Consider the following 144,179-nt stretch of genomic DNA (forward strand, 5'->3'; position numbering starts at 1 on the left):
AAAAATAATCCATGTCAGCATTTAATATACAGATTCTCAGGTACCACCTACCAGAGATTGTAATTCACTAAAATGTGCAAATTTGACATTTATGTAGATTTTATTATAATGCAACAGTGACTGGAGCAATTATTTAGAACTTAGACCCACAGAGCTTGGGTGGAGGGTGGAATGGGGAGCTAGCAGGGAACAGTAACATTAACAGATATTTAGAACTGCCGGTGCAAGGTGGTAGCAAAAACCAAACTGATTAAAATCAACTGTTTTCTGCAGAAAAGGGACCCCCTTATTGATTGGAGGTTGTGAGGGGAGTGTGAGCACTACCCTCCTTGAAATGCCACTGGAAACCAAAAAGGCCCAAGGAGACAGAATGAAGGTAAAGAACAAGTACAGCATGGCAGAGTAGAGCAAATGCAAACACAAAAGTCCTTGGGAGAGACTAAATGAGAAGGCACCCTCAAACTCAAGACTCAACACATTTAAAATGCAAACATCTTGGAATGTATAATCAAGGCACAGGTGCTCAGAGGTCAGCATTCTGTACCCAGACTACATCTTTTCCAATGAAAAAATTGCAGGCGTTTGGAGAGTTCATAATTGACCAACCAGAGAGCACACTGGACCATGGGGGGAAGTATTTTTATTATGTCTATTATCTTGGAAAGACTTAGGATGACAAGCTATGTAAATGACCTTCAAACAGGTGTCTTCCATAGATTGTACAAGTATAAAAAACAAGGCCTTAGTTTCAACTCTAAAGACAAATCTGAAAATACAGAAGGGGTGAAAATTTTTTGGAATAATTAAATACAGCATAAATTCTCCTAGACTCCATTTCATGTTGACAAGTTGAATTCCCCCCTCCCCAAGACTTCTCAGAGACATCATGGGAAGGTAAGAGAAAACAGTTCCACATGACAGATCGATGAACTGCTGGACCTGCAGCAGGTAGTCTAGCCCGTCTCTTTAGTTTCCTCACTTGTAAGGTAGACAAGGTTGTTGGAAGAATTAAAGATAACAGAAGGCTCCACGCATACTGCCAACAAAAGGGAAAGCCAAGTGGCAAATGATTATCATCTTCATTATCAATATCAAACTCCTGAACCCCAAACCAAATGACCGAGACCTTTCTATAGCTGATGAAAATTTCACCCTGTGCTCCCTGCCATAGGGTCCTCAAACGCTACAAGGACTGCTTGGATGGTGAGATAAACCTTGTAAGCCTCATTTTTACAACTATTTAAAGACTTATTTACACCATGGTTCTATCTATCATGGCCTATAGCAAACACACACCACATTAGGAGGAGTCCCTATCTCCTACAGTAGAACACTTTGCACACCCCACCAGACAGTCCTGAAGTAACAATTTTTGTAATGTGTTAAATAGCCAGATCCTTCCCAGGATAATCAATGTGTACTTATCCCCAAGACATTTTATATAGGAGGTTCTCAAATAACATTTTGTTCAAATTCATTTTGTTGTAACATTAATGAAAAGCAAAAAATCAATCACTGACCAGGGACACAGTGTGCGGTGTTTGTGTGTTCTCTGCATGTCTATGGGGGTTTCCCTCAGGTTCTCTGCAGCTCCCCTTCCACACAAGTGCAGATTAGGCTCATTGGCATGTCTGAGCTATCCAGTCTGAGTGAATGCAGGTGTGTGCGACACCCCTGCCTGGGAAGGGCATCCCTCTTGCACCCTTAGCTGCAGGGATTAGGCTCTGGCCATCCGTGACCCTGAACTGGAGTAAGCAGGTTGGAAAATGAATGAACACAAATTATTGAATAATTAGAAGTGTCTGGGGTCTTTATAAAACTAGAGATGTTTGTGTTATCAGCAATATGCAGGAACTCCTGTTCATATCAGTTGTTTTTGTTATATGTCATTTCCCTTAAAGTCCCAGTTTCTAGGAATCTACCCATGATGATAAACAAGAACTTACTATATGGAGAATCAACTAATAAGACAAATGCACTTTCATTACAATTGAGCATGACTCCAAATCCAGATGAGATGAGCAAAAATGATATGAGCCTTCTCATGAACACCAGTCCAAGAGAGAAAGGTCTTTTTGTCACTGACATCAAAGAATCAGAAAAGACTAATACTTGGGGCCACTGAAAAATTTCTTTATTAAAGAGTGAGACAAGCATTTACAAACCATTGAAATGTATATATCCTCCCCCTATAGGAGAGAAGTACTCACAAAAATCTTTTGATGACAATTTATTTTTCCTGAAAGAGGGACTGGTAAGCTAATAAAATGCTTCACTAATGTCTAGTCTCTGTGGCTTATACTCTAGTTGAACAAACAGAAGAAAAGGAAAACAGGTTTTATTTTTTGTTTCGATTTTATTTTTCACAATCTCATGTACAGAACAACTAGAGTTTCTTGCCAGTACATGGACACCTATCAGCCCCTTTTCTTACACAACAGGCCTGAAACTTTCCTCCCCTAGTAGTTTGGTTTAATTTTTCTTCCACGTTACTAAATGCAGGAGTGCTAAATTTTTTAAAAGTTAGGAACTGGCATGATACCAACTGATCACATTCACTGCTTTTCCACATATTCATTTATAGCTAATGTGTTCCATAAATAAATTTCTTAAAACAGATACTATTCTATAGGTTTTGTTAAAATTTATATATCATTTAAACTTTGCAACATATTCCATTTATAACTTCATTTAGGTGACAAACTACCCAGTTTTATCTGGAAAGCTGGTATCACCCCCATTTCATAGGTGGGAAACTGGAAATGTAAAACACTCTAAATGTAAAACACTCTAATCTAAAGTTAAATTCAGTTTGCACCCCTAATCTCAGGTTTAATTTTGAGATTCTAAGTGAGAATAAATGTACCTTAAAAGCTATCTGTTAATAAATTCTTAATTGGTTGAGTTAAAGAATAATTTCTTTTGTTAAACTTTCATTATATGTTGTATTATATATTTTAGTAATACATAATAAAGCTCTGCTTACACAGAGGATATAATCGTTTGACCTCTACTGACCAAAATTTTCATTGGCACTACAAGTATCAAAGCTCTGACAGGCTAATTGAGTTAAATGGCCGAAACAGGGCACATGAACCATACTAATAAGACTGTTCAACTTTTGTAGAGGCTTTTCATACAAATATCATATATACAATATATATATTACTCATAGAATCACAGAAGGTGGGTGAGAGGAAACAGAGAACCTAGATAGGAGTATTGCTTATGGGCTTGTGGCAGGCCCCAGTCTGATCCCTACAGGAGGAATGCTGTGAAGAATCCAAGGAAGTGAGCTGGGAAGAGGGTCGATGCCTGGGTCAGGAGTGCCCACCCAGCTCTTCCCTCCTCCCCTCCCCGCCACTGTTGCTTTGCATACTATAGTATACTAGACTTGCCATTTTCAAGAGTGCTAGCTGTTTCCTATATGTGCGTCTCACACATTCAGACCTACCAATATGACACAAAGCGAGACACTGGTTTGCCAATAAATGATATTCTTTTTCTATAAAATGTTATCCTCAGAAAATGAAAAAGTGCAAGTGTGAAATGTGTAACAGAAATAGTTTTCTACAGTTAAAGGCTTAAATTGATGTGTATAGCAGGACTGCCTATAATTACATAAATGCCTACCCTATAAGCATGCCTTCTTAAAACTCTGTAGTTCCCAGTGTTACATGGGATACACTATAAAGTCATAAGCCTTAAAGGTTTTGTGATGTAAGGCTCACTGCACTATATAATCCTACATTCCAGTTATAGGAAGACTTCTGGAAGAGGAAACCACTCATTTTTATTTAAAAGAAGTTACCCATTGTATCCTTGAACTTGAAATATAGACACTCTATCCTCTATAAAGAAAAATAGGGGTTATAAACCATAAATTTATCCTACCAAGGCAAGAACATAATTAGTAGGTAACTAGATTTAAATCACACCCAAAAAGACAAACTATAAAAGGCTGTGACTGATAGCTTACAAAAGTCTCCTTAATACAGTAACAAACTCTCTATAAATTTAATTACAAATATACACACAAAAATGTAATTTTTCCTAGTCAAAAATACTGACCCAAATATCCAAAAGCAAATACATGAATGTTCCTGCTACACAAATTAAAATTTCTTTGCAAGCATCTGTGTAATTTCTTAATTTAGTAAAAGAAGAAGGCTGTACCTTCTTCCATCAAAAGATGCTGCAGGCCAAAAAAGACAGCTTCATGGGGTGGCTCTTTCTTTCTGCCAAAATCCAGTGCCAGCATGCTCAGCTCTGAGCAGCTCTTACACTGAACCCACAACTGCCCTAGCTGAGGGGGCCCATGCTGGCTGTGAGGGGTTACCTATTAACACATGTCCAACCTCTCAGTGAGGGGTGCAACAAACTTTTCATATTCCTCATACTGTTTTGCACAGCACCACTTAAGACAGATAGCTCCTAAACATTTCTATTTTGTTGTATTTCCAGGCACTTCGTGTCTGTCATAAATATATATATATATGTGAGTATGTTATTATATACAGTAGAAAATGAAACTCCTTCTAATCTCTTCCTAACAGAACAATACTTCATGTATGTCCAGCCTTAGACCAGTCTGTCAAGAGGCACATCTTAACACCTACTATGTAAAATCCTATATGCTGGAGTCAAGAAAATCTGTCCAGCAGACAGGCATCTTGGCTGGATTCTTGTCTCCAAAATAGCTACTCATTCGACATTCCCTGTAATAAGCCTTTAATTCAAAATAAAATAAAAAGAACATTAACTACTCTAAAGAAGAAAAAAAGAAAAGGAACTGTCAACATTGATCAGTGGGGAAATCAACCACATATTTGGAATTCTATGAGAATAAGTTAACAAACAGGCACCTGGCAGGAAAAAATTTTAAGGAAATTATTGAGACATGATACACTTCCTGTCAAAACAACACATGAGGTGGTGATTCATTACGTTAGTATCTTCTAAACACTATGCAACTTTCAGTGCTCTGTAAGTTTTATGATATTCAAGTGTGGAACAGAAGAATTATTTAATTTTAAGTACTAAGTTGTTAAATGGTCCTGTGTTCAAAACAAAAATTGTCATGACACCAGTTACATGGATAGGAAAACAGCCACAGCAAAAAAAAAAAAAAAAAAAAGAAAGAAAGAAAACTATTATCAACTCACTGTATTCACAACTGTACTCTTTGATGTCATTAAGCAAGGTACTATCATTTCACTCCCCTAGTTTAGCTTTGGCTCAAGCTCTGGACACTGGTGTAAGTGAGAGTTGAGATCTTAGCTCTGGACTTGAGAGCTGTCTCCCAGCACTACAGACATTATAATCAGTTTGCTCTTGACAAGTCAAGAACACCAAGACCCTGATTGAACATTTCCAGAATTCTGGAAATTTGCTTCATTCTCACATGACTAATTAGAAATACATACATTTTTGAATATATACATAAGCAAAGCTATTTTCTATAGAAATTTAAGATGTACAAGTATTTGCCAAAACAAATATGGAACACAAAATAGTCTCTTCTGCTCAATAACATTCAAGTTTTACTCTTCCTACCAAATAGTTACTGCAAACGTTTAAATTTTTAAGCCCAAATTTGAAAGGATTTTTAAACTAACATTATGTAAGTTCAATGACTAAAATTTTTTTAGCAAGTGCAGGAGTTTTGGTTGAATTCTGATATCTGAAAGGTAATCACTCCAAATATATTTATGAACTAAGATGAGGTATACAGATTTTTATTAAGATGTCTAGTTATTAAATTTACTGGTTTTTAAAAATCACTGAAACAGACACATTTATGATATAGATTGCATGAGTATATTTATTATATTTAGATTTTTGTAAGAGCAAAAAAAATTAGACAATACTTTGATCCCTATTTACCAGGTATGGGCCCCAGAAAAATGCCTTCCCTCGGGCTGCTGAAAATACCCTGCCCCATACCATCTCCACATCACAATGTATTCCCTTGCTTTCCTGGCTGCTGATTTGGTGGCTCAGAGACAGCTCCTTAAAAACTACTTCCAAGACTCTTATCTCTAAGCCTCCAGCACCCAGAATATGCCTGCCTCATAGTGATGACTAGCCAAACAACTCAGCGACAGCTCAAAGCAGAACTCTCAAATGCTCTGAGGTGGAAACGCTTTAGAACAAACTGAATGATAGGGATTTGAGTCCCTACACCCAGCAAGTAAAATCCCAAAAGCAAAATGCCCAATATCCAAATCACTAATAGAGCATTATCTTTATTCTGAAGTTCTATAAGAGGCAGAGAGATGTCATGCCTTAAGATGTCATCATTTTTATGAAGACACGCTTGTTTTAATATTACTAGTCAGTAGCAATATTAAATTTTGAATATTGAAATACTAGAAATGTACATGAAATGGTGGAGGTTTTAGAAAATATTATGAAATTAAACAAAGAGAACCCACCAAGTTTCTTAAGAAAAGGCAGGGAGGGAAGCAAGGAGAATGTAAATGGGAGGAAAGAGACAGCGAGGGAGAGAAAGCAATTGTTATTTTATCTAAAAACTGACATTTATCAAAAATGCTATAAACTTCAGGGCATATTCTCCACCCAGCCTAAATGAAGTACATTAAGTTCCATCTGCTAAAATGATATTAATATCCATTTTCAGTCATCTTAGAATTCAATTTAAAATAATTACTGGATTATTACTGGCTGATTCCACCTCACTGCTCATGAAGAATTCAGACAACAACAGGAGCTGCCATGACAGGGAAATCTCAGAGTACAAGTAATCATTTCTCCTTATAAAGATTAAACACTAAAGTAGCATCTTCAAATCCAACTTGTTGAGCAATTCAGACGTTACCAGTCAAGTGTCTGAAAGCACTCTGGGAACCAAGGATCATGTGAATAACCCCAAGGGAGGCTTAAACACCATCCTTACCTCCACAGAAACACAGAATTCCAGAGACAGAACACGCCATAGGGAGGGCTTGACCCAACCCCTTAGGTTTCAGATGAGGTCACCAGGGCCCAGAGAGGCAACATGACCCACCCAAGTACGTCAATGACAGCACTCAGCACTAAGATTTCAGCCCACATTCTTCTTCTGGTTCAAGCGTTGTTATACCCAGATGAGAAGTCTTCTAAAGAACTTCCTATTGCATACAATCTCCTACAAGACTCAAAATGAATTGTGGTCATGCCCAACTCCCACAAAAAAAAAAAAAATGCTCTTAAATTCATTTATATCCAGACATCCTATCTATTTCTATTTCTTTTTCTGGCTGCTTATTCAGAAAAATGCCATCATTGTCAGTGAACTTAAAACATGAATGTGATAAGAAAAAAAGATGTGTTTTCTTATTTTTAATACCAAAAAAAGTTTGTAATAAACCAATATCTGAATTACACTTGGTATCCCTGTTAAGACAGTATTTTCCTAAAACTGTTCATGGTAAATTTGAATTTTCCATAGCTCAGTCCAGGTTTTTTTAAGATAAGCAAGCCAAGTGCAAGGATAATTAGGGTCTTTCTGAAGTTACAAAGATGACCTAAAAGCTCATTTTTATCACAAACAACCTGTGTATGTGTTTATAAAATCAATTTCACCTTCTCATATAGGATTTTAAAATGTTTTTATAAGCAGGCTAACAATCAAAGGACAAGAAAGCTTTGTATAAATTTCTATTTAAATTCAAATCTTCGGACCTCCCCGGTGGCACAGTGGGTTGAGTGCAGCACTGTGAAGCTGTCTGCAGCCTCTGCAGTGCCAGTTGATTCCCAGAGAGCTAGGGAGATACCCACATGGTGCAGCAGACCTCTCCTATCTCCCCCGCTGCTCCCCTCAGCAGTGTTTTTGGTCCTTCTACCTGTTCTGTCCACTGCTCTGTCTCTGGTGAATCCTCTCAACCTCCTGCACCTCTGGCCTATACCCCAGTTCTTGTATAAATAATATTTTAAAAAATTCAAACCTTCATAACTAAACATCAAGGAATAGTTATAAGTCACATAGCTAAAATTTTTAAAGATTTTTGACACTGTTCTATACTCAATGAGCAAGTCATCAAAATTTCTAGTGATTAAATAGGAGAACAACAGGAGTTCTATATAGTAATTCAGTGAGGCAATAAATATACAATTCAAGATTGTATATTTCCCTCTAGATATTAATCACTACAAACTCTCAGAGCATTGGTAATAGGTTTTGAGCATTATATTTTACCTCAAAGAATGGGGGTGGCAGGCGACTTGCTAAGTCTCTCAGAGTATTACTTTTATAAAAGCGACTTCCAGAAATCCAGCCCTTGACAAACTGCAAAGTTGGCAACTTCATGAAAGGCGATGATAAAAAGTTTAGATAAGCCACTTCTTATACATAAAAGGTACTTTTTTTTTTTAAGTTTTTTTTTTTTTAAGATTTATTTATTTATGTATTTATACAAGCACTGGGTACAGTCAGAAGCGCGGGAGGGTGAGAGAATTCACCAGAGCCAGAGCGGGGAGCAGAACAGGCAGAAGGACCGAAGTACACTGCTGAGGGGAGCAGCGGGCGGCAGGAGAGGTCTGCGCGCCATGTGGGACCCTCCTCCGGTGACCGGGGAGCAGCCGGGGATCGAACCGGCACTGCAGAGGCTGCGGGCAGCTTCGCAACCCAGCGCTCAACCGCTGCGCCACTGAGGAGGCCCCATAAAAGGTACTTTTAATAAGAGAGAGATTACACTTTCCTTAGAATGATAAACCTGGGTCCTAATTCCCCCATCAATCCATCCCACCCATTCCCTTCAATTCAAATTCTACCCCCCAAATATTTATTAACAGTAAATTAATCCACTATCTAAAGATAACAATTCATAAAAATAATCAACTATGTCCCATTTGGAAAGAAAGAGTCTAATATTCTCTGAATATATGTAGAGATCATCATGTTCAAGACTAAATATAAGCTCCAGACCAAAACCAGACCTCCTGATACCTAGTTCTCTGTTTTCCGCTCAACTGATGAAAAGAATGGTTTTGCTTTTACCCTTCTCCCTGACTCTCTCCCAGAACAAATAAATAATGAGAGTGTCATGTCCTAAAGAGTTGTAAAAGAGACAAAAACTTCAAATAATCTGAGGTTGCCAAAAAAGCTAAGGATAATATTTTTGTTTCAAGTTTATCTTTAAGTCACATCTTCAAGGAAGGGACAGATAGGTCTGCTTGGGATTGATGATATAGTATAAATGCACAATAAAGAAATAAGGAGAATTCTTCTACATCTGTTTGTTTCTATTTGGATTTTTTTCTCCTCTTGGAGAAGAATGATTTTCTAATTGAAGAGGACAGAAAAAGCATTTTTAAGAGGGAAGTCACAGAAGTTCCAGGTTGCTGAACATGCCAGGATATGAAAAATTTGATGAGAATTCCCATCCATAATCCATTAGGAACTATGAAGAATGACAGAGGGATTCCAATACAGGAGAAAAATCACATACCATTTAAATTTTCAAGAAGGGAGATTCTGCAAACTATAGACAGAAAAAACTTTGTGTTGAACCTGAACAAGACTCTAGAGTAATTATTAAAGCGTTGATCTCTGAGTACCTCAAAGAGAAAGCAGTGCTACTTAGTACCAGTGTGGGTTCCCCATGAATAAGTCACTTGAGAATAACCCCATTCAAATATGTGATTAATAAACTAGTAACTCCACATACTAGAGATATAGATTTGGCAGACATATATCCTTATGACAAGATAGAGGGATTAAGAATCAGATGCTAGTACAAATAGTGATTAGTTGAATAACTCTACTTGAAATTGGTAAACACCAAAATGAAGTGAAGTTTAGATAGACTTAAAATTGCTGTCTTAGACTTCAAGCAAGTTATAATTTTATTATGTCCTTAAGGCATTAAAGAAATGTGCCTCAAACCTGTGGAAAAATTGGAACTAAAAAGGGATAATTAATATGATAGATTAATAAACAATCTAAAGGACTTTGAAAAGCTAAAACAAGTGGTCAAATATAGGAAAAGTTAATTTGAGAAGTTACTATGAAATCTACCCGTGGAACTAAGAAACCAATTGCATGATTCCATAAATAAGATGTGACTCAGAAGCCACATATAAAAACAAACATGGCAATTTTGACTGGACATTGAGAGTCAGTAGTCAATATTTAAAAGTACCATACTTATAAAGCCACTGTTTACTGAAAAAATTATTCTATCTCAGGTCTGTACTAAGCATTTAACATAGACTATCTTATTAAGTCCATATAACAACCTTAGAAGAGAAATAGGTAAAAATGTAGGTGACCTACCCAAGACAAAGTGGACTACCAGTGCCATGAGTGCTCTGAAGTCTGTTTTGCAGCTGGTAATCTTAACCATGAAATTGTATGCTCCTCTGCACAGCAAGAGTGGCAATGGTTCTACTGTTCTCTGTCAGAAGACATGTGGAAGTACTACATTTTGAAAATAATATAGCAAATAGTAACATGCTCAGTATTCACAGAGTGGTGAGAGGATTCAATATCATGTCACTGAACAAGGATTGAAGAAAGAATTTTTTTTCCATTTTAGAGGCTTGAAGATAGGATATATAATTTTCAAAAACAAAGGACTGTGATGTAAAAGAATGACTCCCAAACAGCAGGACTTAATGATAAACTTAATACAAGAGAAAATAGTAATAATCTGAGCTTTCCAAGGTTTGTGGGGGAAGGCTGTTTGTGTGGGGATGAAACATATTACTGACAAACAAAAACAACTACAAACCAACAAAAATAGCTGTGGGCAAACTCTTCACAACAACAAAGCAGCAGCAAAACCCTGAACAGCAGAAAGCTGAGAATGACTGCATGGAGTGCAGGGAACATGTTACCTGCCTTATTCCATCCCATAATCCAGAGAAGGTTGGTGCCAAAAAGGATTTCCTTGGAGGGACTTACCCCACAGGGACAAGGACAAAAGACCCCCAAAAAAGTCTCTCCATAAGTCACAAAGACAACAAGATAGGATAAGGGGAACAAAGGAATGATAAAATAATTAGAAAGCAATTGAAAAAATATCAATAGTATGTCCTTATCTATCAATAACTATTCTTAATTACTCTAAGTGAAAATAGTTTAAATTAAAAGGCAATGTGTCTTAACATAAAAAATACAAGACCCAACTATTTATTGCCTACAGGAGAGTCAATTAACCTCTAAGGACATTTGAGGGGAAAAAAGGAAAGGATAGAAAAAGATATTTCATGCAAATAAAAATAAAAAGTAGGTTTAACTATACTTAGATAAATAAGCTTTAAGGCCAAGCAATACCAAGAATCAAATGAGGTCACTACATAAGAAGTAAATTCATTAAGAGGGTATAACAATTGTAATTATATGCACACCCAATATAGAGCACCTAAATTTTTATTTCTAAAGACAGAAATACACAGCAATGTCATAGTAAGGGACTTCAATAACCCACTTTCAACAATGGATAGCTCATCCAGACAGAAAATCAGTGAGGAAATAATGGACTTGAACTACACTTTAGAGTAAACAGATGTTAGAAAAATTCCAATCCATTCCAACAGAATATACGTACTCTTCAAGCACACACTGAATAATCTCCAGGATAGGTTATCTGTTATATCACAAAATTAGTAAGTTAAGGGAGGCTGAAAATCATATAGAGTGCTTTTTCCAATCACCATGGTATGAAACTAGAAATCACTAACAGGGAGAAAATTGAAAAAATCAAACATGTGGAAATTAAATACCTTTGAACAACCACTATGTCAAAGAAGAAATCAAAAGGGAAATTAAAAAATATCTGGAAACAAAAACAGAAACATGGTATATCAAAACATGCAATGCAGCAAAAGCAGTTCTAACATGGAGGCTTACTGAGATAAATACCTACATTAGGATACACTATTAAATGTGATACAGGGACTCCCTGGTGGCACATGGGGTTAAGTCTTAGCACCATGAAGCTATAGCGCTGGCAGTACAAGTTTGATCCACAACCAGGGAGCTAACCCACATGGCGCAGCAGACCTTTCCTGTGTCACCTGCTGCTCCCCTCAGCAGTTTATTTCAGTGGACCCACCTGTTCTGCTCCCCACTCTGTCTCTGGTGAATCCTCTCACCCCACCCCCTACCTCTGGCCTACACCCCAGTTCTTGTATGCATAAATAAATAAATCTTTTTTAAAAATGTGATACAATACGCTGACAGACAATAAAAATTATTATCATCCCAATAGATGCAGAAAAAGCATTTCACAAAATTTAACATTCTTTTGTGATCAAAGCTCCTAAGTTGGGTATAGAATTAACATATCTCAACATAAGGAAGGCCACATATGACAAACTCATAGCTATCACCATACTCAATGATGAAAGGTTGATAAGTCTCCCTCTAAAATCATAAGACATGGATCCATATTCACACATTTTATTTAACATAGAACTGAAGCTCTAGCCATTAGGCAAGAAATAAAAAGTAACCAAATAGGAAAGGAAGAAGTAAAGTCAACTATATTTGCAGATGACATAATCTTATATATAGAAAATCTAAGGACTTTCCACCAAAAAGCAGGTAGACTTAATAAATGAATTCAGTAAGGTGGCAGGATACAAAAAATATACAAAATTGATTGTATTTATATACTAATGACCTAAAGAAAGCAATCCCATTTACAATAGCATCAAAAATAAAATCATAGGGCCTCCCTCGTGGCACAAGGGGTTAAGACGCAACCTATGAAGATCTCCGCAGTCACTGCAGCATGAGTTCGATCCCCGGGCAGGGAGCAACCCACATGGTGCAGCAGAACTCTCTTGGCTTGCCTGCTGCTCCCCTCAGCAGTGTATTTCAGTCGATCTGCCTGTTCTGTTCCCCACTCTGTCTCTGGTGAATTCTCTCACCCCTCAAACCTCTGGCCTGTACCCAAGCTCTTGTATACATAAATCTTTTTAAAAAAATAAATAAAATCATAGGTTTAACCAAATTGAAAGATCTATAAACCAAAAGCTACAAGATATTGATGGAAAAAATTGAAGACACAAATGGAAAAATACCCTTGTTTCTGGATCAGAAGAATTAATATTGTTAAAATGTCCATTCAACCCAAAGCCATCTACAGATTCAGAACAAACCCTATCAAAATCCCAATGGCATTTTTCACAGAAATACAAAAAAATGATTCCCAAAAAGAGATGACTGGATCAAGAAGATGTAGTACATATACACAATGGAATATTACTCAGCATTCAAAAAGATAAACACATGCAATTTGCAGCAACATGGATGGAGCTGGAAGGGACCATGCTCAGCGAAATAAGCCAGAAAGAAAAAGAAAAATACCGGATGGTCTCACTCATAGCAGGAATCTAGAAAACTTAAATAAGGGAACAGGAAAAAGAATAACTATAAGAAAGAAAATATCAAAATCAACAAACAACTATGAACAGAGATACTCTAGGGTGGGTAGGGGGCAGGGAAAGGAGAGATTGGGGTCAAAATAAGGGGGTTGTAATTGCATGGGGAATATAAAAATAAAATTTAAATTAATAAAAAAAAGAAATACAAAAAAATGTACTAAAATTCATATGGAATTCATAAAAGGCCCTGAATAGCCAAAGCAATCTGGAGATAGAACAGGACTGGAAGCATTACACTTGCAGATTTCAAACTATTACAAAGTTACAGTAACCAAAACAGTATGGCACTGGCATAAAAACAAACACAAACCACTGGAACACTCACAAAATGGAATCCTTTTCAGACATAAAAGAAGATCTTGCCTTTTGTCACAACATTGATGAAACTGAACCTGGAGGAAACTGTGCTAAGTGAAATAAGTGAAACATAAAAAGACAAATATTGTATGTTATATAATAGTGGTAATATGTGGATTTTTAATTTTTTTTTAAATCAGCTTTCGAAAATCTGATTTCATATAAAAAAACAGAATGGTAGCTCTCAGGAGCTGGAGGAATGAGAAAATAAGGTCAAAAGTCAGACGTCTTCAGTTATAAGAATAAATTCTGAGACTCTAACGTACAGCATGGTGATTATAATTAATACAGTATTACATACTTGAAAGTTAATGAGAGTAGATCTTAGGTGTTCTCAACACACACACACTTGTGTGTGTGCAAAGTTAACTATGTAAAGTAATGTCTGTGTTAACTCTCTTAGTAATCATTCCACAAAATACATGTATATCAAATCATCACACTATATACATTAAATATACAACTATATTTGTCAATTATTCCTCACTAAAGTTGGGGGGGAGGGCTGAGATATCTTTATGGTGATTAGTTCCTTTCACTGAAAGTATTCAAAGGGCAATAGTGAAATGGTCAACCATTTGGTTGTGCATTTGCTAGAAATTAGAGAAAACTAAGCCTGACATAATCAAGACAAATTCCTATGAGAAACTGTTGAGTCTCCCATTTATTTCTAGGAAAGAATGGCCATCAAACTTTCTGAGAAACCTTTATCTTCCTCATATCCCGAAGTCTTCCAATGCAATCCACACCTGATACACAGTAAAACAGCTTTTAGGGGTGCTATATATTAATCGGCAATCACTAGTCCTGCACATGGACTAGTAAATGGAAATGGAGGGCTCACAAGAGGAAGCAGAGGGGATGGGTGAAAGTCAATAGCATAAAAGAAAGACTCTAAAGAAAGGCAGGCATTACTCCATCCTGGATACTCAGATACAGAATGCCAGAAACCCTAAATGTTAGAGAAGAAGCTAACAAATCCAACCATATCACCTCTTTAAAGTTATGCCAGGTTCACATATGATTCTAAAACCAGGTGATGCCAATGAAATTCTAGGTTAGGGTTTCAAAGTAAATAATCCATAATCTCAGTCATCACCATGTATCCCCTACTATGTGAAACACTTCACACCTCATCATATAGCAAACCAGGAGCTGGTAGTGCCAGGAAAACTACTGACAAAGAAGCAGGCATCAACACACAAGACAAGGGTCACTAGGCAGAAGGTCCCCTCAGGCAGAAATTTACCCAACAGGTCCTTTCTCTGAATCATCCAGCCCCATAAAAACCTCTTGACCATCACTGATACTTAGAAGCCCTTGATGACACCTCCTTTGCTCCATGAAAATTACTTTTATCAAGAAACAATCAACCCAAGTGGCCTTACATTCTTAGAGCTACCCACATCCCTCTCCACTTGGGAACTACTCAGAAGGGAGCAAGGGAGCCTATGACCTACTTGCACCCCACCGGATCAAATTCAGGCTTTCATGTCTGAAATCTCTGGGCTACATTGGACTATGTCCAGAAAGATAACCAGTCACCAGGTTACCAAGGTGAGTTAAGTTAACAGCAGTCATAGTTCATTATGCCCTCAAATGTCTACTGCGAGCATAGCCTGCCTGCTGCGAGCATAGCATCCACCCTATGGACAGCGTTCCTGGCAATGTGGCCCAAGCCAAGAAAGGCTGACTTGATAAATGTTATCCTTACTTTCAAATTTTATGCTGGTATAGAATGTAAGAACTGCCAGGTTGCTAGAGACCATCAAGTCTACTCCTTTGTTTTATCAGCTAAGGAAACTGAGACCCAGAAAGGGGTCACAGTTACTGAGGTCACAGGAGTCCCCCATCCCTGTTTGGATTCCCAGCCTAGGACTCTTTCTTCTGTGGTCATAATGACGTCTCACTGCCCTCTGAAACCTGGAAAACCTACTACAACTACCACTTTTTAAAATGTCTATTTTCCAAAAGAATAACTATAATAAAGAAAAAATCAAAATCATCTAGCAACTATAAACCAGAGACACACTATGGGGTGGGGGTGGGGAGAGGAAGGAACGGGGTCAAAATAAAGGGGGTGCAATTGTATGGGGAATAAAAAAATATCAAGTGAATAAACTGCTTCAGTTTTGGAAAAAACAGTAAAAAAAATGTCTATTTTCCATTTGTTATAAATATAATCAACATTTTCTGGCACCTACTTTCTGCCAGGCACAACTCCAAGGGCTCTCTGTAAATTAACTCACTGAATCCTCCCAACAAGCCAAAGGGGCAGGTTACTACGATCATCTCCATTTTACAAAAGGAAAAACTAGAGGTAGAGGTCCTCCAAACAGGTTAGAGCTGGCTAGCTAACGAAACAGTCAGGTTCCAAAGTCCCCACTCTTAGGCACTGTTAGAGTTTATGAAAGATAATTTCTTTAACTAATAAAATGATAGAGGAGCAAGCCTGAAACAGTGTGATCATTAGTGTTCTGCAATGAATTTAAGGGGAAAAACCACAAATTTCACTAGCATATGTAATATATCCCTTGATCATCTATTAGGGAATGTCTGTGTATATTTCAATGAAATACATAAAGCACATTAACAATTTAAGCATTTCTTAAAAGGTAAAATCACATGCATCCCAGTCTACAAGTCTGCCACTTGAAATAGGCAGAGTTATTTGAGGGCTGGCTTTAGAAGATCTATTTCTGGGTATATGACTTGAAAAGCAAAGGTATCGTTGCTGGTGTCCACCTGTGCAGACCCTCCTGCATGGATTCAAGATGATTTCTCCTGTTTTTACATTAACCTTCTACAGAAAAAAAAAAATCAACCCCCAAATCATCAATAATAGAGCGGAAGAAAATCAAACTAAAATGACAACACACCTCTGAGGATTAATAAAAAATACATATGATAAACAGTATTCCAAATCACTGGAACAAATACCCAATATTCTATTGTATTACATTTTCACTTTCCCTCATATTAAAACTGATGTCAAATCTCATTATCTTGGTTATCCAGGAGAAGTAGTCCAGAAGCAATAATGGTAGAAATAAACAAATTACAGTTGTGCCTAAGATCGAATTTCAAGGGAAAAATTGCTGTCAATTTAGAAAATGCACTATCATGTAAACTTACAGGACTTATTTTACCAGCCAAATGTCCTAGTGCGGAGTGTGTAAAGAGCCCACTATGAAAATATAAGAGATCCTAAAAACTCTAAAAACAGAAAAGCATTGCCTTAAACATGAAACCCACAGTCCAGAGAATTAAAGCAAAGAAAAATGTCAGGTACATAGCAGTAACTCATTAAATACTTGTTGAATACAAGTGAAGAAAACGTTCACAGAGGAGCATAATAAAAAATGTCGAAATGGAAAAATAGCAGATACTGCTTTGAGTTGTTGAGATTTTATTAATACCAGGGTAAGAAAGAACTAACGATCATAGAGATTGGGGAAAAAAATGATAACACAATCCAATCAGACAAAATGTTGTGCTGCAGGACCTGACTTGTACTTCTGAAGAAAAATATCTCTAAGCCCAGCTTTGCCTTAGTAAGGGATCTGGAATCAAACCCTGCATGGTGACATAACATTTACAGTACAGTTCTAATGTGGCAAAATTCCCTGAATTTGGTGCATTTTAAATATAATATGTTAATTAAGAATTTTCAATAGGAGTTGCCCAAGCTTGACCCATCACTTATTTTAGTAACAGGAAAAATATATATCATATATCTTCTCTGCTCCACTAAAAGAGCATAAATACAAATGCAATTAGACAAAATCTACATAAGCCAGACCTGTCATATCTGATCCATAAATTAAAGCATAATAAAATTACAGCCTGGGAGTCTGAGAGTAATTAAGGCTATGTACAGCACCATCCTAGCCATGGCCCAGTCAAAGAATCTCCCAACAATTATATCATAATCTTTCTCCTGGGGAATCAGCTCTTGCTCTTAAACTCTGGCAGGACTTGAAATTAGCACTTACATACAATATAGCAGTTACCAATTTTGTACAGAATGCCTAATATAAAAGTAATATTATATTCTGTTTCTTGTTTTAATGCCTGGTTAGAACACATATCCTTTTCTCTCATGGCATATACTAAAGGTCATGGTATCACAGCTCACCTAAAATTCCTGCTCAATTTAAATCTTAGCCACAACACTGGTTTCTTATAAGAGCACAATGAGAAAATATTCCAAAATCTTCTTCAGTGTTCACGAGATAAAAAAGAAAGAAAGAAACCCAAGTGGGCACGTGATGAGATTTCATAAAGCCTTAATTGCCAACTATTATTTTCCCTTTTACCTTTAAGTGTTTCTGAACCGCTTAAAGGACAGGGCAGGTGCTTCAAAGGAAAATCTAACGACACACCTGTTACATAACCTGTTCTTAGTTGGTCAGGTTATGTGGTTTTGATAAGGAATAAAACACAGTCAAAAGCAGTAGAAACACTGATTCTCTGTTCTCCATTCTCCCATTAGTCAGGACATTCATCTGAGGCACACACCCAATAAGTAGCTCTGTGCCTCAGTTTCCCTAACCATTAAATATGAGGTGTGATGCTATTCAAATTCTATTTGATCAAAGTTATGAACATAACACACTAGAACGTTATGTTGATTACAGAGTATTACATAAATACAACATGTATTGTATTTTAAAATTCCAAAGCTTATTGTAGTGTTTTACTCCAAATACTCCAAAGAGGTTGGCTGGGCCATTAATCAAGATGAGGCAAATACCAATGTACTGAAGAGAAGTGTATATAAAGATACATAGAAACCCTCCCTGGCAAAGTTGTCACTGTGCATCCATTGTCATATGCAAAGAGGAAACCACAGAGCTTAAGAAGGACGGGTCTTTTTGTTTTTGCTTTCCCTGACAGTATCAGGGCCTAGGAACACAAGATGACAAAGTTTCAGAAAATCAAGGACCCCAAATGATCAAGTTCTTCTAATCGTCTTTTCCATATTTTCTTACCCAAATGGCGCCCAATGTAGTGATAAAACTCCACAACTCCAGATCTGTGGAGATTTGCCGAGACCCAGGAAGGGGTCAAGGAGAGAGAAGTTGCACAAACACAGATGGTGCGGCCTTTCCTCCGCCCGCCCAACTGTAGCCAATAGAACGGCCGCAGTAGGCTCTAAAGGAGGCAGATGGATTCTCTCCTGGAAATCTAATTGGCGTCCGGGAAACCAGAGCTAAATCTCCAGGGAGGCCTGAGCACCCAGGTTAACCCAGCCCTACACTGCAAGGATGCCTCGTTGGCCAAGCACAGGCCTGTCGTGACCCCTTTGGAAACTAAGCACCAGAAGGTTAGGATACCACCACCCACACCCAACCAAGATAACCATAGATGCCTTCTAAAACACAGCGAACATTTCCATACGAAAAGAAGTGTTAGCGCTGGTGTCCAGAGCTTGCACTTGGTCGGCCTTTTGGGAACCCAGCCCGGCCAAGCACCCTCTCCCCAGAGTCTTTGCACCCAAAGAAAGGGAAGACCCCAGCTTTCAGACTCACCCTTCTGCACCCAAGAGTGCCACCTATTTCCCTAGCGCCGAAGGACGCTGGCCCGGCTTCCACTCACCCATCCCCTACCCCTGACCGCCGCAGGGACGGCCGCCGCGCTCTCCCAGCGCTCGGAGCCGGGCCGGGTCGCCCGAGAGACCCCGCGCTCCGCAGCTGCCGCAGCCGCACGGAGCTGTGCAGCCCTGCGCACTTGTTGCCGTCCCCGAGGGACCGGGGGGCGGCGATCCCTCGCGCCGAGGAGCCCGCGGTAGCGCCCCCGTCCCGCCTCCGCTGACCTCGCCTCCCCGGGACCGTGGAGAAAGTAGCTCAGGGATCGTGCACTCAGGTGAGGAGGACAAACTTTTCCACCCAGGGCTGCAGGGAGAGGCGGGGCACGGAGCCCCCCAGAGCCATTACCTGGAGCTGCGCCCCCGCCGCCTCCGGAGCCCCAGCGAGGCGCTGCCTCCCGCGCCCTGCCCCAGGGCGCCCGGAACGCGCCCCCGGACCGCCGCCGCCGCCCGGAGCCGCGAAGGCTCTCCCCGAAGCTGCCCACGCCCGGCGGCCGCAAGACCGCGGCCAGCGCGCAGGGGGCGGAGCCGCGGCCGCGCTCCGGCCCGGCTGGCTGCGCCCGCCGCGGTGCCGCCGCCCCCGCTCGCTCCGCGCCTGCCGGCTGCCACTGGATCCCCGGCCTACCCGCCTCCCGGCCCCGGCTGCACAGGCATCACATGGCCCGGCCCGCCCGCCGCGCCCGACACCGGCTCCAGGAGGAAACCTGAAGCTGCCGGCGCGGCGCTGTCTCCGCCAGCCCCTCCCGCCGCGGGGCGGTGGCCGGCTCGCCTCGGCTTCCCTCCCCCGGCACCGAGCGCCGAGGCGGGCGGAGGCTGGCGCGGCCCGGCCGGGCCCGAGGGAGGCGAGGTTGCGCCCTAGTGGCGGCGCCCGTGCGCCCCGGGCCCCCTTGGGCCTCGCCTGGGCGCTGCCTGGAGAAGGGGCCGGCCTGCCCGCACCTGCAAGGAGTGGTGCCAGCCCCGAGGGAGGCTCAGGCCGCGTCAGTCAAAAGGCACCACACCGGTGGCACAGTCCGGCCCCAGCATTATTTAAACAGCAGCAGACGCCGTATCCCGTCGTCTCCAGCTCACGTACCTCTGGCCCAGAGCTTCGAGAACTGGGCTTCTCCTGGCGTTCTTGCAACCACGTGGCGCCTTTAAAGTCGCGATTCAAGAATTTTCGTGAAAACCATAATGTGTGTGTGTGTGTGTGTTTCATTGAAGAACAAACGAAAGAGTTCCTTATCCTGGTGATTATTCTGTTATAACCGATCACAACCCCAAGGGGAGAAGCTTCCTCTCCATCAGTTCTTACATAAAACAGACTTCAATTACAGCAGCTTTCAAAACAAAATTGCCGATTTGACAGTTCTCGTAATTACCTTGAATCTCTGCTTTGTTGTCTTGTGAAGACCTGTCACCCACAGAACCAGGACAGGGGTGTGGTCCAAGGAAGTTGGCCACCATGACGCTGAGCCAGAAAGGAGCACCCTTCCCCAACTACCTCTGTCTCCTCTGCAGGTCCTTGGCCATTTCCACCTCCCTTCCTGTCCTCACTTTGGCGAGTCCAGCTTGCTGGAATAGCTCCTGAGAGGCAGCTACTGGCTGAAGAAGAGAGCACTGCTGTGTGTCTAAAGTCAGCTCAGCTCCAAGGGAAAGGCCCGGCATTGCCTTCATAAAAAAAACCCCCAAGTGTCACTGTACTCCTCACCGAGGGCTGCACTTCCAGTTGATTCTAATTCAGGGAGAACTGTGAGCCCAAGACCTGGCCTCAGGCACTGCCTTGTGAAGAAAAAAGTTTCTGACCTTCATGACACTGAAGATAAAGATAAAAACAATAGTCTTCAAAAATAAAATATATTTCCAACCTAAATATGTCTCCTGAAGATTAAAAGAATGAGACAAAAATAGTTTTCAAGCCATTCAAGTGAGTAGGAACCTTGATGCATCTGTTATTCCTTTTTATGGCATTAGTATTGAATCATTGTATATTTTCTTTCTTTGTCCACCCTTTTTCTTTCATTAATTCTGTCAGAAATACAAGTAGAGAAAAATAAGTCAACGTGAGAAGAGAAACAACTGTGGTAAGAAGTTGCCCCAAAACTTCTCTTCCCCATTGTATGGGGAATATAAAAATAAAATTTATTATTTAAAAAAAAAAATAAAAATTCACCTACAAAAAAAAAAAACTTCTCTTCCCCACTAAAAAGAAACCAGCAAAACTAGTAATTGTGGAACCCTCACTGAGGACATATAATCACGCGATCTATAGTTTTCTTGCTTTCTCTCAAGTACTGAGTGTAATCAATATTTAAATAAGTACTTGGCTTTCAACTTCTCTAGGTTCAAATATTCAGCAAAGTGTACTCTAGCCATCTTAAAAGAAGTCTGCAAGTGTGTAAGGCAGGAAGCTATCAGTTCCGTAAACAACCCTTTGCATCTGATTGATTTTGCTGCTCCAGATATAGGTCACTCAGGACACTGAGATAGTGTGAAGCTTGGCTGGGACAGCACTTATTTAGAATTCAAAGACTTCGCATTCTCAGTCCCCAGACAAGGAACATTCAGCCAACAAGAAATCAAGCTGTTAATTCAGTTGGGAAAATTCTAACTTCCATGAGTATTATACCAGTGTCCCAGCTCAGCTGTCTTTTCTAACTATTCAATCTCCATTCATCCTTACAGACTTCTCTCCAGACAGACCTCCTCCATAAATCCTTTCTTTATTGTACTGATTTCCGACACCCTCTGAACTTTGACAAAGTTTAATGGCCTTACCACACAACATAGCACCTGATTGTATTTACTGTCATATGCTAGACAACCACAAGTTCTTATCCTCTCTTCAAAACTTGTCATTTCAAGGACAAAGACTTTTTAACCCAGTAGTTTCCACAATACTAAGTTTCCTCTGGGGCATTTAATATTTGTTTTTGTGAACTATCATATCAGGTATGCAGATAAAAAAAATATTGATCACAATTTTCACTTTAATGGTTATAAATACCCCAAATTCTATTACCTACTTAAATGTTTCCTGCTCTTCGTTCTATTTCCTTTGCCAATAATTCTCAAAATTATTAAATAATTATAAATCTAGTGTTTGGCCATATGTATTAGGAAACTACCAGTGTTTCCAAAATAAAAATATAAGAAGATGATAGATTTTGGTATGAGGACAGATAGGGACAAGTTTTGGAATAAGAAACAGGAAGACCCTGAGCAAACCCAACCTTTTTAAGTGTCCATGCACTCCTCTGTAAAATGGACGTAAGAATGGTATCCATTATCATTGTGAGATTTAAACAACTGAAGATGATTATGGGGTGCATAAGTAGGATATAGGAAATACTGGAAGCTAATATTTCAGAGCATGGCTACATTAGAACACTTCTGAGCTTTCTGATAATTGGTAGAGGGTGTCAGACTGAGGTTAAGAAACTAGTTCTGCATTATACACTCGGTTGCTCAGGCTAAGAAGGGAACACAAAGAGGCCAATATGATCAAAACCAGTGAATATATCTCCTGGGCAAAAACACAGCTTTCAGTCCTGCTACTAATTAGAGTCACCTGAGAAATTTAAAAAAAAAAATAAAGGCTTGATTCTCATAATCCCACCCAGACTAATTATTTTTCAGCATCTCTAAGAGATAAGGTCCAGGCTTTTTTTTAATCCCTCAGCTCCACAGGTGATTCTCAGTGGTATGCCAAAGTTAGAAACAGCTGGACTAAAGGAACCGGACTATTTCCACTGTAGAAAAGTGAGAGCCAGTGAGGCTAAGGGGAGCACCTCTTCCATTTCTACTAATGATGAACAATCCCATTTAAATTGTTGGCCAGCAGTGATTTGGTGTAATGTGCATGTGAAGCACCTAGAGATCTTGTCCAGATGCAGATTTTTACTTGTTCTCAGATGGAGTGTGACACTCTGCATTTCTGACAAGCTCCAGGTGGAGGAAACACTGCTGGTCTGTGAACCATACTCTGAGTAGCAAAATAATGGATGTGGGGGAAGGGGAGGGGGCGTGGAGTCAAGACATATTCACATTATTACAAGAGAATTCTTGATATTTCTGAATATTTTTATGAATCAGTTCATATTTGTTGTGCAACAACTCCATACAAAATGTATTTTGCAATATTTTAAAGAAAGAGTAAGCCATTCCCAGCCAGTTTTAAGAGGTCTTCCCTGCAGGAATGTTAGAGCCCCTCAAACAGGTTCTACTTCTCCCCTCGACACAGTGAGCACAATCCACAGGACCCACAGTACTCTTAGGGACCAAATCAAGGGTATAATTTATATTTTCATATATAATATTAATATATTGGTCTTTATAACAATGCTGTCAAAAACCTTTTGACTTGTAAAGGGCCAGTAACTCCTATGTTTCAATCTACCCAAAAATAGATGTTTTCCCTAGGTTCTAGAACAGTCTTTTTTTTTTAGAACAATCTTCATCTCAGAAAGTGATTACTTATTTACATCACTGGTTTGGTTGGCTTTCTTCCTTGCCAACTGGATCCAGCTATCTTCAAGTTATAGATATCTTCTTAAATCTTAAACCAATTCAAAGGCTCTTTTTGATCTCTGGGGCACAATTGTATCAGGCAGGACAGCTGGATAATGCCCAAATGTGTGTATCTATAAATCTTTCATTGTAAGCAATTTTGTTTCCAAGAGCACCAATGGAGTGTTCAGATATGGGTTGTGGGGCAGAAAAATTCAATATCTAGCCTTTTTCCAACTCTTAACACCTGCCAAATACTCACATGAGCATATTAAATACAGTCTGGAACAATTTTTCACAGTTATATGATAAAGTCCTTCAGAGTTGATAATTGAGATACTAACACCAGTTTAATTAGGGTGATACAAGTAGTCACTGATAATACACGTGGGAAATAATGTGTATGCAATTGTCACATGGGCTGTAAATATGTTTAAGGCTTCTGGTGACATGATGGATGGTGAGTATGAAGCTCCAGTGTTCTGCACGTGATGTCATTTGGAAGCCTCAAAATGCATGTATAGCTTTGGGCAGCTATTACTCATTAAAGAGGATCAAGATCCTGTTTTTCCATTTACAAAGGACAGGCAGAGGAAAGGAAAAGACTGGAAAATCTAGAAATAAAATTGAAATGAATTTGTTCCGCCACCTCCACCCCAAAAAGCCATATAAAAAATACTAACTCAGCTATTTGAAATTTACTCAGTACCATTTGATAGCTCATAACATGTAACCCAAGATCTAATTCTTGTCACTAAAGGATCCGAGAGTTTTCCAGTAGCCTAAGTTAAATATCCTACAGTTTCTGAATCCAACTCAGAAGACCTACGTAGTCAAGGAAAGTGCAATGTATGAGGACTTACTGTTGTTGTTCTGTTCCCACTCTCTTCTTTAGTTGGTTATCTTGGCAGAGCGTTTTCTTCACTGCTTTCAGGAGGGACACAGAGTAGGTAAGCTTACCGAGGCCCTGATATTCCAACCCAAATGAAGAGACTTGGGGATCCACCATAGGATACAGAAGGAAATGGAAAGACTTGAGATAAAAAAGGAGAGTCTAAAAATAACACCTGTAATTCCTCTTGTTTTTGAAAAATAAATGGTCCTCCCCAGACCCCTGTCATTAAAAGGCAGTTAATTCTCTTCTATCAAATAAAATGTCTTTTTTGACATCACTTATTATTAGGGAAATGCAAATCAAAGCCACAGTGCTCCATCATCTTACACATACCTATTAGAATGGCTATTATCAAAAAGACAATAAATAACAAGTATTGGAGAAAATGTGGAAAAAAGAGAACCCTAATATACTGTTGCTAGAAATGTAAGCTGATGCAGCCACTGTGAAAAACAGAACAAAGAATTAAAAATAATTCAAAGACTATCCTTTTGCTTCAAAAAATTAAGACTATAACTATCACAGGATTGTCCAAAAAATATGATAACATTGGGGCCTCCCTGGTGGCACAAGGGGTTAAGACGCAACCTATGAAGCTATCGACAGCCACTGCAGCATGAGTTCGATCCCCGGCCAGGGACATACCCACAATGGTGCAGCAGACCTCTCCTGTCTCTCCCGCTGCTCCCCTCAGCAGTGTATTCTGTAGATCTTCCTGTTCTGTTGCCTATCTCTGGTGAATCCTCTCACCCCCCACACCTCTGGCCTGTACCCCATTTCTTGGATGCATAAATAAATAAATCTTTAAAAAAAGAATATGACAACATTAATTTGAAAAAGATATATGCGCCCCCATGTTTATTGTAGCATTATTTACAATAGCCAAGATGTGGGGGAAAAAACTAAACATCTATCACCAGATGAATAAATAGTGAAAGTGAGGTGTATATATGCACAATGAAATACTACTCAACCATAAAAAAAATAAAATCTTGCCATTTGCAAGAACGTGTATGAACCTTGACAGCATTATACTAAATGAAGTAAGTCAGAGAAAGATAACTGCCATAAAATTTCACATATTTATGGACTCTAACAATAAACAAAACAAACAAACTCACAGAAAACAAATTGGTAGTTACTAGAGGGAAGAGGCTGGAGAATGAGCAAAATGGGTAAAGGAAGTCAATGATATGGTGAAGCATGAAAACCTGACTTTTGGTGGTGATCACAATGTAGTGGATCCAGATATCAAACTATAAAGTATATCTGAAATTTATACATTGCTAAAGACCAAAGTTACCAAAGTTTTTTTTAAAGGTCTTTAAATTAGCCCTTTTTAATATTATTTCATAATGTAAGTAATTAGTTGTTGTTCACTTTGGAGAAAATTTTCAGCCAGATGGGATGGATGAGCTTGGGAAGTAACCATAGTAGAAGTAGTGGACAAACTCAGAGAACTTACAAGATAGCCTTAGCTTTCACCCTCTAATCCAGGCATCAACAAATGTTTTCTGTAAATAGTAAGTGTTTTAGGTTTTATAAATTATATGGCCTCTGTCACACCACCCCCCACCACATCTGGCTTAGACCCCAGTTCTTGTATACATAAAGAAATAAAATAAATCTTTAAAAAAAGAAACAAAAACAGGCAGGGGGCTAAATTTGATCCACTAACTATAGTCTATCTACACCACTGGAATAACAAGGGGAGCTTTAAAAATCACTAATGGCTGGACACTACCTCAAATATGGACAACTAGTCATGTGGAAAGCCACACCATGACCAAAAAAAGTCCAAATTAATTTAGCTATAGAATTAAACTATATAAATTACAGTTATAGGAGAGGTGGAGGGGGAAAGAACTGGAGAAAGTGCAAGGGAGAAAAGAGAATACATACATAGAAGAGAAAATAATGTATCCATCTAACAAGAACCAGATGCTATGAAACCGGAACACAGCACAAGAAAAATACACTTGAAACTAGATACATAATATAGCAAAATTTAATAGTTCAACAAAGGATTAAAGATAAAGTTAGGAAAATATCCCAGAAAGTTTAAGATGAATGCACAGAAAATATGGACTCGAAAGCAAAATTTGTCAGGATTGATCTATTCTAGGAGAAGAGAGGATTAAAAAAAATCAAAGATACAACTTTTGAAAGCTTAGAATTCAAGGACACGTAAGTCTACTTATAAGAATGTATCCTACAAATATATGTAAGGACAAGAAGATATGTATACACTATTTGGTCAGATAAATCATGGAACATTAATAATATGTAGTTGTATAAAAAATATTAATGTGGCTCTGTGTATTAAACAATGTGACTCTGAATGGAAAGATATCCAGGGTACACAACTAACTGAGAAAAGCAACTTGCAGAACAGTAGATTCAATATGAACCCTGTTTTATTTTTAAAATAAAATGTTTATAGAGCAATATATGTATGCAAATGCAATGTAGCCAGTCTATGAAACAATTCAGGAAACTATTAATAATGGTTATCTCTTAAAAGAGAGGTAGAATTGGGGAGGTTGGTGAACAGCCCTCTCACTTTGCAATTTTTTTCAATGTACATGTGTTTCTTTTGTAATTTTTAAAATTCAAAAGCAATAAGTAAATTATTTATTATATGGAGGAGAAGACACACACCAAAAAAAAAGGTTTGCCCTTTACAAACAGCAGATTATCAGGGGTCAGGATGAAAAGAAAATGGAATTACTGATTAGAGAAATACCATGAACCCAGACAAGGAACACAAGCAGTAAAAAGAATTCTCTGGTCCTGAGTTGCCTGCATTAGAGCTGGGAACACAAATTCAAACAAATGGCCAGTAATGACCAAGTTTCAGAGGAAAAATCTGAAACTGTGCAGTATGAATTGTGCAGTATTGAATTGTGCAGTATGTCAAAGCCTGGGAGCTCAAAGACACAGACAAATGAAGGCTACAGTAACCAAAGATGCTTTACAGAGAAAGTGAGCCTTAAAGAATGACAAAGGCAGAAAGGACACTGTAAGCCAGACACCTAGTAAGAATGAAGACATGGATTCTAATGAGTATATAGTATTCACGAGAATGTGGGGAAAGTAGCCTATCTAAATGACAGGTATCACATTAGTTAGGATTAGGTTTGGCTGTATATAACAGAAAACTTAAACAGCAGTGGATTAAATAAGAGCATGAAATTTCCTTTCATGTTTAAGGAATCCGAGGTACAATCTTTTTCAATAACTTCATCACTGACAAGTTCTCAGACTCCTTCTCCCTTCTTGCTTCATATTTTTAGCACTGACTTACAGCATCAAGCTGTCCTCATAAATGCAAAAGAGTTGCTATAGCACCAGCCATCATATCTATGTTCTATAAGGAAACAAAACAAAACAAGGAAAAAGAGGAATCTTTGCCAATCCAATCCAGTCCAATCAAGATCTTTTAAAAAGCTTTCCTGGAATCCCCATCCCAACAACTTCTACTTACTTCTCATTGGCTACCCCTTTTAGTTACAGGAGGTTGGAAACATTGATTTTTTTAAGTTAAACACATTGCTGTTCCTATTTATACAAGGTTTCTAGGAGTAAAGAAAAAGGACTATCAACCATTTCTGGCAAACAGTTAAATTTTTTCAACATGGCAGACAAAATGAATTTAAATCTAAAAAGTGGAGAAAGAAATTAGCAAATTACCTATCATTCATAGAGAAATAAGTAAAGAAATGAATATTTAGAGTTTTTAAAGCTTTGGAGAAATAAAACTAGAAAATGAATGATCTATACACTTAAATTAGTTAAGAATATAAATCTTATGTTGTAAATTGTTTTACCATAATTAGTTTTTTTATTTAAGTAGTTAATTGGTAATTTTTGTAGCTGCATACCTGATCTTTTTTTAATTTTTTTTAAGATTTATTTATTTATACATACAAGAGGCGGCATACAGGCCAGAGGTGTGGCGGGGGTGAGAGGATTCACCAGAGACAGAGCGGGGAACAGAACAGGCAGATTGACGGAAGTGCACTGCTGAGGGGAGCAGCGGAAGAGTCAGGAGAGATCTACTGCACCATGTGGCTTGCTCCCTGGCCGCCTAGGGGATCAAACTTGTGCTGCAAAGGCTGCAGACAGCTTCATGGGTTGCGTCTTAACCCCTTGCACCACCAGGGAGGCCCTGCATACTTGATCTTGCAAAAACATGTAACTCTATTCCAGTCATCCACTTTCAACCTCCCACAATTTTCTAGAGAAATTTAGTGACATTCAGTTATGTGCCCTTTATTCTACCAATACAGAGTGGACTTCAGGTCTGCTTATAGTCATTGAAGTCTGTCTTTCTCCCTTCTATCAAACACCATGGTGCTTTGAAATACCACTATAATAATTGTTAGTATCAATATGTTGCACTTTGGTTGTTTATCATTTTGCTGGTTAGAGGCATCTGGTTGAAGAGAAAGAGCAGAATCGACTTTGTCATCAGACATACCCAACTTTCCACTTGCTATGTTCCTCCAGCAAGTCACTTCAACTCTCTAAGATATTTTCTGGTTACCCTTACAGTCAAGATCATAAGAAGAATCCTGTAATCTTTTTCAGGGTGTGCTGAAGATTGAACCTAGTACTTAGCAGGAACTCAGTAAAAAATAGCCTTCATTATTAGTTATGTCTTCCCTGCTGGATTCTAAATTCATTAAGAACAGAGCATGTTTTACTTTTCTTTTTGTGGACCCCGGGGCTAACACAGTAGACTCCTTTGCAAGCGTCATTTCAACCTGGAAGATCTCAAAAAACTCAAAAACAGCAACACGCAAGTCAGCCTGCACCAGTGAGGAGAACATAACTCACCCATTGTAGTAGGTGGAGCCAGGAAGGAACTTAGAGGAACTAGACCAGTCAGCGGTGGTCAGAGTCATTGTAGAACAACCCTGTGGGACTTCTGAAATTCTGAGATTCTAGACACCTCATCTTGTTGCTTCTTTCCCTTTTACACATGTCACCATTTAATGAATTTGTTTTACATATTTCTTTTAGGTACAATGTGACCAGTGTGCTTGTTTTAGAGTGTTTCCTGGCAAACAACCACAAGGAACAGTCCCTTTTGGTATCAGATGTGGAGATGACTTCAGGCCTGGCCATTTCTGTCACACACACCCTCCTCCTGAGAGGCCACCTGTATCAAAGTCTCCCATGGGCGGTTGTGATTAAGATGCACATGGGTTCTACAAAAGCATCTCATGCCACTGCTTGTATTACTTAAGTCAAATATCTAAAGCACAGGGCACTCTGTCCTAACCCCGTAGGCAGCAAAGCTTTTCTATTGCTCTTATCCTACTATCTTTTGCCCCTCCCTGTCTCTTGACATTTAACATTGGAGCATTGACTTGCATGGCAGAAAAGGAGATGACTTGGTGTCTTCTGTGTATTCAGGAAAACATGTTGTGACTGGCATGCATTTGCGCTAAAGGCCTTCCCTTGTCAGACTGTTATCCCAACGTTAGGCAGAGCTAGCCATGTTCTCAGGCTAGAGGCCTAAGCAGACATATCAGCCTTTTCCCATTACTCATACCCCACCCCTAACCCCCGCCCCAGGTACTGATTCATCAGTTCCAGGGTGCATCCTGGAAAAATATATTTTGAAAGCACTCCCCTGATAATTCTTTTAGATTGCTCCTCAACTCTGCCCTTCAGAAATACCACTATAACCTCTACTCCCTTCTAAAGAGCTATTCTTAGTGATGGTTTGTAGAAAGTCACTTTGACCACCGGTGTCAGTCACTGGTGCTGCAAAGAATTACATTACACATCCCAGACTCACTATCATCATAATGGCAGCTAATACTTATATGGACATATGCCAAACATTGCTCTAAGCCCTTAGCTTACATGAACACATTTAATCCTCACAAAAACATTTTGAGGAACCATTGCTGTCTCCTTTATACCAAGGAAGAAAGCAGTATGTGGTCAAGCCCAGATTTAAACCCAGTCCCTACAGGGCTCACACAGTGAGTTTCAGAAGACCTCAGGAGTCCACGTTTCTTATGGTACAACTGACCACTCCTACCCTAGTCCATCCCTACTCCAGCCCTTCCATCAGATTTGGTCTGCTTAGCCACATAAATTCTGAAAAGAGCTCAGTTTCTCCTTCCAGGAAACTTTCTCCAAACCTTCCACCCTCCACACCTTTATCTAGACTTTCCTCTTATTCTGTGTGTTTCTTGATCACCAAACTATGTGACCTTTTGCTGGTCTGTGTCTATTTCCAACTCCCTCATCTGAGAGTTTGCTAAGTTCAGGAGTTTATTTCAATTGCCCTTGACTTTCTATTGCCTAACACAAGACCTGGCTGAAGGAACATGTAACTGTTGAATAAATATGGCTTTCAATGATACCTCCGCCCCTTTCCCCTACAGGAAGGACTTACTAATTCATCTCTGGAGTCTGGAACAAGAAGGAACATCTTCCAACAGGCCCCTGTTTAGTCTTTCTCTCCAGAAACTACACACTCATTTTTTTTTGTATCTTTTTCTACTTTACCTTACAAATCCTGCCAAATATATTCTTTTTTTGCAGCTGAGGAACCAGGGACACAATAGCCTTGCTGAATATGCAAGAAATGATCACATACAAACTCCAATATTTCCAACTTAAAAGCCTGCATTAGCAGCCTGAATTTCTCTTTTCCATCCTACCTAGACTTATTTGTGGGGGGACCCACTACAATAGGTGAAATGGAGTCCTGAGGGTTTTGGGTGGCATTTCCACAAAATAGACGTGACATACTGATCAACACTTCATAGTAGTCTGCAGTGTAAAGGTGTAGATACAAGCTTTGTTGTCTTTATTTTTTTTTTTTTAAGTTAAGGTCTTCAGAACTATTTGCACCTTGTGAAGTGCCAGGAGCTAGAGAAAGGGGGTGAGCAGGAACTGCGGGTGGAATCACACACACAGGGGTGGTCAGGAGATAATAAGTCAGGGGAGAAGAAACATAAAATGGAATTTGTTTTTTATGATTTCTCTGTGAGGCTTGCATTTGGCTTTCTAGATATTCTCTTTTAATTCTATTATATTTTTAATTAACTTCTATGGATCACTCATGATATACTCTAAGATTACTAAGTGTATTACCAACAAATCTCATTTCCTATAACTCTCACACGGCTCCCTGCACACTCCTGCTTGTGTAGATCATTATATGTTTTAACAGTCATTTAGGCTCTGTAAAATGCGCCACTAAATTGACTTCGATGATAGATACAAATACTATCCCTAAAATATTCCTTAGTATAAAATGCCTTCTTCTATCACACAATCTTCTTTCACATACAGAAGAATAGACATGGTATTCAAAAAAACCTATAACATCTGCAGTTTGACTTTCACCTTTGATACCAACTGCATGACAAATTATATAAACCATAATAAGTAAACATCACACTGCAAGATTAAAGCCACTAGTGCAAAAGTTTCATTAATCATACCAAACACGTATTTGCTTTTCTGTTGGCATCAAAATGTAATTGTTTCTCTGTAAGTTAAACATACCTCCTGGTGCAACCTTGATCCAAATCTGTGCACTTGGCAACATAAAAGGGAAACTTATCATATTTCACCCATTGTATGGATTGTTTTTCTCCAACTAAATTGGTCAACTTGAATTAAAGCTTATTCTGTTCTCCTCTGTAAATATTACCAAATCCAGCATTTCAGGTTTGAGTAAGTGAAAAAGAATTATCTGTTTGTGCACTAGGTTGATTAAAGCATAAGACTTCAGGGAAGAGAGGAATTACAGTTAAACACATTTGGGAATATGGTAAGAGCTCTGACCAAAAATAATACAATTGTATTCACCGAATTGTGAAATTACTTCTCAAAGAGTTCTTGGTCCTCCCAAGATAATTCATGGTCCACAGGTTAAGAACTTACACACTCAAAAACTCCATAGAATAGAGAAATTAAATCACTTACATTTCTTGGTAAAATTGTATAAATAAGCAGAATGACCACCTAACTCTCATTATTAAGGAAATAATTTACCTTCTTTTTTCAGTTAGCATTAGACTACCTAAGATTTAAAATGATAGCATTTTGAAGGAGTTAACAATAAACCAGGAAAGAGCTTTGCAGTTCCTACCCCAACTGACCCCTCACAAAGAACTTGCCCTTACATATTTGCAAAATGTATTTTTGATTAGGGATTAATATCTAAAATATATAAGGAACTCCTACACCTCAAGAGCAAAGAAACAAATTATCCAATTTTAAAATGGACAAAGGACCTGAGTAGCCGCATTTCCAAAAACAACATACTTGCTACCAACAGTTACATGAAAAGATTTGCAACACCACTTAACACCAAGGAAATGCAAATCAAAACCACTATGAGCTATCACCTCATGCCTGTTTGGATGGCTTTTATCAAAAAAGACAAGTGGTAATAAGTGTTGACAGGGATGTGGAAAAAAGGAAACTCTTATATACTGTGGGGGTGGAGGGAATAAAATTGGCACAGTCATTATGGAAAAGAGTATGGCAGTTCCTCAAAAATTAAAACTAGAGACTGGATCAAGAAGATGTGGTATATATACACAATGGAATATTACTCAGCAATCAAAAAAGATAAACACATGCTACTCACAGCAACATGGATGGAGCAAGAAGGGATTATGCTCAGTGAAATAAGCCAGAAAGAAAAAGAAAGATGGTTTCACTTACAGGAGGAATATAGAGGAAACAAATAAGGGATGGGGGGCGGGGAGAAGTAACTATAATAAGTTAAAAATCAAAATCAATAGGCAACTATTAATCAGAAACATTCTGTAGGGGAGGAGGAGGGAGAAGGCTCAAAACAGGGTGGGAAGCACACAAAGGACTGTGGTGATGGTGCACGGGTGAAGTAGTGATGGGAATTCTACGGGGACTGCACCTGAGAGGAGAAAGCATACATTCTACAAAAATGAAGAATGAAGTAAAATATACATATAATAAAAAATAATTAATTAAAAATAGAGTTATATATAACCCAGCCATTCCACTTCCGAAGAAACAAAATCAGTATCTTGGAACATTATCTGGCCTCCCATGCTCATTGTAACACTATTCATAAAAGACAAGCTATGGAACAACTTCAGTGTCTGCCAATGGATAAATGGATAAAGAAAATGTGAAGTGTGGCGGTGGGGAGGAGAGTCAGGCACAGCTTAAAATCAGGGATACATTCTGAGAAATAAATGCATCCTTAGGTGACATTGTTGTACAAAGGTCACAGGGTGTAATTACACAAACCTAGAGGACACAGCCTGTTACACACCTGGGCTGCATAGTAGAGTCTACAGGGACCACTGTCATATATGCAATCCATCATTGACTAAAGCATGCATACATACATACACATATGTAATGGAACACTATTCAGTCATAAAAAAGAAGGAAATGTTGTCATTTGTGACAATGTGGATGAAACCAGATAGCATTATGCTAACTGAAATAAGCTAGAGAAAGACAAATATTGTATGGTATCACAAATACGTGGAATCTAAAAAAAAGAAAAAATGAAATCACAGGAAGTAGCAAGTGAAATAAATATCACAATCAATTTAATTAACACTTCTATCACCTCATATAGTTGTTTGTTTGTTTTTTTTTTTTTGGATAGAACTCCTATAGTTATTTTTTACAAGAATTCTTAAGAGTTGCTCTCAGGAAATTCCAAATATACAATATTATAAATTAATGTGACATGCTCTATATTAGACCCTCAGGACTTATAACTGAAAGTTTGTGCCCTTTGACCAGAATTTCTCAATTTTTCATACTCACTAGGCCCTGGAAATTACCATGCTACATTCTGTTTCTATGCATTCATAGATGTAAGAGAATACACATGTATTTGCTCATTTGTGCAAAAGGAAAACAGGAAAAGATAAACCAAGAAACTGAAGTGACTGACTACCTACAGGTGATGAGGAGGAAAGTGTGAACAGGGGAGAATAGGGAGGGGGGTAGTAGCCGTGATAGGGAAGCTTTGAATCTTAAAATCATAGGAATGTTTGACGTATCCTGAAAAATATTCTTTTAAATAATTAAAGTTAACCAGGACATAGAGGAAATCCAAAACAGAATACAAATAATCACAAATGAAACTGTATTACAAATAGTATAACTCCATGTACTACCCGTGGAAGAAAAGAACTAACTAACCTAAGTTACTTTGAAAAACTGTGATAATGTAATGCTAAAACTAGGAAATCTATTTCTCATAGGTATATGGCTTAGTAAATATATACTTTTTTTTTTAATGTGTATACTAGGGCTGAGCAAATAAGTAAACATGGCTCTTATTCAGAGACAGACCAAGAAACTAAAGTGACTGATTACCTACAGGCAATTACCTGTAGATAGATAAGTCTATCTATTTCTCATATTTGGAGAAAGAAGAAAACGAGAATGAACCCTATGGTATCAGATTGGAATTGGAAGACTCTGTGTGAAATCATGTTTATATAAAGATGGATAAATTAGATAATCAATAGATACAGATAGACATATAGACAGACATATACATACATACACTAAAAGGGCCTGAAACCCTACAAACAGCACCGACACCATACAGTGAGCATGCCTGGAGCTCAAACCTTGGTTTCTAACACTTTTCTCTAATAAAAAATATTTTCTTGGAGAACTGATTCCCGGGTTGAAGAAGGGAAAATTTAAGGTGTTACTTTTGATACTAGAAAATAAGGAAGTATTCGGGGAAAATAATGAGGTATTAAAAGAACACAGTAGCTATTCTGAAGGAAATGGCCAACACTGGAGCAGCTTGAGCAAGAAAATAATAGTATTGATATAATCTATAAAATTAAATTATGCATTAATCCATACTTGTGGACAAATGGGAGACAAGGAACAACACTCCTTTACCAAAAGATTCCAATGATAAAGGAAAAAGAAAGTATTTCATTTGAGCACCATAATAGTAATTGCTGTATGCAAGATTCCCCAGTAGGTGCTAAACTTAGTGGGTGAAAGTTTAGACAGAAGCAGTATATTTGCATAATCTCTAAGTATCTTTTCTAAGATATTTCTCAATAGTGAGAAACCTGATTTATGATGAAATACCTTCATTAAGAGATCAAAGTTAAGACTACTATTAGTAAAGTATTTGCATCATTTGTTACGATTCTCTGGGAAAGACACACTCGCATCTGTGGTATTCTTGCCCAAACATGTAACCTAAATCTAATCAAAAGAAAACATCAGACAACCCCAAATTAAAACATTCTACAAAATAACTGACCAATATTCATAAAAGTTTCAAGGTCATGAAAGACAAGGAAAGTCTAAGGAATCATTACAGGATAGAGGGGCTTAGAGAAACACAGCTAAATAGACTGGAGGATCCTGGGTTGAAACCCGGAGCAGGAAAGACTTCAGGGAGAAAACTAGAGAAATTGGTATATTTTCTTTTTTTTTAAGATTTTTTTTAATTAATTATTTATTTATTTATACAAGAACAGGGGTACAGGCCAGATTCGCTGGAGAGTGAGAGGATTCACCAGAGACAGAGTGGGGAGCAGAACAGGCAGACTGACAAATACACTGCTGAGGAGAGCTGCGGGCGAGACAGGAGAGGTCTGCTGCACCACGTGGGACCCTCGCAGGCTGGCCGTATAGAACCAGCGCTACAGAGGCTGTGGACAGCTTCACAGCGCTGAGCTCAACCGCCTGCACCACCAGGGGAGGCCCGAAATTGGTATATTTTCATTACATCAAAATGAATTCCCTGGGTTTGATAGCTTGCACTATGATTATGTGCCTTGTTCACATTAGCAGAAGCTGGGGGAAGCTGCACTTTTCTGTAAGTCTAAACTAATTTCAAAATAAATAAAATAAAGCCCCATGGTTTTAAAGTCTCTGTCCTCAAAACTTCCATTTCTCTGTAGTTCCCAATCTGGCAGCCCTGATCACCAACATCTCAGCTCATATTTGCCGCTACAGAATTCAGATTTTAAGCAGCAAACATTTGTTTACCCCTCCTGTGTGCAGGTGCCACTTAAGGTATACAAGGTCCCTGTGCTCACTGCTCACTTCTTACTCATTCAACCTTATGTCACCTATGTAAGTGAGTCAGCACTCAAATTTTAAGTCTTGTAATCACTCATTTTTCCAGGATGGACACAGGAGATTCATACTCTCACATACCATACTGTTAAGAAATCCAAAAATAGGGCCTCCCTGGTGGCGCGGGCGGTTGAGCGCAGCACTGTGAAGCTATCCACAGCCTCTGCAGTGCTGGTTGATCCTTGCCGGCCTTGGAGCAACCCACTTGGCACGGCAGACCTCTCCTGTCTCACCTCAGCAGTGAATTTCATCAGTCTGCCTGTTCTGTTCCCCGCTCTGTCTCTGGTGCATCCTCTCACCACGCATCTGGCCTGTATCCCGGTTCTTGTACAAATAAATCTTTAAAAAAAAAAAAAAGAAATCCAAAAATAAAATAATCCATGTTGCTGTTTGAACTATTGATATTACAGCTTATTATTATTAGTGTTCTGACTTTCAAATGAACTCCTTGTCCGGTTCCTAAGAAAATTTATAATTGATTGCATGACCTGCTTATAGCAATGAGACAATACTTTATTTACAAAGATAACCAGTTTATCTAGAGTTTTCTGCAAATTAAGTAATTAAAACCACTAGGTTATGCTTACATTTATGGGTAATGATTTTATGGTAGAAAATAATGGCTATAAACACAGTAATCTCTTAGAAATTCGTATTTGCTGCTGTTAATAAATTTCAATATAAAATACAAAAATATTTCAAATTTCAAAATTTCAAAAGAAAAATACAAAAAAAGAGGAAGTTGCTTTTTTTTTTAAAGCAAAGACTTTTTTTTTTTTTTAAGATTTATTTATTTATTTAAACAAGTACTGGGTACAATCAGAAGTGCGGGAGGGTGAGAGAATTCACCAGAGCCAGAGCAGGGAACAGAACAGACAGACTGACGAAATACACTGCTGAGGGGAGCAGAGGGTGAGACAAGAGAGGTCTGTTGCTCCATGTGGGACCCTCGTCAGTGGCTGGGCATCGAACCGGCACCGCAGAGGCTGCGGGCAGCTTCACAGCCCAGCGCTCAACCGCTGTGCCACCAGGGGAGGCCAGAAATTGCCTTTTGACTGGTGCATTAAAGAAAAAAAACTGTGAGCACTTTGTCAAGAATATATCTTTTATGAACTCAGTTTTATAGTAACGTTTTATAGAAAATTGTCAACCTTCATTAAATTAACCTAGTTTATATTTTTAACCTTTTCTCAGTAAAGTTGTAAGAGTCCCAACTAATACTTAATTTGAATGAAGTGTGCATTAATAAATGTCTAAAGACATTTACCATTTAAATCTTTCACTATGACACTAAAGACTCAACACCAACTAACATTTTACTTTCAACTAACAGTTTATGAACAAGTGGATAATGTCTTATTTGTAACATCATATCCTATCATCTGCTTTCAAAATGCTTGTAGGCCTGACAATCAGATATACTCTTCAGTACAAAGCTTATGTAATTATTTAGAAAACATCCTTTATAACAGTGTAAAACTTCAACTCAACTCTTACCAAAGTGATTTGAATGTCAGTAATCAAGAAGCTAAGAAAAAGCTCACAACTGATAAAGGGTAAGTGGACTCACCATAATCAAACATGAAAAACACATGACAGGAGAACACTTTCTATCTCACCTAATCATTTATTTGCATCAACCTAAGCAAGTGAGGTGATATTAACCCCATTCATGACAAATATGGAAACCTCAGCCCAATGTATCATGGATCTACCCAAGATCATGTTCTCAGCCCAAGGTATCAGGGATCTATCTGTTCAAGTTCGTGTTCTATTATTCTACATTATTGGAAAGTTCAATCTTTAATTCAGAGGACTTTGAGTAATTTAATTTCCATATTTCTAATTCACACTTATTATAGATGGCTTTTTAACTGGTCAACATAATAATAACTGAGTATCTTGGTTATTTTCTAAAAGAACTCACACTACTCAGTAACAGCAAACTGATTTAGGAAAAGGATGAGGGAAAGACCATTTCTCATGGTTTTCAAAATAATACTGCCACCTGGTGGACTAACAGTGAGCTAAGGTAAGGACCCACTACATGGTTCAATTTCACCCAAATTCTCAATGGGCAGTGAGTTTCCAGAAAACATTTTGATTTGTAGCTCTCAGAAAAACGATTATATAATCACTTCATCTTATATATAGTAACCAAGCTGCTGTTTTCATGTCAATTGCCAAGCTGGAACCAATACACATTCATTCTACTCATTCATTCTGCACACATTTACTACACACCAACTACGTATACTAGACTAAGTCAAGAATACAAAGATTAGTAAGGGTGTATTTTCACATTTTCTAGAATATGTTATTCCTGTAGTGATTGGGAATATACGCTTGAACCAGACTTCCTGAGTTCAAATCCAAAATCTGTCACTAACCAACAGGATGAATTTGGACCAGCCACTTAAACTTTGTGTCACCTCAGTTCTGCTGTGTGCAGAGTGAGAAAACAGTATTCCCTCTCTATACAGTAATTAAGTATCCTGTGGAATAAGAAGTGCCCTATTCAGGGAATACATCTTAGAAACAATACTGGTGAGGGGTGCGGCGCTGCAGAGGTAGAGAGCATTCCCTTAGATGAAGATGAGCAGCTGGAACAAGGACAGCATTTGTAGCCTCCCACATTTTCCCAGATCAAGAATTTTATTACAAATATCAGTTAAAACTCCCTGTTTATGTCAGGTATACCACCCATGGTCCAGTCAACTATGGCCTAGGAGAACAGGCACGTAGCCTACTTATAAATCAGAGTACTCTTCAGTGTCTGAAAAAGCATTTTGTACACAGGAAAGTCAATTGGGTTACTTGTCAAAGGATTTTAAAGCTTTCCTTAAGCTTGTATGTCTAACTTACAAACATTCCATTTAGAAATCTGTACATTTTAATAATCACTTCGAAGGGCACCTTTAAGCGATGTTTGATAGAGTTCATTAAAATTGAACAGACTAAATTTCTTTAAACAGACTCATTTACAATCCAAATTCCTTTAAACAACTTAACAGAATTTATACATTTAAAATATTTGATTTTCTTTTACACAGCACTTCAAATGCTTGCCCCTACAAGCAAAAATTCCCAAGTACTTAATCCCTACAATGTAATAAATTAAACATACTTTCCAAATTCTCTGAACCATTTCATTTTTGCATGCTTAGTAACATTTGAAAATATCTTTTAACTAATAATCACTAGTCTAAAAGTATTAGACAGTAAGTTAGATCCCAAAAGCCAATGTCATACCGTAATATGTTCACTTTATTTAAAAATTCAAAATAGCAAATATTAGTTTGCCCTAATGAATATAAAAACTAAACCTAACACAAAAGTATTGATGGCTATGGGAGTTATTTCTTAACATTTCTGGGAATTTGTAATCATTACAAATTTCATCTGAAAACTGCAGCACTAGGGAAAGTTCTGTTAAAGGGAATGGGCAGTTTAGCCCCAGCAGGCAGTCATTCAGAGTGCTGGCATGGTGAGGAACTCCAGCTTGGGGACTTCAAGAGTGAGTTCACTAAGTTAATTCAATGTCAAATGGAAATAAAACAAACCTTGGATGACTGTGGTGAGAATCAAATGTGTGGGAAAACTCCATCACACCTTAGTCTTGATAACAGCTAGAATTTTAGATTTCAATTTAAAATACACTAGTATTCAAGTTACCAATGTACCATGAAGTTAAATTTTAAAATCTTTTTTAAAAAAAATTTTTTTTAAGTTATTTATAAATTAACCCTTCTCAAGATGGCCCTGATCACCTCCTAATTCTTCAAGGAAGCAAACTCCTGGTTTCTTACTAGTCACTGCCCTATGTGAATGCTTAAGACAGGTCATAAAAGAGAAACTAGACCCTATTTTAAGCACATGCCTGCACCAGAACATTAAAAAATATCTAAATTCATAAAACTGAAGTTTTAAGAGGAAATCCCACTACAAGATCTTCCCATAGCTAACGGCATATTTCCCTACAGTAATTAACTACTTGGGGTGGAACAGGAATTGGGGGAATGTAGAAGAGGTAGCAAGTGTGAAAGAGTGCTAGCTGTCACTAATCAGTGACAATCCATCAGGAACTGATACATCTCTGAAAGTCAAAAAGAAAACAGGAATTTCTTTATAAAAAATGATTTACATTGAACACATTAAAAAAAAAAAAACTGTTTTTCAAGGCAAGCTACTCTGGGACTTGATATTCATCACAAGATGATTGTAAAGAATAGGGAAAAAATTTAAATACAGATAAGAGAAAATGGTTTTCAGAGGGGTAGGTTAACTAGAAGATAAGCTCCAAACATGTATAAAAGGATGAAAGGCTATTTATTGCAAGAGAAATGCAAACTTTATCATTCCCCTCACCTGAATCAAGTTGAAAACCTGGTAAAAAGACTGTATTTTGAGGGGAAGAGAAATGGTCCAATTATAAACCACATTCTGATAGAGAATTAAGCTTAAAAAAAATGAAAAGAAAACCTGTGATAGCACGATTTTTAGGTATCAAATCTGCCTCAACACATTCTGAGTACATGTCCATCTGGTGTGAAATATTCAGAGTTGGCCACACTTGGAACAGAGATGGTTCTATTACCAGATGAAGCATGGGGCCTCAGACATTTAACAATGTCAAAGAGAGAGGAGGCAAGTTTCGCTGAGCCTGGAAATCCCAACAGCACTGATCAAAATGAAGAGTTTATTTGCTGTCATTTGTTGATTTGTTGTTGTTCTTTTTGAAGGAAGAAGTAAAAAAGAAACACGTTTCTTTGGCAGAATTCCCAATCGAAAAACCCCTTCCAGAGTTCTGAATGCCTACCCACAGGGTGATACAGAACTTTGTTGTATCAAGATTACTATCAGCATGATCAAGGTAGACAGACAGTATAACCAGGACAAATGAGATCTTCCAGCCAAAGGTGCCATAAAATAATTCAAAATATTACATGGAAACCATGTCTAATATAAGTACTTATTTTCCAATCATAATTATTCCGGTCTCTTCCATAAAATTGCTTCTAAAAGAGTTTTTACAATATCAAAAAAATTCTCCTTCCAATAATAGAGTCAAATCTATTCCAAGTTAGGAGTTTTTAGGTTTAGTTGTAGTAAACACTATGATTCTATCTTCTTATTTTCTAGAAATCCATCAGATGCATGCTGCAACACAGAAGTACTTTCTTTCCTTGTCATAGTGGCAAAAAGCATATCCATCATCCCCAAGGTTTCAAGAAGCTCTCTTTGGTAATCAATCTCTTTTTCTACAAGTCCTTGAAGTACCAAAAACTTTTTATCAACTACAGGTGACTGACCAATCACAGGCAGATATATATCTAGAAAAGAAAGAAAGAAATACATTAACTAGAAATATCCTCCTATACAATTAAGTGAACAGCAATATTTAGGAAAAATATAAAAATATTAGATATAAAGACAGTGAAATATGTGAGCTTATTTTACAGTTAATTTGTGATTTACAGAAAGCAGATAATCCATTTGAATAGATGTATTTCAAAAAAGGACATGATGTGCAATTTGCAGCAACATGGATGGTGCTGGAAGGGATTATGCTCAGCGAAATAAGCCAGAAAGAAAAAGAAAAATACCGGATGGTCTCACTCATAGCAGGAATCTAGAAGACTTAAATGAGGGACCAGGAAAATGAATAACTATGGGAAAGTGAAAATCAAAATTAACAAAAAACTATGAACCAGAGACACTCTATGGGGGGTAGAGGGTGGGAGGGGAGGGATTGGGGTCAAAATAAGGGGGTTGCAATTGTATGGGGAATATAAAAAATAAAATTTATTATTAAAAAAAAAAACCAGAAAACAAAAAAGGACATGATGGAGGTTCTGATTTATTTTCATTTTCCCATTGAAAGTTGTCAAAGTCATTAGAGAAGGTTGGGGGAAAAAATGTTAATTCCCTACCAGCAATACAAAGTCAAACTACTAAAAACATTTTACTCCATTTTTTAAATGCATAGCTTTATTACTGTGTTCATTTTCTCCATGAATATTCTTACTGGAGAAATGATAAAAATAAGGTACTTCAATCTATTCAAATTTCAATTTTATATCATTATTTGACACCTCTACTTTTTGCAAACATGCTAGGATTTTTCACATTTCAACATCTACTTACCAATAATTATTTCAGCAGCATTGATCAAAACAGGGGCAAATCGTGGCTGAGACAGATTCCTACAAAGCAAAGATTTTCTTTACTGAAATTTAGAAATTTTTTTTTAAATCCTTAAAATTGATTTACTGAATTATTCCACTGATTCATTATAAAGATCAAGCTAAAAGCCAACATCTCTCATTTGGAGATAAAGGATTTCAAATGCAAAATACGAGTGTTTCACAAAACATACCTTATCAAAAAATTAAGAACACGACTAATTTCCTTTTCATCCCGACCTGCGAGGGCATTTGCAAGGACCCCTCTTCGATTTAGCTCCTTTATGATAGAGACTGTAATCTCAGGTGTCTTTATAGTACAACTAGGCTGAAAAAATTTTCAGAGTTAATAAGCACACAAGACAGCACAAGAAAAAACCCTAACAGTTACCAATTTTAAATAAGTTATTACCTTCATAGTTTTGAGTCATGGTAATACTACGCAAGGTAAGAAATAAAATAATTCTCTTTAAAATATGTCCCCAGTAGAGTCATCAGTTGTAACAAATGTACCACTCTGGTGGGGGATATTCACAGGCGAGGAAGATACACATGTGCAGGGATGGGGAATATGGAAAATCGCTGGACCTTTCATTCAATTTTGCTGTGAACCTAAAACTAATTTTAAAAAAGAAACTGTTCCTCACTTACCTCAAGGACTCTGTCAAGTGCCTTAGAGATCCGAAAATGTTTCAGATCCCTGTCATATAATTCTAGGTATTTCTTTGATGGTCTGTTGATCAAAATGTCATCCTGTATTTAAAAAGTAAATTCATAGAAAAAAATCAGTATCAGTATAATTTCATTCAAAGTAAATCTTTTCACAATGGTATTTCTATATCAAAGTATCCCTGAACTGCAAGAGAATGTTCATATGCCCATTATGTAGATTAAATAAAAATGAAATAACATTTTCAACATCAACGTGCTGCTACTATCCTATGATTTTAAGTTACAATACATGATTATCTCAGTTCTGAGCATAAATTACTCTTTAAAGTATCTTTCCATGGCAGGCAATGTGCTTTAGTAGAAATCACTCCCAACAATCCTAATTACCAATAATGAAATTCTGGCTTAATCACAACTTCTTTTATACCTCAATCCTCTTAGATACTGAATACAGCAGACATTACAGATGCTACTCTTTCTCAGGGTTGGTTAAAAGACCAAGTCAGAAATTGTGCAAAAGACAATTTTTTGAATACGGCAGAGCACTCCAAGGTTACTATGATTTAGGACATTAAATAAAGTAGTCCTTATTCCCCATTACATATGAGTAACGTCTTCATCTAGCAATCTGGAGATAAAGCTGATGTAGACAAGAGCAAAATAAAGTTAACTGCCATATGAATTACATTTTCCAGTGATGTCAAGGGGGTGGAGCTATCTCATAAATATCACCTTTCGGAAAAATATCAAAAGTACATAAATACCCGTTGCTTCATGTAATTTTTTCCTTTAATAAAGGTTCGATATGCAGGCCTTCTTCTCTTAGGAAGAGAATCCTTCTTTGGTTCAGATTTCCGATGTTTAACACTCAGTATTCCATTGGTCATTCCTACAACTATGGTCTCATCTTCATGCTAACAGCAATTAGAAAAATAAGTTAGTCTAGTCCCAGCTCATAATGTATAGTACTTTTTTCTTCAAAATAACATTCATAATATGTGTGCTGCTTATCCATACTTTTACCAGGAATCCCATGCAGATACAGAAACTTTGTCTAGCAATGATCTCCACAAAAAGAGCAGTTATTTTTCCTCTAAGATATTATCATATTGACAGAACTTACATGTGTTGTAAAATATCACTGGAAAAGTTTGCATAATAATAAAAAGTTTGGGAAATTCAAAATATTTTTTTCCTGTATCCTCCCTTAAGAAGTATTACACAGTGGTATGACGTTCCACAACGCTGCCAAGAAAATACTTTGCAATTAAGCTTTGCTCTCCCAAATCCAGTTTCTATGTAATGTATTCAAATGCCTTTTCCTCAATGGTTCATGAAACAATGAATATTCCAGAAAGCACAGTCAATGAAGATAATCATCTTATTTTGTTGTCCCCTTCACTATCCTATTTTGTTTGTTTGCATGTTTGTTTGGAGAGCCGGCTTGCCTTTCCAGAGAATTTAATCCTAGAGCTGAAAGTGTTGAAGAGAGATTTATAAACTTCCTGGCCTGCTGTTAGTGTTAACAATACCCATAGCCATAGCACTTATTTAGTTTGAAGATACGCAGTGAGTAGAACTGGAATCTAAATTCAAGCTGTTACTGAGACAAGTCAGATTCTAGCAATTTTCTTAACTCAATTATCTAATGTGGCAAGAAGAAAGTAAGATTTATTCAAACATGAATATTAACCCTAAAATGCCATTTTACTTTCAATGTAATATGCAAGATTAGCGAAAGTTTTAAAAAGAGATAAAAGTACTTACTGCAAGTGCAAGACTTAAAATTGAAGCTGCATAGTCAAAACTGTGAACTACTTTGTAGGAAGTTGTGCTATATACCTTCACCTTCCTAGTAAAAATAAAAAGCTTTGTCACAAACCATGTACATAAAATGCAAATTTTCTATTATTTGAACATCTAATACATTAACGTTAAAATTTACACAACAGTGAAGAAAAACTGATTAGAAATGTTAATTACAAACTCATTCATTCATCACTGAATCTCTTTAAAAAGTAAACTGTTTATTAGCACTAGTCATGATGTTTGTATAAAAACTTACGCTAGTCACGTTTAAAAGAAATAAGAGACTATGAATCACTATCATTTGAAGATAAAATTTGAAAGTAAAGCAAATTTGTCAATGAAAGTACCCTGAATATCAAAAGAGCAGGGATTCTTAACTTCAGCATTACTGACATTTTGAGTCAGATAATTCTTTGTGGGAAGTTCTGTGCATTGCAGGATGTTTAGCAGTAACCTTACTTTCACTACTACCTGCCAGTAACATCCCACCCCCTAGTTGGGAAAATCACCAAAAAAAAATCACTCCCAGTTGAGAACCAATCAAAATAGGGCTACTTACACTTAGTGTTCGAGGGACACATCTAAAAATCAAGTCCCAAACAGCTCAGTAACACCATTTCAAAGAATCGGCTAAATAGTTATAGAATTCCTTAATCTTAGAAGCATTTTAAGAAGTTTTTAAAACACTGAACTTTGTAATAAAATGCTGAAAACTAAGACTTTTCATAGCAAGGGAGGAAAAGGAAATATGAAAATACTGAGTTGTTGGAAAAGTCATGACGCATTTTTTGCTTGAAAAATAGATGACTTCTGGGGCCTCCCCGGTGGCGCAGCGGTTGAGCGCTGGGTTGCGGAGCTGCCCGCAGCCTCTGCAGCGCCGGTTCAATCCCCGGCTGCTCCCCACCACCGGAGGAGGGTCCCACATGGCACGCAGACCTCTCCTGCCGCCCGCTGCTCCCCTCAGCAGTGTACTTCTGCTGCTCTGCTCCCCTCTCTGGCTCTGGTGAATTCTCTCACCCTCTCACGCTTCTGACTGTACCCAGTGCTTGTATAAATAAATAAAGTAAATAAATAAATCTTTAAAAAAAAAAAATAGATGACTTCTAAGTAAATTTTATAATTGTGCCATTGTTCTAGACATATGTGGCAATTAAGTATTTACAATGTGGCTAGTGAAAATGAAGAACTAAATTTTTAAATTTTATTTAATTTTAATTAACTTTAATTTATTTAACTGAGGTAGTAAAAATATTTTTCTCTTAAATTCAACTTTCTTCTGCTAAACACAATGGTATTTAAATTTAATCATTGTAAAATATTGTATCATAGATACAATAGAATTAGATACTTTGATGTTTACCTTGTTTTTCCTAGAGGAAAAAATTTTTTTTACATTGTTTATATACTGAACTAATAATTTAGATATACTGAACTAAATAACTATGTATTATTAATTTTACCTAGCTCTTTTTACCTTTTTAATGTGGCTACTAAGACATTTAAATTATATATATAGGGCCTCCCCGGTGGCGCAGCGGTTAAGCGCTGGGTTGCAAACCTGCCCGCAGCCTCTGAGGCGCCGGTTCGATCCCCGGCTGCTCCCCAGCCACCGGAGGAGGCTCCCACATGGCACGCAGACCTCTCCTGCGGCCCGCTGCTCCCCTCAGCAGTGTACTTCGGTCCCTCTGCCTGCTCTGCTCCCCGCTCTGTCTCTGGTGAATTCTCTCACCCTCCGGCACTTCTGACTGTACCCAGTGCATGTATAAACAAAAACAAAACAAACAAATAAATAAACATGCCTCTATAAAATTAAAAAAAATAATAAAATAAATTACATATATAGCTTGCATTATATTTCTATCATACAAGCTATTCTAAAACATTAACTAATTAAAACATTAACTAACTAAACATTAACATTAACTAATACACCCATTTAAAGTATCTAAACGCACCAATATTTAGATCACATAGTATACAGAAATTTTCACATGGAGTTTTAATTTTTAAGAATATAATCAAGAATCCATATATATATACTTAAACTTTTCAAAATACACAATTATTTTAAAAGATTAATATTCAAATAATAAATAAAAAACCCTTAAGAAGTATATGTAAATTAAAGCAATCAATTCTGTCAATGGAGAAAAGTGCTATATGTAAACAAAAGCTCAAAACTAATTTCAAATCAACAAATTTTCATAGAAACCAACTGGCAGAATATTCTGTCACCAAAACTACTGAAATAATGCACTTCCTCAAGCACTGAACACTTATATACACTTGTATAGTAAGTTCTCACTTAACATTGTGGATAGATTCTTGGAAATCGACTTTAAGCAAAACAACTGTATAATGAAACCAATGTTACCATATGCTAGTTAATATAAACAAGAGTTAAGCTCGTACAGTAGACTTCTGGTCACAAAAATATCACCAAACTTCTCAATAAAAACCAAAAATACTTCTAATACTCAACAATATTCATTCATTTTCCAACCTGCTTCTTCCAGTTCAGGGCCTTGGTGCACAGAGACTACTCCCACTGCTCAGGGCACAAGGCAGGAGCCACTCCTGGAGAGGATGCCCTTCCAGCTCAGAAGGGCTCAGACACACACCTCCACACTCACTCAAACTGGGACATTCAGACACACCAATGATCCTAAGATGCACAACTCTGAGATATAGAAGGAAACCAGAGTGGCTGGAGAAAACCCACACAGATAAGGAGAGAACTGCAAAGTCCACACAGACAGTGAATGCAGCCAGGAATCGATTTTTAACATTATAACGAAATGTTGTTCAAGGTGTTGCATACTAATTATTAATAAGTTAAATGAAAATACTAACCTATCCAGTGAGCCAGAAAGTAATCTCTGTCCAGAAGTGCTTAGACATAAACACGTCACCGTTTTGTGATGATTCTTCAAAGACACTAGCAACTGTCCTCCTTTCAGCAAGTCCCAGACTTTAACGTAACGACCTCCTATAAAAAGAAATAATTGGTGGTTTGATTTCTGCCTGTAGATTCAAAATTTTAAAGACCTCAAAAGCATTCATCATTGGACACTCCATAGCAAGGAAGTTAAGTAAGAGGCTCCAGAGCCAGACTGCTGGTTTCAAATAAAGTTGTACTCTTTAATAGGTAAATAACTAAAAATAAAAACCATTCCTTGCCCAGAACTGTTACAATGATTAAATAATTTCATATTTCATACAGAAATGCCCTGCAGAGTAAAAGTATATCTGAAAAGGATTTTTTTTTAAATTTTTTTTAAAGATTTATTTTTATACAAGAACCAGGGTACAGGTCAGATGCATGGGAGGGTGAGAGGATTCACCAGAGACAGAGTGGGGAACAGAACAGGCAGACTGATGAAATACACTGCTGAGGGGAGCAGCAGGCGAGACAGGAGAGGTCTGCTCGCCATGTGGGTTGCTCCGAGGCCGGCGGGGATCGAACTGTGACACTGCAGAAGCTGCGGACAGCTTCAGAGTGCGGCACTCAACCACCTGCACCACCAGAGAGGCCCTGAAAAGGATTTTTTAAAAGAAATTTATGATAAAATCATTCTTTAAAAGGTATTTTGTATAGCCATGGAAATGAAAAATATAGATTTCATTTCCTAAAAATTCTGCGAATCCCAACAAACCTGAAAAACTTCCCTAAAAATTTTACTCTAAATTAGAAGGATCCTTAGAAGTAATTCCATCTGATACTTAAAAAATAATTTCTTTAGGGCCTCCCTGGTGGCGCAGCGGGTTGAGCACTGCGCTGTGAAGCTGTCTGCAGCCTCTGCAGCCAGGGAGAAACCTAAATGGCGCAGCACACCTCTCTTGCCTCGCCCGCTGCTCCCCTCAGCAGCATCTTTGGTCCATCTGCCTGTTCTGCTCCCTGCTCTATCTCTGGTGAATTCTCTCACCCTCCTGCACCTCTGGCCTGTAGCCCTAGTTCTTGTATAAATAAATAAATCTTAAAAAAAAAAAAAAGAATTTTTTTAATACAGCATCCTTATTTGCAAAAAAAATTAAGCAAAAGGCTAGCAGGTAAAGTAGGACAAGGGGAAGCAGGGGAGAGAAGTTTTTATCTATCTTGACTAGAAACAGGGCCTGGAACTGACTTTACCGTCCCTGTCTCCCCACATATGGTAGCTCCTAAGATACACTTTGAAACCACTGATCTAAACCAATAGTGCACTTGCAAGGTCTTTAGAAATTAAGAGGTTGCATAAGGTCACAGGATTAGCTAGTAGCACACTGCAGATTAGCAAAAAGGTTTCCATTCTCCCTGTTCAGACTGAATTTATTTCCACTTCTCAAAATAACAGCAAGAAAAATGAACACATCTGACAATTTATCAATGTATTTTTAAAGCAAAAAGGTACTAGGGAATAGAAAATGAAACAGGGTAATTCTATTCAGATTTTAGAATTAAAAAGAAGCTATACCCACAGCCTTATATATGCTATCAAGCATGCACACAACCTACCTATACATTCTCCTAATGTCAACACATTAATTTGGACTATTTCAACAAATTTATTTCTTCCATTATAATTCTGATAATACACTGTGATCAACACAACAAAAAACACTCCAGTTTCAATTTGATGAGAAATGTATCAAGGCCCTGCTTGACTCCACATTATCCCTCCTCCAGACTATTGGCAACTTGCCGGGAAAGGCCATCTTAATCAAATGATTTGAGAAAAGCCCATTTTTGATCTAAAAGAAACTATTTTTCAAAAGCTACTGTAGATCTTTTAGGATTTCTGGGATCAAAGAAGATGGAGGAGAGTTTAGTGTATAATGTAGGCCCTCAGGTCTGGGATTTCAGATTTGTCACTTAACACTGTGCCTTGGACAAATTAGTTAAAACTTATTTTCTTAGTTGCAACATAGTAAGTTGTAACATAGGGAGAAAATTACCTACCTTGTAGCTTTACCTACAGCATTAGAGATAATATGCATGTAACAGCACAGCTGACTTACATCAGATACTCAATAAGAGATAACTGCTTGCCTGTCCCAATTATCAACCTAGCAAAAACTCACATATGCAATTCAAGTGTACATGATAAAATTATAGCAAGTAACTAATAATGAAATAACTCAAGATCAACAACATTGGTGAAAGTAATTTTCAAAAGAAATACCTGCTGACACCAGAAGACCTCCAGAAGGAAAAAGCAAGACACTCTCCACTGGCTGTCCATGCTCTACAGAGATAACACTCTCATTTGCTCGTGCATCAAACATCTTCACAGTATGATCATATGATCCTAAAATGTCAAATTGGGCATTATGTAAGTTTCACTGTTCAAAACAACAAAAAATGTGTATGTGTGTCAGTATTCAGATAAATATTAAAAGATGTAGATAAAAATTTTAAATTTTTGTAAATTCATGAAGATACAGTACCTTCAAACCCACCATACTATACTACAGAATCTTCAACTATTTCTACTTTCAGACTACTGTCACTACTGAGTCATCTGGGAATCTTTGCACAGGCACCCACAAAGAACATGAACCCCACTGTCTCTGTTTCTTGGTTGCTGAAGACTCTGCAAAAACCAGACCACTAAACTCACGAAGGTACTGATAGTTTTCAACGCAGCCTGATGTTCCAAACACATTTGGAAGACAATAAAAACAATCAACAAAAGAAGAAAAAAATTTTTGAATAGGATAAACAGAAACATATTCCTTCATAAAAATTTTAACTCCTAAAAGTCCCAAAGCAGTATTAAAAAGTCCCAAAGCAGTATTAAAATATTTCATAATAAAATAATCAACTTCATGAGAGGAAAAAAAGGAGTTTACCAACCTGTTACAAAGAGATCCGGATTCAATTTGCTAGCACATCCACACCTCACATAATCAGAATGTTCTTTGAATGTCAGAATTTCTTTGGAGTTTGGAATATCCCACAATTTAACTGTATAATCATCAGCCCCAGAAACCACATGGTATTTGTCAGCTGTAAAATCTACTGTATGAACTGCTCTGAAAGATCAAGGATCAGTATATTAAAAAGTAAGAAAAAATTGTATTTCTGACATCTTCCAACTCCTCTCCTCCTGCCCCCCCCAAAAAGCTCAGTTTCTGAGATAACTACAGGGAAAGTCATGACCAAAAAAACCTTTAAAACAGGTGTTTGTCCCCAAGCCAACTTAAAATTTTAAATAACCCCACACTATGAAAGTAATAAGAATATTAAACAATAGCTTTACAACTTTATTTTCTAATATGTTAGCAATTCTACTTACAATTCTAGCTGTTTAATTAAGATGAATGTTCTAATGCAATCAAAGTGAAATGTTTCACTGATAGGTAACTACCCCGTTACCACATTATAAAAAACACTTGAGATTTTAAAATCAGTACCCAATTTTCACAAAGACATTTATAAGATTGAATACAAAGTTACTCTGAATAATTTAAATAATTCAGGGAATCCTGCAACAAAGCTGTAATATAAACTGCCCTAGCCATCCAATTTACCAAAGGGCAAAGTACTAAATCCAAGAAGAGAATCTAGCTTCCAACCTCAAATATAGTCCAGGCCTACATAATTCTCATTAGTAGTTAGTCTAATAGTTGCCATTAGACCAGTGTTTATAATCTCAACCAGGTCACAGAACTCAGTGAGAAGTTAATGAAAGCTGCAGGATGTCTCCCTAGATAAATGCACATTTCCCAAAATGTCACACACAATTCTAGGGGATTCACAAGTCGCATGAAAGTCAACCATGGGACCTAGGTTAAGCTCTGCCATAGGCCCACCAGGGGAAAAGTACCTGAAGTTACATAATATTCATGAATTTTTTTTTTTTAAATTCTCTGCTTTTACTCAAAGCCTAGAGAATGAATACAGCTTAGATTACACCAAAAAAACAAAAAGGACACATAAAAACCAACTGTTGCTTACTTTGTATGTCCTTCAAACTGCCTAAGGGGAGCCCTTCCACTTATATCAAAAAGATGAACTCCACCATCTTCACTGCCAGCCACAAGCAGTTTACCGTCCTGTCGAAAAGTAGCACAGTATGCTGTGTCTTTAAATCGAGAAAAGGTTTTTACAGGTTCTTGGGAGTATCTGCCATAAATGTGAATCTACAAGATAAAAAACATGGTAACTCAACAGATGCCTCAAGATCAGTAGTAAATATAAACTATATAAAAAAATAAGGAATGCAGTATTATAGTTACCCTTGAAGAAGCTGTAACAGCATAATTATATGGTGGCTGTGAAGAAAAGTCTACTTTTGACACTGCGCCAAACTCCTTAATCTGAACAGGGGTCTTAATGAAAAACAATATAAAGGATTAACAGAGTTACAAGTGGGAACACCAACACCTATTTAAGCATTACATAATTTCTTACAGACCATTTCTTTTTGTTCTTAGTAACATTTACTAGACTGTATTTAATACAAAGGTATAAAGAAAGCAAAAAATTGCCCAAGTCCTGTCACCCCGACTATCTCTATTCCCATTAATGTAAAATAATATATGTTCAGAAAGTCACCTCACTCTTTTTGTTCAGCTGTTGAGTTTCCTGTGATTATGACTAGAAAAAAGAAGTTATACCCACACACATTTAACCATGTATATTTTGAACACACAGCATACTATGCAGGTCATTATATATCTTGCTTTCTATTACTTACTAGCACATTAGCTAACTTTTCAGGTAAGCTACAAATGTAACATCCACAACATCCATCATAATTTACTCCACCAGTTCACTATTAATAAACACAGGTTCTTCTAAGATTTCTAACATTACAAATAAGATTTCAATGAATGTTTATAAAACATAAATATACATACATTGATTTTATACACATACATACACACACACACACACACACATTTTGTTATCAATCATGTTAGCAAACTTTCAGGAGTATATTTATTGAGAAAGTTCCAGGCTGTGAGACTAGAAAGCCAAAAGTTGTGTACATTGTTTTATGTCAGATAATGCCAAATTGCTCTCCAAAAAGTTTATAGTAATTTCCCTTCCTCGAGTAGCAATGATGATCAAATTTTTCATGTGTGTCAGTATAATAAATGAAAAACAATATCTAATTTTACTTAATTTGCATTTCTTCAATTATGAGTGAAGTTGAGTCTCGTAATACATTTATTGGCCATTAAAACTTTTTTTCCAGGGCCTCCCCGGTGGCGCAGTGGTTGAGCGTGGGCTGCGAAGCTGCCCGCAGCCTCTGCAACTCTGGTTCAATCCCAGGCCACCGGCGAGGGTCCCACATGGTGCGCAGACCTCTCCTGCCGCCCGCTGCTCCCCTCAGCAGTGTACTTCGTCAGTCTGCCTGTTCTGCTCTCCGCTCTAGCTCTGGTGAATTCGCTCACCCTCCCCCACTTCTGACTGTACCCCAGTGCTTGTATAAATAAATAAAATAAAATCTTAAAAAAAAAAAGCTAAAGAAAAACCATAATCTTTAAAAAAAAAAAAAAAAACATTTTTCCATAAACCTCACAATCTTTTCACATTTTCTACTTATTCATCTTTTTAAAAAACTCATTTGTAAGATAATTTAGCAGTAAGAATTTTGCATCACTATTTCCTTAGGCTTTTTTTTTTTTTTTTTTTAAGATTTATTTCTTTATACAAGAACCAGGGTATAGGCCAGATGCGCGGGAGGGTGAGAGGCTTTACCAGAGACAGAATGGGGAGCAGAACAGACAGAATGACGAAATACACTGCTGAGGGGAGCATTGGGCAAGACAGGAGAGGTCTGCTGCGACTCATGGGACCCTCGCCGGCCGGCCGGGACTGAACCACCGCTGCTGAGGCTGCGGACAGCCTCACAGCTCTGAGCTCAACCGCCTACGCCACCAGGGAAGCCCTATGTCCTTAGGTTAAGGTAAAAACATCTTCTTGTAGGGCCTCCCCGGTGACACAGTGGGTTGAGCGCTGCGATGTGAACCTGTCGGCAGCCTCTGGAGCACGGGTTCAATTCGCAGCCAGCCAGGGAGAAATCCACATGGCACAGCATACCTCTCCTGTCTTGCCTGCTGCTCCCCTCAGCAGTGTCTTCGGTCTGTCTGACTGTTCTGCTCCCCACTGTCTCTGGTGAATTCCCTCACCCTCCAGCACCTCTGACTGTACCCCAGTTCTTGTATAAAGAAATAAATCTTAAAAAAAATAAAAAACTTCTTGCATGAGATTCAAATTATAAAATCCATTAATTAATCAAAATTCTAAACTTAAACTGATTAAGCAATATGGACTTTTCTATAAAATTCCTAGAAAAAAATATTAACTATCAACTGATCTGCTCAAACTGTAAGTTGCTGATAGATTAATTTTAGTTATTAGTTTTCATTAGAGTTCCACATTGTCATAAATGCAAATGCCCCCTCACCCCATGATTGACAAATTTACCTTATAGTTGTTCCAGTACAGCGTATCTTGTGTGATCTTTTCACCAAGTACAGGATATGCTTGAATAGCTACAGGCTTATAACCAGCCATAATTTCATATAATTGCACTGTTGTCCAGTGGTTAATCCTTTGGAATTGAGATTAAAAATAATTATAATGACTCCGCATAAATCTGAAAAAGAAAATATTTTATATACATTACTCAATATTTTATATACATTACACAAATCTATATATAATTATGATTTCCACTCTGCATTCTTTGAAAAGTTTCTGAGGTAACTTACAGATTAATAACCATTAAACTATTAAATCTGTAAACACAGAAGACACAATCTAAAGGAAGCAAGAGGAATAAGATAGGACTACCATAGGTAGGAAGCACTGTGCTGGGTTCTGTGGGAAAAACACCAATTTAAAATAAAAAATGCTGTCTATAATATTAATATTGACATAGGAGTCAACAAAAGCATATGGGCCTTCGTGCCTTATTAGAGTATAGCTGAAGGAGTACCTAACTCTGCCTTCAAAGGAACAGTTTAAAACGAGTAGAAAGAAGCGAGGCGCAGTAGCAGCGTTTTGCCAGATTAAAGTGAGGAAGAGCATTAGGGGAGGGGAAGGGGGAGTACGATACAGCCCAAAGGCATGGAGGCAAGAAATCATGTGAAAAAGAAAATTATAGGAAAGAGGTCTGTGCCTGAAAACCTAGGACTAAAAGAATAACAGGTATTACAATACAATGTAGGATATCAAAAAACCTTAAGTACTGAGAGCTGAGAAGTGGTTTCATTGATTCTAACTGGGGAACTCCTGGAGAGATTCCAAGTGTCCACTTCAGCTGAGTCTTTAAATATATTATGACAGATTCGCCACTGAAGATGCACGCAAAAGAGGGGGGCGGGAGCATTCGAAATTGAAGGAACCTCAAAAGACAGAAATGGAAACTGTCCACTGCTTTGGAAAGGGGAGGATTACTCCGGAAACTGATAAAGGCAGACAGTTAGGGGAGGGTGAGCTCGTAGCGGAGAAAAATCGAGGTCGAAGCCAAACAGCCGAGACGCTGGCAGGCTGGTTAAGAAGTTGAGCTAATCTGCGGAAACTGAGATGCCCCCGGGCAGCATGCCAGAGAGCAAGAAAGGCCCGACGAGCGTCGGGGCTACCCTAAAGGGAGCTGCCATCACCTACCTCCAATGGCTCCGAGGGTCCGCCGAGACTCCTCAGCTCCGAGGAGAACTGCTTGGGTTCCTCCAGTTCCCTCCCTTAAGCCATTCAGTATCACTTGCAGAAGTCACGAGGACCCTACAGGGAGGCGCGGAGCCACCGGGTAAATGGAACGGCCAGGCGGGTCGCGCGACGATGACGCGAGGCGCAGGCTTACGAGGCCCGCGCCGTCCGGTGACGCAGGGGGAGGTCAGATGGGCGGGGCGAAGGGGCGGAGGAGGCGTGGCCGGAGGCTGAGCCTGTGGTCTCGCTCCAGTGACCCAGGGCCTCTGCTCTGCCCAACGACCCTGTCTCCGTAATACTCCGGTAGTAAAGACAGCGCTGTGCAGCGACGGGGAAAGAAACCGGGAGGTTCGCTCGGCTGCAATGAAGCGGAACAGTTTTAGGCCAGAAAGCGAAAGACGAAATCGGAAGTGACGTCGTGGCCAAAACAAGCCTCGATTTGGGGGCCTCTAGGGCATCTGTGGCCGCAGATGGAAAGACCCGACTCACTCTCGGCTGTCCAAAGTGGTCGCGAGGCCCAGCGCTCTCATCGTGTCGCCTTTCGGCCCGGATGCCCGGGGCCCGCCCGCCGCGGGTGAGCCATAGTTTCCTCCGCCATACCTGCCCGGCGCTGGGACTGTCGGACGGAGCTGGCGGGTGGCGCCAGAGCGGACTTTCCCTCTGCCGCACTCTCCCTCCAGCGGGCTCCTGTCCTGGGACTCCTGTCGCCTGTGAGGCATCATTCATTTTCCTAGCACCTTCCTGTCCTTGCAAAAAAAATTCCAGGATTAGGGAGAACCCAGGGACCCCGGCTGTTTGCATCCACTGGGCCCTGGCACAGTTTCCCGCTTTATCTCGTTATGCTCTCTCTTCCTTCACGTCGTGGCGAAACTGGCAGTCCTTCCTTAGTCTTACCTCTTGTTCTCACCGCCTCCTCGGGCAGCTATTATCCCCCTGCCTCTTAAGTCCTCGAAAAATTTGGTTGAGCCAGCCAACTTTGCTTCTCTCTAGAAGAGTGCCGAGATAAGTGTTCTATTTCCGCCATCTCCACCCAAGTGTGATTGTTATTTTTCCGCCCTTCGTCCGCAAGTATGTTTTCATTCTCCCCTCAACGACCGGTAACGCCACCTGTAAACCCTGATTTATACAGCATGGAAGTTCTCTAGAGCTGGAAAGACCCTGCATTGCACCTCCATTTGCATCACTGAACTCATTTTCTGTTCTAGTTTCTTTCTCTTCTTTTGCTAACTTATATTAACTTTTGTTACCTGTTTCTTTTTGTTGTTATTTCTTTTTACTTTCTACTACATGGAACTTTGGGGTTAATTTAGTACTTCCTATTTTAATGGAGTGGGTGATGGGCTTAGAAGAGCTGGATAGTTACCTCAAAACTCCTGCATTTCTTTTTTCTCTTCTCTGTGGTGGATAATGATTACCTGCCCTGACTACTCAAAGGACTGCTGTCATAATCAACCTTAGGAAATGTCTTAAAACTGGAAGTGGTGGTACTCTATATATGTATGATTTGCCAACCTCGGCTCCACTGTGATACACATTTTTCTCTCTTAATTCCAATTTTAAAACACCTTGTATCCTCTCAAAATTTCTAAAGACAGTAAACCCATGAGAATTTAAACTAATTGTTCATTTTTTCTCTTTCTCAGTGATTATATAATCTAGGGCAATTATATATCTTGAGTTCTTCACTTTTTAGAAGCAATTTTAGGTACAATAATGAAATTTCTCTTAAAATAATATTAAGATCCATAGAAATGTGCCAGCAATTACTGAAAACTCATTTAAAAACAATATTAAATGATTCAATAACAGATGAAAATTGGCATTTATTGAGTTTATGTCTTAATGTTGAAAGTAGATTGTTTCTATTTGGCATGATTTTTGTCTGGGAATATACAAATTGTTTTCCATATAAATTTGTAGTAATAAGGTTCACAGCTCAAAAAATAACCTACCAAATCATGTCAAATAGGAATATTCTATTTTTAGATACCAGGAGAAACCTGTATTTGAAAAAAAAAAAATCAGTAATTCTTATTTCTTAATACTTATTACAGTGATTGAGATCCAAGAATTATACTTTGACCCTAATATCTTACAGCTGCTAAGGCAAAAGCCAATCTATAATCTACATGCTTTATTTTACATAAGAACCTATAATAAGTTGTCAATACTTGATCTGAATAAAACTGATAAATATAACTTCAGTTCATCATAACCAAAGCTTTGTAAAACCCTTTGCTATCCAGGGATCATGGGTGTTATAGATTCTAATAGAATTGGGTATGACATGAGTTGTACGGCTGCTTATAAATACTGCATTAAAAAAAAAGTTTAATTGTTAATGCGAAAGTTTATTTTCATTAATATAAAATGAATCTTTTATCAATTTGGCAATATTCAGGAATAGAAAGGGGGAGAAGGGCCTCCCTGGTGGCACAGGGTTAAGACGCAACCCCTAAAGCTGTCCGCGGCCTCTACAGCATGATTTCGATCCTGGGGCAGGCCAGGGAGCAACCCACATGGCACAGCAGACCTCTCCTGTCTCGCCTTCTGCTCCCCTCAGCAATGTACTTCAGTCAGTCTGCCTGTTCTGTTCCCCACTCTGTCTCAGGTGAATCCTCTCACCCACCCACCCCCATACCTCTGGCCTGTACCCCAGCTCTTGTATGCATAAATAAATCTTAAAAAAAAGGGGGGAGGGGAGAAAAGGATAACATCAATAAAATTTGTTGGAACCTAGTAATGGAAGTGAGAATATACTATATATTTCATCTTAGTTTTTACCAAGATCTGTAAAGTTAATGGTTTTGCCCTGTTTTTACAAATGAGATTGAGGCTTAGAGAGTTTGAGTGACTTACACAGGTTCACACAGCTAATAAATAGTGAAGCTTGATTAATATCCAGGTTTCTCTACCCCTGAACATAGTATCCTCTCTATTTTAAGCACTTGTAAGAGCACTATTTGCATATGTGATTGAAAATTATCATTTTTTGTACTTTTACATAAGTTAATATAATTTAAATTTTATTCTTTCAGAATTACTATCCAAATTCCAAGAATATACTGGATACTACTCTTATAAAACTAAGAGAAAATCATGAAGAAATATTTTAATTATTGAAACTACAGTTGAAATCATGGCTACATCAGCAAATCTAGATATTGGAGCTCCACTAAAGGTGGAAGAGTGTCCCAGCAGTTACAGTCTAACGGGCATGCCAGACATTAAAATAGAACATCCACTGGACTCAAATGCAGAAGAGGGATCAGCTCAGGGTGTTGCCATGGGAATGAAGTTCATATTGCCTAACCGATTTGATATGAATGTGTGTTCTCGATTTGTGAAGTCCTTAAATGAAGAGGATAGTAAGAATATTCAAGATCAAGTTAACTCGGACCTGGAGGTGGCATCTGTCCTATTTAAAGGTTGAAAGTTATGGTATAAATATCTGCATTTGTTTTGTTTTTATGTGGTACTTTTTCCTTTCTGATCATGAGGTTTTTGAGTTTAGAAAGTTTGGAAATTCATCTTTTTATTTTCTAGAATTACACAGAAATAAAAATTAATAATTTCATGTCATACAATGTCCATAAGTACATCTTGATTTTTTTTAAAGTTCTTGCTTAACGTATGTTTCTTTACATATTACAAATTCTACAAGTTTTTTATTGTGCTTTTAAAATCATAAGAGAAAAAATTACTTGTATCTTTTAGAAACAAATTAATATTCCCTACACCATGAATATTTGGTTGGAATTACCTTCCAACGCTTTAACACATTGAAATCTGTAACAATCTATTGAATAAAAAACTAATCTGCTAGTAAAATTGCTCGAGTAATACCTTATTTTTCTAGAACTTTCACTATGGTAGTGTAGACTTTCTGACCAAGAAAACTTAGTATCACTTAAGGAACAGCTTAAGATATTATATGTCATGTATTTCTTTATGTAAGCACTTACATAGAACTTTGAGATGCTTTGTCATTAAAATACTGTTTCAATCTGTCTTAACTAGCTGAATGCAACATCCATACATCTCCTTCTCCTGGCATTCAAGTAAGACATGTCTACACTCCCTCTACAACAAAGCACTTCTCACCCATAAAGCAGTCAACTACTTTAACCAACAAACATAGAGGAAATGAGGTCTCAACCACACCACTGTTAGCAAATTGTAAGTATTTCCCATTGACAGATAAAAATATTCTCATTACAAATATAATGGTTTCAAGAATTTGGCTTTGAAACATTATTTTCATTAATGTTTCATGCATGTTCTGTTTTTGAAGATAAGTGATGTGATGATAGTTTTAGTAATTTAGAACTGTCTAGAAATATTACATATTCAAATATTTCCCTTAAGAACAAATAAAGATTGACATTGGAAAGCATGGAGAGCTACTTTCAATTTGAGGAAAAACTTTAACATGATAAAAAAGCTTTTTTATGGGGCTAAAAAAAAAAGAACAAATAAAGATTGAAATGTTAATTCTAAAACCTTTATAGTTTTATTTTATAGTTGTTTTTTTTAAAGATAATTACTGCGCAAAAATGAGCAATGAGATGATGAACGTGTACCCTACAAATATACAACTTATTATGATTATGACAAAATAAACCATTGCAATCTGACTGCAGAACTGAGGCAACCAAAGAGGAGTGTAGGAGGATGAGGTGCAAGGGTTGGGTAGGGCTCAATGGAGTATGGTGGAGTATTATTGGTGCTTTGGCGGTAGGCGGGGTCTGATAGCCTACATATGAAGAGGTGCGAACCTATACCACTAAACCAAAGTTACCCAATAAAAGTAATTTTTAAAAACTTTATGGTTTTCTTTCAGCTTTATCTGTTCACCAATTGGCTGCTCAGGGAGAGATGCTCTACCTGGCTAGTCGTATCGAACAAGGTAATAACCTGGTTTTCTTAAATTTATTTAAATAAAAGTTAATAGAATTTATTAACTTTGCAATTGTTTTATTTCATTTTAATACTGGAAAGTATAAAGACAAAAGCAAACAATTGGACAATCTCACCAGGCAGATAAGCCAATAGATTTTTTTTAAGTACTGTAAAGTATAAAAGTTATAGTCTTTTACCCAAAGAAAGCATTATAAATTTCTTATATTTTCAGAAAATTTTTCTAGAAAACATTTCTGTTTATATTTGAGGTTATATGTAAGAATGTGTAAGAGTATGCATGTGCTTTTGTTACACAAAAGGGAAAATATTATACACACTGCATTGTACTTTTCCTTTTTTACTTAATGTTTTGGTGGTCTGTCCATTAAGTACAGATCGATCTATTTCATTCTTTGTAATAGTTAACATTATTTTGCATTGTATTGTATTTTCTGTGTTTCATTTTTTAACTAATCTCCCTGGTGGTACCCATTCCAGTTTGTTGCTGTTTAATAACAATATTGTTGGCATTCTTTTTAAGTATACCCATAGGTAAATACCTCCACGTGCTGAATCAAAAAAATGTAAATTTTTATTTTTATATATATTGCCCAGTTTTGTTTTATATCAGACTTTCATATTTGTTAACCTGATGGGTAAAAAGTGATATCATACAGGTTCCATTTACATTTCTTTTATTTAATGTCTATTTGAATTCCTGTTTATTTGAACTGCCTATCTTGTATTAATTTGTATGGACTCATATAAATTTAAAAATTAGCTTTTTGGTCTTTATATTATGTATAATTTTTCCCAGTTTTTCATTTTACCTTTGACTCTATCAGGTTTTCAAACAAAGTTTTACAATTTTAAGTGGTAAATTCATTTTTTCTTTGTGACTTCTGGGTTTCATATCTTGCTTAGAAATGATTTCCTATGTCAAAATTATGAATAACTAAAACCATGCCTTATTCTAGAACTTCTGTGATTTCCTTTTTTATATTTTAATCTTTGAACCATATGAATTATTTTTCAGTGTAATGAAGTAAAGACTGAACTTTCTTTTCTTTTCTGGTTTTTTTAAAGATTTATTTATTTATTTATACAAGCACTGGGTATAGTCAGAAGTGCGGGAGGGTGAGAGAATTCACTAGAGCCAGTGCGGGGAACAGAACAGGTAGACTTGACGAAATACACTGCTGAGGGGAGCAGCGGACGCGGCAGGAGGGGTCTATCGTGCCATGTGGGACCCTCCCCGGCGGCGGCGGGAATCGAACCGGGGCTGCAGAGGCTACAGGCAGCTTCTCAGCCCAGCTCTCAACCTCTGCGCCACTAGGGGAGGCCCTGAACTTTATTTTCATTGTTCAAAAGTTAGCCAGTTTTACCAACATTATTGAATACAGGGAGTATGATGAAAGAGTTTTACTTTTACTAATCATGTCATTCTCTTGTAAGAATTAATCATTAAATTTATTTATTAATATTTGGTGGCTTCATTCTCATCTGCTAAATAAATTTAGAAAAAAATGGAGTTTATAACTGGTAGAGTAAATTTAGAGAATAAAATGGGCTTTAAGATGGAATTGATGATGCTGTGTTTCAGATTATTCAGTCTTAATTCACATTATATTTCACTAGCAAACCACAAGAATGAAAGAAATTCAGCAATGTTAGGTAGAAGTTAGCTTTTATAGAATTTTGGAGTTTTTGTAATAACATTTATGTGATGCTAAAAAAAAAGTGCTCTTACTTAATTTGTATTATCATCATCCTAACTACCCAGCAAGAAGTAATGTTTATTCTGTATCTTGGAGACATTAACTGTTACACTGCTTGGAAGTAACAAAGCCAAGATTCAGACTCTAGCCTCCTGACTCTCAGTCCAGTGTTCTGTGGTCTGCCTTATACTTAGTATTATGCCACATCTAGTAGTTTATACTTGAAATAATATGCTATTTGAATTCATCAGTGTACATTGAGGTACATTTTACTATTTTCAAACACAAAGTACACCACATACTAGGATTTCAGTGAACCTCATTGAATAATACAGTCAAACTTTTAGAATACCAGTATTTTCATGGTGCTATTACTATGTGGTTGTTAAATTAGATCACAAAAATTGCTTTTCTTTTAACTAGAAAATGTTATCAATCACACGGATGAAGAAGGATTTACTCCTCTGATGTGGGCTGCAGCACACGGGCAAATAGCTGTGGTAGAGTTTCTACTTCAGAATGTAAGGAAAATGCCTCAGAAAATGTATATGTATAGTTCTTAAGTTCAGTTAAGTCTTCAGAAAGTTTTTATGTCTCTGACCAGCTAGATATAATGGTAGAAGAACCAACAATATTTTAAATGCTTTTCTATTCTTGTGGAACATGAATCTGGTTGGGCAGGCAAGACTAATCATACATGAAACACTGAGAGATAGTTTAATGCCCAACCCCCTTAAATACAATGGAACCAAAATACTGTCAGCCCAATGGAAGCTTCATTGAGGAGGTGTGACTTGATGCAGAGTGAAAGGATAGTTAGGATTGAGATAGAGGAAAGAAGGAAGGCATCCAGACAACCTGGGTAAAGAGTAGACATTTGCATTATTTCTATTAAGAACATTACCTAAGTGTTGAATTGTAATTATTGGCAGAAATAACAACATTCTTGCTTACATGGATTGAAAAGTCTTTTATCTCCACTTCCCACACTAGGGTGCTGATCCCCAACTTTTAGGAAAGGGTCGAGAAAGTGCACTGTCATTGGCCTGTAGTAAAGGCTACACAGATATTGTCAAAATGCTGCTTGATTGTGGAGTTGATGTAAATGAATACGACTGGGTGAGTCTATGATGTTCATTTTTTAATTACTTTAACAAACTCTAGAATTGGTTTGAGGGAGACATAATAAATGTTTTAAACAGAAGAATAATTTAGTTAATCAAACTCCTAGAAGAAAAAGTTATTATAAACTCAATTATTAGTTTTGATTTAAGTATTTTTCACAAAATCGTAAAAATAACTTTAAACTACTTTTAAAATAACTTTAAATTTCATGGCAAACTTCTCATTACAGCATCAAATTATTTGAATCTTGCTCACCTTGAAAAACTAAACCACTCTATCCTTTTTGCAGAATGGAGGGACACCTTTGCTTTATGCTGTACATGGAAATCATGTGAAATGTGTAAAAATGCTCTTAGGTAAGCAGATAAAATTGAAAATATTTAGAAATGCCATGTGAGAACTTTATTTTTTCTCACTGGCCTTCTGTGGTATTACCCAGGAAAATCATTAACCGCAGTTAAATATATTAATATTGCTGGTCTTCACCTCTGGACCACCTACTACCGTAGAGTTGCCCATGTGAAAATCAGCTCCATCACATACCAGGCCCGCTGTCAGACCATTTGTCCATGTTTCTTTCCTTCTGGGGGGCCACATGTGAATCCATTTGTGTTTTCTCTGTCCATAGTGTTATTATGCATAGCCCTTGCTCTAGTTGTTTATGAGTTTCAGCCGCTCCAGAGGGTGAATCTGTGCATTCCTTGTACTCTGGAATTTGTGAGACAACCCTGAAAATACCCTCCAAATTTGCTGAAAGTCTGTCCTTCTATTTTCACATGAGCCAGCAAGAGACAAGCACAACTACATTTTCATTTTATTTATGTAAATTTTTCTATTTTTAATAGAAAATGGAGCTGATCCAACGATTGAAACTGACTCTGGATATAATTCTATGGATTTAGCTGTAGCCCTGGGCTATAGAAGTGGTAAGTGAATTTTAGAACCCTTAGATTTCATTTTTGGAAAACTAAAAAATAAAGTAGTACATACAGACCAGTGGGTGGGTAGACCGTTTTCATCAATTATAGTCACAGAACATTACATGTTATCCTAACTCCTGACTTATACTTTAAACTGTGGACAGAAAGAACGAATTTCCTACAAACTCTAAAAATAAGTTGGTTAATATTAATTTTTACCAACCCAAATATCAGTTGCTGGGGATAAGAGCATCCCTGTTTACAAAGCATATTTAACATTTTCATAGCAAGCTACTTATAAGATGCTTTATGTTGCCCTTTCTCTATTTCTTAGAACAACCTTGTGCCCCTGACTGTCCTTCAGTTTCCAACCAAGACACAGAAAATTCAGTAATTTGAACAATATTAACAATAATTGAATAATTATTAAGTCAGTGGCAGAGTAACTTTTAAGTAATTAATGCATTGCATTATCAGCTTCAAACTATGAGTGTGTCCAACTTATAATTCACTTTATTTAGGAAAAAGTTGGGGATGTTAGGTTGAACTTGATAGTTCTTTCCAAAGTTTTGTAATCAATATGCTGTGGTTTTGATCCCCCATCTGTTCTAGTTCAACAGGTTATCGAGTCTCATTTATTGAAGCTGCTGCAAAATATCAAGGAGTAGACAGTAATCAAAAAGTATTGTCTGCCCATATGTTTACTTTTTGGCTCTTATAAATGATAGTTGTGTTTACTTATAAATTTTTACCTCAGTTGCAATATTTACCGATTTTTAGTAAGTTTTAATAAATATTCCTCTGAGTAATTCACTGGTTTATAATAAAATTAATATTGATGCCTTTTTATAAATGTGTTTTACTGCATATTTAAAATTATAAATTAATGTTTTGTGGCATGTAAATTTTTATGGTACAGTTATCTGTCTTTATATTGAGTGCTATAATTTAAATTTTCCGAAATTATTCTACTCTATTCATCTTCACTCCTGTATTAACTGATCAACTTTATATAGAGTTTGCTGTAAATTGATAGAAGAAAAAAATTGTTATTGTTGAATTAAAAAATGCACAGTGTGATTGTTTACAAAATGATGTTATAAACAAATAAAGGACTTTTTCTGTTAATCTGCAAGCTAGTTCTTATTTAATTGTATTGGGGTTATTAGGTATTTCTTTAGGATTTTTATTTTAACCCTTCTGACCTGCTGTGACACTCTATTATGTCAAACAATATAAGGAAAATAAATGTAAGTCAGTCACATCACTATTGATTGTCATTTCTAGAAGTATATTGAGAATATTTTCCTATAGTAAATAAGTTTTTCAATAAGAAAAGTTCTCCATGAAATAAAAGTCAGTTCTTCAGTCAAAGTCAGGTGCTCTTTAATTCCACTCAAGGACCACGTAAACTTGTGTTACACCAAAATCTAAGAAGCAGAGCCATGGGCTAGAAGTTGATTTGACTGCTGAGTATGTGACTTGGGATACATCACTTCATCTGGAATATAGATGTTGTATCAGGAATCATACTTTGAGTATAAGCCACCTTAACTAATTTATGCAAAAGGAAATTAGGGAGAAGTGCAGATGGAAGGAAAATCTGAAGAATGAGGAAACAGGCAATACCAAGGAATGAAATTAGTCTAGGGATCTCAGTCAGGAAATCATGACAGTTACTTTGGAATACTGCTTTGGTGATGTTTGACTTAAGTCCCTTTATCATTCTGCTCAGGGTTTAAATTTCCAGAAGACAGAAATCTTAATAGCATTGGATATAAATGTGTCATTGTATGGACATGGGGAAGAGAAGGAGATAACTGATTAACCATCCACTATTGCCCCAGAATGTGAGAGGCAAAGACTGCCTAAAGGAAAAGCAAGGGGAAAGAAAAACAATTGTCCCTCCATAGTCAATCTAAAAAATATGTGGCAATATTACAGGACTAGCAGTTCCCCCATTGGCAGTGAGGCATGCGCTTTAGATTTTCCAGCATTTTGGTTGGATTTACCTAACACCACTTGCCCTTCCATTTGGTTCTTTTTCTTAATGACACGTTAGTTCCTCTTCATATTATACAATAACAAAATTATTTTGGGACATTTCTCCGAGTATTGCTTGCAAGTGTCTCCTCCATCTGAAGAGCAAATGTAGTGCCAGCAAGGCACAGAGAGGTTTTATATGATCCAGGCAGATGGATAAAGGAAGAGTCCTGGAGTTCCCGGTGGCTTTTTCAGGCTTTTAAGATCTTTCTATATCATTTGTACTGAGGCAACAAGTTGCAGGGCAGGCAGGAGGGCCGGGGGGCCAGGAGGTTGGAAGCCTCCTAGCCCCTGGCGAATCTCTGCTCTTTCTGGGTTCTCTGGTGTTCTCTCTCGGTCTCTCTGCTGCCCAGCCCTCTACTGCCGCGTTTTTCTCTGCTGCCCTTAAATGCTCAGTCTCTCGGCTCAGGGGTACCACTTATGCATGCCCACACCACACTCCAGGTGCCGCCATCAGGCACACATGTCAGACCACAGGTAAAAACCTGACCGCTTCCATTTTCCCTACAGCAACCAAACAACCCATGCTGGGATTTGGATCTGAAATAACCACTTGACTTCTAGTCTGACTCATGACTGACAACCAACAGATCTCGGACAGTATCTTGGAGAAAATTTCCATTTCCAATTCTATCTTTTAACCTTGCGGTCCCTTATAACAAATCCCATACAAGTTAACAGGAATGATACTTACAGACCATTTATAAAGTCCCTCTTTTAAAAATTAAATATCTTCTAGGTAGCATTTACTGATTTCACAGATACTCATTCAGAGCTTATGTAGCAGACAATGTGCTTGAATAAAATACTAACAAAAACTACTGCCTTCAAGGCACTCATTTTCTCCTAGCAGGATTCATTGCTACAGTATGAAATATATTGATAAAGAATGATTTTCAAAGGCTAAAAAAACCACTGTACTCATGTAAATATAAAAATACCTGTTAATGATTTTATTCAACTCACTAGTTAGGAAAACATTAAGATGTTCAAACTTAGCCCAAAAGCATCAAAAGGTTGGTATTTTAGGTAATGTGAATATAAGACTGCTGAGTTATATGCACATTTGCCTCATGCCCAACAATACCATGAATCATAACCTTTCAGCTATTTTTTCCACTAGACAGAAATTACTTGTATCTCTATCAGAAATAAACAAGATAACACGTGACTTCACTAAGTCTGGTACCTTTAAAAATTGTAGCCAGTGGGCCTCCCCAGTGGCGCAGCGGTTGAGCGCTGGGTTGTGAAGCTGCCCGCAGCCTCTGTAGCACCAGTTCGTCTGGTACCTTTAAAAATTGTAGCCAGTGGGCCTCCCCAGTGGCGCAGCGGTTGAGCGCTGGGTTGTGAAGCTGCCCGCAGCCTCTGTAGCACCAGTTCGATCCCCGGCTGCTCCCCGGCCACTGGAGGAGGGTCCCACATGGCGCGCAGACCTCTCCTGCCGCCCGCTGCTCCCCTCAGCAGTGTACTTCGGTCCTTCTGCCTGCTCTGCTCCCCGCTCTGGCTCTGGTGAATTCTCTCACCCTCCCACACTTCTGACTGAACCCAGTGCTTGTATAAATTAAATAAATAAATAAATAAATAAATCTTAAAAAAAAAATTGTAGCCAGTGAATTGAAATAAGTAGTTCCCCCTAGATTAATGGTTTTCAAACTTTAACATACATCAGAAACACCTGGAAGGCATGATAAAATAGTCTGCTGGGTCCCAGCCTAAGTTTCTGATTCAATCAATCTGAGACGGGACCCAACAACTTTAAATCCAACCAGTTTTCAGGTGATGCTGATAGTCCAGAGACTTAGATTAATCTTAGAAGATCCTTCCCCCACTATGACATGGAAAATACATACCTCCCTTATTTCTTTATTCCCAAGTTTCAGATTTTTCTGATAGTCTCTTGTTGTGGAATCATAGTAATATTCAAAAATTATTCTGGATAACAAAAAAACTGGTCTTGTTATTTATACATGCAGCAGTTTAACCATATGGGCTTCAAGTGTACTTCCCAAATCTAGAGGCTTAGATTACTAAGCAACTGCTAAGACCAAAAAACAAAATATTAAAAAGACTTCTATTCAGAAACATGCAAAGGAATCTCAGACTTTTTTTTTTAAAGATTTATTTATTTATGCATATATGAGCTGGGGTACAGGCCAGAGATGTGAGGAGTGAGAGGATTCACCAGAGACAGTGGAGAACAGAACAGCAGACTGTCTGAAATACACTGCTGAGGGGAGCAGCGGGAGAGACAGGAGAGGTCTGCCACGCCATGTGGGTTGCTCCCTGCCAGGGATCAAACTCGTGCTGCAGAGGCTGCAGATAGCTTCATGGTGCAGTGCTTAACCCCTTGAGCCACCAGGGAGGCCCAGAAATCTCAGACTTTTAAAATTCTCACTGATTTACTTCAGATTTCACCCACAGTAGCACTAGATTGAGCAAAAGGCACTTGGGTTCAACTGAAGCACCCATAGGCCTGCTTCACCCAGTAAGGCACACTTTGTGAGAGCCACTGAAAAGCAGCCTGAGCTGCCCTGTGAGTTCATGGCATGGTATGTATATATATATTTTAAGTATTTTCAAAGCAGGTTTGCATTTATTTTTTTTTTTAAAGATTTATTTATTTATTTATACAAGCACTGGATACAGTCAGAAGCGCGGGAGGGTGAGAGAACTCACCAGAGCCAGAGCGGGGAGCAGAGCAGGCAGAAGGACCGAAGTACAATGCTGAGGGGAGCAGCGGGCGGCAGGAGAGGTCTGCGTGCCATGTGGGACCCTCCTCCAGTGGCTGGGGAGCAGCTGGGAATCGAACCAGCACTGCAGAGGCTGCGGGCAGTTTCACAACCCAGCACTCAACCACTGTGCCACCAGGGAGGCCTGGTATGTATATTTTAAAATAAAAAATAAAAAACTCTAGGCTTCAAAAAAAAAAAAAACTCCATTTATCATATTTATCATCTAACAGAGTGAAAAATTTGTAAGTAAATATTTTGTGAGTCTTGATTCTTTCTTAAATGACTTTATATATAAAGCTATCAAAACTGAGAGAAATTTACTAAATTTCTAACATATTTATGTAGCTTCTTCCTAGACTTAGGTCTAGGAATAAAATTCCCTTTCCTTACCTCCTCTTCAATGTGTTGTATATACATCCAAATTTCATCTTTCCTTTACTCGTTCATATTCTGTAACAAACAGACAAAGTCAAATTTTCCATCTTTTTTCCTTGAAAAAAAAGGAAGCACATACCGGCCTCCCTGGTGGCACAACGGGTTGCGGGCCGCTCTGTGGAGCTGTCCGCAGCCTCTGCAGCGCCAGTTTGATTCCGGGTTGGCAAGGGAGAGTCTCACATGGCGCAGCAGACCTCTCCAGTCTCGCCCGCTGCTCCCCTCAGCAGTGTGTTTTAGTCAGTCTGCCCGTTTTGTTTCCCGCTCTGTCTCTGGTGAATCCTCTAACTCTCCTGCATCTCTGGCCTATACTCCAGCTCTTGTATTCATAAACAAATCTTCAAAAAAGGAAGCACACACACGGTTGCATTTTCTCTGCCATTATTGATTATAATATAGTGTCAATCAGCTATATTAAAATTATAACTTTTAACCAAGTTAATAAATCTAGTTCATGGAGAAAACTGAGAGGTAAGTAACAGAGTATTCTCTGTCATGTTCATTTTAACAGGCTAGAAAAAAACATAAACACACCTTTCTAGAGCCACATACATCTCTCTTCTGCTTTCTTAAAGAGATAGAAATGAATAGACATCTGATTTGGTGTGAACCTATACCCCTAAATCATATACAGTGTTATTAACCAATGTTACTTAAATGAAAAGTGATACATAAAAAGGGCATATTGGGCCTCCCTGATGGTGCAAGGGGTTAAGAAACACCACACTGTGAAGCAATCAGCAGTCTCCGAAGGTCAAGTTCGATCCCTGTCGGCCAGAGAGAGACCCATGTGGCGAAGCAGACCTCTCATGTCTCACCTGCTACTCCCCTCAGCAATGCATTTCAGTCAGTCTGTCTGTTCTGTTCCCCACTCTGTCTCTGATGAATCCTCTCACCCCTCCCCCCCACATCTCTGGCCTGTGCTCCAGCTCTTGTATGCATAAATAAAACATAAATAAATAATAAAAATAAATAAATAAAAAGGGCATATTCACTAATGTATTCCAAAGATATAGCCAATCTATAGCATATAAAAATAAGAAACAAGAATATAAACCTAAAATTACACTTAATGATCAATGCTTCAATATTTCATAGTACTTGAGATTCCTAGGTATTTGATAGTTATTAATAACTATTAATCTAAGTTTTAAGTTACATAAATATTTTGGAAATTATGTTTAAACTGACACTATAAAACAATCACTGGTAATATTAGAAGTTATCAAATTCATGACTCAATTTATTTGGATATAAATTGACACTTTTAAAATCTTAACTATTGTGTAGACGTATTTGATCAGTAACGAGTATAAAATGTCAGGAAATTCAAATTAACTAGTCTGTTCCTGAGATAACAAATCCAAACCTTATTTAAAAAAATTAAATGTATGCTTGAATTGTATTCCCTGTTGATAAGGTCAGGATAAAGATATAGAGATGTTATTTTTAAAACCAAATTTATTAAAATAAGTCAATTTGTACAAAAATTCACCTTCATCATGTAAACTTGGATTCTTAAAATGTTTTTAAGTTGTTATCTTAAAAGTCTAGCACATTTAAAATATGTGTCAGTTTCTTTGTTGTCTGGGATTTGAGGAAATATTTCAGTCATATTTAGAATATTTCTCTCTATAAGCCAATCAGACCAATGCTCCTTTAATTAAGAAATAACTGTAATCTAGTTTTTAAAATATCCTCTAGTGTTAGAAAAATATTTCTACTTACATAGCAAGAGGTAAAGGCCTCTCTCAGCTGCTGATATGCAGACACACAAACACATGGAGCACTTATGGCTTCCATCTACAAATTTTGCCACAGGTCAGAAGTGAATCAGAAACACAAGTCAGAGTTAATTTCCTCCCAGTGAGCATGTAATCCGTAGTTGACTTGAGGTTGCAAATAGTCAAAAATATCGGGAAAAAAATGAAACAATCAAGACTATTAAATTCATTCTTTGTCTTGTCTCACCTAACAGATAAAAGGTGGTCTTCATTACATATCCAACAGAGGGCACCACGGAATGGATCATAAGAAAAACCCTCAGTCATTGCTGCCATCAGCAGAGACTAGTTTCTTGAGACTAGTTTCTATAAACCAGAAATACGCACAAATACATAGTATTAGTAGAAAGAGAAAAAAAAACAAAACAGAAAATCAGAGAAGTTAAATTTCTGTTGCTACCCAGAATTCACTTCAAAAGTCAGGAAGAGATGTGTGGGCAAATCAGTTTATTTGTCTCGGTCAGGTTAATCTCCTCAAGCTTCTTAACAGATGACTTTCAAAACAGATAATGCATAATTTTCAAAAGGTTACATGACTCACACAAATAAACATGACAAAAATCTTATTGAGCTCATTAATGAGGAAAGCTAAGAAATAAGAAACTGAGTATTCTTAACAATACTAAGAAAAGAGAGGTAGACTATGCATATTTGGCTAGTGTCCAACAGAGACACAAATTGTCATCTTGGGGATCTTTTCCATTAATAAAGAAACTATTTGCTTCTCTCAGAATTTCCAATTTAACATTTAAGTTCACAGTGAGTTCACACGAAATCTGGAACTTTTAGGAAACAGTAAATCAAACCACATTTCTCTAGATATTCTTGTGTGGCCTTCATCTCATGTGACATTGAAAGGACATGCAGCATGACCTTTTATAGCACTTCAGAGAAAGCCAACCTAGGGGTAAAATACCCCTGTAACGGCCCCTCTTTCATCAGCTGAATAAACAGTAAACTAATCTGGGCGTCCCCAGTTCTGGTGACAAATCTTCTCTTACATCATCCTCCTGATCAGACTACATAATTCATTCAATGGTGAAAGAAGCAGCAAACTGGAGATCAGAACAAAAAAGGTTAATAATTTTGATATATTTATTTTTTTTAAATGACCAATAACTTAAATAAACGTTTTTTAAGAAAAATGTGATGGATGATGTTAACTGTTAAACTGTAAAGACTTCTAAAGTTTGTACCTTTGAATTTTCTTTAAATGTCAATAGCCTGCTGATTTTTAGAAAACACTCTAAATGATTTCTTTACCATATCTTCTTAAACTTCATACATGAAAAACATTAAATCTTAAATTATTTTGTTAGCACTGGCTGTATAAACTGATGTTATATATGCTTGGATTTTTTTTTGCAAGTTTTATCATTGAATATGTATATTACCAATGGGTGACACTGAATGGATTTATATCTGTTAGGTGATTTCCTGTGTGATAAATAAAATATTCACAAATATGATAGTTGTAAACTGAATAAAAATAGAAGGAAAGACAGGACAGACCGATTATTATGAAATTTTTAAACAGTGAATCTTTTCTGGTGAATTTGGCTTCCCTCAAAATCATCTCCCGAAATTCCATACATCAATTTAAAATGTTAAGTATTGGGGCCTCCCTGGTGGTGCAGGGGTAAAACACAGCGCTATCAAGCTATTGGCAGCCACTGCAGCAGGAGTTCAATCTCACCCCACCCTCATCCCCCCATCCCCGCCCCACCCCCGGAGATAACTCACAAAGTGCAGCAGACTTCTCCTGCCTTGTCCTCTGCTCCCCTCAGCAGAGTATTTCAGTAGATCTGCCTATTCTGCTCCCCACTCTCTCTGGAGAATCCTCTCACCCAGTACCTCAGCTTACACCCCAGTTTTTGTCTGTTATTGGTTTTTTTCAAATACTAATTTTTCTGCTGAGTTTCAAGGTCAGTCCTAATTGACACCTCTGAAACCTCGACACCCTGAGGGCACTCAGAGGGCAGAGGATTCTCTGGGTCGTGGAGAGAGCTCCTCTCCAAGGGCAACTGACTCTCAACCTAGGATGTGGTAGAAAATCTGGAGAGGTTTAGAAAGCATCCAGGGTGCATCCCACAGGGTCTGACTCACGGGTGATACCTTTCTGGGTGGTTGTGGTGTCAAGTAAAGTCTGTGAACCACTGCTCCAAGGGTACTGAACTCCAAGCTGGGGGAACCAGAATATTCCAAACAACATTTTAATATTTGCCTCTCTCATGCCACTCTGTATACAAAAGAACCTTAGGGGGAAAGCCTGGTTTATCCTTTGTCTCTGGCCTGTTGGTACCTGTTATAATTCTTGCATAAAGACAAACAATTCCCCTTTAAGCTTATATGACAAAGAATTTCAAAACACCAATATTACCAAATGGTGAGTAATTCACCTTTGTCACTCAAAGAGTTGTTAGTGGTGACTGAATGTCTTTTATTAATCTGTGTTTTTGAAAGACAGAATCCATTCCTGGTACCACATGATTGTTTACTTACCTTGCTTACCTTTTGGATAAAATGGAGCCCTTGAATACCAATAGAGCAGTTATACCTGCCAACACTAATGAGCCTGTCTTATTCCTTTGTGCTAGGACTTCTTTGGAATCAGGTCTTGTCAGAAGTGCTGGGCCTCCAGAACCCATGCCAGTTTACAGAGTTCATCCACAAGGCCAGGTAACCCCTCCTCCAGGATCAAGTCTGTTATAGAAACTGTTCTCTCCTCTTACTTGGTTCTCCTGGTGTTTGTCCCTCTGTCAAGGAAACTATCAACAAGATGAGGTCAATTGCATGTGCCCCCTGCCTCAGAGGTCTCTCAGCTGCTTCAGGAACAGCTGTTTCAGTATTTAAGAAAGAGACCATTCACCCAGCAAAATAGAGTTTGACTATACTTCTTTGTGTGCCACTCTAAATTCTTCCTTAAAAGTTAACTTTATCTGGCCTCCCCTGGTGGCGCAGCGGTTGAGCGTTGGGCTGCAATGCTGCCCACAGCCTCTGCAGCACTGGTTCGTTCCCCGGCCACCAGCGAGGGTCCCACAAAAAAAAAAAAAAAAAAAGTTAACCATATCTTGCCTGCACTGATGAGATGTTATAGAACCCACCATATGAAAGCAATGTGGACTTGGTCGGCCTTCACACATCCTCCTACTTGGGGAGAAATGAAATATATCAACCATTGCTGTCTTCTGAGCGTCTAGTACACATCCATAGTATATAAAATATTAAAACATTCCTTAGGACAAAAAAAATTCCTTGAAGAAAGTGAAAAGACAAGTTACAAACTGGAAGAAAATATTTGCAAAAGACATATCTCATGAAATATTAAAGTATCAATAATTAATACAAATACACAAACTCTTATAATCTGACAATAAGAAAACAACCAACCTGATTAAAAACTCAGAACTTAATGGAAGCCTCACCAAAAACGACATACAGATAGAAAATAAGCATAGAAAAAGATGTTCCCCATCATATGTTATGAGGGAAATGCAAATTAAAACAACATTGAAATGGGCCTCCCTGATGGCGCAGGCAGTTGAGCGCAGTGCTATGAAGCAGTCTGCAGCCTCTGCAGTGCCGGTTTGATCCCCGCTGGCCGCGGAGATGCCCACATGGCATGACAGACCTCTCCTGTCTCGCCTGCTGCTCCCCTCAGCAGTGTATTTCAGTCAGTCTGCCTGTTCTGTTCCCCACTTTGTCTCTGGTGAATCCTCTCACCCTCCCGTGCATCTGGCCTGTACCCCAGTGTAGAGTAAGGAAAAATGTCAGGCTTTTCTGCCCTCCCGCCTTCAGGATAGATGATGGATCCTTGCATTCCTGAATGTATGCCTGATGGCGGGCACCTGGAGTAGGGTGTGGGCATAGGTAGATGAGATCACCTGGGCTAAGACTGGGCTTTTAAGGGCGGCATCACGGGGACGCCAGCAGAAGCCAAGAGAGAAGCAAGGGAAGCAGAAGCCAAGAGAAGGCCCGGAGAGCCCAAAGTGAAGACCTGCTGGGGGCTGGGAGGCCTGCCAGCCTACCAGCCCCCCAGTGCCCCTGCCTGCCATGTACCTGGTAATCCCAATAAAAACCTGAAAAACCACTGAGGACTCTGATTCCTCCTTTACCTGGTCTGCTGGATCAGAAAACCTGCTCAGTGGCCATTCCTGCCTCCTACACCCAGTTCTTGTATAAATAAAATATATCTTTAAAAAAACAACAACAAGAACAACAGTGAAACAACAGTGAAATACCACTGCCCAAATTCAGAAAACTGACAACACCAAACGCTGGTACAGATGAAGAGCAACAGGAACTCTCATTCATTGCTGGTGGGAATGCAAAATGATACAGCCACTTCAAAAGACAGTTTGGTGATTTCTTTAAAAACTAATTATACCATGTGATCCATAAATCATGTACCTTGGTATTTATTTACCCAAAGGAGTTGGAGACCTAGGCTCACAAAAAACCTGAAAGTCAAAACTTGAAAGTTACTAAGATGTGAATGGATAAATACACTGGTATATCCAGGCAATGGAATATGATTCAATGCTAAAAAGAAATGATCAAGTCATGAAAAGACAAGGCGAAACCTTAAATGCACATTGCTAAGTAAGAGAAACTAATCTAAAAAGGTTACATATTAAATGATGCCAACTTAATGAAGTTCTGTTTTATATTCAGTAACATGAAAGTTTTCTTGTGAGAGTATCTATAAAAAGTTCTTTTCGGGGCCTCCCCTGGTGGCACAGGCAGTTGAGCTCCGCGCTGTGAAGCTGTCCGCAGCCTCTGCAGTGCGGGTTCAATCCCGGCCGGCTGGCGAGCATCCCACAAGGCACAGCAGACCTCTCCTCTCTCACCCACTGCTCCCCTCAGCAGTGTTCCAGTCCGCCTGCCTGTTCTGTTCCCTGCTCTGTGTCTGGTGAATCCTCCCCTCCTGGACATCTGGCCTGTACCCAGGTTCTTATGTAAATGAATAAATAAATCTTTAGGAAAAAAAAAAGTTCTTCGCCGAGATATCTAGCTTTCAAAGTTTGATGTTGTTCCTACAAAATACAGCTTTTAATCTCTAAAACTTTATGTACTCACTGGTAGCCATGGATAACTGTATTCACATGGAGATCTGTAACTGAAGAAGGTATAAACTACCATGCCTCTTTGTTAAAAGCAAATACTCTTATAATCCCTCTATCCTTTTGTGCATAAAAATAAGCAAACAGATAACTGATTGATTCAACTTAAATAAGGCACTCCAGGAAGTTTGTTAGTCTGTCATTTAACTTTTAGCTTTGTGTTAATTTTTCTGAATAGACATTTTGATTTTCCTTTTTGTGGTTAAATTCACCAGTTTTCTGGTGCTCCCAGAATAATGTCTCAAATTGCCTCACTTTGATGGAGGTTAAAAGTCCAGATGTTTCTTTTCCTCTCCTCTCCTTTACCCAGCCTCCCCTTCCCAGGCTCACTTGCAGCTAGACTGTGAAAATGTGATGAAGGTTTAACCAAATCACATGCTCTGCCCCAGAATTTTGAATTAGGAACTGCTGAGCCAAAGTAATAAGAACACTGAAATCCATAGATGTTATGGCAGTGACCACAGCTAAACCATCTGATGGGAACATCAAATGCAGATTATGATGGCCTTGTCTCCCCAGCAAGATTTTGACTGTGCCCTGCAGTTGCATGGTCTGACTTGTTGCCTGATCTGACCTTCCTCCTGCCTACTCAAGACTCCCTGGAATTTCTATGAACTAATAGCTTTTCAGTCAATTCCCTGTCTGTTGAACTAGACTTGGTTTATGATGCTTATGAATTTTGAGTTTCAAGGAAATAAGGAGGCCATCTCTCTCAGACTCTGTTCCACCTTGCCACCTAAGTCCCAGGAATCCTCATGAAATCCTTTAGTCCTTTAGTCAAGCTTGTGCTGTCTCCCCTCCTTACTCTCCAGAGCTCAGGTAAGATGCCAACTGGCAGAGGATCAGATGAGAGGCCAGCATCAGAGACATTCACCACATTTTCTCCATCCCTCACTCCCTCAACCTCTACTACAAACCTTCCCTAAGAAGAGTCTCCAACCCATACAAAAAGCTCCTGTAAAGAGACCCCTAGGTTAACCCATTCTGCTAATTCATCCTTGTGCTGTGCTCAGACAAGTCTCACTGATAGACTGGGACACAGCTTGTCCGTAGAATCCCCCACATACTGTGAAATTATTTACTCTGGGAAATAAACTGTCCTCTAGAAAAGATGCCTATAGATTATCTTTTGCAGGATTAAATTATTCCTGCTGAACCTGACACCTGCTTCCTAAAAGCTTGGACCCTGTGAATTTCCTTCTTCCCTCCTGCCTTCTCCCTTCTCTTCCATGGGCATTCACTGAGTGTCTCCTACAAAGGGGACAAAATGATAGAACCTCAGCTCATCCCTCCCTCAGAGAAGTCTCACTTCACTATAGAATATTCTATAACAAAAAATAAGTCACAAAGTTTTAAGATAGTCAAAGCTGTTCTTTCTCTTGTAGGTGACAGAAGTCTCTTCTCTTTGCACTGCAAAGGAAATGCCTTCAGATCTGAATCATAAAAAAGGTGATATTTTTATTTTGTTTCAAAGTTAAGTAAAATGATTCTGCCAAATGGGAATTATTCAGTCCTGTGCCAGGAGCCACCAAAAAATTCTTTCTGTGTCAGCTGATGACTTCCAGGCACCTGAAGTATCAGCAGGAGTTTCCCTGGCTGGCTCCTGGGAGGTTTCACCTGGGAGGCAGTTGCAGGTAAATTCTGAATGACCAAGCTTGTGGGGTTTAAATATGCTGCCTATTTAAACTTAATCCATCAGGGCTGTCAAGAACCAAAGATTCTGCACAAGAAGAGCACAGTTATACCTACTGCAAATCACATCCAATAATCAACTGTTCACCAATGTAAATATGCTATATTGACATATATGTATGTACGGACATTTATATACACAGATTCATTATAAAGACATTTTAATAAAATTGGCATACTTAAAATTGACATATTTAATATTCAATTAAGACAAATATGTAGTTAAACAAAAAGCTTTGGCTTATAAGTTATAAATAGGATAAACCATTTACAAAATAATACAAACCTGTTATAATCTTTATTCCTACTGAGCTGACTTTCTGGGATTTTGATGTGAAACTTATTTCACAAGCCAAAAGACCTCAAGGGTCAGATTTTCTGCATCTCCTGGTGTCAAGATCATCAACACTCATCATCTCTCAGTCAGAGATTTAGTCAGGATCTGGGAAGGACTATTCCAAATCCTGTCCATCAAGAGGAAAAAGAGAGGAATCCCCAAGGAAAACCCACAGAAGAGTTCAAGAGAGCCTCTGTCTCACCAGCTTTGGGTAGACCAGGCTGAACTCTCCAGTATTCCCAGGTCCCTGAGGCCTCAAGCAGAGCTCATTTTGGAGACTGCTTGGGACTCCGAGGTCTGACTGTTTAAGGTGCCACAAGAGGGGTCTGTGGCTTAGTTCAGCAGATCAACACACACCTGCAAGGTCAATGTGCCCTGGGTCCCTGGGCCTGTGTTATTGGGTCCCTGGGATTGACTTCCAAGCTCTGTGTGACCAATCTGAGCCCCAAACTTGTGTCCCTCACTGGGCAGGACATCATTGCCGGTGGTCTAATGATAGTACCGTAGGAGAACAGTTTGTCTTCATTTTTAAACCCTAAAAGTTGGCTAAATCTTTCTCACTGTACAGACTTAACATCAGCCTTTAACTTTGCTGTAAATTATTTTTAAAGTAGAAATAAATTTTAGCTAAAAGTATTTTTTTCTACCACCAGTGGTACTTGCCAAAACATGCCCTAAGTTTCTTTTTGTGATCGTCTTTACAAACATTTGATTAAAGTCCAATAGTTAGAAAAGTACTTCCTTCCAGTGCCTCGTTTGATTCACCCAGCAGTCCTTCAGAGTTGGGACTGGTGAATACGCCCATTTGAGAATCAAAGAAACCAAGAACCTCGCAGGCCTAAGATTTTCACAGCCAGTAAAGAAGGGAGCCAGGCCTCTGAGCTAGACCTCTGCACATGCTCCAAATAGAATCCACAATAAAAAGAACATTAAGCCTATTTTATAAGGACAGCTATTAGTTTTCTTTTATTTGAAAGAGATGTTAAATGTACATGATTTTCTATTCTCCACATTTTGTAAAAGGGAGAGAAAATAAAATAAAGGATCAGGACAAAATTTATGTACTGATGTAAAAGTCTTTTCATGCAACAGGTTAAAGGCCAGTGACAATCTGCTCCTAAAAGGCGGCACTACACTGCTCTCTCCTACTTTGTGAAAACAATATTCCATCAACACTGGGTTTCAACCAGGATTTAGTAAATAAATTTCTATTTTAAAGGATCAGGATCATTTATTATTTAAGGGTCTATATGGAAAATTTATGCAAAATGAGTAATTCATCCCTACTTTTTTCTTTTATGCAAATATACCCTTTGCTCATTTTAAGCTCTGCAATCAGCATGTATCACTGAAAGCAGCTATGTGCCATACAGTAACTGTCCTCCAGGTGGCAGTGGAGATGTAGTAATGTGAAATCTTCCATTGACACCTTGGGTTAGTATTAAGAAATCAACCCCAAAAGTAATTTAGATTTGATGAACTACATAGTTACTTGCTGAAAGCAAGATACACCTAAAACAGGGCCTCCCTGGTGGCGCAAGGGTTAAGCACCACACTATAAAGCAATCCACAGCCTTTGCAGCACTAGTTTGATACCTGGCCAGCCAGGCAACTACCCACATGGAGAGGCAGACCTCTCCTGTCTCACCTGCTGCTCCCCCCAGCAGTGTATTTCACAGTCTGCCTGTTCTGTTCCCACTTTTTCTCTGGTGTATCCTCTCACTCCCCACATCTCTGACCTATACCCCAGCCCTTGTATGCATAAATAAATAAATGTTTAAAAAAAAAAAAAGATACACCTAAAACAGGCGCTAATTTTTATTTTATTTTTTAAATTTTTTTTAAAGATTTATTTATTTATACAAGCACTGGGTACAGTCAGAAGCACAGGAGGGTGAGAGAATTCACCAGAGCCAGAGCAGGGAGCAGAGCAGGCAGAAGGACCGAAGTACACTGCTGAGGGGAGCAGCGGGAGGCAGGAGAGGTCTGCGTACCATGTGGGACCCTCCTCCAGTGGCCGGGGAGCAGCCGGGGATCGAACCAGTGCTGAAGAGGCTGCGGGCAGCTTCGCAACCCAGTGCTCAACCGCTGCGCCACCGGGGAGGCCCAGGTGCTCATTTTTAAATAGGGATCAGATAATAATACTTGGGCCTAGGTTATATTTTAATCCTGATTTTAGAAGACTCATCAAATGTTATTTTTTTTTTCATTGAATGTTATTTAATGAACATCAGTCACACTTTTTTCAAGTCTTGCTGAAAGCAAGAGTTGAAGAAAGGGTAGATGATAAATCGTTAACCAACATAGAGAAACTAGGGTTCATTCTCACCAGTGACAACATCAGTTACAATCTAAACACTATCTGACCCTTAATGTATGGAATAAATCTCTACAAGCATAGGGAATGGGGTCAACATTACAGATTTGCCACCTTAGTCCCTGCATTCATTCCTATGGTTTGCATTATAAATTACCTCAAACTTAGTAACTTAAAACACAAATGCATTATGGTACTGTTCTGTAGGTTACAAGTCTGATAGGTCAAGCTATCAGCTACATTCCTTTCTGGAAGTGTTACAGGGCAGGAAGCAGGGGCAGCCCAAACCCCGCAAATATGCATACTCTAAATTGGTTCTACCATCCACTGCATCAACACAAAACATATGAGACTTTAATGAAAAGGAACTTTAATACAATTAGGAAACAATACAGGAAAGGCAAAAAATATAGTTTTTAAATCAAGCACCCAAAGTTACCCATCCCCTCACGGGTAAAAGTCCACCTAAATGGGATTGGCCCAGAGCAAGGCCCCAAAGCCTGCCACAAGTCTAAAGCATCTTCCAGTGGGGACCCACAGAAAAGGATCAGAAACAACCAGACAAGTCTGGAGGGAAAAGAGCAAAATCAAAATCAAGACATAAACTGCCATTGTCACCTCCCCACGGGTCTCTCACCCACATCTGTGTCAACCAGTCCATGACCAAAAGGCAAGCGCAGTTTCTTCGAGTGTGTCTCTGCTCCATGTGCCTCCTCCAGGTCTCCTTCTGGCTCTCCATCCTACTTCCTTCCTTCCTTCCTCAGTCTCCTCTGCAGCTTCTTCTCTTCCTGCTCAGCTCCACCCTCCCTTGCAGGGAACCTGGAACCTCCCCCTTTCTTGGGGACCACCCTGTTACAATCCCTCCTTTTCATTTTAATTACACCATATCTATGGTGGCACAGATCTCAGGGTGTAGTCTTTGGAGACAGTCTTTTTTCAGGGTTACAATGTGTGTAAGAGAAGCAACAATTTAGTAGCAGCATTGTCCATGAATGTCCAGTACGACAGTTTTCCATTACTGGAAAATAATCCATTATCCAAGCCAAAAGAAAAAAAAATCTGGAGGTATTAGCCAAAACAAGACAGCAAATACATCAAAATCACAGGATACAAAAATCTTAAAATTGGTTAAACTTATGTAAAAAAAAAAACAAAACTATTTAGAGCAGGCAGGTTTGCGGAGTCTGGGCTGCCCCTCTCCCTGCCCTGTAACAGAAGATCTACAGGAGAATCTGCTTCCTTGCCTCCCACATGCTCTAGAAGCTCCCTGGCTCATGCTTCCAGCTCCATCTTCAAAGCTGGAAGCCTGGCATCACTCTGGCCCCACCCAGCATTAAGTCTCCCTCCCACTGTCTCCTGCCTCCATCTTTGACTTTTAAGGACACTTGTGATGACATTGGCTCCACCCAGCTAACCCAGGATGATATTCCAAGGCCCAGTCAGCTCATCAGCAATGTTAATTCCCTTTTGTCATGTAACTTAAGAGGTACTGAAAACTAGGACAGGGACATCTTTGGGGACAAAATAGTCTGCAAACTAAAGTCATTTTCAGCTTTCTACAATCTAAAAATGATTCGCAAAACTCAGGTTTGAAAAAAACTGACCATTTCCCTTCATTTTAACACTTATGCATAGCCATCTCACGTAGCTGCCTCATAAGAGAGGCTCTGAGCTCACAGCTATATCCCCATTGACAGCTTTGAGAGGACAACTTTCTCTGGTTTCCAACCTGGAGAAGTCATTTTCGTTTGCCATTAGATCTCTCTGTACCCATCACTGCTCTGACATTGTGATATCTAAACCTGTTAAGTTTTTTTCCTTTCCATAGACAACACCTCCATCATTTTTCTGAAGGAGGAAGAAACTATGCCCTCAGCCTTTTCCCAGTGTCTTTATTGCCTTTATTTTCTTTTTGTTCCTATGGTTTGTGGGATGTATTTGTAACAGGGTGGTCCGCAGGAAAGGGGGAGGTTCCAGGTTCTCTGCCCCACCCAAGGAAGGGTGGAGCTGAGCAGGAAGAGAAGAAGCTGCAGAGGAGACTGAGGAAGGAAGGAAGCAGGATGGAGATCCTGAAGGAGACCTGGAGGAGGCACATGGGGCCAAGAGACATGTGAAGAAACTGAGCTTGCCTTTTGGTCGTGGACTGGGTGACACAGATGTGGGTGAGACCCGTGGGGAGGTGACAATGGCAGCTTTTATCTTGATTTTGATTTTGCTCTTTTCCTTCCGGGCTTGTCTGGTTGTTTCTGACCCTTTTCTGTTGGTCCCCACTGGAAGATGCTTTGGACTTGTGGCAGGCTTTGGGGCCTTGCTCTGGGCCAATCCCATATGGATGGACTTTTACCCACGAGGGGACGGGTAACTTTGGGTGCTTCATTTAGAAACTAGATTCTTTGCCTTTCCTGTATTGTTTCCTAGTTTTATTAAAAGTACCTTCCCATTAAAGTCTCATATGTTTTGTGTTGATGCAGCGGATGGCAGAACCCTAAATAGAATAGGCAGGTTTGCGGGGTTTGGGCTGCCCCTCTCCCTGCCCTGTAACATATTGATATTTTGACTGAAAGGCATTACTTTGTTTTTATTTTTTTTTAAAGATTTATTTATTTATTTTATGCAAGCACTGGGTATGGTCAGAAGTGTGGGAGGGTGAGAGAATTCACCAGAGTCAGAGCGGGGAACAGAACAGGCAGACCAAAGAAATACACTGCTGAGGAGAACAGCGGGCGTAGCAGGAGAGGTCTGTCACACCATATGAGACCCTCACCGGTGGTCAGCCGGGGATTGAACTGGCGCTGCAGAGGCTGTGGTCAGGTTTGTAGCCCAGCGCTCAACCGCTGCACCACCAGGGGAGGCCCTGCTTTTATTTTGTTAAAGCTGACTCCATTTTCCCCTGATTTTCCAACCACCTTCATCCCTCCCCTGTGGTTTTTCCAGAATATTCCAAGCACAGTCCTTTTCCCCATATTCTCAATGGAATGTAAACATTCCACTGAACCATTTATTTATTCCAGTCCTGAAGATGATACACAATCCTTGGATAACAGGAGTCCCCATTTCTCTATTTCTGTCATTAAGAAAATCCTTGTGTTAAGAATAAATCCATAATCTGGAATCTTGACATCCAAAAACATAATCAGAATTTATTTAATGAATGTTCAAGGTATTGCGCAATCAAGCAGTCAACTAAGACAACTAACTGAAGTAACATTCAATGTTTTATTCACTTACTGTCGCAATGCAAGCCAGAGGCTCAAAGAAGCACTGGCTTCTTGGTGGTCTATTTTAACCATCGATCCGCTTGGAGCGAAGGGCAGGTGGAGGCAAACCGATGGCTCCTGGCTCTTCTTGAACATGAGAATTGAGGAAAGAGAGGGAAAGAAGTATTAACTGAGTTAATATGAGAAAAAGAGCCTTGGGCAAGGCCCTCTGGAGGAAGCCCCTGAATGGAAGCTCCTGAGTAAGAATGCAGAAAGTGGGCCTCCCTGGTGATGCATGGGGTTAGGACGCAACCTATGAAGCTATCTGCAGCCATTGCAGCACGAGTTCCATCCCTGGCCTGTGGGGGAGCTGCCCATATTGAGCAGCAGACCTCTCTTGTCTCACCCACTGCTCCCCTCAGCAGTGTATTTCAGTCAATTCGCCTGTTCTGTTCCCCACTCTGTCTCTGGCAAATCCTCTTACCTCCCCAAACCTCTGGCCTGTACACTAGTTCTTGTATGCCTAAATAAATCTTAAAAAGAAAAAAAAAATGCAGAAACTATGCTGAGCAGGGCGAGGGGCGCGCTGAACCTCACTTCAGAAAACTGCAAAACACTGACAGTGCTCAAGTCTGGTGTTGAGTAGGGTGGGCAGCTTCCCCCCTGGCAGAACCTTGTAATTGAACCCGAAAGATCACAAGCGGGATTCTGGTCTGGAGTAGGGTCAGTTTCAGTGCAGATAAGAGAAACAGAAAAATGAGATGAAGAGAGTCACACTTTTATATGATTCAGAAGAAGTTAAGAGAGGATCAGAATCTGGGACAATAGCCAATTTTTGAACTTCTGGATCCTTCTAAAGTGAATCTTAGAATAAAGGGCTAATCATAATGCTCAGCAGCTAGATTATATCCGATCAGCATCATCCCCCTATCCAAAACTAAGATTGCTGAATTTCCCACTGCCCTAATGCCACCTTGCTCTGCGAAGAGGTGGTCTAAGAACTGTATGCCTGCCAGTGGGATAATCATCGTAAAGATGCTGCTCAGTGCCTTTTTTTTCATTATAAGACATCTTCTCCCTGGGAACCAGGAGAAATTCATCTCTGATTTCATTATAGGAACAGCAGATGTTTTGTTTTAATGTTACAGACCTGATGAATCACATAAGTTTCTTAATGTTGGCTAACAAAAGTCTCAGACCAAATTTATGGCTGGTTTTAGAGCAAGTATATAGGAATGCTTCGCGTGGATGTTGTGCACTAACCTCATTCTTTGTTGCTCTTAATTTTCCCTCTTTATTTTCCCTTTGTTGTGATTTCCATGGTTATTTTTAATTTATTTTATTTTGTTGTGTGTGTCTTTGCATTCCACCTAAAATCCTTTGTGGAGTAATAAAATTATAATTAAATAAACACATTTAACATATGGAAATCACATCTAAAATGTACGTTCGGGTAACCCTTCAACTTATTGCATGACTCAGGAAAACATATTACCTTCTGTTTGTAATTATGCTCAGGGAGAATGCTGGAGTTCTCCTCACACAATGATACTATTAGAGTCATCCATTTCCAATGCTTAGATTAGTGCTTACCAGGAGGAAGTATGTAGAGGGGATAACAGCTCAATAAATGCTCTTGAAAATGTGGGGTTTTTTACATTAAATTTATTTATTTACTTATTTTCTTACATCATTGTTCATTTTTGGACAGTATTTAATTTCTCCCCTCAGGTGTAATCCCTGTGCTTCTCTCACCACCATTGCACCCGGGAGCCATCACTGTAGTCCCTTGTGCTCTTCCCTCCCCTGTTTTAGCCCCTCCCCCTTCCATTTCACTGCTGTATGTCTCAGATCCATGGTCAGCTTGCAAGTTTGGTCTTTTCCTAAATATTGGGCTTTATAGAATCAAATTCTAGTGAAGGAGAACAAGATTTTTATGTAGATGCATGTGGAGTTTAACAAGGCCCAATGCATTATTCTACCAATTACATCCAAAGTTAACTTCTGATGAAAAGGAAAGGTCAAAGGATCAAGAAAGTGGAAATCAATTTGTTGTAAAAGTCAAATTATCCAAAGCTTAAAACAATATCATCAGTCTTCTGTTCCCCTACTGGTCCAAGACCCTGTTTCATGAGTACAGCAACTCTCAGTTCTGGTTTTTGTTTTTGTTTTCCTGCTTGTCTATCCTTCTACATCTCTAAAGATGATGTTTAAGTTGCTATTTTTATTTATCATTTTAAAACATAATCCACAGACTTCTCACGATAGGTAGCAACCTCCTTTACTTCCTGAAATTTTTCCTCATAATTCTGATAATTAAAATTCACTGAGGGGCTCAGTTGCACATCTGCACAGAGTAGGGTGAGGGCCTAAAGTCTAACTGCTCTTCTAAAGACTTTCAAGAAATGGCTTCTCTGAGCCCACACGCTTCTCCCTGCTTCTGCATGCGCCCGAGACCTCCCATGAGAAGGGCTTGCCAAATTTCTGAAGGACCAGCTCCCTGTCCCTCATCATATCCCCACTGCAGAACCTTGACTTCCCCAAACTCTTCCTCCATCCACTCTCCATGCACATACGTGACTAGGAAGGCTGACATGTCACCAGTCTCCTTTAAGACAAGGGAGTACTTTTCTGCTTCCCAGTTTCCTTGTTGTTTAGGGTAAAATCTGAAAAACAGGAGCAGGAATGTCTTTGTTCAGCCTTTTTAAAATCAGAGCGGATCCACTTGGATACACTTTTCTGAAGCTGATTTCCAGACATTTTCCATAATAAGCAAAAGTGGGAATGCTTACACTTACCTACTCTTACAGCATAAGTGCCTGACAATTGTTTTTTTAATTGTAATTTAAGTGCCTGACATTAAGTTTTGCATTAGTGAGGCATCCGTTTCAAAGACTTCCATCTCCAACAAATGCACTGCTGGTTACACAACCAGATCATGAACCAGGCTGCCTGCCCTTGAAGTTCCCCTTTTAGGAATCCCTGGGTGACCTAGATAACTAACCAATTGAGTGATCCATGTTTCCCTTCTCACACTTTCATTCTTGTTTTTGTGTTTTAAATTCACCAATAAACAGTGAACCCCCACTTCCTCTCTCTGTCTCTGTCTGTATGTCTCTCTGTCTCTCCTCCTCCCCTTTCCCAGCCTCACTCCCGGCCTTGCTGTTTGACCCCAGTGCCATATACCCCTAGGACTTGTGACTAATGAAACCACGGTTTTTCAAAGATGTTTATTCCCTGAAGGTTGTTGCTGAGGTGTGTCTTGCAATCACAATAAGAACCACACCAGCCACAACCTTGTTTGGGAAAAAGGCCATGAGGGCTGCCACAAGTAGTGGAGAACCAGGTAAACCTCCCCCCCCATATCACTGCCCACTTCCTACCTGGTAGCTCACTATTGAGAACCTGAGACACACACCAAAGAACTGTGTGTGCTAAAACAGCTCACACCATTTTTTCGTGAACTTTTATATATAGACACTTACAAGTACATACTGCACCAGGCAAATAATTAGTTCCTTCTTCTCCACTCCAGCCTTCTGTCCATCTGTCCTCACTGCATATTTTATAAGCACACCAATCAGTGTGACAAAATGCCTCTAAAAAGGCAGCCAATCTTCAAAGAAACTTAATAAGATATGACCTATTTCATGAAAAGGAAAAAAAAAACAACAGTGGTTCAAAAATAACTGAAATGTCAACATAGTTTGAAAGAAGCCAATTAGTAACACAGATATAAAGATGCTGTGCTTGAGATAAGCTTGATTAGCTAAACAATAAAGCCTATTAGAAAAAAATTAATAAAACTTCTGGTGTTGAAAGCTTATCTCTGATGAGTTGGAAAAGCAAAGAAAAATGATTCTGAGCCACCTCCCATTTTAGAAAGATTTTGTTTATCCTTCTTTGCTAAAGTCAGAGCCAACAATTCTGATGGTTTAGATTAGCTTTTAATGCTTCTAGGCACTTGGGTAATCAAATCATTGGTGCATTTCCGGGAACACACTATCTCACCACAGAAGGCAAGCTGAGGAGTGAAGCCTTGTCACAGCCTTCTCTTCGCTTTTACTGCTGCGTCCAGTGGCCTTTAGTCAGAAATGGGCAAAGGACATGGTCACACCAAAGAGATTTGCATGATACACATTCATCTTCTCTGTCCTTAAAATCTCCAAGCTCTCAGCGGTCGGCTAAGCAGCCCAGCTTGTAACCAATGGGCACTTCCTGTAAAGTAACTCGGTCACATTTTTCAAAAACTACACTATTGAAGTTGAGGCAGCAAGCAATGACAGAGGCAGAGGGGAAGTGAGCGAGGATAAGAGGGGCCCTTAATACTTGAGAATTGTTAGAAATAAAGTCCTTTTATCTGGAAACCTATGTTAGAGCTACAAATTCACTCTATAAACTAATATAAATGATTCATGTCATAGTTTGGGTGGGGCAGGGAACCTGGAACATCCCCCTTTCCTGGGGACCACCCTGTTACATAGTAACAATGATCAGTTTTAAAATTAATTGGACCTGAATTCAATTTCTGACTTTGATAAAACTTTTTCTGAGCCTTAGTTTCCTCACCTGTAAAAATTTAAATAATAAACCATCTTTGAGGGGTTTTCAAAGGATGTGAAGTAATGCATATAAAATTACTGGCACATGGTAAACAATAAATGAGAGTTACAATTATTTTTGAAAGGTCCATGCAGGAGGCCTGAATGCAGGAGCCAACCAGGAAGCTGAGGAGTTGTGCAGTGTGTTGCTGAGACAGTGGCAGAGCAGGACGGCAGAGGAGGAGGTCAGCAACACACTGGAGGAGAGTGCTGGGTGGAGTATGACATGTCGAGAGATCACTGGCTAATGGCTGACCAAACAGATGAGGGCTGTCCCGGGAACCCTAAGGCAGGACTGTCCAGGCCAGTTGCTGGGAGGTGTGTGTCCGGATTTTCCCAAGTAAAAGCGAATAGTAAGTAACATTGAGGATCCAGAGGGATGGTAAAAAAAAAATAATACCTTTGAGGTGAAGTACAGAGAAGTGTGTGGTAGGAGATGGTATATGAAATAGAAGGATGTAGGGGTTTGGCACTACGGGATGGCTAGGCACCACCACTTCGTTAATGAGGCGAAGGTCTTGAACTAAGGGATAAGAACCATCAGGCTTTTTTAATGGAGAGAATGGGAGTATTACAGGGTGAGTTGATAGGAGTAAGGAGTCCCTTTCCCAGGAGTCGTTGGCTGATGGATTTGAGACCCTGACGGTGAATGAGGGAAATTGGAAACTGGGGGTGAGAGGGAAAAGAAGAGGGATCCTTATGGCGAATGAGGACTGGGGTATGATGGGTGGCAACAATCAGGATAGAGATATTCCAGAACATGGGGTTGACAGTGGAAGGAGACAGCGGGGAGTCCTGAGAAGGATGAGGAGATGTTTGGAGTCGCGGGAGGATGAGAGCAGCGCTAGGGTGTTGGAACCATGAGAGAGTAGCCCTGAGTTTGGTCAGGAGGTCGCGACCCAGGAGTGGTGTGGGGCAAGAAGGCATGACTAGGAAAGAGCGGACCAGTGGTCCTGAGCCGAGAAGGAAGGCCGTCAACACCCGTAACCAAGACCTGAGAAGGATAAACTTGACCGGAATAGGAGGGGAGGACAGAGAAGGTAGACCCCGTGTCAACCAGAAAGGAGATGGACTTACCTGCTACCTTGACCATTACCCTGGGCTCCTCAAAGGTTATCGGAGTTGATAAGTCTGGGCCTCTTCAGTCCTCAGCCGCCAAACCCAAGACCGCTGGTGACAAGAGTTGCAGGGACTGGAAGGACTGGCCCACCACAGCCAGATGTGGAGGGACAGTCACTTTTCCAGTGACCCTGGACGTTGCAGATGAGGCACGATCCTGGCGGAGGGCGGGGTTGGGGCATTGTCTGGACCAGTGTTTTTGGCCACATTTGAAGCAGGCTTCGGCGGTGGTCGGTTGGTTGGGGCCCATGGGGTCCATTGTCGTCCTCTGTCGGGCAGCAGGTGCTGCGGTCGTTGGAGGAGCAGGGCCTGGAGGTCTCAAGGCAGCTACTGGGGCCTGAGCTTGAAGCTCAGCCTTCTGGCGACTGCGGAGTTCCCTCTCTGCCCTGTCCCGTTCCTCCCGGTTGTTAAATACTGTAAAGGCCATGTTCAGCAGATCCCGGATAGGGGTTTGAGGACCATTTTCAGCCTTTGGAAGTCAGGAGGGTTTTTTTGAGGAAGACTGGGTAATGTTTTTGAACTTATGAAAGTTTATAGGTTTAGGCGCTGCCGGTTGGAGACCAGCTAGGGGACAGGTCAGAGGTCAGGGTGGAAGAGAAGATAACATGTAATTATGACATGTAAGGTCATAGGCTTGGGTAAGATAATGAATTTTTTTTTTTTTTTTTTTTTTTTTTTTTAGGTGTAGGTAGTGGGATAGTTTGTGAAAGAGCCAATACGCTTTACAAGTTGGGAGAGATCAGACAGAGAAAGGAACATGGACTCTAACTCTTTCTTCAGTTCCCACCCACTTTCCTGAGGGGAGGGAGAAGAAGATCAGCAGGAAGAGGGTATGGCAGCTAGGAGGTGAAAAGAAAGGGGGGGAGGGGCTGGATTGGGGAGCTGGAGGAGGTGAAGACTGAGAATTTAGAGGTGCAGAAGAGGAGTCTGCAGAGGGCAAAGAGAGAGAGGAGTCTTGAGACTTAGAAAGTACAGCAAGTTTTCAGGAGGGAGGGAAGGGGCGGAGCACAAGAGAAAGAAAGCCTGGCCCTAAGGATCTCTGACCATTTTCCATTGCCGTGACAGAATTGTTTAGGTCTGTAAGGACCGAGAAGTCAAAAGTGCCATGTTTGGGCCAGTGGGAGCCATTGTCCAATTGATACTGAGGCCACGTAGTGTTGCAGTGAAAGACCAGACGCTTAGGGCATTATCTGTTGCAGTAAAAGACGAGACGCTTAGGGCGTTATGTGGCCTTAGTCCCAACGGACCGAGGTTTGAGAGAAGGCATCCCAGTGGAGTGGCCAGAATTTGGCTTGGAATTTGCAGACCCCATGACTAAGTCGGCTCCTTTCCCAACTAATGGAAGCACAGAGTCAGGACGCAGCGTCCCACGAACCTGAACTGGCCGTCGGGGGCGTAGGCCCTGAATCGCGGCGTCCCCCGATTCGGTCCTGGCCTTCGGAACAGAGGCAGACAAGCGAGGGGGACGTCTCCACAGCTCGGTTGCGCCTAGGATTCGGGCACCTAGTCTGGAAGGGCGTCCCCAGATCCAGGGTCTAGGTATACGGGAGTTGGCTGACATGGGCCCACGGTTTACGGAACAGCCAACCACGGTACGGTACGGGAGTCAGGAGAGGAGCCGAATAGCCAGAGGCGAGGGCCTCCCAGGAAGGAGGGTCAGGCAGTGACTCACCCCAAGGATTAAGGCCGGTGGTGGGTGTGAGATGTCTGCAATGGAGAGGAGAGGTCCCAGGGACGAGAAGGCGGCCCCGGCGCCAGGGGACACGGCCTTCCCGGGTTTCGGCACCAAGATGAAAGGTTCGGCGCGGTAAAGAAAAGGAGAGCCAGGCTACATTTCTCAAAGGGAGGGAAAGTTTATTGCGCCCCTGGGGGACCTCACAGACCCAAGGTGGGGGGTCAGTGGAGTTGCGCACGTTGTTAGGGGGAAGCAGGGTTTTATAGGGCGAGGAGAGATCAGGTGGGTAGTTGGGCTCCTACGGCGGGAAAAGTTTGTAGGGCAGGTAGAGGTTCTTTGTCTGAGAAGAGACTCGTAGGGGGACGGGGGAGGCTCATTGCCTGAGTCCTCCAGGCAGGTATCCACATTCCTGCCCCCCAGGTGGGCTTCCAATCATGGTTGGAATCAGCCTGGCATCATCCATAGCAGCTGCAAGTATGGCAGGTGGGGCCCTGGGACACAGCCTGATTTCTGCCCAGGAATTTCATGAAAAAATAAATGCCTCCTTAGAAAAAAACCTATGTGTCTTTAGCATCATTACAAAGACAGCTCACCTCCCTGGCACAGGTCACTCTCCAAAACCGGCGGGTTCTGGACTTGTTAACAGCTAATAAAGGGGGTACCTGCCTGTTCCTCAGGGAAGAATGTTATTACTAGTAATGTTATAGAGCAGCCCCGATATTAAACGGGTTCCTGGCTGTGGGTCCTCACCCGCGCGCTTTAAAGAGACTTATGAATACTCTACTACAGACACATGCAAAAAGGGTTAATAAAAGGTTTATTTACAAGAGGAAAGGAAATAAGGAAAATGTACAACTCAGGGAGAAAATAGGGAAATAAAGTCTTTAATGCGTCCTACCCGATCCGACGACCTGGAAACCCAAAGTCACTCTCAGAGCTGGCCGGACGCTCCGAGCTGGCCGAGAGCCCAAAAATGGAGAGACCCCCAAAGCCCACGTGTCTGCCTTTTGTATCCACCTGGCTGCTTAACCCCACCCTCAGGTCCCAGCCACCTTCCCTTTGGTGGTGATGGGATTTGGAGTTCCCAGTGTCTTTGGCTTTGACCTGGGGTGGGGGTGGAGTCCACAAAGCCTATATGGAATTTGCTTTGGGACATCCTTTTCCCCCTAACAAGACTAGCTCCCAGCCCAGTCCTATCTACCTAAGGGAGGTCTTCCCCTCAATCAGTTTCTTTTGCCTGACAGAGAGAAATTCATATTCAGCTTTTTTAAGTATATTTCTTTTTTTTTTTTAAGGTTTATTTATTTATTTATACAAGAACCGCGGTACAGACCAGATGCATGGGAGGGTGAGAGGATTCACCAGAGACAGAGCGGGGGAACAGAACAGGCAGACTGACGAAATACACTGCTGAGGGGAGCAGTGAGCGCGATAGGAGAGGTCTGCTGTGCCATGTGGTACTCTCGCCAGCCGGCTGGCCGGGATCGAACCGCCACTGCGAGGCTGTGGACACCTTCACAGCGCTGCGCTCAACCGCCTGCGCCACCAGGGGAGGCCTTATTCCCACCAGCTTTTTATGAATTCAGCTCAACTATGGGAGATCTGAGTTCTTGAAAAAAAAAATTCTTCCTTGACTAAACCAGACTCTTCTAAACCTTCTTTTCAACTTGACCTTTACCTATTACACTTGACTTTGGCTTGCTAAGTCGGGTCTTAGCACAAATCCTGCCAAGCCAGTTTATGGAGGGTCCCTTACCCTTGATATCTCACCATCTTGGCCTGCTTTAAATAGGGTCCATTCCTTGCTCTCTGCTGCCCTCTTCAGTATGGAAATTGGCCTTGCATCTCATAGGACCTCAGCAGCAAGTGAGGAAATGCTATTTAGAGCTCAGGTTTATTGCACCTCTGTTCAACCATCCAACCCCAGTTCCTCCTCAGGAATCCACTGCCCCAGTTTAACCTTGATTCACCACAGGCCTCTGATCCCCAGACCTTGTGTAAGCCCTTCTGTTCATCTTTCAGTCTGCACAATTCCTTCTCCCTCCTTCTTGGTTGTTATGGCTTGGTTTAAGATGGATGATTTTTAATGACTACACACTAGCCAATGAGATAATCAAGATGATTTGTTGCTCTAATTCCACTATAATAACACAAGTCTCTTTTAATGTCCAATTCTGTTTAATAATCAGTATTTGCTTCACCTTTTGAGCATGCTTGAGGGCTGTTACTAAATAAGCACTGACTTCTTTAAAGTAGTTTCCTTTCTTGTTTGCCACTAACAACTTCCTTATCCTTTAGGCCAGAGAAGTAATATTCAAATGGAACCACACAGGAAGCACAAAAATATTAGGTGGGATTAAGAGAAAAAATATTAGAACTTTTATTTTTATGTAGTATATTTAATTTCATCCTTCTTAAATTTCAATTTTAGACAATGTTTTATTGTACATACATGTTGTTGGTGAACTAGTACAGGCATGTACTAGTTATAAATAAATACATATGTACTGTGGGGGATGGCTAGTTTTATTTCATTATTTTGTTTATTGTGGAAGAAACGCATAATCATAAAAGTTTGGTAACTGCTATTCTAGGTGACTGTCATCCTAGCTGTGTGTCAGAATCATTATAGGCACTTTTTTAAAAATTATGTTATGGAAAAAAATTATGTTATGGCCCAACCCCAGTCTTAAAGAGTGAAGCACAGGATATGTGAAAATTTAAAAAGCATCTCCTGGTAAATCTTATCCCTGCTAAAAATCCACACTGTTCTCTAGACAATGAGCTCACTGAGGGCAGAATATTGCTTTCTTGCTTATCATTGTATCTACAGAGCCTGAGTAAGTGAGCCACAAGCCAGAGACAGCCCTTGTCAATTCCCTCAGTCTTTGTTTTCATGCTTCAAGTTTTTATAAGATTTCTCACACAACCAAAATCTCATCATCTAGAAAACTGAGTAGCTTATTTGATCACTTTTGGTAAATGGGTGTCTAATGTTAACATATTTTAGCATTTATTGTTTCTATTATAAATTCTACTATGAAAAAATTCTTCCTATATAAACCATCCTCCTATCTAAACAATTATTTGCATAAGATACAATCCTAGAAGAAGGTTGTCTAAATCAAAGGGTAGACTGTTTTACAGTCTATAAACAATTGAACATTGAACCCCTCACAACTCCCTCCCCCCAACAGTAGACTCTGGTTTGAGGAACAAAGGTTTGTAGTGGTGTGTGTGTGCATGTGTGTGTGTGTGTGTGTGTGTGTGTGTGTTTCAGCAGAATTAAAATGCTTTGTAGAGCTTTGTGAATGAATTCCTGTCCCTGTTTCTATCCCTTACTGGCTGTGACACTTAGATTCTTTATGGCTAAGTTCCTTCACCAGTCATGTGAATATTCGCAGCTATATGACAGTGCTGCTGATCCTGAAGCACTAATAGGTGTTAGAGATAAAGAATTACATTTTATACCTGATATAGTTCCAAAAGGACAAAAGCCTCAGAGTCTAGCAGTGGTTGCCATGAAAAGATGCATCCTGTCTCTCTTGTGTTAACACCTACTGTCTATGCATATGAGGGGTTGAATGCTAAAGCCTGGGGTGAAGCCCAGTAACTCCCAGTATGAGACTCAAGAGACTTAGGCCCCTGAAGAAGCTGCAGAGGTATTTAGGAACTGCAGCCAATGGGTCACCTCAAAAATCTCAAGAGTGAGTCTTACTCTTTGTGAGAGGTAGAGCAACATGTTGAACGCTGACAGAAATGACCAGGAGCAGCTGGAGCACTGCAGTTTTTCTTTTCAAGGTGTGCCAAGAAAACCAGTCAGGCAAGTTCCCATGGTGCCAAGCCACTATAAAGAGAAGCAGCTGCCCTCTCCACTCTCCCCTCCCAGAAACCACCAAGCACAAGGATGGCTGTCCTTTGGAACAGTTGTGTAAGAACAACCCAAAATGCAGGTCCCTTCTCCTAACCCCTAGAGATTTTGATTCCCTAGGCTCTGGAATCTGCATTTCCTTCAGTGAGGTTGATGTAGGCAGCCTGAATACCAGACTTGGAGATACACTGGCCTGGTCGATGTTGCCTTAAATAGGGAATAGTACACTTGAGAAGTCATTTCACCTCCGTGGGCCCTCTTTCTTATTTTAAAGCTTTATTTTCACAACTACGAAAGCAACACTCATTCATCATAAGGCTGGTGCTCTCGATTGGAAACAGTAGATGGGAATAGCACCCCTATAACTTAAAGCACTCATTTAAGGACCTGTAATGCTGTCTCCTGCCTCTCAATGACCCTGAGCTCACCACAAACATCTGGCTAGTTAGCACTGTAATCCAACACGAACACGCACCTCTGAGCCCCTGCCCTGAGATGAAGACCTGTTCTCCTGCATGTTTGTGTGTTTTGCTGTGACAGAGCAATGCTGGCCTCCCAGTAGGCGATGTCTCTGGATTTGCTGCATGGCTTTCCTGGCGCTCGGAGTTGTGGCTGCTGTGCTCGGTCTTGTGATCACCTTTGGGATTCCTATAAAATCTGCAAGTATGTATCTCCCTTAGGTGACGGATCTGTTGAGAATTCACTCAACCAACACGAGTGTAATTATCTCCCACATACTTCCAAAATGGGTGAGTCTCCTGATGTGGATGATATGGGTGGGTCTGTGGATAATGGGTGCTTGGTACCATGGTATGTGGCAACCATTACTCTGGATACTTTATCCATCTCATCTTTATTCTTTTAAATTTTGTTTCTTTTTTAATTTAATTTAATTTTCATCCTTTTCAACAGTCTTGCTAGGTGGTTGTTGTTATCACCATTATGCATAGAGACCAAGCAGCCTTTGCCCACTTGTGTCTATCAAGTGTCTCTTTTTCTTAACAAACTTGCCAAGTTCCACTTAAAAAAAATGAGTGGAGAATCAGAAATAAATTGACTTACCAAGATCAAATAGCTAGTAAATCAGTAGAGCATAAATTCAGTAGGGTGGCCTGTTCAGCACTGGTAGTATTTCACGAGAAATCAGCCACAAAGCAAAGCAGTTCATGGATTAAGAATACAAACTGTGTTGTTAACTCCCTCTTAATTACCCACCTAGTCTCGGCTACAAAACTTCAAGATACAAAGTGCACCTTTACCAAGCCCTCTCCAATACTAAATAGTATCTAAAATATTCCCAGCCTGTTGACCATTTGCCATTCCACATACCAATCAGAAATTGTCTGGAGATGTATTGTGTAAATATGTTTGGGTTCGGTGTTATTAATCTGCTATTTACATCTTAACTTTCATCAAATTTTTGTAGTATTAAACAATTTTTTAAAGTTCCATTCTATTATGTTTTGAAAAACTCCCAGTCACTTTTGAGTGGGGAGAGTCATTACATTTAAACAATGATCTCAATTTAATTCAGTGTCATTGTGAGGTTGGTGTAGCAAGTTATCTTTGTTCCCATTTCTAAGTAAACAATGGAAGGGTCATACAGAAACAATTCGTCAGAGCTGACATCAAGAGACCAGTCACGTTGATTCCCTCCCAGTCACTTCTATTCCTTGTCAGGAAGCCTGAGTCCACACTGGTTTGCCCAAATGCCAGTGGTATTGCACGAAATGCAAGCTGCCTGGGCCCCAGAGTTTTGGACATGGGTGGGGGCAGGTGGGGGAGAAGAATAATTGTATAGAAAGAAAACTGGGAAGTGGGAAGGAGGAAGCAGGTTATTATAATATTAAATCTTGATTGATGTTCATGGCCATGGGTGTACACGTCAAGCTGTTTCATAAACCTTCCAGATTTACTGTATCGACCATGTAAAACAGCTTCACGTCAGCTGGGCTTCTTGTGTGATGACCTTACAACTTGCTTGCCACCCTCCCTGCTTTGTAATGGCAAGTTGGACTGCAATCATGGTGAAGATGAATCTTCTACCTACTGTGGTGAGGTGGACAAATAATCAAAATTAGAGACTAGTTACCAGCAACTAATAATTAAAATGAATTATAATTAAAACATTATTGTACATGAATGTTTTGTTGGAAATAATGCCTTTGTCCAATATAGGCCAAATGCCCAGCAGTCTCCCACAAAACTTGATATTCAAGTGTCCCAACCATAAGACTTGGACCTTCATGGACAAGGTGTGTGATACCAGAAATGATTGTGGCGATTGTTCAGATGAATCAGGTAAAAACGAAAATATGTAACTGATGTTTCAATGGGTTCTTAGAGTGGCTACCTTTCACTTCAATGACATAAATTAATTCATATTTAGAAAACTTCTCTAGGACATTTACATCCATGATTGAGCTATTCTATCACTTCCAGTAGTTTGCATATTTAAGGTAGGCCAATTCTCAAGCTAAGAAGCAAATAAAGCCAGATTTGCAAAGATTAACAAAGGAAAAAATCTTGAGGGACAATTTGATTACCAATTTTAATATTTGCACATTTTGACTACTGGTATCAAATTTCTTTTGGATTCCTTTGAAATGTTGGTAAAGATCAAAGGAAAGTTGAATGCTTTGATTCTCAAAGTTCTTTTTGTTTATTTAATGGATGGTATTTCCTTGTCCCGCCTTCCCCGCTCTATTCTGCTTTCCAGTCTTCTCTCTGGAGGTTTAACAGGGCACAGCACCCTGATTACTTTATAATCTGGCAAGACTGGATTATTCTACAGTCACCACAGCACATCATTCCAATATCTGTGGCCTCAACCAGTATGTAAAAGACTTATCAATAATAGGGAACACTAACTAGATCTCGCTAGATTATTTCCTGCCCTTTTGTCTGATAAAGATGGAGGGCAGACATAGAACTTCCTAATAGTTATATGTCACCTGACACTATGTTGAAAATAAAAGGCTAAAAATATAAACAGACCCTTCATTCTTTTTAGCTGCCAATTAGCAAGCTGATTCTCTTCCCTGCTTATTGAACATGCAAAATCATACAGGCCCTTCCTTGTTTATGTAATGCATCATTGTGCTTATTTTTTGACTGGACAGTGGTATTACACTGCTTGGCTTTACAAAGTACAAATTATTTCACCCAAACATGCAGAATCTTTAATAAACATTTGCAATTTTCCCCTTGGACAGTTTTGCTAATATTTTTAAGATCCAAAGGGTTCTTTTCTACTAGCATCATTCCCAGTTCACCTTGACATTTTAAGTTATGGTTTTACAAATAAATGACTTTGTCTAGTTTTACAGTGCCCAGAGTGTTCAGGCTGGAGATGTGATACTGTTTTCTTTGCCGACTGTGCCTGCATTCCCAAAACACGCTGCAAAAATGGCATTCAAGACTGTGCTGATTGGAGTGATGAAAATTTATGTGACTAGAAGACTTTTCTAAACTTTGTTTTGGAAAAGCTGAAAGTGGTTATTACTTCTCTTAAAACTTCTCTCCCTGCAAAATAACACTGGGGTGGTGAGCAGCTACTAAAGTCCATGCTTTCTGTTAGTAGACCCAAACTTTACGTTGTTCATTTTAAAGCTTATTTCAAATCTTAGAATATAGCTTTCTGCCGAGTGCACCACAAGGTTATTATGGGGATGACACATGTGTACTCTAGTTCGATTATTTCAATAAAGGATATTAATGTTAAGAGTTCTCAGATCAAAATCAGTGTCAGTCTCTTCATTAGTGTAGCTCTGGTTCAGTTCGACTGAAAGCTAGTTTGGCCCAGGACCAAAGTGGACAATAGCTAACATGTAGTCACAAGTGCCAAAAGATCAACCAGACAAGTAGCATCCATCTACCCTTTTATCTTTGCCAGGGTCTGGAATTCTTTCCAGTAGGTACTGAACTCAAGAGCAGACCTTGGTTTTGAATCTCATCCTACCAGCTATATGATTGATTTATTGATAAATGAATTGATAAATCAATGAGATGATGTAAAATTTGGTACAGGAATTGTGAATAATTAGTAAAGAATAGTGAAGAATATGGTAGATTGTTACAGCTCAAAAACATGCATCCCACTCTATTTTTTTTGGTGTGTGTGGGACCCTCACCGGTGGCCGGGGATCAAACTGGCGCTGCAGAGGCTGCGGGCAGCCTCACAACCCAGCGCTCAACCGCTGCGCCGCCAGGGGAGGCCCTGCATCCCACTCTTGGGGGGATTATGCTCCCCAACCCTCATGGCCATCAGAATTCACTAAGTACATAACTGGCCTGGGCTGATGAAGTACTATCATTAACTATCATTATTACTTCCCAACATAAGTTTAAGAGCCAGCTGGTTGTTGCCTTCTCTGTTCCTGTCCTGACTCTGGCAGTGTTCCACTTAGAGGTTGCTCCTGGAGCAAAATGGTGCCCAGCCACAGACAAACTACAACATCAAGTATTGACAAACCTTTGTTGCAATTTAATTTTGTCATGTTATTGTAGCATAACTCTGCCTAATCTGATATGAAAGGTGTCAAAAAAAATATTTATTCACAGTCCCAAACACACCAGATAATTCAATGGACCAAATGATTAACATTTTTAGAAGTTAGGGGAAAGTCTGAATACAGATATAACAGGATTAACCTTAACCAGCATCAGCTACAAAAAGCAAATTGCTCAAGATAAACGAAGGCTCCAAACCTGCTACACCTCTCCAGCTTTCCTATATGGCTCACCGTAAACTGGAAAGGTACTTAATGGCATTCTTTACATGTTCATGTCAACCTGTCACTGTTAACCCAATCTCTTGGGATGAGATAATAAAATCTCTAGTTATGCTATGAAGTGCACATGTGGAGTCAGAGTGTCAGCATCACCATCACCCAGTTTACCAGAAACGCAAATTCTCAGGACCCACTCCAGACCTCCTTAGCCCAGTTTAGCAATTCTACTTGCTTTAGTCAATTACATACAACAGCTTCAAGAGGCAACTGACCCACTACCTTCTCACTCTGCCAGGAAGCTGAGTGTCCCAGATAGAGACTGGCCTAAATATGCGACTTCGGTTGAATGGAATACTTTGGAAACACAATATTTTATAAACAAGAGTCCTTGTTACTGTAGCAGTATACTTCAACAGGACTGATAAGACATTCTTGGTAGAAAATACAATGTTAAAATACACAAATAACTACATTTAAAATGTGCAAAATTTCACTTTTTGACAGTTAAGGAATAGTGACACTTTCATATGACTGTATAGTACCTTCAAAAGGTAATGCACATTGGTTATGAAAATTTGCCATGTTAAGTTTTTGTAAAGCTGCTTCAACATGATTGCTAGTTTTTCAAAAGTTCTCCTTTATCAAGGAAAGTTTCTGGAGTAATTGAACTGTTCAGTATCCAGATTATGGTAGCAGTATAAGCAATACATTTCTTAAAACTTATCAAATTCATTAATTTTAAAAAAATTTTAAGAAAAAAGTTGCTTTATTCATTTAAATTGTTTTTGATTAAGGAAACAAGGTGACATTCCTATTACAAACACTACTTTTCTGGTCTCTCAGAGAATATCCCCTATAGGATGAGTGAGATTAGCTCACTTTTTTTTTTTTAAGATTTATTTATGCATATAAGACCTGGGGTGCAGGCCAGAGGTGCGGGCAGTGAGAAAATTCACCAGAGACAGAGCAGGGAGCCAAACAGGCAGATCTACTGAAATACACTACTGAGGGGAGCAGCAGGAGACAGGAGAGGTCCACTGTGCCAGGTGGGTCACCTCCCTGGCCCAGCATGGGATCCAACTCACCCGCAAAGGCTGTGGATAGCTTCACAGCTCTGTGACTTAACCCCGTGTGCCACCAGGGAGGCCCAGATTAACTCACTTTTTTAAAGTAACCTTGGATTACATCTATAGAGTGGAGCTTCTAGTCTCTACCTTCAGAGACTCAGGATCAAATGAGAGAAAATTAAGTGCGACAATATATACAAGGCACTCACAATACAGACAATATTAATAGAAATACCCTAACTTATTAGGATTATCCTATTCTCATTTACAATTACACCCATTATATAGATATCAGAAATGCTGCTGGAGAAAAAAAGGATCTACCACCTGTACATACTGTCATTTAAAATCTTTATTCAAATTCCATCAAAGATTATCAGTGATATTACATGCCATGATTAGCTTTCTATAACAACTTTGCTTTCTGTGTACAAATCAGTGTCAATGAAATAAAAAATAAAGCTGTATACTAGGCAAAGGATTTTATTAACCTGTTTCAAACATTATTCCAGGATTCTTCAGCTTAATTAGCTGCAAAGAATGAATTGTGTATAAGCAAAAACTGAAATGAGCTGCAGTGTCCAAGGGGCTCAAGCTTAAAAATATTAGAGATCTAGATTTTATCAGATCCATGAACAAAATTTTAAAAAGCAGTCATAATATAAAATAGCAGCTCCCAGTAACTTCTTCAAGTTTTATCATCTTCAGAAGTTGACTCAATTCAGTTTGCTTCATTTTTGGAAGCCTCATCAAAATTCTCCACAAGATCTAGAAAATTAAAATGGTAGAAATTCAGAAAAAAGTCAAATCCACAATAATCATCAGATCTTTGAAGAGACAGAAAACACTTTCAACATATAGCCAACAGTTAAATCAGGATATAAATTTAAACACTAGTGTTTATTTCCAATGAGACCATTAGTCATTTGGCATATTTTTAAGTGTCCATTCTGGCATATACTTAAAAAGAGGGAAGAAGGGAATGTCATTAAATTTGCCAGTGGCACAGTACTGTGCATAAGCAAGTACATGTACTCCCCCCATTCCTCTTTCATGCCAATAATTAAAATGAAGCAATATAATGCAGTAGTCAATTTGGGGAAAAGGACCAAGGAGTACCATGACACCCAATTTGAAGTTTTCCCAGATTCCTAAGGATACCTATCTATGCAAAGTGTACATATTTATGAGTCTAGTGATTATATTAATTTGTTTTACAATGAATAGAAAAATGCCTCAAGGGTCTCTCCACTGATTTTAGAAAGGTTATATCCCAAGATATTTGAACAATTTCTCCATGACTTTTCATAAATTTAATGACCTCAAAAAAATAGGAAACAAGGATCATTTGTCATCTGTAAGTAGTTATAGCTTTAGGTCACAACATATAGTTGGATTAAAGTTTGAAATCTCAAACAGAAAAAAACCCAAGTATACAAACGAAAAGTTAAATAACACTGCTTTATTTTCTTCATTCTAAGTGAGGTTCATGTCTTCCTTTTTCCTACCTCCTATCCCAAAGTAGTCTTTCCTATAGCATAAAGACTCTACTATCTCCTGTTAAGGTTCTCTAGAATTTAATCACAAGTGACGGCTCCTACCTGGAACTTCATCATCATCATCCTCTCCAGTGGCAAGGGGTGCTTTTCCATCCACAGCTGGAAAAGGAAAATGTCACTGTTAACCAACACATTTGTTTAAGTCTTCAATAAACAGTAACCAGAACAACAGATAAAGTTCAAATACTGTTACAATTTATATTCACCATGACAACAGTGACATGTGGGATGTTCTCTATACCACATCCATATTCTGATGTCCACAAAGCATACTGGAATACTATCAATAGTAACACTCAAAAGATCAAATTCCAGAGCCTCCCCTGGTGGCGCAGTGGTTGAGCGCTGGGTTGCGAGGCTGCCCGCAGCCTCTGCAGCGCCAGTTTGTTCGCCGGCTGCCGGCGAGGGTCCCACCAAAAAAAAAAGAAAAAGGATCAAATTCCATGCCTATCTTGTAAATCTCCCTAGTCTACCATAGGTCCTGAGTTAGTATAGGGAGTTCTGTGGGTAAGGAAACTCTACACGTCCAATTGTAACAAGATTTATTTTGGGAGGTAGATGAAGAAACTTTTTTCAAATATTCTATTATTCTGTACATGGGGCAAGAGAGATGTTCAATAAACTGTTAATGAAAAACTAATATTATCTAAAATTAAAAATCTTTGGTAAGCAGCCACTTTCCTTTTATTACATAAAAAAAGTGAACTATACTTGCAAGCTGAGACCTCACAGACTATTATTTTCAGTAGGATATCTGTTCTTCAGCTCTGAAAGTCTAGGAGCATCAGTATAAAGTAGCAATATCCCCTCATGCAGTCATTCAAATATACAATTATCTGCCCTGAACAAACTCCTATTAATACTATTTAAAAAAAAAAAATCATACTACATTAAAAAAATAGTAGTGGCAGATTAATTCTAAAAGATCACTGGTAATATCAGTTGTATAAATATAGCTGAAAATAATCAGATTAATTTATATTTTGAATCAATTCTAAAGTGCCAGTTATCAAAAAGGCCCAAATTAATATTTCTCATTTCCAGCTAATAAACATAAAATTTTAAGTCTCTGATCCAAAGCAAGAAAATTAGTAGAAAACAAGCACTGCACTGAATTGCTTATAATCACAACATGCTTATTATAGAATATACTAAGGAACAATTGCTTAAAATGCTTGAAAACTGATACCGTTTAGAGGAAATTTCATTTCCAAATTTTTATATTTGTAATAAACTTATATATTTGTAAATTAATGAATTTATAGTAAAGACATCCATATCTACTTTGTGTCACAAGTTGTTAGAAATCTGTTATTAAGCTGGTAATCCTCAGCAAAACCACTACTTGGAAACTCACATTGTTTAGGCAGAGCTTCAGCCAGTCTCCTTAAGCTAGTCAGACTGTCTGCACCAAGCTGGTTTAAGATGCTGGGTAACATTTCTGTCAGCTGTTTTGTTTCAGCATGACCTGTAATGGTGAAAGTGTTTGCTGCCAGAGATGCCTGAACCTTAGGGTTGTTAAAGTGGATCACTGTTCCTTGGTTTGTGAACATATTCACCTATAAAGAAGAAGAAGAAAAAAAAAAACTAAATTAGCAACACCCACCAAAATTCCTTTTAAATCAAACACTTTACTAAGCAAAAACTGAAGTTCTGACTAACTCAGTATTTCACTGAAGAACAGATTAGATTCTGCCTAGAATGTGAAATCAATCTCCTTGCTTTCAGACTTAGCAAGCTCTCTAATATTAATACAGTAGAAATGTATTTTTAAAAGACAAATTCTCTATTGGAAGTAGTAAAAAAATTTTAACACCCTAACTTTTTTCAGAGAAATCCTGTTTTATAAAGACACAGTATTTGAAACTTACCTCTTCAATACCAGAGATATTGTTTACCCCTAACTTCTTTAAGGAGAACTGAAGTTTTTTATCATCTGCTGTAGCTGTTCTGTGAACCACCTTCTTCTTTCTGCGAGCAGTACCCTAAAGTGAAAAGGGAGGAAAACACATACATATCCTATAATGAAAGATTTTTTCAAATAGAAAGTTTCTAATTCTGATTATCTGAAACTGTATTATAAAACTACCATAACCATAAACTTATGCAGTAAATAGACAGGTAAAGGCACTTAAATGAAAGAGGGAAAGTATCTACAAACCCTTAACTTCTAAAGTTCCAATTTTGACCTTTCAAAGTCCTACTTTTTAAATTATCTGCTATAAAAGGGATCAAAGAGAAATCATGTGTCAAACTAAAGCATTATTTAGAAGTTTCATTTGCAGAACTATTAACCTTTTCTGTTTCCACATTAGAGAAAAATCAGCATCCATTAATATTCACAGCAAGACAGTATATGACACAGTCGAATGAGTCTGCAAGTAGACAGCTATAGCACCCAAAAGTAAAATCTGAAGTTACACAAGGCACCCACATGATCTGCTCCACCCCTTCTATGCTGCTCTCAACTCTATCTCCTAGGACACATGCAGACCCAAACCTCCCTGATATTCCTCAGATAGGCCAAATGGGAGCCTTTGCACATAATGTTCCTCTTTCCCCTTAGCATCTTCATGGCTCACTCTCTCACTATAGATTTTTGTCACCATATCCAAGTTGCCTTTTCCAACCACTCAATGCAAAATAGCAAAACCCCCATGCTCATCTTTTTTTTACCTATCCAGGTTTATTTTTCTGTGTAATACTCACTACAGTAAGATAAATAATGTATTGTCTGCCTCCCCTCACTAGAATCTAATCTTCCTTGAGGTCTTCTATTGGCTAAACCCAGTATATTAAGAACAATATCTGCCCCACTGAAGGCACTCAACAATTTAATGAATGAATCAATACAGGCTTCAGAAAAACCTTTACATACCAAGCCTCTAATCTCCCCTTTCTCACATATATCCCATGAACTAGGGCAAATGTGACTACTCATTGCTTAAAACTTTTTTTTTTCCAAGTAACACTCTTACGGACTTTCTCATATAGACTATACCCATTATGTGATACTTATGGTTCCTTCAAGGAAAGGCTACCACCCACCTACTTCACTGTCCCTCAACTTCCATGCCAATTCCTAGTAATCCTTTTAAAATCCTATTCAAGTCATTATCTCTTCTGTACCTTCCTTAAACTGCAATTACCACTCCCCAAACCAAATCATTCCCATTTCTGTATTTTGAAAATGATTCTATTGCAGCATTACGCAAGACACACCTACTCTTCCCCTAGCCTTAAAGTCCCTCCATAGGCTTTACACTTCAATTTTACATTCTCAGAATCCAGCATAGTGAAGGCTTAAATAAACTATAGTTTAAGTAAAGAAAATATCAATAGCTACAAAATATACTGGTTAGGAAACTCCAAAAAAGTTTCAATAAGTGGTCATGCACACACCAAGTTTTTAGAGAATCCTCTCTACAAGACATCCTAAAAAACCAAGTGATTTTAAAAACAAAACTAGCACATATTCTATATGTTCTGTACACTTAACAAATGTAGAATCAATTTTCAGTAATGCTCCATCTGATCAAATACAGACAGAAAGGGCTTATAACATTTATCTAAAATCATCCAATACCTGAAGATTTCTGTAAGGCAAAACTTACCCACCTAAACTTCACATTTCATATTGTTTTCAAGAAGGCAAAGAAAATGTCTCCAAATTACAGTGACAGCAAAAATATTTCCTATACTAAATTTCAACTTTTCTTTACCCTTGAATGTCATCTCTTCCAGGTTAAAGACTAATGGATAACCAGGGCAACAACAAAAAGATGTCACACAACTACATTACTCATATTCCTTCTGAAACCTCTACTGAAAGGAATAGGGGTTCAAGACACCAATATAGGGCCTCCCCGGTGGTGCAGCGGTTGAGTGCTGGGCTGCAGAGCTGCCCACAGCCTCTGCAGCGCCGGTTTGATCCCTGGCTGCTCAGGCAGCATTTGAGGGTCCCACATGATGTGCAGACCTGCCGCGCCCACTGCTCCCCTCAGCCATGTATTTCATCAGTCTGCCTGTTCTGCTCCCCGCTCTGGCTCTGGTGAATTCTCTCACCCTCCCGCGCTTCTGACTGTACCCAGTGCTCGTATTTAAAAAAAAAAAAAAGACACCAATATAAGAGCATCCAAACACTGATCCACTAAGAATGTGACAAGTTTTTCTGGGACCTGAAGGCCACACCCAACTTACAACAATTACTAAAAAGAGCAAGAAACACCTACTATTGTTAATGGTAGGTGTAGTTCTTGAAGACTACTAGTTTCAGTGGATTAAAAAAAGGATCAGGATACATTCACTACTTACAAAGTTTAGTATTTTAACAGACGAACTTACTAGTGCAACTTTTGGATATTTTAAGGTAGACCATTTGATTGTTAATGCTTATAGCTGGAAAAAAACTAATAGGTAATAAACTTGCACTATGGAAGATTTACAAGTTTTACCAAGTAAAGACATGCTTTGTTCCCACAAGCTACCACACCTTGTTAAAAGAGTAGGAATGTGCTAACACAATGCAAAATACTACTAGGTAGAGATCTCTGTCTAAAGTGGGTTTCAAATTTAAGTAATTACTTAGGAAACAACCTAAAAATTTACAAAGTGCAAAAAAGAATTCCCCTGAAGGAGATTAGGGAAAAAACAAGTAAGCAAAAACAAATTATTTAAAAGCCTACCAATCACTCATTCCCTAATTTTAACATAATTAGAAAGTCAAAATGAAAAGACAGGGGTTTAGGCACTATTTTCAAATCCATAGTCTACTGCTCTTAAATTCCAAAATGTATCTGGTGAAAGATATCTTCCAATATCTTAGAAAATACCAACTGCTCTAGATCACATTTAGCTAAGAAAACATAAGAGAGGTCTTACTTTACAAGAAACATAACTATTAAGCACAAGCATTATTCTGAACCTTAAACCAGTTGAAAGATACAGCCACAATGATGACCTTACTGAAATAACACTTTTCTTACTAATTAAGAACGCTGTTAACAGTGAAAACATTTACATAAAAGCACTGGACCTAGTTCAATTGCACTTTCCATATTGATTTACCTTTCTTCCTTTTAACATACAACTTGTAGACCTCATTAATATACTACATTGTGTCTCTGATTTAGTCCCCAACTTCCCCTTCCCTTGTGTAGCCAACTCTGCGGAATTCTCTTTAGACAAAGTGACAAGAATACCAGAAATGCCAAAAGAACACACAAAAAAACAAAAAACCTTTGAAACTTTGAAATATTACTACTTACTTTCCCACCAATGCGCACTTGGGCCTGCAGCTTGGCGAGTTTCTCCTGGTTCATGATAGTTTCTTTCATCTAGAAATACAGGAAACCCTCAGCGAGAAAAGGTCTATCTCACTCTAGCATTCCACGCTTGTAATTTCCCAAGACACCAGCAGGAAAAAATGCCTTACACAGGCCGAGGCCTGGATCCCAATCCACCCCGCAAAGCTCCCAATTTCAGTTTCAAGGAGGCCAAAAAGGACCCACATTTCCAGGCCCCAGCCCCCCTCTACCCAGGCCCAGGATAAGGGCCCTATCCCAAGCCTAAGTCAGCACCCCCACCCCCGGCCCCGGCCCCGGCCCGGCCGCGGCCTAGCCAGGGCCTGCCCGGCCCGGCCACTCTCCGCAAGCCTCGCGGTACCTGAGGCTCCTGTCCTCGGGTTCCGCCGCGAGGTGGAGGAAGAGACGGCGTCGCCTCGCCCCCAGGGCAGCCGCCCCTGGCTCGACCTCGCCCCCGAGAGTCAGCCTGAGTGGGTGCGCCTGTCCGTCGCATCGCCTTCCTCAGCCCTGTCCCTCCCTGTCTCGCTCCTTCCGGGCACTTCCCGCCCCCGTTCCCGTCCTCCTCCCACGCCGGCGTCCAGAGACGTTTTGTACCTTGTTGGAGTGGAAAAGGGGCCGCGCGGGGGACTAGGGTTGGCGCTCAGGGGGTCTCGGGCAGACCAGCTGAGATTAGGCGCACACACGCGGGGACGCAAGATGGCAGCTAGAGGGAGACCGGAAGTGACGCGACGCCACTTCCGTCCTCAAACAGGAAATGGGTTTCGCCGCGAGTGCGGGGCCTCCTTGCGCACGCGCGGCCTCTAGCCGCGGTGTTTGTGACGGCTGCTCGGGGGTGTGCGGGCCTCCGCCTGGGCGTCGGGGCCGGAATCGCCGTGAGGGGCCCCGAGAAAGGCTATAGAGGGGTCAGAGAGCATGGTTCTGCACAGTTAGAAGTGAGTAAGTCGGCCCGCTCTCCGTGGGACCCTGATCCCTTCAGAAAAAAGGGCCTGTTTAACGTCAGCAGAAAGGGTTGGGGGGCCCAGCATGTGCTCACGACTACCCGCGCTCTCGGCGCCGGATGGTGTAAGTTGGCGCAATCCTCTGAGTGTTTTAGAAGTTCCCTTTCGGCCTGAATTGCGCCTTTAATTAGACATTTTGTCATAAGCGATGAAGCTAATTTTGCTCTCCGAGTTGGTTTGGTAGGTTGCAAGACGGGGCTATAGAATTTGGGGAGCTGGTTAGGGAAGCATTTCAGAACACCACCCTTTAAAAGCGAATAAGTCGGGGTAGGGAGGGAGCCACACAGTCTGCGTTTCATCAATTGTAGCAGGTGGCGAACCACCTTAGACCCGTGTGCGCGATTACATTCTCGGTCCTTTAAAAGGCTGATTCTTCTAGTTGGCGTGGACTTTATAACTAGCAATTTACAACTGAAAACACTTTTTCTTAATCGAGAATTTGTGCACGGTCTTGGAGAGGGTAAATTTTTGGTGTTTAAAAATTCTGTAAGCGCCTAGGACAAACTAAGACAATCATAACCAAAAAAAAAAAAAAAAAAAAGCCCGATATTTAAATGGCACTTTAAATCAGAATGCTATCTGATTAGCCTTTTTTGTAATCTTAGCTCTGAAAATACTTCCCATGTGAAAAAATGAGTCTGAAATCTTGCCTGGAAAAAATGTAGTTGATAGAGCAAGGGAATGTATAGGTGCAGATTTCTCGCCAATGAAGAGTAGTCTTTGAATACTTTTCACTAGTACATTTGTTAGAACAGTGATGTTTCTAAGAAAATAACTGATGAGAATAGCTGAATTGCTTTTGAGGATAACTGCAACAGTTGCTATTTGTTCAAAACAATGTTGCTCCTATTTTTAGATGGTTAAGTTTAGTACAGAAAAGGCATATTTTAGGGTGTACCCTAGGCAATGCGGGTAAGTCTCCTAACAATAAAGGGTAAAATGATGTGCCAACACTCTTTAGTGCTGTGGAAAGATTACAAAATATGTAGAAACACTCCTCTTTTTGGACGTGTATCTTTATTCAGGAACAAGTTTTCCCCTTCCTCCTTATGCTGGAGCTCTTGAAAAGTCCAAGTCATGTGATGTTTACTGAGCAGTCATGTAAAACACAAGATTCTAGTAAGTAACCTGCCACCTGATTCACCTTTTATACACTTGTTTTCAAGAAATGTTCCAGGTTAATTTTTTTCTTCTGGTTCCAATTTTTCTCTCTTGTTCTTCTGTGATTTTTAAGACTTGGATCACAAAACATTCCATTATATAGTAAAAGGGAAATTTCTATTTTTGACTCCCTCAGCTGCTTCTGCTTATTTTGTGAGAGGCTCAGGACATTCAGACTCTGTTAATATTTACATACCAGTTTGTTTTTTTTTTAAATAAAGGAAGAAATATTCCCCACCCCAGCCAAAAATACTAAGTTGCCTTCTTAGCTGGGAATGTCTCATGCTACCATGTCCTATGTTCTCCCATTTTCCATGACAAATACAGATTGTCGGGTCCCACACTTTACAGCTGAGTTTGAACAAGTCTGTGAATCATTTACTAGGCACTCAATACAGTCTCTGCCAATAGAATAGGCCAGGAAGAGGAAACCTGTTTGCCCTTCTTGGTTTATACTTTATAACCTAATCAAAGTCCACTAATAGTTTTCACCTCATACTCAGCAAGTCTAAAATATTTACTTTATATTGTATTTGTTAAGAGCAACAGTCTCGGGCTGCCCCTGTGGCCCAACGGTTGAGTGCTGGGTTGCGAAGCTGCCCGTGGCCTCTGCAGCGCCGGTTCGATCCCCGGCTGCTCCCCAGCCACCGGAGGAGGCTCCCACATGGCACGCAGACCTCTCCTGCGGCCCGCTGCTCTCCTCAGCAGTGTACTTCGGTCCTTCTGCCTGCTCTGCTCCCAGCTCTGCCTCTGGTGAATTCTCTCACCCTCCCACGCTTCTGACTGTACCCAGTGCTTGTATAAATAAATAAATAAATCTTAAAAAAAAAAAAAAAAAGCCACAGTCTCATCCACAAGGGGGTATTGAAAATCACTGAGGATAAGTGTTCCCAATCTGACCATTTAATAATAGCCACCCGTACTCTTTATTGTTTAAGTCCATAAACCTCCTTGGACTATTCTAGCACCCCTATGTCAAGTTCATATCTGTACTTCATTTAGTTCTTAGTTTAAATGTCTCAGGAAAAAGCTTCTCTGATATCCTCAACCCCATTAAGTTATATCTATCATAGTCTCCTAAGTTGTGGTATTTTACTAAATGCAAACTGAAGATGGATAATTTCATTGAGTTAAAAGAGAATTGAACTAGGAGCCTGTAGGGTAAGGAAAAATGTCAGGCTTTTCTGCCCTCCCGCCATCAGGATAGATGATGGATCCTTGCGGTCCTGAATGCATGCCTGATGGCGGGCACCTGGAATGGGGTGTGGGCATAGGTAGATGGGATTCACCTGGGCTAAGACTCTGCTTTTAAGGGCGGTGTCACGGGGACACCAGCAGAAGCCAAGAAGCCGAGAATGAATAGAAGCCGAGAGAGAAGCAGAGAACGCTGGAGAGCCCAGATAGAGTGAAGACTTGGTGGGGGCTGGGAGAACTGCCAGCCTCCCGGCCCCCCAGCACCCCTGCCTGCTGTGTACCTGGTAATCCCAATAAAGACCTGCAAAAAACCGCTGAGGACTCTGACTCCTCCTTTACCCGGTCTGCTGGATCCTAGAAAACGTGCTCAGTGTCCTGTGCTGCCCCTTACAGAGCCTTAACAATTATTCACTAAGGTAATACTTATTGAGGTTAACTCTGTTGGAGTTTCATAGGGAATCTTATGTGGTTCTTCCCATGTTACTGGTAAAGGTACTGAGACTTAGAGTTTTAAGTGTGAAAATAAGCACAAACAACCTCATCTCCCATCCACCAAATCTACCCACTTGTATATGTATCTGGGCCTATAAATATTGTCTTCACTACTGTTACACATGGAAGAAATAGTCTCTCAGGACCTTATGTCTTCTGGTATTATTTCCCTTCTGTAGTTCTGTTTTCCTTTTTAAACTAGATCATCCTACTAGTACACTAATAGACTAAGAATCAGGTATCTTAGAAAAAAACAAACTAATTTTTACCTCTATACCCCTCTAGCCACTACTTAACTTTTGTGCTCCCTTTATAGCAAAATTTCTCAAAAGAATTGTTTTAACCTCCCTCTCAACAAATTCAAAAGATAAATCCTCAGTTCTCATTTCAGCTATTAGTAACATTTGACACATTTGGCCACTTCTACATTTTTTGAAATGCTTTTTTCTCTAAATTTCCAGACATTTCACTTCCTGATTTCCTCTTATCTTACTAGCTTCTTCTCAGTCTATCTTGCTTAATATTCTTTCTCTGACTTCTAAATATGAGAGTTGCTCACATTTTAGTCGTGTTTTCTATCTATACTCTGAATGGTTTCATCCAGTACCATGCCTCTTTTAATATTATCTTAATTTTCCTAAGTCCCAAATTTATAATTCCAGCCCTAGCTTTTTTGAGCACACCAGACTGAGTATTCTTTTTACATTATTATGGAAAACTTAAGGCACATACAAGTAAAAATAATGTAATAAACCTCCATAGGCCCAGCATCTGCCATCAACAATTACTAAATTAGTACACAGGCTCAATAATCTTACTATATGGTGGGGTAATTACCTTTTTGTATTTCATATTTTTACATATTGACATAGGGTGTTGGTGTTTAGGAAATTGCTGAAAGAGCTAGGAGAATGGGCTTTAGCCTGGGCCATCAGACAAGTGCCCCAGGGTAATTACTACAGATTGGGGCCATCTAGGGAGCTGCTATCCACCCATCAAGACCATGAAAAACGAAGACCCTCACAACTGGAATTACTGATGTTAAGAATATGTTACTACCGCTATAATTAAGAAATTAAGATAGTGTAAGACGTTCTTAGCAACCACATAGCAAATAACTGCTCTAGAAAGCTGCTGCAGACATACTAATTCAGTTAAATCCTCACTTAACATCTTACATGGTTTCTTAGAAACTGCAATTTTAAGCAAAATTGCGTAATAAAACAGGTCCTCAATGAATGTTTTGTTCAATATCATTTCTTTACAGCATTGAGGAAAACCAGTTCCACTGATGTTGAACAAAACTGTTTTTCAGAACCTGCTGTATCTTCCCCATGCTTGCCAGCCAAAACACAAACTGAAGAAAGGACGCTTTTACTTCCTTCTTAAAAATTTCTCTTAAATGTACCTAATTGGCAAAAATTGTTAACCTTCAGAACCTTAATTGCAAGGATATCTGGTAGACATAGTTTAACTTTTTAAGATTTATAGTACAAGGAGGCAAGCTTGAAAAAAGTTTGAATGGATGCCATATACCTTATCACTCAAATGAACTATGCATCTATTTTTTCGAATCTTTCGTGTATTTTAATTATATATATATATATATGTAGAAATCCTTCTGAAGATCTTGTGCATACTTTATTAGGTGAATTCCCACATATAGTTATATATATTTTTTCTCTCTCCTGTTTTAGATATTGCAAACAACTGGTCTGTTAAATTTGTCCATAGTACCCTGTTGAACAGTAATACTTTAATTTTTGACCCTCAAGGTGATCTAAATATTAAATTATAGAAAATAAAAAGGACAGAAAACATGTTAAATTATTTCACAGGATGCCATCGATAAATTCAGATTACAGAAAATGAATTAATTTGGTTTTTCAACAAATAAATTCCAAGGAAAAAAGAAAAAAAGAGAACAGGGAATCTTTAGATAATAAGGAAACCTAAAAAACATACCAAAAAAGGGAAACAGGCAACTGTAGTGTTTAGAAAGGAAATGATTATCATAGACATCAGGATAGTAGATATTTTTAGGGGGTTCGGGAGGTTGTAATTGGGAGAGACGGAAGGTTGCTAGGATGAAAAGGGTGTCGACATATGTAGTGGTTTTCTGTATTTACTATACTTACATTTTTTTTCCAAGTACACAAAACAATGTATACACTCCAAAGATATATTAACATTTTAGGTCATAATTCAACATTAGAGCGGTGTGGTATAATAGGAAATATGTGTATGGTCTTTGTCCCAGATGGGCCACAGATCTAACACTTTGGAGTAATTAGATTGTGTTTTATATGCTAATGAAAAGATCCCTAGAGAGCTTCAGGATATGGCAGTTCACCACAAAAAAAACAAATTGAGATTAGAGGACCCCCAAACCTCTAGGTGGGGGGAATAGGCCAAGAGGTCACGTTCTATCACCAACAGCCAATAATTCAATCAACATGCCTATAATCCCTAAACAGGGTTTGGAGAGCTTCCAGGTTGGTGAACACATCAAGTTGCTAGGAAGACAGACAGTCAGAAAGGGCATGGAAACCCTGCAAACCCCTTTCCCTCATCCCTTTCTCTGTGCGTCTTTTACATTTGGTCATTCCAGTGTTTTATCCTGTATAAAAAATTGGAAAACATGTATTTTCCTGAATTCTGTGAACCAGTCTAGCAAATTACCAAACCTGAGGGAGGAGGTCTTGAGACTGTCCATTTTAGAGCCAATAAGTGGGATATAAGAATGACCCCTGGACTTCTGACTGGCAGCTGAAGAGGGGGCAGTTCCTTTGTGGGACTGAGCCCCCTTATTTTTGGGAGCTAATGCCAACTCCAGGTAGATAGTGTCATCATAGAGTTAAATTATTTGATACCCAATTAGTGTGTGGAGAATAGAACTATTTTTGGTATAGAAAAAAAAAAACCCACTCAATTGAGTACATTTGCAGGGGAGGAGAATGTGAATGAAGATCAGGAAAGAAGAAAATTAGTGAAGGCCTTTCATAGACTGAAGAGGACAATGTGGTAATAATGGTATGTTTATATATAGCTTTTACATTAGACATTGTTCTTAGTGCTTTATGTATATTAACTCATTGTATCCTATGAAGTAGCTACTATAATTTCCATTTTATAAGGAGGCACACAATGGCTAATTAGTCTACCTTAGGCCACAATGCTGGACCTGAAATATAATCCAGGTAATCTGTTCCACAATCTGTGCCCATCACTATTATACTATACTACTGACTACTAAAAAATATGATTGTCTCAACGCTGCACCTGATACCCAGTAGGAATATATTCAGGTTAGTGGAGGAGACAAATAATCTGCTATTTCTAATACAGTGTTACATGCTCTAATACAGGCAGATGAGATGCTGAGGGAAGCAGGAAGGAGCGGCATCACATTTTGCCTGGAAATTCACATCAGGAAGATTTTCCTAGGTCTCATAGGGCTGGAAGAATCAGCTGGGCAAAGAATAGGAGGAGACAGTTTTAGTCACAAAATAAGTAGGCCTCAAACTATAAGCATTTTGAAAAGACTAGTATTTCCCAGAGCCTATGTCATAACAGTTAATATTCAGATTTCAGGTAGTTCATAGTAAGTCATTACATAGTGACAGAATGATAACTCTTTTCTATTCTTTTTCACATCTTCTTTTTTAAGGAGAAAGTCTTTTTGGTTTTAGTGTGTAATACCTTTGTAACATTTGCTATTCTCCTTTTGCAAGGAGAGTAGTAGGTTTAATCTCAGCCCTTCAGCTGGCAGAATTAGCTAGGTAGAATTAACACATTTCACTTTATGGCAATTGAAATTCACTTGCTATTTTTGGTAGAGATACAGAGTTTTTGTTTAAGAATCATAATTTAATAATTAAAATTGACCTATTTAAAAATTAAAATTGACTTAGTTAATTTGGAACTTGGATATGCCAAAAAGTATGAATATGGTATATCAATGACCATTTGAATCTTTGCATGTAGATAAGTGACAGGAAACTAAGGCTTCAAAGACATAGGAGCAATTATGAGGGATCTTGGAAGCAATGCTAAGGACTTTGCGTTTACTACCAAGTGAATGGGGGAGTCCCGACGAGTATTAAACAAGAAAGGGTTACATTTGGAAAGAGCCACAAAAGAGATAAAGCAGAGAAGTAGAATGAAGTAAGGAAGCTAGTGCAGGGCCTCCCTGGTGGTGCAAGGGGTTAAGCACCACACTATGAAACAATCTATAGCCTCTACAGCACGAGTTCGACCCCCGGCCGGCCAGGGAGAAACCCACATGGTGCAGCAGGCCTCTCCTTACTCGCCTGCTGCTCCCCTCAGCAGTGTATTTCGGTCAGTCTGCCTGTTCTTTTCCCCACTCTGTCTCTGGTGAATCCTCTCACCCCCACACCTCTGGCCTGTACCCCAGTTCTTGTATGCATAAATAAATAAATCTAAAAAAAACTTCCTTCTTCCATGTAATTTGAGTGAAACAATTTCTATTACTCCCCACCTTCCCAAAATCTGCATGCACGACTATTGGTGCTTCATTTTTCCTCTGGAGAGATTAGCCAGGCATAACTGCCAGCTGCTCTACAACAGTGGCCATACTTAGTTGTAGAACCAGATGTCAGACATCTGCCTTCTATCAACTAGGATCAAAATGAAGCCCTACCCACTAGATGACTTAACATGTAATAACAACCTACATAAACATTGCACTGTTGCCTGTTTAGCAAAATCTGTTACAAGCATTTCCTTTCCCACCTTCTCAACAACAGTAAGGCCTGTCATGTCCCTCCCCCCAATTTTATTGAGATATGATCAACATACAGCACTGTTCAGGTTTAAGGTGCACAACATAATTATTTGACTTACATATGTTGTGATATGTTAGCCACAACCAGTTTAGTTAAGATCGATCAACTAATATAGATTGATAAAAAAGGGAAAAAAGGTTTTTTCCTCATGATGAGAACTCTTAGGAGCTACTGTCTTTTCTTTGCCTTTTTGTTTTCTGATTCGTAACTGGCTTATTTTTTTCCCGAATATCTTTTTAGGCTCTCCTCTTGTTGTCTTTAGACTTTCTATGGGACTTTCTGCTTTTTTCTCTTATCCAGAGATGCCAGTCATTTTCTAAGCCTCCACAACCAAGTCTCTGCTGATCTCTGAATTTGTATCACAAACTCTGACCCTTGTTTCTAGGCCCATATCTTCAGGTCTGTCCTGCTTCTATCCATTTGGATGTCCTCCAGTGCAGTATATCTCAACCTAAATCTTAACTAGTGAATGAAATCTCCTTAATGGTCCCATGTTTAATTATCACTTACTGCAGCTGACAAAGTAATGCACTGGAGACTGTGACTCACCTTCCATTAGTTGGTCTGCTGGTCAGTGATTTGTGTCTGCGGAGAAACGGACTGATGTACCCAGAGAATTAAACCATCTTTTTACTTTCTTTGCCTTATGAATTCTATTTTTTTTTCTTTTCTTGATTTTTTTAGAAGAAAATATTTGGGACTAAGATTTACTAAATTTCAATGGTGATGGTTCATGAGTGAACAGATGGTAAGAATTTTACAGGAAATACACAATATGTAAAAGATGTAAATAAATTTTTAAAAGTTAAAAAAATTACTGAATTTCAGATTATTAAATACAGGACTATTAAATGGAATACTCATAAACATTGAACAGCTATAATTATTAGTGAACATATTGATTAGAACCTTATAAAAATTCCAAAATATATTAGCCAATATACTATAGTTGAATTTAAAAAATATTTCTGGAGGACACACTTTGTAATAAAATTACTTAGATCCAGTTTCATTTTCTGTTTATCTGTCATAAACTAGCAAGACATTTTTCATTCATGTCAGAGTAGAATTTCATAAATACAGTTTCATGTTTGTTCCTGTCAGTGTGCAGTACCTTAATGATGCAGACTTAATGGTAAGTGAGCCAATAGTGATAGAATCTCACATAATTAACTGATATATGTATATATTTACATGCATTTGCCCCTCAGTATGGGTTGGGGATTAGTTCCAAGACCCCAGTAGGTACCCAAATCCCAGGATGCTAGTCTCTTTTGTAGTAGTTGACTCTGCATATGCAAGCAGGTTCCACATAGCAAGGTATAACTATATATGGCAAACACTGGGGACATGTAAACAAAAAGAAAATTCTTTCACATAAACAGTATTTCAAGATTTAATCAAGAAATGGAAAATGGCACCAAAAAAACTGCTGTAGAATTAGTGTCTCAGAATTAACACAGCATCCATCAAGAATTGCAGTTGTTTCCCTGAGTGGAGTTATTTTCCATCTCCTTTTTTTTTTAATTGTATTATTTTTATTGCAGTAACAATGGTTTACAACATTGTGTATTATTTGGGGGTGTAGGTTCACATCTTTGCAGATGTATGCTGAGAAAACACAAGTGGTGAGCCAAGAGTCCTAGATTAAAAAAGCAGATTTGGGTGAGGAACTGAAGAGGGGTTTCTCTGCTCTTGGCAGAGAGGCACGGTGCCTCTCAGAATCAATTAAGGAAAAGGTCCTCCAAGCACAGCCATCTATTTGCCCTATTTCTGAGCTACTGCTCTTGCACACATCTGTGTATCTTCCATGGCAATGCCAAAACTATTCATGTGACACCCAAGAAAGCTCAACAAGGGAAGTTAAATAATAAGGAATAAGATTTTGTTGGGTGGGATTGAGCTTTGGAGACTCAGAAACCATTGTAACTATCATCCGGCCTCCACTGCCCTCAAGTGCATAAGAATCAATATTCACCCAGTACTATCACTCCCATTGAGAATATATGTGCTAATAAGTAGCTTAAATCACAACTTTTCTCCTTACATTCAGCTGAATGTAAAGGAAAGTTCTGTCAGTAAAATTCACTTATTGGTTTTAATTTTGCCATCAACAACAAAGTTTATCTCTCTTTCAAAAGACAGATCTTCAGATAATTGGAAGCATAAATTATCTCTCTCCATATGAATGACCCCTCTAAGTTTTTCTTTTCCGAGGACTAAACTTAACTACAGGTTTCTTTAACAGGTATTGTAAAGGCAGGAACGGGCTCAGTGCAGGTTTTCTGATCCCATGCAGACCGGGTAAAGGAGGAGTCAGAGTCCTCAGTAGTTTTGCAGGTCTTTTATTTGGGGTTCACCAGGCATATGGCAGGCAGGGGTGCTGGCTGGGGGGCTGGGAGGCTGGGAGGCCTCCCAGCCCCCAGCAAGTCTTCACTCTATCTGGGCTCTCTGGCGTTCATTCTGCTGCTTCTCGGCTTCTCTTTCGGCTTCTGCTGCTGCTGCTGCTGCTGCTGCTGCTGCTGCTGCTGCTGCTGCTGCTGCTGCTGGCGTCCCCATGATGCCACCCTTAAAAGCACAGTCTTAACTCAGCTGAATCCCATCTACCTATGCCCACACCCTATTCCAGGTGCCCGCCATCAGGCATGCATTCAGGACAAGGATCCATCATCTATCCTGATGGCGGAAGGGCAGAAAAGCCTGATATTTTCTTTACCCTACAGGCATTCCTCTTGCTACAGGGCAACCCCAATGTGAAATGGGTTGACCTGAGTGTGGGTTCCTCACCCACGTGCTTAAAATGGACTTATAATGAGACTCAACTGCAGGCACACACAAAAAGGTTAATGAAGGGTTCATTTACAGAATAGGGGAATGAAGAGAGGAATAACCCAGAGAAAGAGAGATGGGGGGAGGGGAGAGAAAGAGAGGAGAGGGGGAGAGAAAGAAAGAGGAAGGGGGGAAGAGAGGAGAGAGGGGAGAGAGAAATGAGGCGGGAGAGAGAACAGAGGGAGAGAGAGAGATTTTAGTTTTCTGGGTTCTGTTTCCTCCATTGATATGTATAAGATTAAGTTAAAGGACATGTTCTCTAATGAATCTCAGTTCTGAAATTCATTTCTACCGGTTTTGCTGAGCTGGGACCCCAAGAGCACACAGAAGGCTAGTGAAAAACCAACAACTCCAAGGCCCACATGTCTCTGATTATATACCAAGCCTGGCTGCTGAACTCCACCCTTAGTTCCCAGCAGTCCTCCCTTAGGTGGAGATGACATTATGGGGTTTTCAGTCCTTGGTGCCTTGGATCTCTTTGACCTCGGGTCGGGGTGGAGTCCCAAAAACCTGTTTGTGAAGTTTGTTCAGGACATCATCTCCCTGAAACAATCTGACTCAGCTCCCCCACTGCATTAAGTATCCTTTAGGGGTAGGCACTGTGTCATTTGCCAAGTTAGATGCCCTGTTTGGATCCATTCTAATTTGTTTTTTAAAATAAGATATCTATCTCTGACACAGGGCTGAGGAAGGATATCTTTTCTCCTGTTTTGTAGTGTAGGATAAAGTACCTAAAGCAGGTACTTTAGCATAGTCTAAGACTACACAGGGCAGCCTGCATGATTTGCTGATGCCTATAGAGTAGTAAACTGAAATCCCTAAACCTTTCATGCTGCTGATATATTAAATTTCTCCTTATTTAATTCCAGCTTTTTTAAAAAATAAAATCCAAAGCTCAAAAAAAATTTTTTATAGATTTTATTTATTTTTGTGCAGAAGAACTGGAGTGCAGGCCAGCGGGGTCTTTTTTAAAAATAAAATCCAAAGTTCAGAAATTTTAAAAGACTTTATTTCTGCATAGAAGAACTTGGGTACAGGCCAGAAGTGTGGGGTGGGGGTGTGACAGAGTGGGGGAGCAGAACCAGTAGATCTACTGAAATACACTGCTAAGGGGAGCAGTGGGGGGAACAGGAAAGTTCTGCTGCATTAAGTGTGTTAGCTACCCGGCTGGGGTGGGTCTTCATACATAGTAGCACTGAGCCTTAACTCCTAGGCCACCAGGGAGGCCCTAATTCCAGCTTTCTGTGTGTGATTTAGGTGTGATTTGCATTCATGCCTGCTGTATTTCATTCTTTAGACTACTGAGACATTTGAGGATTCTGTTGTATTATCCAATTCATTCATTAATTATACTTGGTTTTCTAAAGATATTTTCAAAAGGTTAACAAGGACAGAAACAAAATCAGTATGAGGAAAAATGAGTAAGCAAATTTTCCAGTTCCTGAAGTTAATATATGTGCCGATACTGAGCAAACAAAGTTGACATCTAGACTTCCTCCTAAAGGGGAGGATTATGTTCCTCCTTCATGCATCTCCCACTGCAGGGGGAGAATGCATCTGAAAGGAGTTAACATGGGTATTAAAGTTGTCTAATGTGTGTCAATGTACAGTAACAGATTCTTGCAAAAGTGCAAAATATTCATAGATTTTTGTTGATTTTGATTTTCACTTTCTTATAGTTATCAGAGACACTTTTTGGGGGGTGGATGGAGGGAGGGGAGGGATTGGGGTCAAAATGGGGGGGTTGAAATTGTATGGGGAATATAAAAATAAAATTTATTATAAAAAAAGGTGCAAAATATTAACATATCCTTTTCAAGTCCATAATATATGAAGCATTTTATTATTTTGGACATATTAGCATATATTAACAATGTGACATAAAATCCTAGGTCAATCAGAAGTATAATTTTGGGGAAATAAAGACCTTGCTGCTGATACTCTATAATAAAGCAAAAATGTTTGACTTGAATTATTTGAACATTTGGCCTGGTCCTTTTCTCAGACTAGACCTGGCTTATGAGAGTTAATTCATACCATTTGGAGGCTGAAACAGTTATAATGCTGCTTTGGAATGTCCTAAATTATGCCTAAGAGACCTGTTTTTGACAGATGTGTTCATGTAGTCCATTCAGTTGGCATATGGAATTTTTATGCACAAGTTATGCAGAAGTTTCAACATGTAACATTTATTAGTACTTCTCCTGGCATGAGAGACAGGTGGAATACACATTACCCACAGAAGCAAGCATTGCAGTTGGCTTTGCAAGTCTGACTTAGTTTAGTTACCTGGGTCACCTAACTTCTCTCACCACTCCTGCATGAAAGACCAAATTTCCAATCCTCCCATTCCTTCTCCGGAGTCCACTGTTGTAATTTTTTCCCAATTGCCTGGCATAAGTTTCCCTTTCCTGTCTGCCCCTTTCTTGGCCCAGATCTGCATCTTCTCTGTCACCTCCTCTCGCTGATCCAGGGTACGGTCTGGGGACTGAACTAGAGAACATTCCTCCCCGCCCCCAACAGCTGTTCTCAGGCCCTACTCTTCCTAATGGTTGTCTTGGCAGCAGCCAGCTCATTTGCTCACAGTGACCCCAAACTCCCCCTTTCTTTAAATCTCAGCTCTGGCAATGAAATGCCTAGGTGAGCAAGAGCTGCAGATTAATTTTCTGCCTCCAAATCCCGAAGAAAAACAGAGTGTGGGGAAATGTCTTCCCTTTTTCTCATGAAATAGCAAAATAGGAGCCTCCTACTCAGGTAGGAGCCTTTTGCCTTTCACACCCCTACCACTTTTGCTATTAATAGAGTGCAAACCCTTAAAAAAATTAAAATAAAAAACCCTTTAAGTGTCTTAAAATCATGTATGTGTTTTTAAAAGGTATAGTTAAGGAACTGAAAGCTGAGCCCGAATTTTGTTCTTCAGTTGCCCAGAGGAGAACAAAGATTTTATTCAGAAGCTACTAAAGTGGTAGTGGAAAGGGAAGTTGGTGCGTAGGAGTGAGTGGGAATCTGGTTGGAGAGCCTTTGGGACCTATGTTAACAGGAATCCTTGACAGCCACAGCCCCCAGAGCTCTGGTCCCAGAGAGGCCCATTTCTCCCCTGTTCCACTTCCTTGTCTCCGCCTAGATCCTTACCTCAGTCTTGTCCTATCTTTCTTCTTCTCCCCAACTTCATGTTTTGGAATAAAAGTATGAAGAAAGGATTGGGGAGAGATATGATGACCTTCTAGACATATATTCTTGTAGGATGGAAAGTAATATTAGTACCTCCTTAAACGGAAAGATTTGGCTTACTTGGTAGGCCATCAGATATGATGGAGAACTGCCCCAGGACTCTTAGACTTTCCCTTCAAGACTATATGTATACATTGTATAATATCTGCTTACCTCCCAATGTTGCTGGGCAGTGTGAGGGGCACTCCAGAACCCCCAAACCTCCCTGCTCTAAATAGGTTCTGCCATCCACTGACTCAAGACAAAACATGCTCCAGTATGTAAGACCTTTAATGAAAAAGAACTTTAATACAATTAGTGTACAATAAAGAGACAGGAAAGACAAAGAATAGATAAAATAGTTTCCAAATAAGCACCTAAAATTACCCATCCCCTCAATGGTAAAGGCTTAGCCTAACAAGGCTGGCCCAAAGCAAGGCCGCTGAGGCCCAAAAGCTTGTCATAGGTCTAAGGCCCTTTGGGGCTTTCCTATGGGGACCCATAAGGAAGGGACAGAAACTGTCAGACAAGTCTGGAACAGAATCATAATCAAGATAAAAACTGCCATTATTAACCTCCCCATGGGTCCTTCACCCATGTCTGTTTCAAGTGTCTTCTTCCATGTTCCCCAAGTCCCTGGTACTAGTCCAAAGCTGAGAAGCAAGTGCAGCTTCCTCACATATCTCTCTGTTCTATGTGCCTCCTCCAGGTCTCCTTGCTCTTCATTCTTCTTTCCCCCAGTCTCTCCAGCTTCTCCTCCTTCCTGCTAGGCGCCATCATTCCTTGGGTGGGGCAAGGAACCTGGAACCTCCCTTTTCCCTGGGGATCATCCTATTACACCAAGACTGTAGGGGGGGAGTTAGATTATGTAAAACAGGCAAATAGTGACTTGAAAGACATAAATAACTGTATTATAATGGGATGCTGCTGTGTGTGAGACACAGCATCTGCTAAGTGTTGCAGCTATCAAAATTTGGGGATTACCTGTGGAACGATGTTAAGGGGACAAAAAAACTACAGTTAGGACCTCCCTGGTGGTGCAAGGGGTTAAGCACTGCACTATGAAGCAATTTGCATCCTCTGCAGCACTAGTTCGATCCCCTGCCAGTCAGGGAGAAACCTACATGGCACCACAGACTTCTCCTGTCTTGCCCACTGCTCCCCTCAGCAGTGTATTTCAGTCGGTCTGCCTGTTCTGTCCCCACTCTGTCTCTGGCGAATCCTCTCACCCCCCGCATCTCTGGCCTGTACCCCAGATAAATAGATTTATTTATTAATATGCATAAATGAATAAATCTTTTTTTAAAAAAAAAAAACCTACAGCTAAACAAGAAGGTCAGGGATAGAAGCCCATACCCAGCAGAGGGATGATAGAGTTTGAATGTCCCCTCTAACACTGATCACATGGTCTAATCGATTAAGTCTGGTTGCTTCTGGCCTTGATGCTGCTGCTGTTGCTGTAGTTTCCTTTCTGCGTGGTGAGGGTGTGTTTTAAAAAAAAAGGGGGAACAGAGATAGATTCAATATTAAAGATGGAAGATCAAGATCTTAATTTCACCGCTGCTATCTCTGCTTAGTGATGCTCCATCTTTAACCTGACTCAAAGTCATGTAGAGAGTTTGATGAAACATAGAATTTCTAGTGTAGGATCTTAGAATGTGAATTTCTCACAAGCTCCCGGGTGACCCCATTGCTACAAATCCAGGGATGACTCTGAGAAGTGCTGCTCAGGTAATTTTTAGGGAAGTTCTGGCCCTGTTGTTAGGGGATCAGCCCTAAAGACATATTCCCTGCTCCCACACCACCAGATGATTCAGACTAGTGCCCTCTAGTTTTCAAAAAATAAAAACAATTATCCCAATGTCTTGTTCAAAATAAGGCGTTATTAACTGGAATATAAAGGCCCGTTTATAATAGGAGTACACTGAAGTCCAGATTAGTGAGTAATCCTCAACATTGACTGGACTTTAGAAAAATCTGAGAAACTGAGGTAGGGAAGAGCGAAGGGAGAGAGGAAGAAGCAAAGGAAGGAGGGAGGAAGTAAAATAGTCTGTCTGCTCAGGCTTCACACACACTCAGCTATTCTGATTGAATAGAAAATATTAGTTGGGGTTGGGGTGGGCCCTGTCAGGAATGCATTTTAAAAGCTCCCTGAGAGATTCTAATTTGCAAGCAGAGTTGAGAACCGCTCTACATCATCACTACTTCTGAAATTGGAAGCATTTGGAAAGCTTTAAAAAAAGAAAACACTGATGCCTTTTTCCCACCTTGTAAGAGTTCTGATTTATAATGGGATGCAGCCTGGGTATCCAAAATGTTCCCTCTCCCCAGGTGATCCTAGTATGTCTCATATGGAGACAATTTGAGAATAGCTATTTTAGATTTAACAAGCCAGGTTGGTAGTTTGGTACCCCCTCCAGACACTCTCTACTCCAGTGATTCACAAAGTGTGGTCCCTGGATCAGCAGCAGCACCTCATGGGAACTTTTTATAAATCTGATTCTCAGAATGCAGCTAATATCGACTGAACCTACAATTCTAGGGTGGGGCACACAGATCTGTGTGTTGTAACAAGCTCTGATGCACTCAGAAGTTGGAGAACTACTTGAACATCCTGCGGCCATCCTCCCAGAGATCAGCCAGAGCAAGAAGCAAGGACTTCAGTCCTCTGAATGCTGGGCAACAGCAAATCTCCAGTTTCCAGATGAGTAATGCCAAAATTATTGGTGTGACTAAGTTTTTCTATAATCTGTGAAGCTTTTTTTGGCTGGAAACTGGCAGCATTAAATTGAGAGAGTCATTTATGGGCAGCAGTTGCAATCTTTGTCAAAGTTAACAAGTAGGGATAAGATAACAGGAGGGAAGGCAGGCCATATAAAGGAAACATTGGCCCTCGTTTGCTGAGATGTGGATCAAGAGCATGAAATATGATGAGAAAGAAGGGAAGCAAGTGTCTACCCATGCTAGGAGAGAACAGGAGGGCTTGGCTGGGGAGTTGTTCATTGGATGCCAGCACAGTATCCCTCCATTTTGTTGTAACTCACAAGTGAAATCTATTGGGGTGGGGGGGCTACTTTTTTGATGAGGGAAAGAGCTAGTGTATAGTGTGTTCAATGTTGAAAGAAAATCTCCCTGATGACATCAAGATTGCAAGATCAGAGTAACAAAGCACACAGCAGCCTCACTGAATACAGTAATATCAAGTGTCTTACAAAAAGAGACAACCCGTGGTGAGGGTGTGGAGAAAAAGGAATCCTTGGACACTTGATGGGAATGTAGACTGGTTCAGTCCTGACAGAAACACTATAGAGGTTTCTCAAAATATTAAAAATGGTCTACCACATAATGTAGCAATTTCATGCCTAAGTATCTACTGAACAATGCAAAAACACTAATTCAAAGGGATAGATGCACTTTTGTTTTCATTGTAACACTACAATAACCAAGTTATGGAAATAACATACATGCCCAAGGACAGATGGGTAGACTAAGATGACGCGGTATATGCACACAATGAAATACTATTCAGTTATAAAAATGATGAACTCTTGCCATTTGCAACAACATGAATGGAACTGGAGGGGATTATGTTAAGTGAAATAAGTAAGGAGGAAAAAGACAAATACTGAATGGTTTCACTCATGTGGAATTTAGAGTGTCAGATTAAAACCAAGCCAAAAACAAACGCTAAAAAACTGGGACTATGCAGGGCCTCCTTGGTGGTGCAAGGGGTTAAGTCTCAGCATTATCAAGCTATCGGCAGCCACTGCAGCATGAGTTCGATCCCTGGCCAGGGAGCTACCCACATGGCGCAGCAAACCTCTCCGGTGTTGCCCACTGCTCCCCTCAGCAATGTATTTCAGTCAATCTACCTGTTCTGCTCCCCACTTTGTCTCTGGTGAATCCTCTCACCACCCCCCACCTCTGGCCTACACCCCAGCTCTTGTATGCATAAATAAATTTTTTAAAAATCTGACTATTCAGGGCCTCCCTGGTGGCGCAGGTGGTTGAGCGCAGCGCTGTGAAGCTGTCTGCACCCTCTGCAGCGCCGGTTTGATCCTGGCCAGCCTGCCGGGGAGGGTCCCACATGGCAAGCAGACCTCTCCTGTCTTGCCCACTGTTCCCCTCAGCAGTATATTTCATCAGTCTGCCTGTTCTGTTCCCTGCTCAGTCTCTGGTGAATCCTCTCACCCTCCACGCATCTGGCCTGTACCCTGGTTCTTGTATAAAATAAATAAATAAATAAATCCTTAAAAAAAAAAAAGAGAGAGAGAGAGCTTTGGAATTTCTTAACATCACTCTCTTAACACTGAGAAGCCAACTGGGAAAATGAAATAGGAGACTTTGAACACTTTCACAAAACCTGCCCACAAGACAATATTGTCCTTTTGAAAACTTAGCTAACATTTCATCAGATAACCTCCTTGGTAAAACAGATTGTATCCACATTTGTTCAAAATGCTCAGTAGAGGTCAATGTTGAGAAAATTGAGTGCAATTTTCAAGCAAAAGATAAAGAATATCTATACCTACCTCCCTCATTTGATAGTGAAGGCTGGTGATGTGATACAAGAAGTTCCAAGAGCGCGCAACTAATTTGTGACAAATTCGAGGATAGACCCAACAATGGTGCTGAACCAGAGCTCTTCATTCAAAGTAGCTGACTGGTATCTTTTGATTTTCCTATTTTCTCACCACTGCTCTGCCCAGGAACCTTCTGAAAGTCTAATGTAGAAGATTGTCTGGTAGAAGATTGTCTATGGAAGAAGTTACCTAAACTCTACTAGAGGGAACTGATACCTCATCTGTAAAAAGGGGAAAGCACCAAGGTATTGGATGGAATAAATAAGAATGTGGAAAAAGCTAGCACCGTGTCTGCCAATAGTAGATCCTTAATAACTACTAGTTTCCTTTCCAATTCTAAGGACATTTCTAAGTGATTTAGGTTAACCACTTTGGAGCATAGATTACAATAGTTACGTTAGTGATTACATATACTCCCTCCAGAGAAGCAATAAGAAAAATTGGGAGAGTTGAACATGTAGTTAATGGTAGATTTCATAAAGAGGGGCTATTTTTTTTTAGATTTATTTATTTATTTATACAAGCATTGGGTACAGTCAAAGCACGGGAGGGTGAGAGAATTCACCAGAGTCAGAGCAGAGAGCAGAGCAGGCAGACTGACGAAGTACACTGCTGAGGGGAGCAGCAGGCGCAGCAGGAGAAGTCTGTGTGCCATATGGAACCCTCACCTGGTGGCCGGGGATCGAACCGGCGCTGCAGAGGCTGCGGGCAGCTTCGCAACCCAGCGCTCAACGGCTGCGCCACAGGGGAGGCCCGAAGCATCCAGTTTTAATTTTAATTCACGTTAGCACTGGGTTAGATGCTGAGAATATTAGGTGACTCTGAGGTATGGGTAGCATTTTCAGAAAAACTTCCTAGGTGGTTGAGTTTGTAAGCAAGGTTAGTGTAGTTTGCTGGAGCAGAGAAGAATCCTGGAGTCCTGTTAAGAGTCTCCTCATTGGGGGCACAGAGTTCAATGAAAAAAGTGACCATGCCAACCTGTCTTCCAGAAGAAGGAACTGGAAAGGAGACAGCAGCAGGACCTAAAATTTCTGCAAAACCGGATTGAGCAGGGCCTCCCCGGTGGCGCAGCGGTTGAGCGCTGGGTTGCGAGGCTGCTGCGGCGCAGGTTCGATCCCCAGCTGCTCCCCGGCCACTGGAGGAGGGTCCCACATGGCGCGCAGACCTCTCCTGCCGCCCGCTGCTCCCCTCAGCAGTGTACTTCGGTCCTTCTGCCTGCTCTGCTCCCCGCTCTGGCTCTGGTGAATTCTCTCACCCTCCCGCGCTTCTGACTGTACCCAGTGCTTGTATAAACCAAACAAACAAACAAATAATAATAATAAAAAAACTGGATTGAGCAGCCTTACTCCCCACAAGTTTAGTGTCCAAATCCCTCATGAGCAGGGTCAGGAAAGCAGACATGTGTGGCCACAGCTACTCAATCACAAGAAAATTGTCATCTATAAACCTGCCGAATTATTTCCTAAATTGCTCCCATTTTAAAATTTTTTTTTTTTTGCTTTGCCTTTCATTTTAACAAAATTCATTTTGAGAAATTCCTATATTTGTCTGGGTTGAAGGAATTTTAACAGTGTTTTTGAGGAATAATTGACATATAGTACACTGCAGATATTTAAATTGTACAATTTAATAAGTGTTGATGTATGTATGGCACATCATACTGTACCATAACAAAGATAGTGAATGTATCCATCACTGTTAAATGTCCCTGGCCCTTTTACATTCCTCTCTGTCCTTTCCTGCTCTGCTAAGGAATGGAGGGCTGTGATCCTCATACTCAGCCTTATTTTGGAAACATTGCCCCTAAGTGGTGGACTGTGGTAATGACCAGCTTGGGAGAGAGGGGTAGAGAAGAGGAGAGGGGAGGAGAGAGGGGGCGAGGGGGGAGAGAGAGGGAGAGTGAGGGGTTGGGAGGGGGGAGAGAGAGAGAGAGAGAGAGAGAGAGAGAGAGAGAGTCTTTATAAGTCTTTTCTTGAATACCCTGGAAAGTTCTCACAAAACTTCTTGGGTATTATTTTCTCTTTTCAAGCATCTGTTTATTCACACTGATACATATTGTGCAGGAGACAAGAGGGATGATTTCCAAGTCCATTACTGCTGTTCAGAGTGGTTTTATACTCATCAGGATGGCAACTATAAAGGCAAAAAAGAAAATAACAAGTATGGGCTAGTATGAAAGAAAATTGAAAATTTTGTGCATTGTTGCCTGGAATATAAAATGGTGGCTCCACACTATAGTATGGCAATTCCTCAGGAAATGCCAAATAAAATCATTGCATAATATAGCAATTCTTCTGGGTGTATTTCCAAAAGAATTGAAAACAGAGACTCAAAGATATTTGACTACTCATGTTGACTGCAGCAGCATTCACAATAGCCAAAAAGTGAAAGCACTCCATCCATGTCATTGACAGAAGAATGGAGAACCAAAGTGCAGCATATACATGCAATATATTATTTAGCCTTTAAAAATGTTTGCTCATTTTTTATTAATTTGTAAAAAATGTCATTTCCTCTCATCCTATATTCCTTTAATGTCAACTCTTACTCAACAGTTCTGGACCATTCTCCTCTTGCTCACCCAACTAGGCTACTGTGGCATATTTACCACTTGTGGAATTTGACACGCATGCTCCTGCCGCGGGGTCTTTGCCCTAATTATTCTTATGCTTGTATTTCTCCTCTCCAAATTTCCAGTTATATCATGATACCAGTTTTTGCTCACTATTTAAAATTGTAACTTACCTGTCCCTTCCACACTGTACCCCTACCGCTCTCAATCTTCTTGCCCCTCTATAAAGTTTCCCTACAGCATTTGTTATCTTCTAACACAATATAGAAGTAAATAATTAATTAATCCTTTTTTTTTTTAATGATATGTTATGGTCTCTCTCGTGCTAAATACCACATCCTTAGGGCAGTGATCTTTGTTTTTTCGTTTTCAAATGCATTTATTTATTTATTTTTGCATTGTTGTTTTTGTGGTTTTTTTTAAATTTTATTTTATATATTTTTTACATCATTTTTCATTTTTGCACAATGTTTTGGTTAGAGTCAAACATTGGTTATAGCCATCTTCATCTTGGTTAGAGTCCCCATACAATTCCCATCCCCCTTGTTTTGATCCTACTCCCTTCTCCCCTGCCCCGCCCTAGTGTGTCTCTGGTTTATAGTTGCATGTTGATTTTTACTTTATTATAATTAGTCTTTTTTTCTGGTCCCTTATTTAGGTTTTCTAAATTCCTGCTATGAGTGAGACCATCTGGTATTTAGGGTGGTGATCTTTGTCCCAATGTTTACTAATATATCCCAAGTGCCTAGAACAGATCTGCCCATAGCAGATGCTCAATGAATATTAGGTAAATGGATGAAAAGAATTATCACTTAGAAAGTCATTACTAACTCTATCACGTTATTTCAATATTTCACCATTTCTCAAACTGGTGTTCTATGGTAAAATAAACTTGGAAGATATTTCATTGTATCTGCATCACTCTGAAAGAGTCACAATGCACATTACAAACCTAAAATCTCCAAAGTCCTATCGTAAAGGTAACTACTTTCTTCACTGGACTTGGATTTTCCAAAATTTGTATGGCCATGGCCAGATTTTCCATCACGCACTGATGAATGTAATTCTGGTGTTGGGGGTCAGAACGACACTGTGAGGGTTGGAGGAGTGGGTGAGAGCTGACACATGGAAACAAAAAGTCTGGATGAACCGGCCTTTTGGAAACAGATGATGAAAGGAAGGGGAGAGAGGTTGCTAGTTTGCATTGGCACAGGAGTGACTTTTATTTTTAGATCTAAGGGTTGGAACTTGGTAAGCTGAGAGGAGAGTTGAGAGAAAGATGGTAATAAGTGAGCAAAGTCCCAGAGAAGGTGAATGGAGAGAGTATAATATGTTCTTTTCAAATGGTAACTTTCAAACATTTCTTATTGTGACACACACTGAGGGGTTAATTCTACAAAGCAACTCAGCACACACTCACGCACACCTAAACACAAATGATAAGAATAGGAAAACAACTGGAGTAAATGTTTTACAAACTATTCTTAGCTGTTGTGTGTCATATGCTGATGGAGTCTAGTCTAGTCTATTTTAATCTACTCTATTTTATTTTTTAGTCTATTCTGTCTTGTCCCATCCATCCCATCTCATCCCATCTCATCCCATCCATCCCATCCCATTCTCTCACAGCTGACTGCCATCCACTAAATGGATTTCATGAACCACAATTCTGTCCTTTCATTTCCAACTGTTTTTAGGAGACATCCTCAATCAGATATTCAAGCCCAATATATTTTTCAGCTGTATTCATTCTGCTATTTATTCCTTCTTTTCGGTTTTTACTTCAACTACTACATTCTTTCTACATAGTGCTTCTACTAGGGTTTTTAAAAATTACTATTTTTTTTCCTTAACATTACTAACAAATTCTTTTCCCTCCTTAATTGATTTATGATGGTTATTTTAATTTCTTATTTTCTGCTCCAATAATTATACTCTTGACAACATAAAGTGTTCAACTTACAGTTTCTCTTCTACCTTAATTGTGTTTCTTTAAGGATTGTGTATTGTGAAACATTAGAAAACACAGAAAAATGCAACATAAATAACAAAATAAAAGCTCACAATTCCGCCTCCCAGAAATAATCAGTTGACCTGTTTTTATATTTCCTTCCATTCATACTATTTATATGTATAGTATATTAAGTAATTGATAAAATAGTTTATGTAATTTTCTATATGAACTTTTCAATTTGTGTTAATCTTAGATTAGATTTTTTCAAGTTATTAAAATTGTCCACAAACCTAATGTGTTACGGCTCAAGATATCTAGCAACATATTTGACTGTTGGGCATTTAGAATGTTCCCAAGTTTTACCCCTTAAAAAAAATAGCGGCAACAATAATTTTTGTACATAAATCTTTGTTCATATTTCTGGTTATTTCTTTAGGATAGAATCCTAGAATGACTGAATCAAAGAGAATGGGCACTTAAGATTCATGCTCTGCATTGCCTGGATCTTCCTCAGGTTATATATGATTGAGTTCTCACCATTAGCCTCTGTAATTTGCTAATTTGATAGCGGAAAATGGCATTTCACCTTTTTCTAGTTTTCATATATTTTATCCATAGTTATCCTCCATTATTTGTATTTACTCTTCTGTAAATTTTAGATTCATGTCCTTTCCCAGTTTTTTGGTTTTGTTTTGTTTGTTATTCTGTCCTGGAATGCTATGCAAACAAAGATTTCTAGCAAAGGGGATTCACCATGCCTCAGGAGAAGATATCAAAAATGTCTTTTGCACAGTGTTTGTACTTGACTGCTACTAACCCCCTCTTTGGGCCTCCCCCCATCCCCCAGCTTAGTGTTAGACTGTAGTATTAGGTGAGGGGCTGTCCTTGAGGCTAGACAGGAGGGTTTCAGTGTGTTTGCACCAGAGACAAGAGAGGTGATAATTCAATCTTGACTTATGCCTGGACATTAGGCAATAAAGTGGTGTGTGTGTGTGTGTTTGTGTGTGTGTGCATGCTAGAGAAGGTTGGTCACTGTACACATTTTCAGCACACTTACAATTCATGACAAGGCATTTCTCATGGTCTTTAAGCATCCTTTTCATTTTCAGAGTGTCCTGTAGACAGATCCATCCCTAGACTCACTTTAGAGAGCTCCATCCTTTCTAAGCAGAGAGATTTCACAGAACCTGTGTGAAGTATTAGTAAAAAACAAACAAAAAACAAACAAAAAAACAACAAAAACAAACCCTCTTTCTAGATGTGGCAATATTATTTTAAAAATTCTTATGTTGAAACTAAAAATATAAAGTCTATTTCCATGAAATTTAACAATTTAAATAAACACTAGAAAGTTAGAATCACAATGGCATGGGCCTGAGGGTTTTATATTAAGTGTAGTCACCAAAAGGAAGAGTCCTCTTTGAAATGGAGATGTTTGGATTTTGAAATTAAATTCATGATAGAAAAACACCTTTTGAATTTTTGATTTGGTGGTATAAAATATAAGTGTGTGCCACTGCAAATCCCTGCAATCCGGAGCTAAATAAGTCTTTATGTTTGTATGTGGTGGGGAGGGAGGGCTAGTCCAAGTTAACTGCAGTAATGAAAATTCCTGAGTCAGTGTAAATAATTTTGGTGTTATAAAACAAGATTTAGACCTTAGTTGACATTCTGAATTCTTGAGGATTTCTGAATCCTGCTCAGCTTGTTTAAGGAGATATTGTGCAAGAATAGTTGCCTAGTAAGTCCGAGAAGACCACTAAAACATCTTCTTCACAATGGAATGTCACCTCTCAAACATATTGCCTAAAGACCTACCATTTACAATTGGATTAAAGCATTGTATCAACAGAATTCCTAGGTTAAAATGTACCTACTCTTGGAAAATGTCCTTACCACTGTCAGTCAGTAATAACTTGTTTTGAACTTATTTTAAGACTACCTACCAAACCAGCCCCATAGAGGGGGTGGCAAGGGCCAGGTCCATGGAGTCATAGTGGGAGGGGTTTCCATAACTGGGACATGATGATGGAAGGCTCTGCTCACCATCATCCACAGTGGTTACCAGCAACTGTCAGAGCCTGTTGCCTTAATCATCCTATGAGGGTACCCACTGTTCACCTTGAAATTAGCTTAGTGGCATGTGTGAACCAACACTAATGGCAGGTGATATTATATCCCCAGGGAATGCTAACATGGAGGGCCCTAGACAGCCAGGAAAAATTTTTTAAGGTCATCTTGATTAGGACAGGTAAGAGGGCATGGAAAGTATTTAGAAAGTCTGTATGTGTGGGGATGATCACAATTTTGTCTAGAACTAGTTGTGGTGGCATTCTAATGCCCACTTATTTTTAATTATTTTTTTACATTATTGCTCATTGTTAAAAAAGATTTATTTTTATTTATGCATACAAGAACTAGGGTGTATGCCAGAGGTGGGGGGAGGGGAGTGGGAGGGTGATGAGAGGATTCACCGGAGACAGAGTGGGGAGCAGAACAGGTGGATTGACTGAAATACACTGCTGAGGGGAGCAGTGAGTGAGACAGGAGAGGTCTGCTGTGCCCTGTGGGTCACCTCCCTGGCTGGGGATTGAACTCTTGCTGCAGTGGCTGCTGATAGCTTAATAGTGCTGAGACTTAATCCCTTGCACCACCAGGGAAGCCCTCATTGTTCATTTTTGTGTAATGTTTGCTTTCTTCCCTCAGGTGTATTCCCCATAAAATTCTCACCACATCACCTGTGACCCAAAACACCACCATAGTCCCTTGTGCTCGTCCCTCCCATTTTGACCCCTCCTCTTCCCCCTTCGACCCCTTGTTTGGTTTCCCTATATTCCTCTTATAAGTGAAACTATCCAATAGTTTTCTTTTTCCCTTTTTCCCTCATGCTTATTTCATTGAGCATGATCCCTTCCAGCTCCATCCCTGTTGCCACAAATGGCATGAGTTTCTCTTTTTTGATTGCTGCAGAGTATTCCATTGTGTATATATAGCACATCTTCTTGATCCAGTCATCTGTTTTTGGGCATTCAGGTTGTTTCCATAGCTTAGCTATTGTAAACAGTGCTGCAATAAATGTACTACTTCTTTTTATTCTTTAAAAGATTTATTTATTTATGCATATAAGAGCTGGGTACAGGCCAGAGATGCTGGGGGGGAAGGGGAGGTTGAGAGGATTCACCAGAGATAGTGGGGGACAGAACAGGCAGACTGACTAAATACACTGCTGAGGGGAGCAGTGGGTGAGTCGGGAGAGGTCTGCTGTGCCATGTGGGTTGCTTCCTGGCTGGGGATCGAACTCTTGCTGCAGAGGCTGAGGATTGCTTCATAGTGTGGTGCTTAACCCCTTGCGCCAGCAGGGAGGCCCCTACTTCTGTTTAAACTGAAGATAACGTGAAGCAGCTGAGTCTGAAAGTCTCAAAACTGTAAGTTGAGGCCACAAATCTAAAAGGGCACAGAAATAACCATCACGGTTGTTTCGTTAGTATGTGCACTCTGGACAATGGGGTTCCTTTGAGGGTTTCTGTGGGTGATGAGATGTAGGAAAATGAACAAACCTTTACTGAGTGCCTATGGCTTGCGGAGTGTTTCAAGGGGTTTAGATAAATGGAGGTTCAAAAAGAAACAGGAGGAAACAAATCCAATGTCCATGGATGGATGAACAAAAGGAAAAATACTCTAAATTAAGAAGAACGAAATTTGGATACATTTTACAACAAGGATGAATTCTGAAGACGTTATGCTAAGTGAAATAAGTCAGAAAGGAGAAATACTTTATGATTCCTCCTACTTACCTGAGGTAACTAGAGTAGGCAGATTCATAGATACAAAGTGGAATCATGGTTGCCGAGATTGTGTATGTTGGGGGGTGTGGGTGGGAATTCTGTTTTAATGGGTACAGAGTTTCATTTTGGGATGATGGAAAATTCTAGAAATGGATAGTGGTGATGTTTGCATCCATGTGGATGCGCCGTAGCGCCTCTGGACGGTACACTTAAGATGCAAGAATAATGCTATGTATGCTTTCATAAACACACATCTTTGGTGTGAACAAAACATGAACAAAAACCCGAACAGAGTTACATTTGGTCTGCAGACATTTGAGTTTAAAAAGAAAAGAGAAGCCGCATAGAGCTTTGCGGAAGGATGAACGATTGGAGCCCGAGGCTGGAGGCTTCCCTCGCTCGGAGCCCTGGTTATAACTACTATTACCTGACTCTCCCACCAGACTGTGAGCACCTTCCTACCAGGGACACTTCAAAACTTTTATACTTGTTTATCTCGAGAACCCAGAGTGCCAGGCGCGAAGTAGCACTTCAGCGCAGGCTCGTGGATTGACCCTTCGAGGAGGGACGTGGCCCTGGGCGTCCCGAGAGTTTGGAAACACGTTCTTGGGTAAACCCCCGGTTGCGCAAGGGCCGAGAGAGTGGTCCTGGCCCCCGGCCCGGGAGAAGACGCCCCCAGACTGCTGCTAGCCTTGGCGCGCGGAAGGAGGCCCCGGGGCCTTAAAGCGCTCGCGGTCCGGGCGGAGGGCAAAGGGCTGGGGCGGCGCCTTGCGAGGGCTCCGCCGCGCCTTCGGCTCCTCTGCGGCTCCGGGGGTGCCCAAGCCTCCAGCGGGAAAGAAGAAAAAGAAAAAAAAAGTCTCAACCTGCGGCCCAAGGAGACGCCTCCGCGCGGGCCGCAGTCCCAGAGAAGGAGGGGTGAGGCCGCGACGAAGTCGAGGCTTGTCTTGCCCGAGCCGGTTGGGAGCGAAAACCCGGAGTAGCAAAGCGTCTGCGGCTTCTGAGCTCGGATCCCGGGCGGCGCCGGGGCCGGCTCGGTGCGCGCCGCCACCAGGGGGCAGCCCTGCCCCGCCCGGCGCGTTCCCCGCAGGCGCCCGCCCCGGGACGCGGGGACGGGGACGCGGCGCGGCGGGGTCGACGCGCGGCTCGTCCCGCCTCGCGGGAGGGCGGCTCGCCCCGAGCGCGGGTTTGCGGGGGAGGGAGTGGAGATTCCGCTGCTCGGGCGACGCCGGGGTGCGCGCTAGGGAGGGAGTCCCCGGAGTGGAGGAGATCGGGGGCCGCGGGGCGCGCGGGAGATGAAATCCTCGGGCTTCCGCGCGAGGGAGACGTCGCGGGCGCCCAGGTGGAGCGCGAACGCGCGGGTCCCGCTTGCCCAGAGCGGAGCGGCCGCGGGGAAGGGCGCGTGCGGGGCCGTGGGGCTCGCCCGCTGCGTCCCCGCCGCCCCTTCCCGGGCTGATCTTCCCTTCGGAACCTGAGTGAGACCTGACTTTCCCCCTGAGAGGCCAGGAGATAATTTGCCACGTTTTCCCAAACGTTTCCGGGGAAGAGCCCGTTAGCCGTTAGGGAAGCGAACTGCGGGCAGTTACGCGCGCAACGCGACGTCAATCTCCGCGCGCTCCGCGGTCAGACTCGTTCAGGGCGACAGTGAACCGCGGAACGACGAGGTGAGCTGATCGTTACGAGTAACAAGTGGTGTGGGAGCAATTCCTCCCCGCCGGCTCACCTTTTAATACTTCACCACACCAGCCCCAGTCCCGCGAAAAGCACCGTGTTTGTTTGGAAACCGACTGAGTACTTAGAAAACCCAAACTTTCAAGGGTAAGAGTGAGCTCCGGGGGCAGGACTCCTGGCTACATCAATAAAGCAATGTAATGCCTGATTAATAGTGCTGATTAATGTTGGCTCAGGTCGGTGCCGAACCCATTACAATAATTAAATGGTTCAGCCATATATCAAAGGAGTCAATGAAAAAGAATTTATTTAGAATTTTGAGGCGCTCTCATAGATCTTTCAAAGATCTACGATGGACTTCATGGGTCATTTGTAAGCGTAACTGGTTGCTAGCCATGCTGAGCAACAAAAACCCGATTTAGAAAGAAGTCTTAGATGAGGGAACAATTTATTCTTGAGACTCTGTGATTGATAAGGGGAGTATTGAAACATTTTAAGCCGTGGAAAGCACTCGGTGGATAAAATGATATATACAAGGGCAGCCGACGACTGTTCCTAGAGAAAACCATTGATATTTCTCATTTTTAATCAGAAAGCTAAAAATTTGAGGCAAGGCCACTTTGAAATAGAAGTATTTTTAGAAGCACAAAAAATCACAAAGGTATGCCTATGTACAAGTGTGAATTCCACAAATCAGTAAGGGTTTTTCTACTGGCCAAAAAATTTAATTTGAGCTGGTGACAAATACAGGAACACTTCAAATAGTTCTGCTTTTGAATTATTTCCACTACCTTTTTACCTGAAAAGGAAAATCGGGTTGAATACAACTTGAATCTTATTTAAAAAAATTATTTCGTTTCTTTTCCCCAGTAGCGATTTTCTGAAAACGTATTTCTAAAAGCTGGTCTAAATGTTATCATTGTAGTGCCTATTATTAAGCCAGCCTGATATCCGTGTATCTGTCATAGTAATTTAATTAGTTTTGAGATTACTGTGAAGAGTTGCTTAGAATGTAATGTCCTTCTTACTGAGAACTTGCGTGTCTTTTATCCCATTATGCAAGAACTTGTTGGAATCGTTGAATTTTTGTGTGCGTTTGGGGTTTTACTGCAATTTTCTACTTCATCTCTGTAGCCAATCACTTCTTTAAAGAAAGACATTTAAAGACAGATCTCCCACGGAATCTGTCCGATGCTCTCATTAGAGTGGCTTAGTTTAACTGTCAAGTTTCCGGCGCATTCACGTGCAGATAAGTGACTAACACGGCCGTCTACAAGCATTTTTATTAACAGATGGCGGGAAGCAAACGTTTTTTGGAGAAGAACTGAAGGGGACAGGTTAAAAGGTCAATAAACAATTATTACAGGGCTTAAGCCGGGAGGCGGGGTTCGCATCAGCTGTAACGGGGAGTCGCTCCCCGGACCTGGGAAGGGGCGACCGCACAGACCTCAGCGCAGCTCTCCCGGGGCCGCCCGGTCGCCGGGGCGGGGGCGGGGCGGGGCGGGGCGGGGCGGGGCGGGAGAGGCGCTTCCCGGCCCGCGCGCCCCGCCGGGCCACCGAGTGGTCGGGTCGTCGCGTCCCGGGCTCGCCCCTGAGCTTGGGGTCGAGAACACCCTGAAGAGACGGAGGCCGGGGGCTCCACGCTCGCGCGGCGGTGCTCGCCCGGGCCGCCGCGGGCGGGAGGGCGGCCGGGCCCTGGCCCCGGCCGGAGCCCCCTTCCCGCGGCCGCTCCTCCCCGCGGCGGCCGCTCCTCCCGGCGGCGCGGGCTCCCCGCTCCCGGCGGCCGCGGCGCTGACGCGCGCACCATGTGACAGCCGCCGCCGCTATAAGCGCGCGGGCCCGCCCTCTCCCGGACTCGGCCCTCCCGCCGCCTCGGCCCCAGGTTCCCACCCGCGCCGCCCGCTCCCGGCCCGACACCCCGACCCTCTCCCCGCGCGCCCGGGCTCGGACACACCCTCCGCCGGCCGCGGCGGGCGCCGCGAGGGGAGGTCAAGCTCTCGCCCCGGCGCGGCGCGGCGCCCGGAGCGCGGAGCCCGCGGGCCGGCGGGGGCCCGGGGGTGACGGAGTCGCGGCGCCGGCCGCCGCCGCCCGCCCCGCCGTCCCGCCCCGCTCCGGCCGCGGCGGCGGCCCCCCCAGCGTGGCGCCCCCCGGCCCGGCCCGCCGCCCCGGACCCGGGCTGGGGCGCGGCGGGAGCCCGGAGGCCGGCGCGCCCATGCCTCGCCCCGCCGCCGCCGCGCCGCAGCCATGACCCTGAGCGCGGGCATGTCCGACGCCTCGGGCCTCGCCGAGGAGACCGACATCGACGTGGTGGGGGAGGGCGAGGACGACGACGACGACGACGACGACGAGGGGGGCGGCGGCCCGCGGCTGGCGGGGCCCGCGCGGCGGCGGCGGCGGCGCTCGTACGCCGGCGAGGACGAGCTGGAGGACCTGGAGGACGACGACGACGACGATGAGCTGCTGCTCGCGCCGCCGCCCGGGGGCTCCCCGGCGCCCCCCGGCCCCGCCGCCGCCGCCGCCCACGGGCCCGGCGCGGGCGGCGCGGGCGCGGGCGGCGCGGGCGGCGCGGGCGCGGGCGGCGGCGCCAAGAACCCGCTGGTGAAGCCGCCCTACTCGTACATCGCGCTCATCACCATGGCCATCCTGCAGAGCCCCAAGAAGCGCCTCACGCTCAGCGAGATCTGCGAGTTCATCAGCGGCCGCTTCGCCTACTACCGCGAGAAGTTCCCCGCCTGGCAGAACAGCATCCGCCACAACCTCTCGCTCAACGACTGCTTCGTCAAGATCCCCCGCGAGCCCGGCAACCCCGGCAAGGGCAACTACTGGACGCTGGACCCCGAGTCCGCCGACATGTTCGACAACGGCAGCTTCCTGCGGCGGAGGAAGCGCTTCAAGCGGCAGCCGCTGCTCCCGCCCAACGCCGCCGCCGAGTCGCTGCTGCTGCGCGGGGGCGCGGGGGGCGCGGGGGGCGCGGGCGACCCGGCCGCCGCCGCCGCCGCCGCCGCCGCCGCCGCCGCCGCGCTGTTCCCGCCCGCGCCGCCGCCGCCGCCGCCCGCCTACGGCTACGGCGCCTACGGCTGCGGCTACGGCCTGCAGCTGCCGCCCTACGCGCCGCCCTCCGCGCTCTTCGCCGCCGCCGCCGCGGCCGCCGCGGCCGCCGCCTTCCACCCGCACTCGCCGCCGCCGCCGCCGCCGCCGCCGCCCCCGCCGCACGGCGCGGCCGCCGAGCTGGCCCGGACCGCCTTCGGCTACCGGCCGCACCCGCTCGGCGCCGCCCTGCCCGGCCCGCTGCCGGCCTCCGCGGCCAAGGCGGGCGGCCCCGGCGCGGCGGCCCTGGCGCGCTCGCCCTTCTCCATCGAGAGCATCATCGGGGGCAGCCTGGGCCCCGCCGCCGCCGCCGCCGCCACCGCCGCCGCGCAGGCCGCGCCCGCCGCGCCCGCCCCGGGGCCCGCGGGAGGCGGCTGCGCGGCCCAGGCCACCCGCGGCCCCGCCGCCGCGCTCACCCGCTCGCTCGTGGCCGCCGCGGCCGCCGCCGCCTCCTCCGTGTCCTCGTCGGCCGCGCTGGGGACCCTGCGCCCGGGGGCCGCCCTGTCCGCGGGCGACAGCCTCGCCGCCGGGATCCCCAACTGTTAGTAGCGCCCGCGCCAGGTAGGACCCGCGCCCGCCCCGCCCGCCCGCCCCGCCCGGCCCCGGCCCCGGCCCCGGCCCCGACCGCGCGCCCCTCCGCTGCCCCGGAGTCCGGCGGGCGCGCCCCGGCGCGGGTCCCTCTGTGGGTGCCGAGGCGCCCCAGGGCAGCGCGACCCGGGGCGGGGAGCCGGGGGTGCCGGGGCGCCCTGGTGGCGCGGGGCTTCCGAGACTTTGGGGAAAGTTTGGGGAAAGTTGAAAAACTCTAAGCCCCGCGGAGGTCTAGAGAGGCTCAGGTGCAGGCTGGCGCGTGTCTGGGGTGTGGGAGGAAGAACCGCGCGCAGGGGGCCGGGGACGCGCGCGAGGCGGCGGCTCTCTGGAGGACGCTGGCCGGCTGCGTTTTCACGGAAAGGAGGAAATGATTAACATGTTTACACGAGGAAAAAAGTCAAAATTATCGTTTATTTTAACCTGTGTTTTGTATCATAATAGACATGCGAAATTTTTATTTTGTACTTACTGCGTATTCTTTACAAGGAGTATTGTAAATTTTACTGACAATTATTGTACTATTCTAATGTAAGATTTTTTACACTTTTTTCAGAAATAAAATCTTAATTTTCAAAGAAAGTCCACCTAAATAATTGGTTTCAGTTGTCCCCTTTTTAGCTTATTTTCTCTTCTGTTAAAGATTCTGAATGAGATATTGTAGACCAGATTTAAATATTATTTTCAAAGAGAATTAACAAAAACGTCGGGCCATGTTTTTTTAATTTATAGTCTAAGTCAAAACCATTGCAGGGGGTCAAAAATTATTTTTAAAATTACTACAAATACAAGAAGTTACTCTGGTATTTATTTTCAAATCTCAGTCTATTCCATTTTGAGGAGCCTTGAGGCTATTTAAAATTAAACCCACAGTTACCCTATGATAGCTTTGCAGAATTTTGGTCTTGAGCGTCCCCATTTCCTTTAATATCCATTTACTTTTGAGCTAACTATTGTATCTGTCGGTAACAACTTGCCAACATAATATTACATTCTAATGGAAGCAACACGGCAAGCAGGCAATTTCTAGTTAGAAATTAGTGGGAAAAAATTTAATAAAGATGGTCATCAGTTAAATAGCCCTAAAGTCTTGCGTAAAACTAGTTATATCAATTAACTTGTGTTTGAAAGTTCTGGTACGTGAGGCTACTACTTTCTCTACTGAAGGGATGCCAGTCATTGCACAAGGAAGTTTTTATCACAAAAAGCAAACAACATCAAAATTCTAATTTAAATGAGTAACAGGACAAAAGAACCTTCAGTTTTAGGATAGTACAAGTTTAAAGGATAAAAATGAAACACCAGGTGCATATTAAACTGTACAGTTTGGGTGATTCAGAATATCTTTTTTAGTTTTAAATGTTTCCATTAATAACAGGCAATACCTAATTTTTTTAAAAATGTGGGACTGGTTGTAATGAATATAGGTGTTACTGTGGACTTCAAATAAAACCATACCATATATAATATGTACTTTATAAATGTTTAATATCAGTGAGTTACAGAGGAGGTTCAATCTGTTTATTACATTTTTTCCAAATATCTGGACAGGTATACATATATCTGAAGATCTGCAGATTTAACTTAGCAAGTTAAGGAAGACTGCACTATGAGCCAGTGTTATGCAGTGACATTCACTCTTGACGTCCTGTCCTCTCATCCCTCTTTTAGGGAGGAAAAAACTGACTCAGTTTCAAAAGTAAGTTCTGTTTTATTTTCCTATGAAATGTTTGGAAGATGTTAAGAGTTTAAAGTAAATGCGCACATCTTCGAATTTACCACTACGTATATAGTCACAAACTGGGATATCATTAAGCCAAAATCTTATATGCAAATGCTATTATTACTCCAGCCTGACTGAAAGAAAGGAGACACTGAGTGGGATGCCACTGTCTCCCACGTGGAGAGGTGTCAGCAGGCTTAGAAACCGCCTGTAAGGCACAGGTGTGAAATATTTAGATCTGAAAACAATTATGAAGAGAGCGAAGGAACGAAACTTTGTTGTTGTTAGCATGATGCTTGGATGTCCGCAAAGTTGGGAATCCTGGCTAATCTCTCTCAATGTAGTCCCCATTCTTTAAAGTTGTGCAGGTTTGTCAGTGCCTTTAAGAGTATTAGGAAGGCACAGGGCGATCCAGCTCTGCCCTCTGGGGGACCTGGTGTTGGGGTCCCTATTCCCTCCACCAGAAGCTTATGGAGAGACCGCAAGTGCATTGTGAACCCCTGAGCTTGAGAAAAAGTAAACTTAACCTGCCTGCCAGGTCCCTGCTTTTGCGTCCTGCGATTTCAGCTCCTCCACCCTCTGGGTCTGGGGTTCTGCCCCCGCTTTACTGGCCCTGTGGGTTTGGGAGGAGGGCGGGCAGAGTATGGAGACACTAGGGCCCTGGGTCAGGCGAGAGATGACCGGTGGCTCCTAGATGAGGGTCGCGGGCCGGGTGAGGTTTGGGCTGTGAGAAGTGCGGGCTGTGGGTCACTAGAAATGGACCAAGGGGCAGGTCAGGAGTGGACCCTGCGAGCCAGGAGCGCGGGCCCGCAGGCGAGCAGGTGCTGGAACAAAGGCCGTGGGCCGCCGGACTATCGCGGCCTTTGATGGGCAAGGACGTCTCCTCCCAGGGCTCCTCATTCGCATGCAAATCCAGCTCTGGTCCCCTTTTCTTTGAAGGCAAACAGAAGGATGTTTGTGTGTTTGTAAGGACGAAGCCGGCTTGAACAAGCCTTCTTCAATAGGCTGGGTCTCGAAAAATAAACCAGTTGGACAAACATTGGCCACCAGCTCTCCTTCTCCCAACTACAAAGTATGGATTTGCTACAACTCATTAACCCGACGCTTTTCTCCCCTTCTCCTTGTTT

At 40.5% G+C, this 144,179-nt stretch overlaps 4 protein-coding genes across 6 annotated transcripts; 2 read left to right on the forward strand and 2 right to left on the reverse strand.

Annotated features, from left to right (window-relative positions):
- Positions 1-41,960: 41,960 nt before the first annotated feature.
- UTP15 (UTP15 small subunit processome component) lies at positions 41,961-55,019 on the reverse strand (the record flags this gene model as incomplete). Of its 2 annotated transcripts, none has more annotated exons than XM_084233180.1 (12): positions 41,961-42,178; positions 42,993-43,051; positions 43,225-43,358; positions 43,682-43,783; positions 44,467-44,616; positions 45,470-45,554; positions 48,365-48,500; positions 50,671-50,796; positions 51,345-51,523; positions 52,449-52,633; positions 52,730-52,765; positions 54,930-55,019. In XM_084233180.1, the coding sequence occupies 12 exons, from the start codon at positions 55,017-55,019 to the stop codon at positions 41,961-41,963; spliced, it is 1,500 nt and encodes a 499-aa protein (XP_084089306.1). The 2 variants fall into 2 exon arrangements, with proteins under 2 accessions (XP_084089306.1, XP_084089305.1); XM_084233179.1 differs by having other exon boundaries at positions 52,730-52,822.
- Positions 55,020-59,292: 4,273 nt separating this feature from the next.
- On the forward strand, positions 59,293-65,486 carry ANKRA2 (ankyrin repeat family A member 2; the record flags this gene model as incomplete). Its single annotated transcript, XM_084233269.1, has 8 exons — positions 59,293-59,581; positions 60,174-60,332; positions 60,997-61,062; positions 63,197-63,294; positions 63,767-63,892; positions 64,188-64,254; positions 64,744-64,824; positions 65,431-65,486. The coding sequence occupies 8 exons, from the start codon at positions 59,293-59,295 to the stop codon at positions 65,484-65,486; spliced, it is 942 nt and encodes a 313-aa protein (XP_084089395.1).
- Positions 65,487-102,262: 36,776 nt separating this feature from the next.
- BTF3 (basic transcription factor 3) lies at positions 102,263-108,896 on the reverse strand (the record flags this gene model as incomplete). Of its 2 annotated transcripts, XM_084233348.1 has the most annotated exons (6): positions 102,263-102,309; positions 103,143-103,199; positions 104,458-104,659; positions 104,972-105,085; positions 108,368-108,436; positions 108,765-108,896. In XM_084233348.1, the coding sequence occupies 6 exons, from the start codon at positions 108,894-108,896 to the stop codon at positions 102,263-102,265; spliced, it is 621 nt and encodes a 206-aa protein (XP_084089474.1). The 2 variants fall into 2 exon arrangements, with proteins under 2 accessions (XP_084089474.1, XP_084089475.1); XM_084233349.1 differs by lacking the exon at positions 103,143-103,199.
- Positions 108,897-139,901: 31,005 nt separating this feature from the next.
- On the forward strand, positions 139,902-141,290 carry FOXD1 (forkhead box D1; the record flags this gene model as incomplete). Its single annotated transcript, XM_084232939.1, has 1 exon — positions 139,902-141,290. One exon carries the CDS (start codon positions 139,902-139,904, stop codon positions 141,288-141,290), a length of 1,389 nt encoding a protein of 462 aa, XP_084089065.1.
- Between the last annotated feature and the right edge of the window lie 2,889 nt (positions 141,291-144,179).

The sequence above is a fragment of the Talpa europaea genome (assembly GCF_964194135.1).
Source record: "Talpa europaea genome assembly, chromosome: 5".
NCBI lineage: Eukaryota > Metazoa > Chordata > Mammalia > Eulipotyphla > Talpidae > Talpa > Talpa europaea.